This window comes from Haplochromis burtoni, unplaced genomic scaffold (assembly GCF_018398535.1).
Source record: "Haplochromis burtoni strain Fernald_Lab_line unplaced genomic scaffold, NCSU_Asbu1 Contig_109, whole genome shotgun sequence".
In the NCBI taxonomy this organism is placed as follows: Eukaryota; Metazoa; Chordata; class Actinopteri; order Cichliformes; family Cichlidae; genus Haplochromis; species Haplochromis burtoni.
In genome coordinates this window covers 1,095,673-1,205,971 of record NW_024582470.1, presented here as the reverse complement: position 1 = coordinate 1,205,971, position 110,299 = coordinate 1,095,673, and the positions used below count along the sequence as shown (strand labels likewise).

The 110,299-nt window shown below is 40.4% G+C and overlaps 9 protein-coding genes across 20 annotated transcripts; 5 read left to right on the top strand and 4 right to left on the bottom strand.

The window, feature by feature from the left end:
- Positions 1-6: 6 nt before the first annotated feature.
- Positions 7-11,617, bottom strand: scaf4a (SR-related CTD-associated factor 4a). The gene is made up of 19 exons (XM_005928040.3): positions 11,397-11,617; positions 9,858-9,941; positions 9,712-9,756; positions 9,457-9,618; positions 8,477-8,609; positions 8,244-8,380; positions 7,920-8,114; positions 7,662-7,747; positions 7,460-7,541; positions 7,051-7,227; positions 6,770-6,843; positions 6,417-6,607; positions 6,234-6,334; positions 5,760-5,873; positions 5,517-5,673; positions 5,061-5,185; positions 3,922-4,075; positions 2,891-3,046; positions 7-2,631 (listed from the first exon to the last, which is right to left on the bottom strand). Exons 1-19 carry the CDS (start codon positions 11,424-11,426, stop codon positions 1,400-1,402), a joined length of 3,435 nt encoding a protein of 1,144 aa, XP_005928102.1. The 5' UTR covers positions 11,427-11,617; the 3' UTR covers positions 7-1,399.
- Positions 11,618-14,505: 2,888 nt separating this feature from the next.
- On the top strand, positions 14,506-24,565 carry hunk (hormonally up-regulated Neu-associated kinase). Its single transcript, XM_005928044.3, has 9 exons — positions 14,506-15,311; positions 18,062-18,354; positions 18,971-19,026; positions 19,227-19,362; positions 19,457-19,584; positions 20,749-20,875; positions 20,990-21,158; positions 21,378-21,540; positions 22,223-24,565. The coding sequence occupies exons 1-9, from the start codon at positions 15,072-15,074 to the stop codon at positions 22,969-22,971; spliced, it is 2,061 nt and encodes a 686-aa protein (XP_005928106.1). The 5' UTR covers positions 14,506-15,071; the 3' UTR covers positions 22,972-24,565.
- A 3,439-nt stretch (positions 24,566-28,004) lies between these two features.
- mis18a (MIS18 kinetochore protein A) lies at positions 28,005-38,894 on the bottom strand. Of its 2 annotated transcripts, none has more exons than XM_014335406.2 (5): positions 38,551-38,894; positions 37,937-38,003; positions 36,249-36,371; positions 35,408-35,510; positions 28,005-29,571 (listed from the first exon to the last, which is right to left on the bottom strand). In XM_014335406.2, the coding sequence occupies exons 1-5, from the start codon at positions 38,789-38,791 to the stop codon at positions 29,545-29,547; spliced, it is 561 nt and encodes a 186-aa protein (XP_014190892.1). In that variant the 5' UTR covers positions 38,792-38,894; the 3' UTR covers positions 28,005-29,544. The 2 variants fall into 2 exon arrangements, with proteins under 2 accessions (XP_014190892.1, XP_005928105.1); XM_005928043.3 differs by lacking the exon at positions 28,005-29,571 and adding an exon at positions 31,873-32,564 and having other exon boundaries at positions 38,551-38,891.
- A 1,439-nt stretch (positions 38,895-40,333) lies between these two features.
- haus1 (HAUS augmin-like complex, subunit 1) lies at positions 40,334-44,690 on the top strand. The gene is made up of 9 exons (XM_005928042.3): positions 40,334-40,438; positions 40,524-40,698; positions 41,798-41,933; positions 42,025-42,159; positions 42,232-42,355; positions 43,526-43,591; positions 43,699-43,770; positions 43,978-44,025; positions 44,114-44,690. The coding sequence occupies exons 1-9, from the start codon at positions 40,418-40,420 to the stop codon at positions 44,156-44,158; spliced, it is 822 nt and encodes a 273-aa protein (XP_005928104.1). The 5' UTR covers positions 40,334-40,417; the 3' UTR covers positions 44,159-44,690.
- Positions 44,691-46,025: 1,335 nt separating this feature from the next.
- eva1c (eva-1 homolog C (C. elegans)) lies at positions 46,026-52,083 on the top strand. Of its 2 annotated transcripts, XM_042223358.1 has the most exons (10): positions 46,026-46,233; positions 46,370-46,659; positions 47,484-47,683; positions 47,887-48,010; positions 48,187-48,339; positions 49,020-49,163; positions 49,339-49,422; positions 49,753-49,830; positions 49,922-50,014; positions 50,093-52,083. In XM_042223358.1, exons 2-10 carry the CDS (start codon positions 46,557-46,559, stop codon positions 50,461-50,463), a joined length of 1,350 nt encoding a protein of 449 aa, XP_042079292.1. In that variant the 5' UTR covers positions 46,026-46,233; positions 46,370-46,556; the 3' UTR covers positions 50,464-52,083. The 2 variants fall into 2 exon arrangements, with proteins under 2 accessions (XP_042079292.1, XP_042079293.1); XM_042223359.1 differs by lacking the exon at positions 49,339-49,422 and having other exon boundaries at positions 46,047-46,659.
- A 104-nt stretch (positions 52,084-52,187) lies between these two features.
- Positions 52,188-54,704, bottom strand: cfap298 (cilia and flagella associated protein 298). Of its 3 annotated transcripts, XM_005928048.3 has the most exons (8): positions 54,556-54,704; positions 54,148-54,318; positions 53,796-53,963; positions 53,508-53,575; positions 53,257-53,415; positions 52,917-53,048; positions 52,726-52,821; positions 52,188-52,649 (listed from the first exon to the last, which is right to left on the bottom strand). In XM_005928048.3, the coding sequence occupies exons 2-8, from the start codon at positions 54,284-54,286 to the stop codon at positions 52,539-52,541; spliced, it is 873 nt and encodes a 290-aa protein (XP_005928110.1). In that variant the 5' UTR covers positions 54,287-54,318; positions 54,556-54,704; the 3' UTR covers positions 52,188-52,538. The 3 variants fall into 3 exon arrangements, with proteins under 3 accessions (XP_005928110.1, XP_014190893.1, XP_042079294.1); XM_014335407.2 differs by lacking the exon at positions 54,556-54,704 and having other exon boundaries at positions 54,148-54,529; XM_042223360.1 differs by lacking the exons at positions 53,508-53,575; positions 54,148-54,318; positions 54,556-54,704 and having other exon boundaries at positions 53,796-53,873.
- Positions 54,705-55,011: 307 nt separating this feature from the next.
- Positions 55,012-81,917, bottom strand: synj1 (synaptojanin 1). Of its 6 annotated transcripts, XM_042223353.1 has the most exons (34): positions 81,716-81,917; positions 80,610-80,770; positions 80,314-80,400; positions 79,339-79,606; positions 78,969-79,194; positions 78,558-78,641; positions 78,113-78,190; positions 75,806-75,867; positions 73,329-73,425; positions 72,157-72,332; positions 71,644-71,725; positions 71,409-71,561; positions 70,092-70,257; positions 69,744-69,767; positions 69,042-69,233; positions 68,287-68,371; positions 67,803-67,943; positions 67,524-67,716; positions 67,283-67,441; positions 66,753-66,909; positions 66,474-66,600; positions 66,094-66,306; positions 65,931-66,009; positions 65,600-65,765; positions 65,300-65,482; positions 64,712-64,840; positions 64,483-64,521; positions 64,226-64,264; positions 63,972-64,010; positions 61,514-61,552; positions 60,801-60,853; positions 60,506-60,695; positions 59,713-60,041; positions 55,012-58,697 (listed from the first exon to the last, which is right to left on the bottom strand). In XM_042223353.1, exons 2-34 carry the CDS (start codon positions 80,731-80,733, stop codon positions 57,699-57,701), a joined length of 5,178 nt encoding a protein of 1,725 aa, XP_042079287.1. In that variant the 5' UTR covers positions 80,734-80,770; positions 81,716-81,917; the 3' UTR covers positions 55,012-57,698. The 6 variants fall into 6 exon arrangements, with proteins under 6 accessions (XP_042079287.1, XP_042079288.1, XP_042079289.1 ...); XM_042223354.1 differs by lacking the exon at positions 78,113-78,190 and having other exon boundaries at positions 81,716-81,916; XM_042223355.1 differs by lacking the exon at positions 78,113-78,190 and having other exon boundaries at positions 70,092-70,248; positions 81,716-81,915.
- Positions 81,918-82,064: 147 nt separating this feature from the next.
- On the top strand, positions 82,065-90,135 carry slc46a3 (solute carrier family 46 member 3). Of its 2 annotated transcripts, none has more exons than XM_005928052.2 (6): positions 82,065-82,191; positions 82,761-82,964; positions 85,082-85,964; positions 86,824-86,907; positions 87,141-87,297; positions 89,176-90,135. In XM_005928052.2, exons 2-6 carry the CDS (start codon positions 82,770-82,772, stop codon positions 89,291-89,293), a joined length of 1,437 nt encoding a protein of 478 aa, XP_005928114.1. In that variant the 5' UTR covers positions 82,065-82,191; positions 82,761-82,769; the 3' UTR covers positions 89,294-90,135. The 2 variants fall into 2 exon arrangements, with proteins under 2 accessions (XP_005928114.1, XP_042079291.1); XM_042223357.1 differs by lacking the exon at positions 82,065-82,191 and adding an exon at positions 82,199-82,404.
- Positions 90,136-90,673: 538 nt separating this feature from the next.
- On the top strand, positions 90,674-98,813 carry LOC102305694 (solute carrier family 46 member 3). 2 transcript variants are annotated; one of them, XM_005928053.3, is made up of 6 exons: positions 90,674-91,088; positions 94,042-94,244; positions 95,295-96,174; positions 96,847-96,930; positions 97,167-97,323; positions 98,433-98,813. In XM_005928053.3, exons 2-6 carry the CDS (start codon positions 94,065-94,067, stop codon positions 98,539-98,541), a joined length of 1,410 nt encoding a protein of 469 aa, XP_005928115.1. In that variant the 5' UTR covers positions 90,674-91,088; positions 94,042-94,064; the 3' UTR covers positions 98,542-98,813. The 2 variants fall into 2 exon arrangements, with proteins under 2 accessions (XP_005928115.1, XP_005928116.1); XM_005928054.3 differs by lacking the exon at positions 90,674-91,088 and adding an exon at positions 91,114-91,245.
- Positions 98,814-110,299: the final 11,486 nt, after the last annotated feature.

Genomic DNA, 110,299 nt, shown 5'->3' with positions numbered 1-110,299 from the left:
GAGGGGGGGAGAGATAACGTTTTCAGTGGCATTTTACTTGCACAACTTTATGGTGCAAACATTGTTTTCAAAATTTGGCAGGCAGTATAATTCTTAACTTTACCAGTAGCGTCTTCTTTGTTTCTACTTTTGATGATCTGTTATTCAAGGTGACACGTTGATTTGCTCGCAAAGGACTTTTATTTAAGCAAGACAATTTCTGAATGTTCAGATCACTCTGACTACCAAAACAAAGCCAACCTCGGGCTTTTATTGACCTCATGTCAATATCAAGCTTAATCTACTTTACAGATTTTATTATAGATTTATACTGCCTCTGTTATAGTTTAGGTTCTTGGTTATGACCGGTTATACAGGTTTGTATCATATAATCAAATCCAAACACAATAAAAGATTTTGAGAGCTAACACACTGGGATCAGCGATGTTGTGACGATACAGTTCAACAAGTTTTATGTTTGTTTTTTTAAAGAGATCCTGTACTAGCATGTCTTTAAAAGTAATATAAAAAAACTGTTATGCTGTGACTTTTTAAGGATACGGTATATTTCACAAAATCATCAGTTATTGCACTAAAGCTCTGTTTTTATTCTTACTGATGTGATTCAACAGGCAGAAAGTGGGGACATAACTCAAAGAAGGGCTGTGTTATTATTCCAACGTCTAACTCAAAGTGTATATTACCCAAACATCAAGGAGTTTGTATTTTCCATTTGTCTTCTTTTTTTCCTTTTCCTTATTTTTAAATTGCAAGCCCTGCAAGTAACTGAATTTGATTTTAAGGCCACAACAACTCCTTTCAAACCTGTGCCTTCCTGGATGTGAAAATGCAATGAGAATTTAGAACACAAAAAAGCAACGAGATAATTAATAAAACAAACAAACAAAAAAGCCTAGGTATAATGGAGTTGCTTGAAAAAGTTATTCAGTGTTTGACATGATGACAATTTGGCAAATTTAAAAACAATCTAAAACAATACCATTTACATCTTTGAAAACATCCTTTTTTCCAGTAAATTAGGGGCGTGAAGTAAAAGAAATGTGTCATACAAATCAGTCGTTTTCTTCGTTGGCAAACCAACTACAGCAAAAACAAATAGAGCTACATGAGCATGCAAACACTGTCCGTTCTTATAACCTGCAGGAAAGAGAAAAACTACGGCCATTTATCCAAAGTGATTTTCACTTGTTTTGAAACACAGGCCTAATTTTGACACGTGAAGCCTAACGACATCAATTTTCATAAGCTTAACAACATTTGTGGGAGATCTTTTCGACTTACTGCCCAGAAACTGTCAGTCAGTGACGAACAAACTGTGATTAGTTTGAATCAGTCTGCCAAGAACAGACTGACTATCATGGCAGAGACACGTTCCTATCCATCAGTGGTTCACAGCAGTCTATGATGCAGCCTCCTCGTTTGCTTCTGTGGGTTCACTTTGAGCCGGCTCAGAGGGTGCCGCTTCTCCTGTAGAAGCAGTTCCCTCTGGAGGCGGAGCTATAAGTTCTGATTCTGGCTTCTTTTCAGAAGCTTCCACACCTGGCTCCTTACTGGTTTCCTTGGTAACCTCAGGGGTCACGCAAGGTTGCTCTGTACTGTTAGGGGTCCGAAATCTGTCCACGTTTTCCAGTTCGGCTAAACGGTCATCTTTGTCCCAGCGTGTGGCCCTCTCACGCCGTTCTGACCGCCTTGGCCTGTCTCCTTTTGCCTCGGCTCCTTTGCCTCTCTCACGACTTCCTCGTTCTGTTCCCTCCCCCCTCGCTCGCTCTCTATCTCCATCATCGCCCCTGGCACGTTCCCTGTCGCTATCGAGGCTGCTTCGCCTCTCCCTCCAGTCCCGCCTGTCTCTGTCCCGATCTCGTTCTCGATCCCGGTCGCGATCCCTGTCACGATCTCGGTCTCTGTCTCTCTCCCATCCTCCACCCCGGTGATCGCCTCCATCTTCCTGCCATCCTCCAAGCCTGTCCCTACCATCCATTTTATCACCACCTGCTCCTCTCCCTCCATCGCCAAATGGACGCCTGCCACCTCCAAAACCTCTTTCCCTGTCTCTTTCCCTATCTCGATCCCAGTCTCTGTCCCTCTCTAGCTCTCTGTCCCTGAAACCAGGCCTGTCTCCCCTGAATGGTCTGCTATCCATTTCTTCTGGCCCCTCTAGACTCCGAGGACCGCCTGGTCGGGTAAAAAGAGGTGGACCCTGAGGAGGGGGGCCATGCCCATGAGGGAAAGGAGCCCTTAAATTGTGTGGCAGGGGCATCCCAAAGGCTCCTTTAGGCGGAGGTGGTTCATGGTGCTGCATCATTTGAGGGTGTGGCCCCCTGGGCATCATCTGTGGAGGCATGGGGGGCATGCCGGGGTGAGGTGGCCTTGAGCCATGGGGTGGTGGGAAACGCTGCATGTGTGTTGGTGGGGGAACAGGAGGACGCTGGAGGGGAATCAAACCAGGCCGTGCCCCTAGAAGACCACCTGAGGGGGGTGGAATGCTGCCGGGATGGCCGCCTGGGGGCCCCACCAGAGGAGCACCTGGAGGTCCACCTGAAGGAGCACCTGGAGGTCCACCTGGAGGAACACCTAGATGTCCGCCTGGAGGAGCACCCAGAGGTCCACCTGGAGGCAAGCCTACCTGGTTAACTAAAGACGAAAACCAAAGTATAGCATTAATATAACTACAATGTACTTATGATTACAAATAAACAATATACTTAAACAAACACTAACTACAAAATCTTTGGTACTATATTGCAAAACAACTAAGTGACTTCTAGCACTTTTCTATGTTTATTTAGCAAGAAAATAACACTTTAATGGTCAAACATAAGTCTCTTTAGAATGGATAGAGGAGAAGGGAAACATCACTTTGATCTGTGATGGGTAAGAAAGGCAGACTGACCCATAGATCCCATCTGATTATTAAAGATGTTGGGAGCCTCGAGGGCCTCGTCATTTTTCCGGTTTCCCAGACCTGCTGGGTCTAGAGGGGGGTCCTCAACTCCAGTTTTAGAAGGAGGAGGGGGACCAAGAGGCATAGCACCAGGGAGAGGAAAACCTGAAGAAGAGTAATAAAAGGAGTTAGGGTCCTGTTTGAATCAATTAAAAATGACTCTGAGTAAGCTGGATGGGTAAACTCTGAAAAGGTGCACTTGTGCAGTTTGTTGAAGTAAAACAGCAAAATCAAACTGCCAAAATCTCATTCATAACATGCACGCAAGTTAGCAAATGAATAAATGTATTTCTGATAAACATAAATGTGAAAAGAGAGAAATAACACTAGTCAACATCCACTATCCCCCATAAATATTAAAATACAAGAAACATGGATTTTGTTCCGTTTTACCCTTTAAATCTTTATCATTACGAACTTTTTGATCTCCTTCTGACAACATGATGGGAACACAAAAAAAATGAAGTCCTGCATGATTTTCTTTCAGTCACAATTCACTCATGAAAGCAAAACGATTAAGAGCTTTTTAATGACTCAATAAATGGGTTAACTGTCATCATTACATACCTCAGTCCCCAGCTGCCATCATTATTAAATAAAATGAATCACAAGTATAAAACTGATTTTTTTTCCTTTTCTTATTTCTATTACTGGCAGCGTCCAGTGCTGCCCCTCAGCCTCCTAGTTGATGGTATCAATTTCAAACACTTATGTCGCTTTATTCTCAAGTTATCACATTCACAAGATTTTTGTCAAGGTCACTGAGATTCAAACTTGTCCCAGATTTTAAGTAGTAATTTGAAAATCGCCTTGTTTTCAGTTATCGCATTCACAAACTTGGGTGTCCAACAACAATACCCTATCAGCCTTTTACGGCTGAGGGGTATATAAAAGAAGAAAACAAAAACCCAAACCTGAGAGCAGACACTGTATAAAAAAGACCGCAAACAAAAGTATGATTAAATAATAGAAATTGTTACCTGGAGGCATTTGCATGGGGTTGAAGCCAGGCCTGATGAAAGGAGGCGGCGGGACACCCGGAGGGAAGGAAGGTGGAGGCATGCCTATAGGCCCAGGAAAGACAGGAGGTTGGAGAGAACCCACACCAACCATTGGCTGCTGCATTGGAGGGACCTGAGAACATTTAGAAGTTACAGTTGATTTTAAATGAGAGAAGTGTGAGACAGTGTTTCATGTTGTGTTTCTATCCAGGTATGCCTTTACTGCACTGACAGTGCATTTGGGATCATTGCAATCCTGAAAAATGGAACTGCTGCCAATCAGACACTTTCCAGATGGTGGACAAAAATCTGACAGTACTTTTGCATGTTGATAATTCAGTCCATTAGGACACGCTCTCTAACACCTCTGGCCAAAATGCAGCCCTGAATTATGGCAAAGCCTCTACGAGGTTTGACAGATGGCTGTGGACACACTGCTGGTACCCCTCTCCTGCCCTCCTCTGTACATACATGTTTGAAAATATTTTTTTCTTTTCATCAGTCCGTAAGACCTATTGCCATTCAGTCCCGTTCTTGTATAAAATTTGGCATTGGTCAAAAACAGTAGCAAAATTTGTTCCCCATTTCTTTAGGACTTGACTTTCTGTCAATCTCCAGGCCTGCCACTCCCTCTGTTCTCCACTTGTCTAATATCCTCAAATGTTTCATGGACACATCACAAAGCATGCAGCTAGCAGCTCTTTGGGAATCACCCATTTTGTACAAAAATACTATTTCATGTTTCTGCAACAGGCTGCTAGTAATAAAGTGTGTAAAGATACAACTTAATTAGCCATGTAGCACTTATTCATAGGTCAGTGCTAAGGGGCTTAACAAAAACGCATTTCTGGAAAAACATTATGGTACAAGGACCAGACTGAAATAAAACCACGTGTGTGTATACTGATTACCTTTTATGTTATTTTTCGAACACCAATTCTCCAATTTTCTCATCAACATAGTCCACTCAGCATTTACATACCCACAACAATAGCAGTCAAACACAGCTGACTCCATCAAGATTCAGAATCTGCTTCTTTTAAATTAGCAATAAGCAACACCTCTCAAAGTCTAGGATATGACGATACTGGTAACAGCTTATATGGCTTTTTTTTAACCTGTATAGGAGCACTTGGGGCGGGTACAGGTACAGCTTGTGTCTCCTCAGGCTGCTGTTGCTCTGAACGGCCGTTGTGAGTGAGTTCCTCTGGGTGGTCGAGAGCCTTCCTCGTGCCACTCCACTCTAGAAAAGACAGCATTTTTTTTTTTTTAATTAAAACAATATCTCTGAGGAACAGCATGATTCCTTAACCCCTACAAAATCGTACTGTATGTGTATAATAACTTTCATGGGGATTGGTTCAGCTTATAGTGCTTTACAGTTGACAAGCCAATAATAAGGCAGAGCAAATGTAATAAAACTGGTAAAAGCAACATGAGGTACACAGAAGACAGAATAAAACAAGAACACTAAAAGTAATTTGATCTTTTAATTAAATAACAAAAATGAATTAAACTAAATAATTCAAAATAAAGTCTCTTCATTTTTTTTTTTTCCCTTTTTGTTTTTTTACCTGGTGATAAAGTGTCCACATCGAGCATTCCTCCTTCTTTAAGCTCCTCTAACTGGTCCTCTCTGACTTTAGACCAAGGTATGTAGGTGACACCCAGCTCCACATCCCAGTACTGCTTATAGTCAGCCTTTATGCCCTTGTTCAAAGCCCAAGCGATCTGATAAGTAAAAGCAACTTATTAGTTTTGCCCTTTCCTAACAAAACTAATACATGACAAAGCAACAATCAGTGTTGCTCATTCACCTTAATGGCTTTCTGGTTAACTTTGAATGTTCCCCTGCTGAGCTTCTGTAGAGCCCTGAAGGCATCTTGCCTATGTATCATAACAATATAAGCACAGCCACGTGGAGGGATCATCTTAAAGAGAGAAGACAACAAAAAAACGAGTGTTTAAAAACAAAAACAAGTCATACTCATCCACTTTATTAAGCCTGTAATTAGTGGGTTTGTTTTTTTTAAACATGTAGAGCCTTTGGTGCAAATTTGATGTCAGCATTTACTCCATTTTCATCACACTTATTAACACAAACTGTATCAAATACAAATAACAAAGTTGAGGCTTTGAGCTGTCTGTGTAACAAGTTCTATAAAAATCAAGAAAGTATATAAAGTCAAATTTACTACAAGCTGACTGAAAGATTTAATCAACAAAGTGTCGGTTGCAGGATGACCTCACAGTTAGATAAACTGAAAGCTGATCTCTGTGAGAGAACTTACATTGATGGACTCTATCTGCCCAAACTCCTCGAGTAAACAGGCGACATCTTGCTGCTGTGTTCTCTTGTCCAGCTGGCCTACCCAGAGAGTAGTGCTGCAAACTAAACAGGAGAAGAGAGCAAAGAGTTAGGAACTAAAGAATGTAACTGAAAGTCTTACGATAATAAACAGATGATGACTTACTGCTGACTGTCTCGCTCTTAATTGGTGGAAGACCTTTCTGCCGTCTCTCTCTCTCCTTCTCTCTCTCTCTGCGCTCCTGCGAGCGTGAGCGAGGTGAGTGATGACGCCGATCCCTGGAGCGTGAGCGGGATCGCCTGTGCCTGGATCGACGTGTACGAGAATTGGACCGTGATCTCCTTCGCTTTGGAGATCTGGGGAGCGGGGGGAGAAGACATTTCAACTCAAAGCATTATATTTAAAAAGTGTATACTAAGAAGATTATCTACTTATGGCAAAATAAACAGGAAATAAGATGTAACAGTGTGAACAAGGAAACCTAGTTTGAAAAATTACATCCCGTTTTAGATGTTTACCTGGAGCCTGAGTGTGATCTTCGGCCATGTCTGCCATCTCTCATGGATGAATGGTCCACATCCATTGGCAAATCCTGACACAGTATAGAGAAGATACATTATGAGTAAAATCTGTTACAGCGACACAACTACATCTCTGTGCAAGTCAAAGTTACAGAAGACCAAAAAACAAAACAATTTCAAAACATCAGAATTAAATTTTCTGACATTTTTCTCAATTTGCTACAATTTTATGCCCAACTACAATTTATTGTGACATCTTTATGCTACTGTTTGCCTACCTGTTGTTGCTGGGCTGCATTCTGGTGATGGTAAACCCCAGGGAAGCCTGGAGGCCCAGAAGAACCAGAGAGGGACATCCCTGACAGCATGTGGCCCATAGGAGGCATCGCAGCAGGAAAGCTCTGTCCTGGTGGTAAACCGTGGACCTGGAGCTGCCCATTAGGAGGAAGAGGAACCTGAGGGGAAGAAAAACATATAACACGATCCCTCAAATCAGTTTCTCAGTAACAAACTCAGTTCTCCGTTTTATTTCAGATAGAGAGCATATACTGTAAACAGTTGTATCTGCATATATAATAAGCCGTAATATTATGTAATCCTATTGTTAAATGAAGCTACAAAATGAGATGTTAAGATTTGTCAATGAAGAAGAAGCTCTTTTTCATTTAAAAGTCTTGTTCTTTTTACCTGCTGTGAGATGTCCTGTGGTATATTAATCTGTGGTTTAAAGTGATCCATGTGCTGTGGAAAGGCTGGAGGCTGCTGCATACTGCGATGATAAAAAATACACTATCAGCTCCACAGCTTTTATTTTGTTAAAAAAATACATTTTCATCAAAGCTTTCTGGTATCACAGACTGCAGCATATAAAATAAATTAAGAAGCTTACAAGGGGGGCTGAGAGGAGATTTCATCCTTCTTTGTTTCTTCTCCAACTTCTGGTTCATCATCATAATCAAAACGGTCCAGCAATTTCTGCGAGAGAAACACAAAAATAACGATGTTTTCTTCATGTGGCAACGCTTCTTCAGCCTTAATTTTCCTTTACTGTGCTATGCCATGTGATACCCTTCAGCCTTCTAAAATAAAATAAAATAAAATAAAATAAAATAAAGAACATCATGCAAATACAAGAATGCATTGTCACCTTGTCAAAGGCCGTCTTCTGCTGGGCAGGCTGGGTTAGTTGGGCGGGCTGGGAGGGAAGGGGAGGTTGTGGCGTGACCATGCCCAGTCCAGCAGAAACATTTGGGGCCTGTGGTTGAATAATCTGCGGTGGAGGCTGGGTGTTGGTCTCTGGCTTCACTGGCTGCTGCTGAAAGTTCTGCAGCATCTGTTGGAGCTAGATGCCCAAAACAGAGTGAAAGAAGAGTCAGTAATAAAGATGTGAAAGATGCTTAAGAAGTAACAAAAATACAAGAAAGTGAATAAGGCAACAATCTAATGCCAGTCCGCATTAGTATGAACATACCTGCTGACCCTGTGAGGACTGGAAGAGCTGTGCCACGGCAGCAAAGGCATCAGAGTTGTGCAGCTGAGCAGCAGGTATCATGGTGGAGTTTGCCGTTACCACTGTAACTGGCTCTTTGGCTGGAGGTGGAGGAGAACCTGCCAGAAGAGAGAACGTTTGTTTTCAAATGCCAACATCATACATCAACATATTAATATTATATTAATAAAGCAATGCACAACCTCAAAAATTACCTGGCTCATCTGCGCCTGTGTTGGGTGCAGCACCACTGCCAGAGCCAGCTGCCATGTCCAAGAGGGGCTGAATAACTTCAATCTTGAACACCCCATTCTTCTGCCACAGGTTCAACACCCGCACAATTTTACTCTGTAAATGAAAATATTTAGCACAGGACATTTATCATTACAATGGAGCGCTACCTATGAACAGATTTAACTTGGGCAGGCAGGTAATCCAAATATACTAACAACCCCCCCCCCCCACACACACACCACCACCACACTATAACTGGCAACTCATTTTATTATTAACATCTTTAGTCTTTTATCCTGCCAAGAGAACAATCACATCTCAAGATCAGTTATAGATTGAAGAAAAGAAAAAAAAGGGCTTTCTAAGTCACAACTGTGGTAGTTCTAGTCATCATGGACAGGAAGTTATACAGCCCTTTTCCACTTTAAGTACTCAGAGTGGCTCTCGACTAGAAGCCACAATCATGCAATGCTTTAAATGCTTTCTATCTATCACACACAATCACAGTCTGATGGATATGTTACAGGCAATTTGGGGTTCGGTATCTTGCCCAAGGATGCTTCGACATATGAAGTGAAGGAGCTGTGGGTCAAACCATCAACCCTGGGATTGACGATAGACTCACACCATCATCATTCACTTGCCTCCTGGGCAAACTCCAGCTCTTATATCTCTAGCTGGGGACAGGAGTCCTTAAACCAGAACCTGCAGCAGGGGTAGAACTGGTTGATATGCTGCAATGCCAAGCTCACTGGGACTACTGCACAGGAGTAGTGTATACTGAATAATTTGTTTGGGAAAGTGTGCATATGCTACCAGTTTTTTTGCTCCTGCACACGCGCCCATATGCCTGCCCCACCCACCACAAGGAGAACGTAAATCTGTGGGAAACATTGAGATGCGGCAAATACTCGGGTTAATTTGCAGTGCAATTAAATTGTCACCAGGTCTCTTCTCTTACCCTGTCTTCCACGGGGCAAAGGCAGAGGTTCTCAAAAGTTCCTGTAATGTTTTTGGTGAACCTTGGTCCAAACACATCCTTGTCAGGTCCAAACTGGTGTCTGGACTGCCTAACAATGGAATCCACCACATATAAGCCTGCTACCTTATACTCAGGCTTACACTGGAGGGAAAAGAGAAAGAAAACAGCAGAGTTCATTGGTATTTAGTGAAGAGACACAATCTGCAAACTTTAATGAAAACAGACTCGGCTCACCTTTTTTATAAACTTTTCCACAATCTGGACCACATGTTTGTAAAGCTGAGGAAGAGAGGAGCAAATGAGCATGCCGTTATATTATAGACCCCAAACATAACAAATTAAATAAATATACAAGAATCATTCTAATGTCGTATTCTTACTTTCATTGCTTTGATGGCAGATTTGGTGATGGAGATCATCTTTGCCCGAGATATTGGGGGTTTGGAGTCCATCAATGAGAATAACTAGACAGAGAAGATAATCATTCTGTGAGATGGAGAGTCATGACGCTGGAGGAGTGTCCAGGGTGGTGCTGATCACTTCTATTTCATCACTACTCCTCATCCCATATCAAACAGCCACATTTGGGTCTTTACTGCATTCACGTTATAATTGCATTAAATGATAGATGCAGACCAGGTGGTATCCAAGCAATGAATATCCCAGTTTATACGGGCTCATAAAGATTAATGAGGATCTTTTTTAACCCATCTGCTGTAACTGTTGATCGATGCTACAGCATGGCTCAGGGTAACTTGAGTTTATTTAGTCATACTGAAAAAGGAAACCGCATAAATAAATGGGTACGGTGAATTCACAAAACACCAGGACCACTATGATGAAAATGAATGGGCAAAAATCAGGCATATTTCCATTTTGTTTTCATAAATAAAAACACTTCAAAGAATCATGCAGTATTGTATTTCCCACTATAATTCACATCAAAACAAAATTTCAGCTGTTCCTCAACTCTGCCAAGGTGCAGTTGGCCTTTTTGAATGGTTTGCAACATAACTCACATTAGCTACAACATACAGCTTTGTGACAGTGTGTGCTTTTTAGCATGCGAAATGTTTATTCAGAATAAAATAGACAAGATGGAGAGGATCTGGAGAAAATGTAATTTAGACATCTATACACCTTTGACAACAAGGTTAAGATTGTATTCGAATATGAGTCACACGTGTGTGCGTATCTATATGTATCAAATAGTGATGTGCATTCATTGTCAGCCACTACTTTCTCTGCTTGGGTGTGAGACAGAAACTGCAATTGAAACTGGACGATATCGCTCAAGAAGAACATGATCTGAACAAGCGTGTTAAGATGCGACAAGAAATGTCTTTCTGCCCCTCAGTCTCTGTGGTGAGTCAAATTCGCGGGTGCAGGCAGAAACACCAAAACATGGCTTGACTAGTGTTTTGACTGGACTCCTAACAGCATCAACCGCCTTTAGTCAGGCCTTGTAGTAACTTGGCCTAGCATCTTGTTACCGAGCACTGGTTTTAACATTAACGAGGCTGTAATGAACATTCAGTCTGTTTGTGTACAGTATGGTAACAAGCTATTGCTATACTGATCTTTCTACCTGTGGTTGCGCGTTCTCATTTGCATTGTGTTGGTAACCACAACTTACTCCCACAAGCTAGCAAAGCGGCAGTCACTGGAAACGCTACTGACTGGATATTACTGTGTAAGCTTAGTGGGTGGCCGAAAATCCAACTATTCCTTTCAGTGGCATTCGTTTACTTCAGGGGTGCCAAACAAGCGCAACACTTAAGCCGAATAAGATGTCCAGTTAACTCACCGAGCAGGCCCACTGCTTCGACCAGCTAGGCTAACTCCAGTGCAACAGCAGCAGCTCCATGATCAGCAGCACCACACTAGGGGAGTTCAGACACTCAGCGAAGGCCACTTACCTCGTGGTTAAAGGCGTTGACGGCATCCATGATTGCCAGACGCTCCGAGCCTTCCCTTAAATTCCCGGTTCCCCGCTTACAGCGATGTTTATTAAAGAAAGGGTCGGTACAACATGTCCGCTCCCGGTAGCTAACGCCTGTTAGCTTCGCATTGGAGGTGTTCGGGTCGGCGGGTACGGCAAAGCATGATGGGATTCAATGTTGTTCTTCTAAGTTTTGTCCACAAGGGGGCAGCATGTTGCGTGGACAGTGTACATAGTGCCCTTTGAAGGAGACAAGCTATCGACACAAACGTTTGTTTTGACTGGGTTGGGCAATGGATTTTCCCAAGTGGCCTTATGAGAAACTGGGATTGTTGTGGAGGGCCCAATCAATAAGCTGGACTTAGTTCTGGTCAACATTAGTTCTTTTTTAAAATCTGTTTATAACTACATTGGTGCTCTCGTGGCCCCTTGCGAAGGTTTGACCACTGTCATCTTTACTGCACTCCAAGCAGACTATAGAATCAAATCAAAAATGGCAGGTGTGCTTTGCTGTCATAATTTTGCAATAAAAGATTTTTTGCACTGATTACTCCTTAAATGTCTTATTCTACGATGATATACTAAAATTGTACTTCAATATATCTATATCTATATATCTATATCTATATATTTATCTATATTTGTGTCTTTTTTAAACACAGTCATTACTCACAGTGGAGGCTTGAAGAATGGGTTATATCTCCAAAATCTGTCCACTGATGATCCACTGATGATGTTCCATTTAATGAGATGTGCCTGAAAGTGTGGTTTTGTGGCGATGTCCTTCCCTGTGCATAAAAGCATTAACTACAAACTCCAGTTACTAAATAAAATGCCTTTTTCAAGAAAAACAGATTTGTTTGAACCATGTTTCAGTCAACATGACTGAAGAATAGAAGGAATGTGACAGAGATTCCGCAAAATGTTACATTTCTATGAAGTCCTTGTTCACAACATAATGTTTCAAGCCAAAAAAATCAAAACAAAAACACTTACACTTACAAAACTTTAGGCAAGCTTTGAGCAGAGTGGTGGTAGCACCATTGTTTGCTTAACTACCTAAGGACCTGGACACTCGGCAGTCACTGAAGAAACAACGCATCAGTCTGAAGTCAAAGTAAACTTTATTGTCATCACTAATGTAAACACAGTGTGCAGATATGAGACGACATGGCTTCAGCTACTGCAGCCATCCTGATGTTTAAAAGAGGCTAACGAATCAAGACAATGACCCCAAGTGCAAATCAACAACAGAATGGTTGAAAAAGAGGAAAAATTATGTTTCTAATGGCCAAGTCAGAGTGCTGAACTTCCACTCACCTAAAATGCTGTAGCTTGATGCATGTACAATCAAAACATTAAGGAAATTTAATAATCTGAAAGGCTTTGTGGGGAGGAACAGTCCAAATCCTCTCTACTGTTGTGGAAATCTTATAAGCAGCAAAAAGAAAAGTCAGATTGCTTACTGCTGTCAAAAAAATTCATTTACTTTTACCAGCCTGCTTTATGTGTGATTTTGTGTCATTAATCAGATAACATTTGTTTGTTTCAAATAACTCAGATCACTGTCTGATCACTGAGGGTTTGGATTCCATTAATGACAGACAGACTAGTAATGATCACACCACAAATCAGTAAATAAAATAGTTCCATGAAGCATCTGTGATATCATATCACTGAGAAAACACCAGAGGTGTTTCAGCAGAGAGCAATATCAACCCCCCACCCCCAGAGTCCAAACCACACTTATTTAACAAAATTAGCTGCAATGAATCATATTAAAATAATCAAACTATTAAATATTTTGTTAACTTTCATCTGTTCGCTTTGTGAAACATTCTAAAATAAAGCATGACATTTAAACAAGTAATGTAAGACATCAGACTTAAAATCTGACCACTGATGACCACCTTAACCCTAGAAGTACTTCCAAGTCTCAGTGTGTTATTTCAAAATAAATCTGTTTTGTGCAGAGTAACAAAAATTTAATACCTGTCACTACTTGTGCAGACAAAAAAACTGACCCGATGATCTCATTAAAATTCTGCGGTCTTATTACTTTTAATGTATAGGATGTAGTGCTTGAGCTTGTAGTATAGAAATCTTCCAATAGATGGTGCACTCGTGCTATCACTTCTTTGCCCCAATGTCTGGTTTAGTGTCTAGAAAGCATGGTCCAGTTGGCACTGTATATGCATATCTAGATATACTCCTCTCACTCCTTCTATGCGAGTGAAATGAGGAAAACAAAACACAGCAGAAACAGAGAAGTAACCCAAACTAAACCCGTATAAGAAGCTAAACTGACACCTTCTCACACAAACTCAAAACATATGCTTCATGCTGGCAGGATTTTTTTTAAATATAAACTGAAAGGGACTATTTAACAATTTTGATTAGATAAATTTCCTTGTCAGGTGTTTTAAATATATATATATATAAATTATTATTATTATTATTATTTTATTTTATTCAGGGCTTGCAAGTTTACCGAGTAGGAAAACATACACTAGGTCAGGCAAACCTGAGCCGAAGACAAACGGAGTAGGAAAATCTCGCCCCTCCCTGCAGGTGTCCTCCTTTGAGTGATGAACACCAGCGTTAATTAGGCCAGAGACTACACCTCAGCCACCGAGGAGGAAAATTGTTCTTTGTCTGACTCTGGTTTACTGGAGTACAACTTTCTATTTTTGGCAGAACTCCGGGTTCAACCACAAGAGAGGAGAGAGAAAAATCCTCGAATATATGCTAGCTGGTCAGAGACATTGTTTAAACTGGATGATTTATTGCCAGTGGCATATGTGTCATTGTATATGTGCCACTGCAGCTAACTAAAGCGAATCCTCTTGGCGCACAGGCATGGGTGTGTTGGTTTAGAAGGCTACTTTACGCACAATTGTGCCTAAATTAATCACTCAGAAATAAAAGAGGACTAAAAGAAATATATAAATATGTATAGTTATTCTGTTGCTGTCTCCCTCTCCTGACTACACGTGTATTCTTGTTCACACCTACAATCCGAGCGCACCACCAAGCGCATGCAGCAAAACGGCGAGGCGGTGGTACCGGGTGGAGCTGTACCCGTGCTCCGCCCACCTTCGCTGATTGGGTTGAAAATTACCCCGGCTACCAACAACATGTGCATTTTTTTCTTACCCTCTCGCACTAAGCAACGCCCACACGGAGGACCGGGAAAGTCGCTTCAAACTGCAAAACACGCTGCTTGTTCTCAGACTAATCAGGAGACGAACGTGTTTGGAGAAGAGAGGCAGAGCACACCTTCATTAGAGCCGATGCTTGTTGTTATGCTTTTTTTAAAAACCCACCTAGGTATTAAAATAGATCGTGGCAGTCAGGTTACTAACTTAAGTCACTGAGTCTGTTCCCCCCTTTTTTCTACCGTTTTTTTTTTTAATCTAAACTAATTCATTAACTTCACAGTGGTCTCGGAAACTGCTGAGTGAGCTCACTTGGTGCTTTGGGTGAACAGGTGGCGCAAGCTCCGGTACTCGTAATTTGTTATTACGCAGATAACGGAGTTAAGATACTTTACCGGACGTTAAGCATTTAATACCTGCATTGAAAGTGGGTGTAATTCGGACTGCGTATTATCCTCCCTTGTTAAAAGGGGACACTTGACAAGGGAGCTGTGATGCCTGTTGCAGACAGCGACATGGTAGTGGACAACGGGCACGGGTTATACGAGGGTAAAATTCCAAACAGTGCCGGGAATGAGAGTATCCTCCCGGCCTCCCTATGCAGTCCTGTAACGGACATCCTCAAGAACTTTTACCACACCAAACGGGTCGGGAACTACATGATCGGGAGGAAGCTGGGAGAAGGATCGTTCGCCAAAGTTAGAGAAGGTCTCCATGCGTTAACAGGAGAAAAGGTAAGCGGACCGCAACAGACTGTATATATACTGTACACACACACACATATATATATATATATATATATATATGTGTGTGTGTGTGTGTGTGTGTGTGTCATAGATGTCATATATTTTATTTTTTTAATCTATTTTGTGATGTCATGACATGTCATCTGGAATTAACAGTTAGCTTGACTCTTATAGTTCATTGCCTTTTTGTCATTTTAATGAATTTTCTTTTAAATTTTGACTGTGCCTCACCATTTATTGCGTCTGTAGTGGTTTTAAATTACATTTCAATGGACAGAATCAGATGCCATGCGTGCTTGGCAACGCATTCCTTTCGGCTGCATGTGAACAGTGGAAAAGTTGTTTATATTGCGATGCAATGCGCCAATCCAGGACTTCCTAATTAGTGGTTCTCTCCTCAGAGAAAGTGATCAGCTCTTCTGATTGCGCTGCGCCTTTGTTAATTAGCGCATGCGGCGTCCCACCAGCAGCTGCTGAATGCCGAGTATAGGTTGTGCACAGCAGGAGCTCCTCTAGTGACAATATTTGCTAATTGTGCGTGAGAGAGACACAGTTATCTATGGGTGTTTGTCTCTTCTCCAACCCTGCGGATAACGCGTCGATCGCCCTGCGTTTCTGAACCTATGCTTTGTTTGCTGCTGCTGGTGATCTCACCGTATCCCCGCGGTGGGCGCGCTAGAGTGTGACAGGACCAGAGAAGAAAACTGCCGGGCCTATAAGAGAGCAGAGCTGCTACTTGAATATGAAATCTTGTCGTTGATAAATGGGCTTCAACCTCATTATGATTCCGCCATCGCAGGGGGGGTTTGATACGGGCTACCATTGGCCACTGGTTGCCTTTGTCTCTTCAGGCTTTTTTGAGAAGGAGCCAAAAAATTTGCATATTAGAAAAACAAGTACGTCTCCTTTTTTTTCTTTCTTTCTTTTTTACTGTTCGCTCCTGCATTAAATGCATACCATTTCTATAGGTAATGCACAGGCTATAATTTGTCACTGAAAATTCCTAAATTTGCATATTAAAAATATTTCGGATCACACCCAGCTCCTCCCTTGCTGTAAAGCAAATGTTCCTCTCACCCACCCACTCACACTGTCTTTGTTGAGGATGATGCAAACGCTGGCAATCGCACATCCAAACACTCTCCCTCACTCATTTGAATGCAGGCGTCCAACAGGCGCTTGCGGGGTACAGGAGGGTAGTGAGTTTATTCAAGTACATGGGGGTGAAAAGGAAATGCATGAGGATTCCCAGATCCCCCCACCCCCACTTTTGTTTGTTTTACATTACTAGAAAGTCAAAGTAAATGCATGGAATTTAAAAAGCAGAAAAGGGGTATGGGGGTGAGAAGAGGCGAGAGATGGGGCTGTCATGGGCAGGCAGCTCAGGAGGTCATATGTGTGGGGTTCTTTTTAATGTCTGTAACCCATTTCCCCGCTCTACCCCCCCCCCCCTCCCCACACACACACACTACACACACACACACACACCACCCCCTTTCTGTCTGAGGGGCGCCTGATGATAAACAACCGAATCCCTCAAAACCCCCCAGGCAAGAGTCACACCCTCCCCCTCTATATCCCACCCCCTCCTCATATAGAGTAGCCAACTGTAAATACAGTGCCCACCCCACCCCATACATACCCTGCACTCCTTATTAGGAGTGTGTAAACACAGGCCATCTATTATCGTGACAGAACACTGCACACACACACATGCATGCACATACAGGCAGGTTTAATTAGCAGTTGTAAAAAGGTTTTCAGCACTGAATCAATTACCAGTCCTGAAAGGATGAAAGTAAAAATGAAAGACAAGCTGAAGGTCAGAAGAAAGAAAAAACACACACATATGAAAAGAAACAAACTAGCAATCAGACATTATCTCCACTTGTGGAACCACTCACCAACTTTCATGTGATACTGATAATGGTGGATATTAGAGTGCCTTACCTTGTGCTATAGCGCTTTCCATCGTCTGTGGGACTCGTCCCTTGCTGTGAGATGAGTTTGTTTTGTGCGTGGGTGAGCCATGCTCTTGAACTCTAGTCTGTAGTTACCGAGAACGAACTACAAGGGAAGACATGGATGATGAAAACGTAGCAGTCACGTGGGATAGGAAGATTGATAGTTTATTGAATGTAAATTATCAATAAAAGAATTCTTGACAAATGAGAGAGTCATTGGAAGTTAAAGGACATTGATCTGGCGCCTGGGATGCGTTCGTGATGGAGACTGGTCTCGTGCGGCTTTTCCATGTTCTGTAATACTCAGTGTCTCAGCTTCTTGTGTGTTTGGCTGCAACTAAACCTCGACAAATGAGGGAGAATGTTAACTGTCCATTTGGCCTTGGTGCCTTCTCAGCATATAGGGTAACATATCCCAGTTTATGATGGTTCATTAACCCCTCCATGTCCACACACAACACACAGCCACCAGCACACATCCCAATTTACCTACACACACACACACACTTCCCCCTCAGCTGCAGGGCCTTGTGGCTCCCCCACTAGTAACAGCTGTGAGGGAGAGGTCAGTTTTGAGTTACATACTCCGAGCAGCTCTTCACCTGTTACGCCTAGGCGCTCTGAAATCAGCACTGTGCTCCCTTCTCCATGGATATTATTCACAATATTGCATGCTGCACAGTTTACAAGGCCAACAATCGCTGTTAACTTAGTACTTTGTAAAATATAAATATAACCTCACCCTCCTCTCTCCTCCTGCATTTTCTTTTTCAGGTGGCGGTGAAGGTGATCGACAAGAGGAAGGCCAAGAAGGACTCATATGTTACCAAGAACCTTCGGAGAGAAGGTCACATCCAGCAGATGATCCGCCACCCCAACATCACTCAGCTGCTGGACATCTTGGAGACAGAGAACAGCTACTACCTGGTGATGGAGCTTTGTCCCGGTGGGAACCTCATGAACCACATCTACGACAAGAAACGCCTGGATGAGAGAGAGACGCAGAAGTACATCCGGCAGTTGGTGCTGGCTGTGGAGCACCTGCACAGGGCTGGTGTGGTTCACAGGTAACAAAACCAAAAACCCCAAAAACATTAGTATATAAGCATATAATTACTGTGCCATTCGATGTGGGTCAAAGTTAACTTTAAGACTTCTGGGTCAGACATGATCCTCTTTCCCAAAGTGTGGGTTAAGTCTTTCTTATGCACATGACTATTAATCCATGAAAGCAGATCTGTCTTCACAATAACTACATTGTAATAATTTAATGTTTTCCATTTAGGTGTGAAGAGCAAAAACATTACAGAAATGCAGTCACAGTATTGTTAATTCTAGGGTTTTGTCAAACATTTTATCAAAATCTATGTAAGATTTATGGAAAAAACATGCACTGTTTCTGCATATGTTTCCCAAGGCTCTTGTGAGGAATAGTTTTTGTTATTTAGAGCCTGGGAACTGAATTTCTATCACAGTGAGATGGCCTCTGTGGATAACAGGATTTCTGCTACTGAGGAGGGATCTGAAGATACACAATAGACTATGAAAATTAAGCAGCATGACTCAAATTAGGAGGGGTTATGTCACGGTTCAAGAAGCGGGGGGTAGATTGTGTGATACTAAAGGTTATCTAATCATCTAATATAAGGTTATCTAATATAAACATGGACCTTTGTTTTACAGGGACCTCAAAATAGAAAACCTCCTACTGGATGAGCAGGACAACATAAAGCTTATAGGTAAGCCCCGATGCTCTCAGTGTTTTTTATGTGCACAAAACATTATACAGAAATTCTGTACATGTTTTCAGACATAAAAGAATCCACATGGAAAAGAGTAATGTTCCCTAAGCTCTCACCTAAGTGCTAACACCCCTGTGTTTCTTTAATGGGCAAGTTAAAATAATAAACCCACTCTCCCCACCACTCCTTTCCCTCAGATTTTGGCCTAAGTAATTGTGCTGGCATCTTGGGATACTCTGATCCCTTCAGCACCCAGTGTGGAAGTCCAGCTTACGCCGCCCCTGAGCTACTCTCTAGGAAAAAGTATGGACCAAAAGTGGATGTCTGGTCCATGTGAGTTTAAAGTTGTTTTAAGACATTTGATAATAAACATCAGTTTTATTTAATGAGTGCACAGAGAGCTGAAGTGTGTATTTGGGTCTTCCAGTGGTGTTAACATGTACGCAATGTTGACTGGGACACTCCCGTTCACCGTGGAGCCGTTCAGTCTTCGGGCGCTGCACCAGAAGATGGTGGACAAGGAGATGAACCCGCTACCTCCCACGCTGTCAACAGGTAAGGAATGAAAACACGACGGCACAAACCTGCTGTGTGCAGATAAAACGTAAAAGTGGAGGGTGAAGGAAATCTGACTGGTTGGCCTTCAGAATTTCGAAAAATGATTTTAAAAGCTGCTTACTTAAAGCTAGAAGCAAAAGGATAAATAACTTGAGGCTTAGTGCCTTTGACATATTTAAGATTCTTTATGACATCTTATTTTAAACCCTTCAAAAAGAAGTTTTGTTTTCATATATTCTGCTTAAATGCAGTTAAAAATCGAAAAGCAAAAAAGCAGAAAAACAGGTGACGGGCGGAGGGATGTACATTCGTGCACATCATTGCACAAGACAGCAAGAAGTTCTCGGTGATTTCACTAGTAACCTTTCCATCAGAGGCGAAAACATGATAACCTTTTGTGCCTCTTTATCAGGGATTAGGTGGCTCTTCCAGTGAAGACCCTGGCACAGATTCAGATTTTTTCTACAGTTTTTTCTTTTTGTTTCTTAAAACAAATGATTCACTTCCTGAGAGGTTTGGTCAATGTTTTTGTAGACTTTAGGAAACTAAAATTGTTCATAGGCTTGACTTTGCCTTAGAGTCACTAAATATAGTGTAAATGTCCTACACATATATTTAGATATAATTACACAGATAAATTCAAAGGTAGTTCCTCAGAAGCTTGCGTGTGTTGTGGAAAGGGTGTGCATAGGTATGACGGTGTCAAATTCATTTCACAATCTCTGCACTCGTTCTGCAGTCACTCCTTCACGGCACGTCAGAACAGTCGTTTGCATTTCGCTTATATGCAAACTAAGGGGCGATACCATAACTCACTTTTATAAGCACCTATTATACTATAACGACATGCATCTGACTTCGCAACTGGGTTCGTTACGAAACAATTTACTTAATAATGATAACTTTATCAGTTTCATCTATTTTGTTGTTGCATAAGCAGTTTCACTTTGCAGCGTTGGTAATTCAAAAGAATCTTGAACCTTAAGGATGTGGAGGAAGAGAGCCAAGTTTGTGGCCTGGGAATAATCACAATGATAACACAACATGATTCTAAAACTTGTCGTAACATGTTTCAGCACCGAGAAAGCTGCTCCTGTTTTACGTGTTGATGAGCGTGCAGAAAGAATAACAATACAAATTTTGATTTTTCTCGTTTCTCAGCTGCCATCTGTCTTCTGAAGAAGCTACTTGAGCCAGACCCCAACAAGCGTCCCAATATCCACCAGGTGATGGCTGACTCCTGGCTTCAGCTGGCCAATAAGAACACAGGGGCACCATACCTCAACAGGTAGATGTACACAGATTTAAATTGCTCTGAGTTTGTGTTTGTTGTAGTTTGCATTTAAAAGCTTAATTTGTCAAGCATTGTTAAATATATATATATATATTTTTTTGCGTTAAGGATCCACATTGAAGAAATCAACCACACAGTGTTGCTGCATATGACGGAGAAGATGGGCTACAAGCACAGTGAAGTTCTGAGCGCCGTCCTCACCAATCGCGCCTGCCACACTTTGGCGGTCTACTTCCTCCTCAACAAGAAAATGAAGAGACTCTCCAAAGAATACAGGGTATGTATATTCATATACTTTCCGGTTTGACGTCAGTGAGTAAAGTGAGTTTAGTGAGAAAAAAATATTTTAGTCACTTGCACATCCTTTTCCCAAGGAGTTTGTCATAGTAATATTTCAAAAGGACCAGGAGTGTTTTTCACACCAATAAACTGTTGTGACGGGATGACGCAAAGCATTTAGTCATCAACAACAAATGTTGCTTGTGTGTGTGTTAAGGAGATGCAGTTCCAAGAGAAAAAGAGAGGCGAAAAGCAGAAAAACGAATACTTCCAGACCCAGTGGAGGAAGCACGTCGATAAGCTGACCATACCCCCGAAACAGACGCCCGTCTACCTGGCTGTCAGCAAGGGGCCCAGCAAGGAGAAGAAGCACAGAACAGGTGAGGATTTGCACAGTTGAGTGCAAAAATAATGAAAACAACAATTAGGAAGCAGTTGTTTTTTTTATGTTCACTTTATTTATTGTATCTATTTTATTTACTTTCATTCATACAGGGTAGGTTGACTGAGAATGCATGTTCTTGTACAGCGACCTGTTTCACACACACGTAGTTACCCAGTCATCCATCCATCCATCCCACCATCCATCCATCCACTGTTTGTCTGTTCGTCCATCCATCTAACCACCCACTCATCCATCTGAGAGGAAACATCCAGGACAACTTGCCAGTCACTCGTGGGGCAAACACAAACACTAAAATCCTAATCAAAAATTACTTAAGAGAGCATAGTGCAGAAGTAAGTTCATGATATAGAAATAACTGAACTGACTCAAGCTTGCAAGAGAGAGTTTAGCACACACCTAAACTCCCTTCTCACTTACCTTTAAGTGGTATTGAGAAATTACAAATTTGTCTTCTGTACCTTTGGCTTTACGTCTGCTGTCAGATCATTGTGTCTGTCAGGATCTTGTTAATGGCATACAGACAATGGCTACTCAGGCAGAGGTTTAAGAAAAGATGGGGTTCTCACTTTTTTAATGAATTTATTTTCATTTTCATTAAATATTACAGTAAAAACAATGTTTCACAAAAGCTAAAGTGTTTCTAATTTCATCCTCAGGTTTACTGCGTGCCATAACTGGTGGGCATCGTAATTCACCTCTGGCACCTCCGGGCACAGTTGCTTCTTCCTCCATGGAGTACCTAGAGATCCACCCTCTATTCCCCAACACGCCACAGCAACGGAGGCGCCTGGCCACCCTTCCGCAAGTCAACACGAGCCCAGAACACAACATTCCCGCTCCTCCCGCGCCGTCGCCAATTGGCATGCATTCCTTCGGCTCGCTCGCCAAAGCTGAACAAATCGAAGACACCCCATCTTCGCCCTGGTACAAGCTGACTAACGGGACCCTGTCCCCTCCCCGCCACGTCTCCGCCTTCCAGCCTGACTCCTCTTACTTGAAAAAAGCCACAATCCCCAGTCCGCCCGTCCTCATTGTCAATCCACAGCCCAAGAAGAGCACCTCGACAGATTGGTGTGGTTCTTCTGACACTAGTGGTAGCCCTCCCAGCACTATAGGAAGTCCCCCAGGGAGCTCAGCTTTTAGCCCTCCAAAGTCTGCTTTCAGTCCCCTCAATCCTACCTCAGCTTTTAGTCCTCCTTCCAGCAGCGGTAGCAGCGATCCCGAGAGCCCAACGCATCGCAGCAAATTCCCCTCAATGGGAATCGGACAGATCCTAAAGAAGAAGGTCCAGCTGCAGCCATTTACATTTCGTCCAGAACAAGTCATCGAGGAAGTCGTGTCCCCTCCTCCCTACCCCATGCAGACTCTCCTCTGTGCTTCAGGTGCACTAAAGACCCTCTGCTGAGTTATAAGATGATTTAAAAAAAAAAAAAAAAAAAGTTGGACTGAACTCGATGCCCCTTTCAACATTTTTATGTTGGGAGAGGTCTTCCAGAGCGGCCTTTTGAACTGTGAACTGTCCCTTTATTGCGACTGAGCCACTTTTCATGACAGACTTATTTAAAAAAAAAAGGTGGTGAGAATATAAAATGTATTACCTCTTGTTACCACACGTATTATGTAATGTGAGAAGTGACACTGAGGAGATAAGATCTGAACGGATCCATGAGCAATGACTAAATCTCTCTGTGTCCTAAATACGGAATGGACATGGGACATTGTGTAATATGAGCCTTGCCAATAACAATTGTACACAGACACAAGCACACACACACGAGTACACACTGAACGATGTATTATAGACCAACTTAGAGATACTCTCTTATGTAACATTGGTGTAACTGGTTACTAATTGAGCCGCAAACTGATTCACACCAGCTAACAGACCCCAACTTTTACCCTAACCCTGATTTTACATGTATAAATGTTTTGTCTCTGTGAAAACTCTGTATAATAGCCACTGACATCCAGTCAGCCGGCACTATGTCCTATGCTGACCGGATGAAGAAGCTCACTGCACTATTCTTGAAAACCAAAACGTATACTTAGAACGGTGTTTAACATCTTTTACCTCACTGCATTTATTCATGCATTAAATGTGGAACAGCAGTCGGCTGTGACATGCTTGTGTGGATCGTGTCACAGTGTAGCAGTGTGTAAGTGTTGCCATTAGAATCAACACACTAAAATAGCCGTAGGTTGCAAGAGCAGAAGCATATTCTCACTTTTATATAAACGTCCTCATAAACCTTCACTCAGCACTGAACTTTTTTATCCACAAGTGTTGCTTCACCTCTAAGACCCACAGGGAATCTGTAAAAGTCTTGACTTTCTCACAGCAGGATATGCCTGTTCCTAGTCAGTTTGTAATAAAAAAATAAATAAAAGAAAAAAGAATAGAGCATCAAAAGCCTTATGAAACAGATCAACCTCACCACAGGTTGAGTGTATGAAAGTGGAAAGAACTGCTACTAGGATCATCTGCGGAAATAATTCACTTCCTTTTGTCTTAACGCTGTAGTTTGTGCAATAGTCTTAAGTGTTAACTGCAATGATGAGTATTTGCCAAGAGCTCTGAGACATGTGAAAAATGTTCCTGTAAATAACAGTGCAGCTCCTGTGTTCCTGTTGCTTACTCCGTTCTGTATGAACAGAAGTTTAAGACGTTTATCTGAGCCGACACTGTCACAAATTAGTTGCCTGTACAAAACAAAGGGGGAAAAAACGAACAAAAAAAAAAAAGGCTTCCACGGGCACACGAGGCTTCTCACTGTTAAAATACTGTAGAATCTCTTCATGTCCAAATGAAAAGTTGCATGAGTCAAACTTGTGTTGTCAGCATTTGAAATTATGTCTTTGTACCTTTTTTCTGGTTGATACTGAGATTGATACGGACTTGGGTGGGGGGTGTCTTTTTTTAAGATTTTGTAAAGGATGGTTTTGTTTGAGTGTCAAGAGATTTCTATGCTGTATAAAGTATTTTAAATATTTATAAGGAATCCTTTATGTGTCTGTCTAGTTCTTTAAACGCACCTGCATGCTGTCTGGCTTCATTCTTGCACGTCACATGTTCACATGGCTCATCTGAGACTTATTGAAAATATGCAAACTTTTAATTATGATCATTAAGTAATAATATGGTACTCAACAGAATCCAATATTCTTGCTAATTTATGTACACTTTACCTAAAGTCTGACATCTATACTTCATCCTTAAAGCTCTCATCTCCTGGAGGACTTGATGACGATGTGTGAAAGGATTTATGTTACTGAATGTGCCACTTGTCTCACATACCATATGCATTTCCCATGAAACACCTATGAGAGGTTAAAAAAAAAGCATGACACTCCCATGCAACAGCTGAATGATCCTTGGTTTGGCTACATGCACACACACACACACACACACACACACACTCACACATACACTACAAGCCCTTCCTTCTCACGAACACATACGTTATAGACACTAATCTACTCAGCTGTGCCTCCCTAAACCTCTCTGGGTGACGCTGCCCTGTCGAGACACAGAAGGGGGATCACCAGAGCTTTGAGACAAACAAGCACATGCACAGGACACCACAAACAGGGCTGTCCGATTAAATCAGCGTGGCTAAGCTGATAAAAGCAGAGGGGCAAGAGGAGCCCTCAAATATGTTAAAGCCAGAGCCTTTTGTTTATCGACGACAGGCCAACGGTTACTCAAAATCCCTGGTTGATCTGGTGACATAAACAAGCTCTGACCAGGAATACTACGCATGAAGGATATTACTGCACACAGACAGATAATATCATGAAATATAGTTCAGTGTTGCTGCGGTAATTGTGTAATTTCCCATTAACTGATAAAGTCAAGGACCCAAAAAGGCTTTTGACTAAACACGTATTGTTTCCAGAAAGTGAGGTGAGAGATTGTGGTGGTGAAGGACATGTTGTAACAGTTTCTACCTCTTATTTCAGCAAAATCGATGAATCACGTTTACGGCAAAATAAACCGTGGCTGTAACCGAATGCACGAAAACCTTTGCCCATTTCCCGAACGCAAGCATTTGCTTTTTTCTGGTGTCAATATGAATCTCACACGTTGTTGGCTGAACAAAATACAGTCAAAACCATAAACATTTGAAGGGCAATGCAATTTGCTTCACTTCAAATCCACTTTAAAGGACTGAAACCAATTACCGGTAAGATATAACTGAAGTGTAGACCTGTAGCTTTAGTTCAAGGGGCTTAAATGATATTAACATTTAATATATTTATGAATTAGAGCAATTTTTCTTAACATAGTATCTGCATTTCCTGAGGCTCCAAAGTAATTGGACAAATGACTCAGCAGTGGTTTGGTGGCCAGGTGTGGCCTTGTTATTTCATTAAAAATTCTACAAAGTAAAAGCTCTGGAGGGCAATTTTGTTTCGTTAACTGTTCACAGGAATTTAGGAAGTAAAGGACGCTTTCAGTGGGATGAAGAAAAGAAAACACACCTAGGGCAATTTAACTACATTGTAACTACCTAGAATAGCATGGAATTATTGGCATAGATAAAACCTCGTCACAGCATGTAGCAGAGTGTAAAACACTGTCACAGAGGTACATGTAACCTGGTCGAAGTCTACGATCAAGTGATGCTTTAATAAATTTAGCATTACCATCGTTAACAGTAGAAAGATAAAATTAGTAGTCGATGGGAGACCTCTAAAAAGACACACAAACAGATGTTGTAACACTCATTATGGGGGATGTTATTATGTGACTTTTAATGATTTATTTAAAATAGTTTTTTTTTCAGGGTGGAATAATTCACACTCCAATCCACAAAGGGTCAAGTGTATAAAGGCTAAAATATATACATACTTTTACTTACATCTTTTAATATATAGAGCTGAATGCATTTTAATTTGACAATCATTCCACCCTGGAAAAAGAACTGTTCAAAACAAATCATGAAAAAAAGCTCAAATTTAGGAGTGACATTCATACCTGCGATTGAATATAAAGGTCTAACCACAACAATCCTTTTTGTTTAATATACAATATAATATGCACCAAGAAGCCCTAATAGCTGCTGTAAAAAAATAAGTGGAGTAGAAACAGTTAGTCAACATTAACTCATCCAGACCAGCTCATTTGCAGTTTTCTCATCTGTTTTTCTGCTTGGAGATCTTACATCTGTTGATTCAAGCTCTGAAAAGTGAGCAACTCACATTACACTACCAGCTCTAACAGTCGCTAAGAAAACAATCCTGCTGAACTGGAAAGATGGACAGAAACCTTTCAGTATTTCAACAGCACCACTCTGAATACATTTGCAAGACAAAAGGCATTAAAAACAAATAACATAGCTTCTCTCAAATAGATATTGGATACTGTTTATCAAAGTCATTTTTCTTGCCTGACTACTTCTGCCATTGCACCAGTGACATAAATACCACCATTTCCCACATCCCCAGTGCCTGGGTGCATGCACCACCTCATAGCCTGTCACCTACCACTTGTATCATAGTAATCTGAATTGTGACACCCATTTTAAATGGTAAACGGTAAACGGCCTGTATTTGTATAGCGCTTTACTTAGTCCCTAAGAACCCCAAAGCGCTTTACACTACATTCAGTCATTCACCCATTCACACACAGGTGTAGGCAAGCTACATTGTAGCCACAGCTGCCCTGGGGCGCACTGACATAACATACTGTGCAAACGTCTTTAGACAACACTTTCTTCTTTATATTTTGTAAGGAAAATAGGAAAAAGGAGCTGTGACTTATTGAAATGTGTGAACACACATGGAAATGCAGCATGTAAGGTGAAAACAGAGTTTGTAAAATTTTAACAAGCTTAAAATTCTAAATGACGATCTTTATTCTTCAACACTGAAATGCTGCCCCAAACCATGACAGAGCCTCCACACTGTTTCACAGGTAGCTGTAGACACTCACTGTTGTACCTCACTAGTGAACTACATGTTGATGAAAATTTAACCCTAAAATCTTACATTTGAATTCATCACTCCATAAGACCTTTTTGAAAGAATGCACACAGCTCAAATAAGTTATGAGAACATTTCAACCCCACATCTGATACCAATGAACGAAATATTGAACTTGCTACCTCTGATCTCTTCATCAAGATAAAACTAGACTCAAACTTTCATACAATGTCTTATCTTTAAAATTGAACTTAAAATTTCTACTGCCTTTATTTGTATTGGCAACTTTTATACTGGAATATGAAAATTCTAAATATCAAATATTTATAGTTTCCCTCCAAATATCATGTCACATTTGACCTCTGACCTCACTTTAACATTTCACATCTGCCTTTCTTTCAAGTTTACCTCAAAATCTTGTAAGAAAATCTTGTCAAGACAAAAAGAATTCTAGATAAATGAAAACCAATAAATAAATATGTTCAAAATTATTATTATAAGTATATTAAAATCAATTTTAAGAGGACAAATAACAAAATCTTGCACTTTCCACTTGTTTTTACTGCACTGCAAACTTAATGTTTAACAAGAAGGCAGAAAACAAAATAAATGTATTTAAACTACAATACTATTCCCTTAAAAGTAAACCCCGTCCTCTTAGAGTGCTTCTTGTTTTGGTTTTTTGTATTTTCCACACATTATCAACTGTTTCTAAGCTGACTGAGCTGAGCCAGTGATGTGACCCGATTAGACCTTTCTTTATCTACTGAAGACAAAACTCAGGGCAGGAAAACCCAAAACAAACAGCAACTGAAGATAATGCATGGCAAGAAACTCAGCATTTGGTGTCCATCATTTTCAGACTGACCAGAGTTGTTTCTCAAATTACTGTTCAGTCTGCGAAAATGGCTGTAATTCCTAAAGTGTTATTGCAACATGTCCATTATTGTGGTGAACAGAGGCAAAAAACCCAGTATCATCCAAATATTGGAGGACCAGACTGTGAGTCCCTATGTAACTTTGAGGAAAATGATGTTTAACCTCTCACATTTTCAAGGTTGAACAATTTATGCAAAGAATAGCAGAGTTTTAATAAAAGTATTTGGTGAGTTGAAGCTTCAGACTGCATTTTGTAAGAATCTGACTATAGAGCCATTAATCTATGTAGTCTCAGGAAGCATTATTGGAAAAACGGATTATTATTCAAATCAATCTGCGTATAAAAGGATCAAGTAGCAATAACAAGCTTGTGATAAACACCCCACCAACATATGAATGGAGCATAAGTGGATATTTTTATCACTTTAGAGGAATGCTAACATTGCAGCTTGTTACATATCATTACATTTATAAATATGAAGACATTGTAACACTTCTTCTTGTTGTCTGGTTACACAGCAGATACCGAAATTGAATTTAATAAAACCCTATCCTGCCAGATTTAGAACAGAAGTTGAACAATTATGACTTTGCTGTCAATATTCAAAATTGTGCATGATTAATAATTCTCTTTGGAAAAAAAAGAATTCTGATTAGTCAGATGGCTGGCATCCTTTTAATGTGTGGCCAAACTGACCACTTACTGTCCAGCAGGAATTTAGTTTTGTCAGTCTGTTGAGGCTTAGGTCCTGATGACACTAATCCCTTTTTCAGCCCCCTGCTCGTCACATATACAGATAGACACACGCACACACTCTCACCAGGGTGTCACTGGCAAAGGGACGAGGCTTTGTGTCTGAGAAAAACAGACGATTAACCTGCTACACACACCAGGGATGTTTGCACACAGACAACCTGAACATCCAGGTCCAGCCACACAGACCAGTACAGCCTCCCTCAGCAGCGCTCACACCAGCAGAGGAGGAGGAGGAGGAAGAGGAGGAGAGAGTGAGTGGCAGCCAGACTACCTGGCAGCCACGGTTGTACACAAAGACTTAGGGGGAAATAAACAAGCAGATGTTTCTAATGAAGTAGGAGGCTTTGTTTGAGCACTCAGAGGGGATTGGGGTTATTCCGTCAGACGAGTCACCGACTGGTCGGTTATATAGTTCCATCACAGACACAGAGGAAGGTCATCAACCTTGAGAGGGCAGAGACGTTTTATTAGTTAATCTGAACTGGGTGAAGTTGAACAAAGACCTAAGATCATCCTACATTTGGGAACCTCCCAGATGAAGACGTTTATTAACCGACCTTCCAACAAATCTGTGGGAAACAAAGACAAAGATGGCTCCAGACTGTCTCCATGACTTAAATGTAAAAAAAAAAAAAAAAAGATTCTGTTCAAGCATACTGTTGGTCAGTCCACCACGCTGGAAAAGTAGGGGCAATCAGCCACGGCAAAAGTCCAGTGGGATATTTAATTTATTTTTTAATAATTATCTGTTTATTACATCATCATTATTATTATTTATTAAACAATATTTTTAAAGCACTCAGTGTTAGGAGGCACAGTGAACATGCACAGTTTTGTGTAAAATGAAGGGTTAAACCAGGAAATGGTACAAAACCAGCTGTGAGCAACTGGTGGGGTGTGGTCCCTTTGTCGGAGGAAAACCAAATACCAGGATAGGAAAAGGCAGAAACGAGGATTAAATAAAGTCATCTATTGCGCAGGTTGAAAAAAATAGTACAGATATAATGTTTTCAATGTTTTCCTTAACAAAACATCTGACACACAACCATCTCATTACCACTCTCACCCTCATCCCTCAAGTATTATCAGAACCAAATTACAAGAAGCATCATTTAATGCTCTCAAAACCAATAAAACTGAAACATTTGCCTTCTCACAAGATAATCCTTTTCTATCCATCGAAAAAAAACCAAACATATTTTCAAAGTTGGCACAGGTGGCACTCCCTGAGATATTTTTTCCTCTCCAAAAACAAGATCAGAAATTCAATCAAAGAGCAGAGCACAGCCAATCAGCTCGCAGAGTCCGTGGCAATAACAGCATCAGTCTGAGCAGCCATTGGTCCTCTGTTTCACACAGAAAAGGCTTCAATTGGCTGCTGCCGTGCCGAGGCTTCATTGCCTCCATGGCAACATTGCTTCCTTATTGCTTAGGGAAGGTGAAAACAGGGGAGAGAGGGGAGGCGACTTTCACTCAGACGCTACCTCTGCATTATTCATCCTTTGTCCCCGAGTGCTTGTAGAATGAGAGGTACTGACAGACGTGTGTTTCTATGTTGGTCCTGGTTTGGGTGGTAACGATTGGTTCAGAAGTAAGAGGGGAACGGGGTGAAATCGGTGCAATAATTGCACTCAGTAGTGCAACACATCCACCAACACCAAGTCTATATATAAAAACGGCCAGATGAGTTCAGAGGCGATCCACTGAGCTGTTCCCTGAGATGCAGACTTTAAACAGAGGTAACAGCCTTTAAGCTTCATTTCATTCTATGGGGAAAAAACAAAGCAAACTGGGAAATGTATTCCAAAACGAGCCTGCTACCCACCCTGTGTAACAGGGTGCAACAGCGCACATCTGGACTGGTCGGCTGGCTTGCATCATCCATCCGCAGGATGCGAACAGGCAACTCATCCTTAAGCGAGAGCTGGATAAAGACAACACTTCTGCTGCGACCACCGCTACCAGAAACAACAAAAACCATGCGGTTTGTTTGTTGTTGTTTTGACTTCGCCCCCACTACCAACAACAACAGTAGAGGGTGGGGAGAATTAGAGGGAGGGGGAGGGAGAAAGAACCAAGGGTGGAGTTACGAGAGAGAGAGAGAGAAAAACATCACACAGAGATTAAGGTTGGGGGGCTGGAGGGGTGAGCTCATTCACGACTCTTCCCTTGTGTGTGGTGTGTGGTTGAACACGAGTTGGGGGGGGGGGAGCTAACGTCTGTTGACAGGCATGCTGGCCAGCGAGCTGGCTGGCTGTTCCTCTGGCGGTGAACACGATGACGAGATGGCAACAGGCAGTCAGCGTAGCACGTGCTCTCAGTTGCCATCGCAACCTGCCCTTGGATACAGCGTGCTGGTTGGCCGTTTCTCACTGTTGTTGTTGTGTGAGGCTGATGAAACCTCGTGGGTGAGGGAGGGCAAACGGTACGGCGTGGAGCTGCTTTTTGGTAGAAAGTGTTGCTAGGCACATTAGAGGTCAGCAACAAACAAACACTTTTTAATGCTCTAACATTTAATCAACCCACTGACCCCGACTTAAGCAACCTTCCCAGTTTTGAAGGTCTTAAACTGGTTGTTTAACTCTTAAATCCAAGAAATACGTCTAATTAAAGACAAAGCAGGATAAGCCACTGATCCCCAAACAATTTAAGTGCAAAAGAAACATTTAAAAAGATTATCCTGACAGTTTAAAGTTGTCTCGCTTGGTTTAAACTGCAATGTGAAACTGACAATGCCGGAACATGTTTGAAACTTCAATGCTTTTATTACGCAGATGAGAAAAACATGTAACTTTGAGAACAAAACGAACAATCCAACAATGAGTAAACGCACAGAGAAACAGATGGTAATTTCCACCCATTCTGGAAAATTCAGTCATCATTGGAACAGAATAATGCAAATACTCTTCAGTTCCTGCGACGACTGGACGATTAAAAGCATGTATCCGAGCCTGATTTCAAGGCTCCACACTTGAGGGAGAGAACAAAGAAAAAGTGTGTGTGGCCTTGAGTCGAGTGGCCAGATCAATACAGCATTGTGCTGAGCGAGCAGCCTGTTTGATGAGATCCCGAACAAATAAACATTCTGCTCGTAGCGCGCATTCATTCTGCACTACGACCTACAGGGAAGACGGTGCCATGAGCCGCGAGAGCTGGCAACGTGATTGATTACAAGTGCAGGGAGGCTTTGTTTCACCACTGGTAATCAGGACAAAGCAGAGTGGAAGCTTTGTGTGTGTGTGTGTGTGTTTTTAGGTGTTGCGATCAGGACGACTCATCTAACTCGAGGAATATGTCACAGATAAAAGCGTTAATGTAAAGGTACAGCTGAGGGGTGTGGATATTAAACATCGCTGTCAGGCGTCATCGCATCCCTCCTGAAGGCCAATCTCGATCTCCTCTAGCCTGTGTGCCATGGACATGACCAGCATTTTCATCTAGAAAAGATTTGGGGGGGGGGGGGGGTTCATGGGAAAGAGAGAAAAGGATGGTTTAGAAATTGTGTTGCGTTTTGGGCAGGTAGAGGATAGAGAGAGGAGGGAGGGATTCAGAGCGGGGAAGAAACAAAGGGGGAAACGGGACAGGTGGGAAATGAAGGGAGCAGCGGGAAGCAGCAGTGAGGAAGAAAGTGGGGAGGAGGAGTAAAGATAATTGGTACAGGAAGACAGTGAAGAAGAATGAGGTAACCCAGAGAGGAAGTGGTCAGGGGCAGACGGGTGCGAGGGGCAGTGAGAGAGTGGGAGGGGTGGGGGAGATAGGTCACTGAGGGTAGAAGATTAAAAACCCAAACAAGTGTCTGCAAGTCACAGACAGACAGACGGAGGGACAGGGAGGCAGACAGACAGAATACATTAAGCGTGGCATCAGGAGCCACGAGCATCATCAGATAGCTGAGAACAAAGACCAAGAGCAAAAGGGTTCGGAGAGAGAGCACGAATGCCACCTGTGTTTACCAAAACTGCTGCACGATTTTTGTTTGTCGTTTTACATTTTGCAAAGAGAATAAAAACTATCCTCCTATCACACCTTCCTTTCATTTAACAAAATGGGCGCACGCAACAATTTTTTGTTTTGTTTTTTTTAATCTCATAGTCAGTGTACGAGAACTGGTAAAACAGAAACAGACGCCAAATTATTCACTCCGTGCTGCAAACACAGGGACGTGTTTTTCTGTTTTTCTAACTGAGTGGAAGACAATGATGTCAAACTCGTTAAGCATGGAGCTTTTGCACACCTGAGTTCCCTGCCAGCCGTTTTTTCCTGCGCTTTCTGTTTCTTTGTCTGTTTGTGGTTTTTGTTTGTTGGAAAGCTATGGGATGCTTGACGCAGAAAACTATTTAGGACTCGATAAAGGCTAGGCTCTATGAGCAGAATCGATAACGGCACATGTATCTAGAAAATCTGAGTTACCGTTCTGTCATTTATTTCCCCAAATAATCAGGCAATCCTGATATAAAATGCCAGAAAACAGTAAAACTTGACCTGTACTTTAACTTGGTTAGCAATAAATGTCATAAACATAAACCAAAATTCAGTTAACAGACTAAAATGACACTTTTAAAACTCAAAAACATTAACAACTGATGAAAGTTCAGACCTGTTACTATCAAAACATTTTACTGAGCAATAAAACGTTTAACTTTATACCTACATGAGCCTTGGATTTAAAAAACACCCAGCTAGATCTCTTAAAAATTGAAGCCTTAAAGTTGAAACTGGGTTTTTGAAGTGTATCATCTTGATGTAGGGTTTTGTCTGCAAACAAGTAATAATAGAAAGCGGCGATGTTAATATCTGAGCTGATCAAAAAACCTTTATAATCTTGTTACAATGCACCAATAGCTAACAAGACAACCTGCCTATAACCAGAAATTAATACAACTGTTGTGTAGTTATAGTCTGATTAATCTGTAATCTATATAGACAAGCACTAAACACTCAAAGCAAGATGGATTTAAGAAGTAAATCCAACCCAAATATTAACCAAAGCCAGTATGAGGTAAATATCTTCACTTCATTATGCACTTTCCTGGGGTATCCCTTTGTCTGCGTCACACACAGTGTAGTAATATTCTCACAGCAGTGACACTGGTTTAATTTAATCGGATGAACTGGGGGGGTTTTCACGTATATCTTTTGGTGGATCACAAAAATGGAAAAGGAAGAGGGAAGGCAATTATACACAAATACTCAGGTCACGGGCAAAAAAATTTAACAAAGCATTTAACGAACTTTAGACACACCTACAAGTCTTTCTGGATATTTAAAAAGACATACGCTGCTTGTGCTTTGTTTTTCTTGTCCCATAATCAGCACAACCTGTTCCTAATATACTGCTGCACAGATAACATCTCAAAATGCAATGGTTCACATGGTCTGTGATGAAAACTCACAGGTTGGTGCAAAGTGAAAGCAGAGCACCGCGCACACACACCAAGCTACCGTGACAAAAACACTCCATGACCAAAACATGTTTTTCTCCAGCGAAGATTCCTCAGCATGGTCTGTATCACATCTATTGTCCCCGGTGCAAGAGAGTGTGGAAGGGCTGGCAGGCGCTCCTGCGCGCTATCGCCGCCTACTGGCCAATTAGTGGTTTTGTGGGATATTTTAAACAAAGGGTGATTTAGACTTCAACTTTGGGAGTCATTCCACGATTCCCGTGAAAAATCTGACTAGAATTCCTGAGCAGTGATAATGAGAATCATAAGATGACACTAAATTAGGGTAAGGAAATTAAAATTGAGATATTGGATAACTGCAAACAGGAGATTTGGATGTCAACACTGAACCCTAAACATATTAACATCACTGCTATTATTCCAGAGAAAATGGTATAGTGCTTGCAGAAGACGAGACGGATAGATGAGGTAATGTCTGATATTAGTGTCTGCCTGCCCGTTACAGCACAAAGGGTTTCCCAGAAGTAAGCTGATGTCACCGTTAGTACAACCTATGCATTGGGCATCAACGAAAGCGCTGCAGGTTGCTAATGAGAAAGTACTATGACAGAGACAGGTCAATAAAGAAAAACTATTTCTGCTAAAACCTTGCATAGAGTTTAGACCTGCTGACCAGATTTTGATTTTTTAACATTAATACTTTTTGCAAAGCAACAATACAATTTTAAGGACTAATGTCAACCTGCGTTTGGAGATATAATCAGTTTACAGTGAACTTTAGAGCAGAAAATCTGCTCATTACGTGAAACATTTTGTTTTTCCCAAAGCAAGACATCATCAGGGAAAGCAGACAAAGAGAAGCAGCAGTAGTAATTTACCTCTGTCAGCTGTTGTTCAACAATGCCTCTGTACTCCAGTGTTACTGGCTGCTCTTTGGGGCCCTCTGCTGCCAACATCTGGCCTCCAGAGCCGAGCACGTAGCTGAAAAAGATTTCCACTGTCAATAAAGTTGTAAAAGGAGGATTCACACCATGAACACGTTATAATTAATGGTATTAAATACAAAATCATGACCAGAGACAGTACAGCTTATTGCAAAATAACTAAAATATTAATAAAAATTTGTTCTAAAATAACAATATACAACATGTCTCATCTCTTCTGTTTGATATGTAAAATGTCAAAGCTTTGTGTCTCAGTTATTAATCTACTTTAACAAATCACCAAAATATTTTATTCTTTAAATCTTTGTGAAAAGTTGCACGGGAGATTTTACTTCTTCCTTTTCTATTTCATCGTGAGTATATACTAAAGATCCATGTTTTAAGTGGGGGTACACTGCTGGGTACACTGGGTTAGACGACCTTTTTGCCTTCAAGGTTCAAAAAGAGCCACAAGATTTGCTGTAGATTCAAAAAGGTGCTGAAAACACTCCTCAGAGATTTTGGTCCATATTTACATGATGGCATCACACAGTTGCTGCAGAATTGTTGGCACATCAATAATGTTAATTTTCCGTTCCTCCACATCCCAAATTTTCTCTGTTATAGCTTCTCTATAATGCACTGAGCTCATTGTCAGGTTCAACAAACCAACTTGATTGAGATGATTTGAGCTTTGCAATGTGATGCATTATCCGCATGGAGTCATCAGAAAAGTAGTAAATTCATGAACCATGTTTTGTTGTTGTTTAAACTAAAGTCTGTCCCAAAAACGCACCTGTCGATGTCAGCGACACTGAAACAGAAGGTAAACCTCTTGTGGTCCAGGTTCTTAGGGGTGGATGTGTACACCATGCCAAGCACAGAATGGCAACCCCGACAGATGAGATCCACAACCAAACTGTAGAGAAATTAAAGGAGGAAAAAACACAACATTCAAACAGAGAAACAGATTTACTCCAACAAGGACACACATGCATATATATAAAAAATGCCAAAAGAATGGCTTACCCTGCCCCTGCCCCGATGGACGTTGTGGAATCAGGCATGCACATGTGGTATTACTGCTCTACCTGTACTAAAACTGCAACGCTTCAGAGGTAGATCTATCTCAGAGTCCACTGCAGTTATCTGACAACTATCAACACTTTTCATAGCTGAAAAGGCTGTTCACAGAGTACTGAATATTAATGGAAAGTTTGCATGAAGAGGAAAAGTGTGGTAGGAAAAAGTGAACTAGCAGGAGGGATCATTGCAGACTTGATTGTCAAGAAAGGTTGATTCAAGAACTTGGGAGATCTTCACAGTGCTCTGAGGTTGCTGTCACCACACACAGACATCCTCGGCGAAGGACCGGCAACTGTTGTACTCCACATATCAAGCCTTTCCTTGGCTAGAGACAACTGAAGCATCTACAGCACATTCTTCCATCTGCTGATCACCTGATGTTATTGCTGTGCTCGATGGGTCAGCTAACTCCCCTGACTTGAATCAGAGAGAGAATCGGTGGGGATTTGTCAACAGGAAGATGACAAACACCCCATAACACAGACCAGCTGAAAGCCACCATCAAAGCAACCTTTGCTTCAAGAACACCTCAGCAGTGCAAGAAGATGATCACCTGCTACCTATGCATCAAGCTTTTCAAGGGCCACAGAACTGAGTGAGGAGTGTGAGAGGTCCACCCAGGTGATGTGACTGAAACAAAAACACTATCTGTTCAACCTGATTCCACAATCCTCTCAGGAAGTTTTTATGAGTAATTTCACACTTCTAAAGTCATCTCCCACATGGTTGGATGTGTAGAATTTGACACTAGCATCAATCAAAAAAGGGAAATCCAAGTCTTTACTGAAATTAGAGACCATCTTGAGTTTTCAAGGTTCAAGGTTCAAGGTTCTTTATTTGTCACATGTATAGTTATACAAGTATAACACACAGTGAAATGTAACCTGACACGCTCCTCGACATGTGCAAAAATTGGGGGGGGGGGTAGAGGAAGAACAATATATATATATATATATAGTATATACATTGGGTGAATGTGCAGTGGTAGCAGCAAGCAGGTGAATTCTGTACATTAATATGAATAGACATCTGACTATTTTACAGGATAGACAATATAAACATATTTAAAATTAAAGGAATTTGAAATGTACATTGTTCCTTGGTTAAGTGTCTGGAAGAGAGTCCTGTCTCAGTCAATTATAGATGATGTGAGAGGGCGGGTGTGTGTGTTTAGGGCACGGATGGCTTGGGGATAGAAGCTCCTCTTGAGTCTCTCTGTCCTTGCCCTAATGGATTTGATTAAATAAGAAATCATAAAAGACTCCTATGTGCAAGTTCTGGTGCTTTCATCCAGTTGTGAACATTGTAAATTTTGTGCTACACTAGTATTAACTAGTAGTAAAACTAGGTGGTAGTAAAGGACTGGAATACATATTTTACTGCTGGGCATCATCTTACCAGAGAGACTTTTTACTTGCTTCATACAGTCGGTTCTCCTTTCCAATCATGACATTGTCAGTGACCCCTAAGGATAAAAAATACGTCAGCTGAACGCAGCTCAAAAATCTGTAAATTCACATCCTGTAAATAAGCACACCAGGCCATCAGTCTTTTCATTCATTTTAACATGTATCTCCTTTTAAAGTAATAAATATGAAAGGTAAAATGCATGTCAGAAGGGCACTTTCATTAGCTGAGGCACAAAGTTACAGATATATTAACACCGACTTTAAGTAGAGGGTGTTTTTACTCAAATACTTATTTAATCTATTAACTTTTTCATTTTTTACATTTAAAGTTCACATAAGAAACTAATATTTACATTTCTGTTAAATTCTTTATGATTGTTTTGCCCTTTTGAAAATTTCAGAAGCAGTTTAAATAGTTAACTTTGTAAAATGGGTACAATGCACAAACAATCAAGCATTGATAACATATAGTTAATATTGCTGGTGCTGGGGTGGGTGGTAGGCGTTGAGCCTACAAGGGGGCCCCAAATCAAAATCTGGACCCATAACAACTTGGGCCGGCTCTGGGCTAAAAGGGCAAACAATCTCCCAAGCCAAACTTACGCTTCAGTCTGATTTGGTTTAGATCATCTTCACTTCCATCCCAGGACAATGAATCGCCGACAGGCAGCTTGCATTTCGCGCAGATGAAGACCACAGGTCCGTCATCGCCGTTGTCCTCCTCGTTCTCGGTGGGGCGGAAAAGCTTTTCCCCGACCGTGGTGGAGTCTATGCTGGACGCGTCAAACGTGGAGTTATTTACACTTTTACTATAAGATTTTTCCAACTGTTTCCTCGTCGCCATTTCTACTCGCTTTTTCAAACAAGCTATTTTGAACTTCGGCGGGTTGTTGACGGTGAAGTAACCATCCGAGAGGTATCCGACGATACGAAACGTTAACCTGCACGCACTTCCGCTTTCGTCCTTCCACTCGGATACATTTTTTTAAATAATAATTTTAAATATGAATATTTGTTAGCTTGTTGTTGTTTGTTGGCCGTTAACGTATTTATTTATTAGCTTGTGGCACTCAGCCCGGTGAGAACAAAGCGTATATCAGTGGCGATTCTGTTGGGTCTCTGGGCAAATAAATAAATGAAAAATAAAAACAAATCACAAGGGCCACCTCTAACCAACATTCATCATTCACTGTGTTATAATTAATCTGACACCAACAATAAAAACAGCAGGTCAGGTAAAACGTTACTAAAAGTAGTGAAACTCCAAAGAGTAATTAAATTCTGTTTTATTTATACAGCACCAAATCACAAAACCTGTTGTCTCAACGCACACAGAGATGAGTAGAGATGGTGAAGGTGAATGAGAATAAATACCTAGGATCAGTCATCCAAAGCAACAAACAATACACATGAGATGTGAAGAACACAGTGCAAGCATGGTGGATATGAATGTAAAGACAGAAGGATAGCAGCGAGCGTGAAAGAGAAGCTTTGGAAGATTCTAGTGAGATGTGCCATGATATTTGGTTTGGAGGCAGTGGCACTCCCAAAAAGACCAGAGGTGGCTAAACTGAAGATACTAAAGTCTTCATAGGAATAGTTCAGGTTGAACATTTTGGAGACAAAGTTAGAGAAGCACAGCTGAGATGATTTGGACATAGGAGGAATGGTGGACACAGTGGGGAAAGGATGATGAATATGAAACTACCAGGGAGAAGGGAAAGAGGAAGACCAAAGAGAATATTCAGCGATGTAGTGAAGGAAGACATGCAGAAGGTTGTTGTGACAGAAGAGGATGCTAGGGATAGGATGAGATGGAAGCATATGGTCTGTTGTAATGACCCCTAAAGTAAGGAGTTGAAAGAAGAAGAAAATGTCAGAGTGTGAGACTGAATCCAGACTGATTCAGAACAATAATACAACAAAAGAGCCAATATCACTTGTGAAAAATGTGACCAAATGACATTCCCTCCACATTTTTATTTAGGTAGGTTCATGTTGTTTTGTTAATTTGTTGAAATTGTAATTTTTAGTTTTATTTCAAGAGTTGTAGCTTTGAGTTTAGCTTTGGTTAGCTCTAACAATCCAAGTCTACAAGTCTCTTTAGTTCCGTCGAACTGAACGGAAATGGAGGCGATCTATTTTAAGTTTTTCTTCATCTTTGTTTGCCCACAGGAAACGTGAACCGGAAACAGTGTTTTGGAAAAAGTTTTTTTTTAATATATATTTTTATTTAACTTACCAACTGTGATTGATTACGCCTGTTTATCTTTTATTTGATTTTGTATTATGAAATATCTTAGAAAATATAGAAAAAACATATGTCTCTCGTTTGTTACTTGACGTGGTTTTGCCCTGTGTTCTCATTGGCCGGTAACCAGGAAGTTTTTGGGATGATTTCGGGGGCGCGAAAACATTTGCAGCTTTCGAGAAGACGTTTGTTTTGGTTTGTGACGACCTTTCAGTAGTCATGTGTGAGAAGATTAAGAAGGTATTTTTCTGTTTCGGGAGCATATCCCGCTGACTGCTTTTGCTGCCCCGCGTTTATATGTTCCTGCTTGTTGTGGCATCCTCAGGTGAACAGCTGGCTCGGCCCCGTGTTTGGTGAGCAGGTTGTGCCACAGTTTGAAGTCAACACACGGACAGTGGACATCCTGTACCAGCTCGCCCAGTCCAGCGAAGCCCGCTGTAGTGACACAGCCCTCCTTATAGAGGACCTCAAACAGAAAGCTGCAGAGTACCAGGCTGAGGGTGAGTAATTTACAGGCAGTTATACAAAGTTCATTTAATCTAGGGAGGGGGGGGGGGGATAAATATGCTGTGGGTTTAAGACCGCATCCAAGTGCACTTGCACTCATTTTAAAGGCATTTAGCAGGTCACAGTGTAATAGAAGGACAGTTAAAGTTCAGGGATATCAGTCTGTCAAAGCAGGAGGCAGAAACTGCTGATAGGGTAGATGCAGGTCATTCACAGGCAGCAGAGAGAGTGGGACTTCTCCAGGATGGTACATCACTACGGTTTGCTGTATCTTCCATCGTGGTCTCAAAACAGTGGTGACACAAGGAGAGCTGGACAGGGTTGAAGGGCATCGACCGAGCAGTGAGATCAGTATCGGCCCCTTTGTGTGAGGAGGGACAAAAGGAGTGCTGTCAGAGCCCTGCAAAATTACCTCCAGTGGGCTAATCATGTGCATGTTTTGTTACCAAACCTAAACACAGAAACTATGACGGTGGCATTAAGGTCCTTTAGTGGGACCTGTGTTCACAACCGAACACCATGCAGATTAACTGGCATTCGCCTGAGAACACCAGAACTGGCAGGTCCTCCCACCAGCGTCCCGTTTTCCTCACAGATGATGTTGCAGGCAATGAAACGTTCACCATGGTTACTCCAAACTCTTTCAGGACTGACTTTTGCACATGGCTATTATGTGATGGATGAGAAATTAAAAATTCAAAGTGCCTACAACCTTTACACTGTAACGTGTGGTGTATTATAAAGTGTGTTTACATTATACTTGGTATACAGAAACACATTTGTCTAGACTTAAACTAGTGAACAGATACTGATAGTGAAGTAAGAAACAGTATACAATGATTTCTACATTAAAACCATTTAACTGTTCATCTTAGTTTTCTCCTTGTATGTTTGCCTGATGCCTCATCTGTTTTACTTTTGCACTGTGGTACTCTTCCTCTGATGCATATCGGCCAAAAGTATATAAAAAAAAATCCAAGTTGTTACAAATAATATTAATAAGCCTTTATTTATAATGATTTACTTTTCTCTGTGCTGTTTATGTGAGACATTAACTTCCACCTTAAAGTTTTCAGTGTCTTCTCCACTCAGGTGCTCATCTCCAGGATGTTCTTCTACAAAGCGTTGGCCTGTCCTCTGCCAGTTTGTCAAAGCCAGTTGCTGAGTGCTTATCTGCTTTAGTAGACAATGCTATGGTGCTTGGAGTGAGAGACACTTCACTGGGCAGGTCTGTTTTGTTTTTTTTCTTCAATGAAGTTGGCCAGGTTAAAAAAACAGGGTGAGATAAACTGGCTCGTGTCTCGTCATTTTGTGTGCAGCTTTATGCCAGCCGTAAACAACCTCACTAGTGAACTTCTGGAAGCGGAGAAGTCAAATAGAAGACTTGAGAGAGAGCTCCGGGCCCTCAGAAAGAGACTCGGGTCAACTCTGGTGCTCCGGGGAAGTTTACAAGAGTAGGTAACTCACCTGTTCTTATATGGATGATATGTAGCATATTTTGTAATACTGGCAATCTTAATTTTCAGGGATATCAACAAAACTGTCAAAGCTCAGGCAGTGGAGAGCGCTAAAGCTGAGGAGAAGCTGCTCAAAATGGATTTTGTGACAGCAAAGGCGAACGAGCTCAGTAACAGACGGGAGCGGTGTGAGGTATGTTGTTTGTGTTTCATTAGGTATACCTTGTTAGTGCAGGGTTGGACCCCTTTTTTCTCATGAGACCAGGCTTTTTTTTTTCATATCATTTTTCATATCTTTTTTTTAGAAATCCAATTTTTTCTTAGCCCAGGCAAATTGTTGCCTCAGTTTCCTGATCTTAGCTGACAGGAGTGGCACCCAGTGTAGTCTTCTTCTGCTGTAGCTCATCTGCTGCAAGCTTAGTTGTATTATATTCAGAGAGGTTCTTCTGAATACCTTGGTTGTAATGGGTGGTTATTTGAGTTACTTCCTGTCAGCTCAATGCAGTCTGGTCCTTCCCGTCTGGCATCAATGAGGCGTTTTCAGCCAGAAGCTAGAATAATACAGTACTCCTGTCTGCACCTCCAACCATCAACCAGGTTCAAAGTCACTTTAATCCCATTTCTTGCTCATTCTGATGCTGTGTTTGAACTTCAACAGATGGTCTTGATGCTCTGAGTTGTGATTGGCTACTTGTACTTGCATTACCAGTACTCCAGTAGGCAGACTGAATAATGTGTATATTGCAGTGATATCTGAGGCAGTTTGAAAAAGAAAGAAGAGCTAATGATAATAATGCCTGTAACATTTTTGCAGAACTCATCAAGATATTTAAAAGTGTTCTGTGTTTCTTTGTGTTGACTCAATTAATTGGAGGTTTGCTTTGGATGAGAAACTATAACAAAATGTACAAATAAGATTTTGCCCTGCAGCTTTAGAGGTACAGTTACCCTCCAGTTACAGTAAAAATATCCATCATCAGAAGCCAAAAAGATCAATTTTATGTATATAAAACTCTAAGAATGGTCATAGTAAAGGAGAAAAGATGCAGAAGAAAAAGTATTTTTTAAAAACGTTTGGGATGGTATGAAGTGTTGACGACACTACCACAAAAAAGAGATAGTTTTCAAAAAATATAAGAAAAGGTGTAGAAAAATGCACTGTTTTCCTCATTGGGATGACCAGTTTTCCAGTTTTTTTTGTTATGCATCAGTGTTTGATCTCCCAGATATAATGTGTGCATCACGTTACAGTTTAGAGAACAGAGATGTTTCTGCAGAACAGGTCCAAGAGTTCCTGTTAATGTCAGGAGGGAGCAGATATTCTAAAGATCACTGATTTTATTCTGCTCTTTCTGTCCTGCAGGCCCAGCTTGTATCCAGGAACATGGACAAGTCTATCACCCACCAGGCTCTTGTGCAGCTGTCAGAGGTATTTCAGCTTTTCCACATGCGCCCCCATTCATTGCCATGGAAATGAAAATGTAATACCGTCTGCTTAGAGGGTCTGAAAGTGTCATCTTATTTTTCTCTCTACAGGAAGTCACCGAGCTGAAAAAAGAAATAATCCCCTTAAAGAAGAAACTGGAGCCCTACATGGACCTGAGCCCGGTATGTTTGTTTTCACTCTGTTACTGACTTTTAAATACTCCACGACCAAACCCCTTAATCTGTTTTTATCCTTTTGGATAATGTTTTTTGCACACAAATGACTTTATTAAAACCAACCTGAAGGAAAGGGTTGAACCGTGTTCAGACGTGTGGAAACAAACTTCCTGAATTTGGGTTTCTGAATTTTGTTTTTCCTCCTCTAAACAGAGCCCGTCTCTGGCTCAAGTGAAGATAGAAGAGGCAAAAAGAGAGCTGGTAAGCATCCTAAAAACTCGCTCAATAATGGATGAGATGTGATGGCTGATTTATTGAATTTGATCCTATTTCTTTTTTTTGTTTTCAGGCTGCACTTGATTCCCAGCTTGAGATGAATGTGGATTTTAAATGAAGATTTGTCTAATGTTACTGTATTATTTACTGTGTTTGTTAAATAATAAAAGTCACTTAAATTTCTTTGCTTTGACACCCACCTTCTGGCTTCTTTTTATGCAACCCAACAGATCTGTGCAGAGACAAAAGTCTCCTTGTGCTCTAAAAGTAAGCGCTGCTTAGAGGCACTTTTTTCAAAACTTCCAGCTTTAAAGTCTTGTCAATATTATTCTTTATATTTTTCTTTATTTCACAGTTACCTATTAGAGTATTTATTAGAGAACAAAAACATCTGGCTTCATCCGTTTTCTGTTCCTCCACCTCTTCCTGTTTGTTACAGACATCGTTAACACTAATCAAGAGCGTTGTCTTTATTTTCTGTTCACTGCAGTCTAATTGAGGGGTTGTTTCCCCTCCGAAGAAGTACTAACAACATGTCGTGAGAGTCTGATCTTTCTGCCCAAATACAGAGACAATAGATGGCATTAAATGAATAGTTTTGTTGTGATGGCAACATATTTAAAAAAAACAGGATTTGGTAACCACGTAAAAGATTTTTGTCTCCCAAACACTTATAGCAGGAATGTCAAACTCCTCTTGCATCATGGGCTACATACAGCCCACCTTGATCTTTAGTGGGCTGGACCAGAGAAGCTTCTCAAATCTGCCAACACAACTAAATTGTAAGAAGTAAATGTGTGAAAATAACAGGAAAGGTTGTGGTATTTCACTGCCCAAAAAAGTGAAACTTTACATTATTTCATTATTTTTCTATTGCTTATTTACTTTGGTGTAGTATAAATGGCCATGGTGGAGGTCTTTATCTGTAGAAGAAGCTGTAAAACTTGTAAATATACAGTTAAAAATCCAAAGATTTCCTTGAAATTTTCCAAAGCTGCCCAGTGGGGTCAGATTTGAGCTTTTTTTCAGCCGATTCTGGGCCCCAGGTCTATGTTTGACACCCCTGATTTATAGTCTGTGTTATTACTGATAGGTCTCCTGTGGTGAATGTTGACATAGTTGTCTTGAACAAAAGAAATTATAATAAAAAGCATTATTTCTATACTTTTAAAAAAGACTGCATCATCAACACATTTCAGAAGACTTTCCACTAACTCATTACATGAATTTCTTGTTTACCCATGTGCCACTGTTATTTTACTGACTGGCCTAGATGGCTATGTTACCTCTTAAAAACAAAGTGCAGGAAACCTTTTGTGATAGACAGCAGACTTCCACAGGCTTTGGAAGGATAACGGCACGTAAAAGTGGTTTTGGGGCCACTGCCTGAGCACCCGGAGCCAAAATACGGAGAATGCAACAAACTTGTCCAGTTTATATGCAAAATACCCCCCTTGTGATCCAAACCCACCCTTGCCTCTCTCCCACTTATGTGGAGCTGAGTGTGGAGACCCCAACTGTCTCTGTCAGTTTGACTGTTGTACGTCTGCTGTGCAGTCTGACACGGAGACTGACTGGTTACCATGGAGTGGGTCATGGATGTGGGCTGGGGAGCAGTTTACCCAGTAGGCCCCCAGCTTCACTGAAAGGCGCCATGGTTAGGGTGTCAGATTATGAAAAGAAACTGAATCAAAATGTCACTTAAAACCTCAAAATTTGGCACTTCTAATTCTAAGAGGTTTTCTACTGATTAAACCTTTGCACAATGTCCTATGAGAGTTGTTCTATTACTTTTGTGAAGATGTAAGATTAATATGCGAAGAAAGCCGAAATATTCCGCCAAATATAATACACTGGTCTAAAGCTATGATGTGGAAAAATAAAATAAAGCTTAGGAGTTGTAGAGAAAGGCGAAGGAAACGGGCAGAATAAAACAGCAAGTTCCAAAAAGTAAACATGTGCCTCGCGGAGGGGGAGGGAGCCAGTGCGTCATTACCAGCGAGCGTGTCGCCCCTCTTCCCTTTAAAATAGTTTTATGCGCCACGCCCACATTATGATTCCCGCTCAGCTGTTACTGTGGGTCGCCTTCAGTTTCCACATGGATCCATTCACGGATCTGCGGGCTTGAGCGTTTGGGAAGTCGCCGTGGGAGACTCGCCACTCCACGCGTCGCTCGGATCCGTCACCTCGTCTGTCAGTTTTGAACAACTTGTTGCGCAGCTGCTATTCCCAACCTCCTCTGTGGTCCATTGCTGCTGCTGCTGCACACAGCGGCTGATCTTACTCAACCCCAAACGGCCGCTGTTTTTCTCTCTCTCCTGTGCTGCAGGTGAAGACGGATGAAGAAGTGATTTGATCTCAGCTCAGGCGACACAGAGATGAAGCTCGGTATCGCGGCCTCTTTGAGCGCCTTCACCATCTGGCGTGGGTTCTTGTGAAGTCTGGGAAGTCCTACGGTGGGTTTTTTTTAAGCGTCCCAGCTTTTAATATGATCAGTGAGACGGGGGGTGCGAGTCATGAGCTGGACCCGTTGTCGCAGACTGGACTGGAGCCACAGCCTCCTCTGTCTGACTTTACTCCTGTGGACCAGAAGCATGAGTGGACTGGCTGACTTCTCAGGTAAGATGATGGTGATGTGGGTGGGTGGGGGATTACGGGGTGGTGGTGGTGGTCGTGCAGACAATGAGAACACGAAGTATTTCTGTTACAGCAGGTTGGGTATGAGCCCCACTGTTATATGGTGTGTAATAACAGCTGCCAGTAGGGTTGGGTGGCTGGGGTGTGTGTGGGGGGGGTGAACCTTCTGTTTGCCATTTTTATGTATGGTGTTATAGATAATGTGGCTGTACTCTTTCTCATTGCTAGTGTTCATGATACAGCAAGAAAGCCTGGATGGTATAATGTAACACATCTTAATTCTCTATTTTGTGTCTTCTTGCTGTATTGGTAAAGCTGACAAAATGACTGCGCAGCATTTCTTCTCATATTCTAGTGTTTTATCTGAACCATCTCCCCAGTGTTGGATTTATAAATGTATTTATCTTTGGATACACTGTGCACAGCTTCAGCTCAACACCTTGGAATCAGTAAGTAATGTAATGTATAACCGTACAGCACAGGGCGGTTATGTTTGTTGAATGCCGGTTCGCCGAATATGCCACTTTGAAAAAAAAAAAAAAGACAGTGAGTGAGGCAAGACCACAGTGATTTTTTTTTTAAAGCAACCTGAGACACCTGCAAGAGCGCCAAAGAGGCCACGCAACCTGCTCCGCAGCTACTGATGCAGTAGATCCAAGAAAAAAAGTGTTTTATTTATGTAGCTAATAAATTACTGCAGTTTCGTTTTTTTTTAATTCAGTACGATTAGGTGAAATTCTGAATGTAATGTGTAAAATTAGCAAAGTCTCCCTTCTGTGCATGCATACATGTCTTCTGTCTAACAGACTACCTGTCCAGGATCATTACCAGCCACTCTGCCCACGCGTGTGATGGGCAACCTCTGCGGCTCCACTGTCCACGCCACTCCACCATCTCCATCCAGTCTGCCTTCTACGGGAGCAGCGAGATGCAGCTTTGCGGAGTAGCTCCACACCCTCCACTCGGGGCACACAATCACAGCTGCTCAGCTTTCACAGCCCTACAGGTGCATTTTATATGTGGGGTAAAGAGCTGTTTTCACTCTCACTGGGTCAGCTGTTACTTAGTGGCTGCTCGTCACTTTCACGCAGTCTCAAAATCGTCATGTCAACCAGTCGGTGCATAAGCTTGGCTCTTTGCATCTGATTTGGTTGTCCTTCCTTCACTGTGGATGGTGTTTGCTGACTGTCGTCCATGTTTATTGTGCAGAAGCTTTTGTCGGAGTGTCAGAGCCACAGAGACTGCCAGATGCCTGTCAATCACCTGCTATTTGGGAAGGACCCCTGCCCCGGCACTACCAAATACCTCCATGTGGACTACAAGTGTAAACCTAGTGAGTTCATCGGGTCAAATTTTGTTTCAGCACAAGTTTCCTCACACATTCTTAAGCGAATAGCTACACAGCCACACATAAAAATCCTCCCCACACCCAATTCCAGCCGTCAGTTTCCTACCACCATCAGACCCTCCTCCAAGTCGTCTTTACTCCTTTTTTCCCCCCTCACTCAGCTGAACACAAAAGACATGTGGTGTGTGAAGGACAAACCATGGTCCTGCGCTGTAAGCCCCCCAGGGCGCTGAACATCTATGCAGCTGTCTACGGGCGAAGGCTGGGTCACACCGACACCTGCCCCTCACACCTGACAAGACCACCCCCGTTTGGTGAGTTTCTAGCAGACGATTCCAGGAATGAAAGGTCTCAAGATGCACGAATAAGTTAAAGAGGACACAGTTTGTTTTACATTTAGAGTACAGCACTGTGAAAGTTTAAAAAAGGGCGACATATTGCTTCTCAATAGAATTAAATAATTCATTGTATAATCTTGTGAAACTTCTGTGTGTGAGACCGTGATAAGGTGGCAGTTTGTGGAGGGATACTTATTTAATTGCTGCTGTTCCCAGACCTGGTTAAGCAGAAGAAAATGTTCTGATGTTATCATAAACAAATATCTGTTCACATTTGTCTTGACATGAATAATGGAATAATACATTTACTCATTGGAGTGTGTCCCAGCCATTGTTATCATTTCGTTCTGGGAACATTTCCTGGTGTGACATTCAAACTGTACGTGACTGATTTCACATTGTACAATGACAGGATACAGTTAGGTCTCTGGATGCTTTTGATTTTATTCAAATTTAACCACAACTATGTTAGTCCTGTGTCGTATTGGCGACCTGTCCAGGGTGCACCCCGCCTCTTGCCCTACAATAGCTGAGATAGGCTCAAGCCCCTCCCACGACCCTGATATGGATAAGCGGAAGCCAATGGATGGATTAACTACAGTTAATCAATGTTTCTTATTCAGTAACTCTTTTTGCAATTGACTCTTTCCCTGCAGAGTGTCTGAACCACGAGGCCGTACACTTGGTCTCCAAGTCCTGCTACAGCAAACAGAAGTGTGCTGTTCCCGTCAGCAACCAGACCTTTAGGGACCCATGCTTTCCAGGAACCAGGAATTACCTCAGTGTGATCTATTCTTGTGGTAGGACCCTCTCTGTTTCCTCATTCACCTTAATTGCAATCCCTGTGATGAATTGAACATAGCTGTTTTAAAGTAGGAGCACATACACAAAGGAAGGTTTTTGTTTTGGTCTCGTTCATTACGCGGTAGCTCCATCGGTGAACATTTCTAACTTCCTACTCTGGATTCTTATCAGCTGATCCCAGCCATCAGCTGTTCTTATCCCATCACACCCAAGAGCGCAATAGCAGGGGAAGATTGGACTGTGAGCAACTGATTTGTGAGTTGGAGTTGACATCCTGATAAACTTCCTGTGATTGGCACAAATGCCATCGAGGTCACATTCATGCATCGTAATTTGGAGCCTGGTGTTGAAAGAATTCTTCTGACTGGATGTGTTGGCTCCATATAGAGCAAAACAATGTGTGTTAGCCTTGAAGGGCGCTTATTATTAATACAATAGTAGGGAAAGTATTTTCGATCTGAATGTGTAACTCCATTGTTGGCTCAGTTTGGATGTGAGAAGTAGCTTGTTTAAAACGGTCTACTGAGCCACTGAGTCATTTTGTTCACAGCGATACAAAGACTTCTTCTGTCCTTTTCCCAATAGTACCGCAGAGTTTACTAAGGGTGGCAGACCCCAACATAGTAAGCCTCACCTCATCTCCTAGCGTGGGCACAGAAAAAGGTACAACAGCGTCATGCCGTCCACGCAGTTCCAAGATTTTATTGTGACTTCTTCACATCGTACTTGTAATCTTCACAATCTTCTCCTGCAGATCTGGAGGAGCCCTTTCCTAAAGGCTCAAGAAGGCCTGACAACTCAGGAGCGATGATGAGCAACTCTCTCCTGACATATGCTTACATCAAAGGTATTGACACACATGCGCTCATGAACTAACTCCCAATCCATGCTTTATCGCAACTCCCCCTCTTTGTTTCCTACACAGAGCATCCTGAAATGGCAGCTCTGCTGTTTACCTCCAGCGTGTGCGTTGGTCTCCTGCTCACCCTGCTGGCTGTATCTGTTCGAGTGACTTGCAGGGCACGCTGGGTCAGAGATCACAGACTTGCACCCAAGCCGGGAAGCCCTACTGTTAAATATCAGGAAGAGGATGAGGATGACACAGATGAAGAAGAAGATGACCACGAGGGAACGGGAAGATCTTTGCTCTCAGCCACGGAAAGGAAGGCGATATACGGTTGGGAGGAAGTGACTTATGTGAGCGAAGCGGCCGAGCGGGCGGAGAGAATTGAGCGCAGAGAGATGATCATGCAGGAGATCTGGATGAACGCCTATCTGAATGGCAGCTCGTGTTAAATAACTCATGACCTGTGGATGCTACTCAGCATCTGGTGTTTTTTCCCAGCAGGTATACTGATCACCACCGCAAGAAGCTCCTTTTTTAACATTGCAGTTTGTTGTGTTTTGCCATTTTTGCGAACAATATGCAAAGAAAAAGTTTTCAAAAGTTTCCATGATCAACAAAGTTTTATGTCTTTTGTATTTATACAGACTCACCACTAAATATAGCTTTAACATTTCAGGCTGAAACATTATTTATTGTAAAAAAAAAAAAAACCCAGCAAACAAACAAACAAAAAAGCATTCACCAACGACTTTATCAGGTTCACAGGCTAGTACCAGGTTGTTCCCTTTTTGCATTTAAAACGTCATTAATTCTTCAGCACAGATGCTGACATTTTGATCCATATTTGGTTCATATTGACATGATAGCATCACACAGTCACTACAGATTTGTCAGCTCCATATCCATGTGGAATCTTCGTTCCACGACATCTATTGGACTAATATCCCGTGACTAGGGAGGTCATTTGAGTGCTGTAAACTCACTGTCAAGTTCAAGATCCAGTGTGAGATGACTTGAGCTTTGTTGCACGGCTCGTCTGGCAGCCATGGGAAGATGGGTACACTGTGGTCATACAGGGACGGACATGGTCAGCTACAATATTTGCACCAGCCGTGCCAAGGAAATATTCCTCACATCATTACACCATCACTGTTAATACAATGCATGATGGATTTATACTTTAAAGATGTTTACACCAAATTCTCACCTTCAATCCAAACGTCACAGCTCACCGTGATTTTACAGTCTTTACAGCCCAATTTCGGTGACCCTGTGTGAATTGTAACCTCAGTTTCGTGCTCGTAGCTGACAGGAGCAGCAGTGTGGCCCTCTCCTTCAAAGATGCTTATTTGAGCTACTGTTTCCTATCAGCTGGAAGAAGTCTGGCTATTCATTACTTGCTGTCATGTGAGTGACTGATTAGATATTTGCATCTCTTGAACAGGTGTAGCTAATTAAGCGGCCAGAGGGTGTATTACTGCACTAATTCCTGATCAAGCAGTCTCATAGCGGCTGTGTTTGTGATATAAACCGAAGAACATGTCAGGGAACAGATCCTGTAATCTAAAGAGATCACTAAACTAAGAAATACAAATGCATGTAAAGACCATTTGATGTATTACAAAAACAAGAATCAGGAGGAGGGGGATAACATTCCAAGGAAAAATAACTAATGTTCAAGTCTAAGGTATTCTCTGAGACTAGTGATAACTTTATGACAGATATTTCCTTATCGCCTCCTATTAGATATTCTTTGATTGGATCATCCACTGCAGACTTAATACAAAGCAAGTGACAGCACCTTTGGGGATGAGGTTTATATAATCTTCTAGAGTAAAGCTTTGACCAATCAAAAAAGAAAAAACTTTAAGAGAATTTCAGACTTTTTGGAGGCATTTTGTGAAACTTGATAGAACTCTCTGGATAACTGCTTCGTCTCCGTCAAAAGTTCAAGGGGATGACAACTCAGTCTGAACTCTACACCTTTCTCAGTCCTGCTGGGATGACCTGAACTGTGTGGAAACTTCCTGACTGCGAGCAACTTTCACAGGCGTTTGTTTGTCTCATTACCGAGAAGACAAAGAGAGGAAAGGTGTAGCATCCTTGTCCCTGCACTCCCAGGGATGTAAAACTACTGATATTGATCAATTTTTGTGTTCACGTGATCAAAATATAAAACACGGAATAAACTTTATTTTTTTCATACAGACTCAATAAAAAACAACATGGTGAAACTGATAAAGGAACACTGGGAGCAAATTTATATTTAAATAAATCAAACACCAGCCTCAGTTTCACATTATGTCAGGATCTGAACTTCAGGACGGTTACAGAGTAGGAGAAACTCCAAGATATAAGAGCACACAGGCTGAATCATCAGTACTATCTGGATGATGTCACATGAGACCAAGAGGAAGCTCATTTTAAGATTTTGAAAAGGCAACTTGTCCAGCTGAATACAGAGCTGTTGAACTCCAGATGACAGAAGTGGCTCCGAGGTGGGTTTGTAGAGTGTTGCTGGTCTTCATCTCGGCCCCCATTTGATATTAGTGAGACCCTGAAACTGTCTTTTGAGGGCCTGCCTGTCTGACCACTCTGAGTCCAGGTAGCGATCATCGTCCGCCTCCTCCAGTTTCTAAAAATGTGACAAAGAAAAGATTAGAATGTTTGTTCAAAGCCAAATGTTTATAACATGTGACACATTTCCTCACCTTGAGCTCTTCCTGCCTTCTGTAATAGTGCATCATCATCTGTTTCTGCTGGTCATCGGTGATTACAGGTTCTCTCGCTGGCGCCCCCTGTCCTTTCTAAAGTGAATAGCAAAAGGGTTTAAAAAAACCCTCAAAAACATATGATGAAGGTCACGGGCCTCAAACATACTTTAGATTGAAATGGCTCTCACCTTTTGGATTTTAACCACTAGCTTTGTCTTTTCATTTCTGCCAATGTAGTCCTGCAGTTTTTTGCCCCTCTGCATCTCTTTGGCAGCCCACCACAGCTGGCATTCGTCCTCTGCGATCACCTGCAGAGACACCTGAGATGAAGAGAAAAGTAGCAGAAACAGTTGAGAGAGGGTGAAGGCAATTTCATGAGCTTCAAATTAATTTAAAAATAAGACACCTTTTTAAAATAACACCTCCAATGATCATACCATAAATGGAAGATAAAAATTCCTATAGCAGTTAAGTTAAATGCTTCTGCTAATTTTATGTGGCCATCAGCCTCCATTTCAGCTGTTTCACCTGTGTTCCTGAAAGGTCTTCCTTGTCCTCCAATTCCATCCTGATTGGGTCGTGAGGAGGCAGCCCCATGGGGTACACGATCATGACCGCCCCCCTTAGCTGATCCAGTGCTTCCTTTATCATTTCCACAGTGACACAAACATTGGCTTGAACTTGTTTCTGCATGATAAAGAGAATGATGTAATTTGTTTGTGACGCCCTTTTTGAACAAAGCAAAAAGTAACGATCAACCGTTAAAGCAAATAACTCACTTTGGAGATGAGCGCCGTTGCAGCCTCCACCGTTCTCATCAGCACCTCTTTCATTTTATCATTAGGCGCTAGTAGAAGGCAAAGGGATGGTTTAAACATGCATTCTTGCAAATAAAAAGGATTGCTTGCAAAATTGTCATCTTTATAAAGGAAATGTGAGTAGTATTATCTACAGCTGTTACGTGCTATCAGATATCATTTCATATAATTGCACAAAGTCAGGAAACCAGGCTTTAACTACAGAGCTATATTAAATCATGCAAACCCAAACGGATGTTACAGTCTCACCTTGTCCATTCCTCCTCCCAATGTCATCCTTTCTAAACACAGAGCCTCCACTGGGGATGCAATTTTCTCCCCATTCATCCCTCAGGTTTAGCTCCTCAATCTGCTCCTCTGTCAGCCCCTGCATGTTGGGTGGCAGTGAGATGCCATGGTCTGCAAGCTCGGGAATCTCTGAGGGCACACAGAGGAACAAGCAGATCTTTGTCAGAGGTCCACTTACAGGGTTGAATTATGCTATTTGGGGAACTCAGAGACACGAAACTGGTCAAAATAGAGTGCACCAGCACTGATGTTAAGTTTCAACAGTAGTGAGGTGCAGGTTTGAGTCGTGGCAGCACCGAGGGTGTGTTTTCACCTGAACATAGTCTCTTCACTTTGAGCCTTCCGTTGTAAATGGCAGTAATTTGCTGGATCAGAGTTTCCAGAGGGGTGTCCACGGTGGTGTTAAAAAGAAAAAGGCTTTCGTCTCCACGCTTCACGTGAAGTTGCACCATTTCGCTAAGCAACACCTGCTTACCCCACCTTCCTGAAAGATAGGTTTGAAAGAGAAGAAAGTTGGGGCCTGAATGAAACTTGAACACCACCAACCACTTTCCCTCAGTAGGACAACAGTGCGTAACCATAGCGACAGCCGTGCCTGTCGCGGATGCTTCCAGAACACACGTAGCTAATATTAGCTCTATGGAAGCTAACTGTTATGGCTGCTCACAGTGATACTGTCTGTTGTTATTTTCTCACAGTGACCTACAGCGGTGACACGTACCTATGCAGTAAAACGTGAAGCACTGTGTTCGGTCCCTCCAGTTTAACTTGCGCTCACACTAAACAGCTCACACTGTTTACAACCGGTGGCATTACTTCCCAATTACGATTGGTCAGCCCGGCTGCTTTCTTCGACTGTAATTTGGAGGACACTTCGTGCTATAAAAGCTGTGACACTGCCCCCTAATGGAGCACAGCGGCAACACTGTGCTCCATTTCCACTGTGCAAAGAGAAACCGGCTAGAAGCGCTCACCTTGTTTGCCATGCTCGTCACGTTAAAATCCTTTAATTTCCTCGTTACTCATGATGGCATCTTAAGGAAATAATTAGGATCTTTTAAAAGTCCTTAATTTAAAATAAATATTATGGCATAACAATGTACTGTATGTTTCTAAAATTTCAAAAGACTATCCAGGAATAAGGGGCATTTTTATGCAGTCAAAAACCAACAAGTACTCATGTCAACATACATTTATTTATTTTTTGCATACATACAACATAAACTGCTTCATACATAAATGTGCTGTCTGCTGTGCACATAAATTATGGAACATTGGATATTAATGTGAATTACAGCTCCAAGTTTTCACTTTAATACATACAGAATATGTTCCACAACACAGACTCTTAGTTACTATGGATTATAGCCATAAAAAGGGACACCAACCTCACAAAAGGAGCATTTTATTTCCTATAAAATGTCATCTCGAACTGTGACATGACACAAAGCGCTGGCTAGTCACCTACTGTTAATGCAGATACAGTATCTACTGCACACTTTGAATAACACAGATGCATTTTAGAGATGACACTTACATGTAAGCAGAGGCAGCCGATACACTTGCTTACATAGAGAGCTACTGCCTTCATTGCAGTGAATGAAGATTATCTTTGCGTATTTTACAAGTGTTTAAACAGAAAGCAGAAGCATTAGTTAGGTGGCGCGTTCTTAAATCTGATGTTCATCTTTCATGAACCACTGTAATGCTTTTCAAATAACATAATTCCTGAAGGCTGGGGGAAATGGCATGTGTCGAGGCATGGTACCTGTTGCTCATCCTTCTGCAAATCTATTGCTTATCATCACCGTCAACGTTAACGCTGACTAACAGCAGTGAAAAAGTGAAGTAGGTAGTACAGGACAAAATACTGACACATCACCTCTGACAACACACACATACACACACACACACACACACACACCTGAAGAATGGTTACGATATCAGTGAGGCTCAGTCATAAAACACCCTCAAACAACTAAGGGATAGATATCACATGTGGATCAGAAAAAGCTGAGATTTTGACACCCAACACTCAAATCAAACTTCTGTCTGGAATGTGGGCCACACTGGAAATGTGTTCTGCTGACGCATCTGGGTCTGAGCAGAGTGTGTAGTTCAGTCTAATGAAGTCAGTCAAGATGGTACTCAGAGTACTCAATTGTACAGAGGCATTCTTATTTAGATGGAGAGTGGCATGAGACCCCCCCACCCCACGAAACAGTCCTGTCTTGTATTGTCAACATTGCTGCGTAAAAGCCTGTGTGTAGCCTCTGGCAGGCTGAGGGAATACATACACAGCTGCAGCCAGGAAAAAGTGAATACAGTAGCTGTTAGTGCAGAGCCTGTAAGGAAATACACCGCTTATACTCAAAAGGGAAAAGCTCCGGTATTCCACTCTTAAGTCTGTACACGCACTCACATCCAAATACAAACACTGTCAAACACGATAAGAGACGATTATGCACTTCAAACACATCACTTCTCACCACAGTAACATTACGATTATTCAGAATAAGTTCTATTAGAAATAAGAAGCATTTTAAACAAAGACTAAAGTGGGAAAAAAAAGTGCCCTCTTGTTGATGCATGGCATGTGCTTGCTGCCATGAACACAGATCACATCATCTTTGTACTGTAACACACACACCACATTCTTTAATAGTTTAGTGTGATGCTTTGGATGAATCAAGAAGGATCAAAAAAAAAAAAAAAAAAAAAAAAAAAAAAAAAAAGCCCTCAAGCTCGTTTCAGGCTCAACAGCCAGGAGCGCACACGCAGTGCATTTCAGTTACTCTATGCAAACCACTGACACTGGCACACACACACACACACACACACACACACACACACACACACACACACACACACACACACACACACACACACACACACACACACACACACACACACACACACACACACCAACACCAACACCATTATTTTCCATACTGGAAACACACATTTACACATAACTTCTATGTATAGGTTTTGATAGAGGGCTACAGAATATGTTCAGCTAAGCGTAAGAAACCTGAATGAACAGAGAGAAAACAAAATGCATTTCTATCCGCTGGATGAGATGATATTAAAGAGCATGGCTCCCTGGGTGAGCAGTCACATTAACTGAGCTGTGCTGTCTTTTTCCACACTGTGGCTTTAGCAAGGAGGTGATGACAACCTCCAGTGCAAAATAAAGTACATTCATGATAAAAGCAAGCATACCATGTAATGCTATAATTTTTTATCTCACATACAAAAGAACAGAAATAAAACTTACAATTAACGATATTTGCAAATCAAAGAAAACTGCTGCGGACAGCAGCAAACATCGGGGCAAATGTAAACCTGCAGTGCATAACCTTCTGTGACGATACTGTGAAAAGTAGATTAGCATCAACTCCGGCGAGGAGCTCATTCAAAATGAAGGATATGAACCGTGGTGTGCAATTTTAAAAGTTACACAGATTTAGGTAAAACTTTGCAGGCAAGTGCAGCGTGGTGCACGGCCAAGGAATATTTTGATATTGCACAAGTGAATACACAAATGATTTGTGCGTATAGATATACTTTGATTAACATACTGTAGACACAGGCACATGTTTGCTGCCATGAATAAAAAATAATGATCAGAATGATTCTTAGTAAAATAAGTGTTAATATCCGGGAACGTAAAGTCAACAACACACTTTTGGGCTCATACTCTTCTCATCGTACTGCTCGAGATACAAAGCCTTTCCTGTAATTCAGAAGGGAATTGGTCTATACTTCTTAAATACTGTCTCTTTTGTACATACACACATATACACATTTATCATAGATCTATACATATCTGGATATGCCCTTTACATATGAACTGTGATTCTATCTTTCCATTGAATCCCTGGGGAATAAGCCGTTGTCAGTGGGTCCCTCTGGGAGCTTTGGGTTACTGGTTGCAGTTCTATTTGGGATGGGAGGAGAGAGGGTCGGGATTGCTGCAGGCATGGAAGATAACCACTCTGGTTCTAAATTAAACACAGAGCTGGAAGGCTGCATCTGAGTTTGGGGCACGAGGGAACTGGAAGGAAAGACTGGGTTTTGTGAAGTTTTGCTTGGAGGTTGAAAATCATCATCGAAAGTGACCCATTGCTTAGCTTGCTTTGCTACTGGGCCAGGTGGCTGGTGTCGAGGCGCAACGGCAGGTGGAAGAGATGAGGGTGCCACCATGGGTAAAGTGGGAGGAGGAGATGGGTTAAGGGCAAGAGAGAGTAAAGAAGCAGGAGCAGGATTAAGACTGGATGATGGTCCAAACAGAGACATGGTCTTTTGGAGTTGGGTGGTGGGTACAGCTGCAGGAGCTCCTGTTTGAGCTGGGGTGGGTATCAGTGGTGGAGTAAGAGACACAGTTCTCTGAAGGTTTGCTGTTGGAGGCGAAAGCTGAAAAGTGAAGTCAGGTGTGAGCGGGCGCCGTTGCTGCTGCTGCACCAGTGGGCCAGTGAAGGGGTTGGTGCTGCTGGGTCGGGCAGGAAGTGGGTCAGCTGAGAAAGGGTTGGGGGAGGCGCGTAGCGTCTCCTGAGAGCGACTGCGAGACGGGACCGGAGGAGGAGGGAGCAGCGTCGAGGCAAATGGTGACGGGGTGGAGAGTGAAGAAGAGGAGGATGAATCAAAGGCTTGCAAATCTGCTAGAGTGGAGGACTGGTGGGAGAAGGATGATGGGAGAGTGGTGGAGGAAAAGACAGTTGGCGTACGCCGGGAGGATCCTCTGGTCAGTGACTGGGTGGTGTGCCAAGAGGATGAGGAGGGCAAGAAATCAGATGTAAGTGTGTCAAAGGGGTCGGGCTTCCATTGTGCTTCTCCTTGAATCCCATTCAGTCCGTTTGTCTAAGAAAGGACAAAACAAAGAAAATGCTTCAACAACAAATACACTGTGAAGATATGAACCACGCACTAATATGACTGGAGTACTTAACTATCAAATGAACCATATATTTTGAAACAAATGTTGAAGGGACCCCTTGGTTATTCCTTGTAAACAAACTTGACTTGAATGACATTCATAACACAACATTGCCAAAGCTTTTTTCCCCCCTCCAACTTGTTTCCCCACCCATAAATGGTGTGACGCGCACGCACACACCACTACAAAAAATGGTTAAAATAAAACAAATCAAAGGAAATGTCAAAATAAATTCTGATGTCATTGGATATGAGCTCACTCAACATCTGCAGCACAGTGAACCCATATGAAAGGACAAGTGACAGGAAATGGATAACAGCAAGCATCACATTTACATCTGTTTTTCTTATTTTCCCATCCTTCTCAAATCTTTTATGGTTTGATATGTTGACGGACAAAAGAAGTAAAAACAAATGACGCTCCGCTTTATGAGCCTAACACACAAACACAAAAAATATGCAAGGCCTTATAGGAGAGCAAAACATTCAGGTTTGGCATTAAAGATAAAATCGATTACAAAATAAGAAAAAGGGAAGTTACTGGGTTTAATGTATGAAAGGTTTTAACATCAGGACTGTGCTATGGAGGATGAGACAAAAAGGTGGTTTAATATCAAGTACCTTTCACCCTGAGGGCTTCTCCAGCTTGTGAAAAAGAGACAAATGTATCAGAAAGAGTAAAGCAGAAAGAAAGACAAAGAACACTCAGCTCATCTGACAGAAAGGAAGCAGAAAAAGATCTTTTTCTATTTTTGTAGTCTTTAACCCACAGCAGTTTCATAAGTAGGTGTACAACATCTTATTTAATTAACCGGAGTTCAAAATCTGTCAAACCCAAACAGCAATCTGGAAAAAATAATCTCACTGTACTAATTAAATAAGTGTGTAAGTGTGTGTTCACTACTTCCAATAATTAAATGAAAAGAAAGTTGGCAACTACCTGTGCAGCTGGGGCAGTCTCAGACTTGGCAGCGTCAGGCGGCAGAGCATGAGAGGAGCGGGAACGTGGTGGGGGTTTAGGAGAGGCTAAACTCGGCTGAGGCCCGGCGGGGGCGGCAGCAGCAGGTGCAGCAGATGGATCTGCTGCTTTAGGGGCTGGCGCTGGCTGTGGCTGGAGAGGAGCTGGAAGTGTGGGCTGCATTGGAGGTGGAAGCTGAGACTGAGCTGGAGGGGCAGCTGGCTGAGGCTGCATGGGAGGCTGCATGGGTGATGAAACCTGGGGCTTCACTGCAGGTGGAGCTGCAGGAGGTGCTCCTGAGGGTTGAGGACCTGAAGAAGTGAGGCAAGAGTGAGGAAACAGAAAACAGTTAAGGGTTAAAGTTGCTGTGTGACAACAAAAGACTTATTAATCAAATTTCCAGGTTTATTTTTTTCTGTGTATAATTAAATTAACTGGCCATTTGAACACCTCTAAATGTAGCCTCTGTCTGAGATGGGCTGTTTTAGCTCCCGTCTCTTTTAGCTGTCCTTCCTTTGAGCCTAACATGTCCTGACTGGCTCGCAAAAGGAACCTGCCCCTCTAAGACTTTTGATCCTTACAGAAACAAACAGTGGTAGCTGGATTTCACCAATTCATCTTGATCTTTAATCAAAATGGCAATTTATTAAACACACCAGAAGCTGTTTTAGTTTGAAGAACGATTTTGGCGACAGTTTTCACATTGGAATATCTCAGCAATGCCCCACTATCGATAATACAATTCATTAACCTCTATGAAAACGTATTTCTTTACCCAGAGGCAGGTCAGCTGGTTTGGTCTGGGCACTGGGCACAGGTCGTGGGGCTCCAGGGTGGGTATCTGAAATAGGGCGAGGGGCCCCGGGATGCACCTCTGGAATGGGCCTTGGTGCTCCAGGGTGAGATGGAGGTGGTGGGCGAGACTGAGGTGTCACACTGATTACCCCAGCTCGAGGAGGGATATTCTGGAGGGTGAAGAAAGAAAAGTGAATAGAAATTAGGAGGTGGGCAAAATTTAAAAAAGAAGAAAAAAAGAAAGAATGATGATAAATCTTAAGTATTAAACTCACTGGTCTGGAAGCACCTCCTGGTCCAGGTGCTCCTGCTGCTGTCTGCCCTCGACCTGAGAGACAAACAAAGTGTAAGATAATTTGTTCCAAACAATACTGACCATGCAGGGTGTGCCCTGTAGGTTGAGATTCACAGAACAGGGACTTTTAAGATTAATAAGTTCAAGTTAGAGAAAATTTTAAAGCGGCACTAAATATCATTCGAACAGACTGCAAACTGACCTAAACCTATGACAGACCAAATTCCCTGTGGCTGACTTCATAATTAATGATGACTCAGTCATTCCTGAGCTGCAGGAGGTCTGGGAGAGAGGCAGGCCTTGTTCTGTGAGCCAACTGCTTACCACAGAGAAAGCATACTCCTCATCTTTCACTATTCTCTTCTTGAGCTCCTCTCAGAGCCTGCAAACATTTTCTCACGCCACTTGGATGTCCGTCTCTGTCTAACTAACTCCGTTAACTATACAGTCACCCCTGCCAACCACACGCACCCTTAATGTAACAGAGAGATTTAGCTAACCAGAGTCACCATACAAATGAGTCAGGTCACCAATAGGCTATTAATCCAAACCCTATCCTCCAGCCCAGGACAGGCGTATTTTGTATCAGGGTATTAACACATACCCAAGTAAAACACAACACAAAGATAAGCTCCCTTGTCTTTAATAGTATATGGATGCTCAGTGAAGCGTTGCATGCTATCAGGCACTCACCTGCAGCATCTGGCCGAGGAAGAGCAGGGCTTTTTTGTCCTTTGCAGCACAAAGGAAACCAAACCACATTTTGTTATACACAAACTGGAATAGTACTGATGGGATATACGTGCCCCCAAGGATAGTACGGTATAAAAAGCAGTAGCAAAAGCATATGCTGGCAACAATACAGCAGTGCAGTGAAGCATGTGATGCTGTGAACACCCACCTGCCACCTCCAACTAATCAAAAGGGATTAGCCAAACTGAATTAAAGACCACCTCAAAGACCAAGAGATTTCCCTTCAACTCACATCATCTCCCCAGGTTTGACGACAACAATCAGACAACTACTCGTTTAGTCCGTAATGACAAAAGACACACTTGTCAGGTATCCTTTTCATCAGTATGTGCAAATGGTTTTTAACAAAGTATGGAACTCATGACCCCTGATTTATTTTCATTGTCCAACTTTTTATACAGTTGTAAAATATATTTCTAGAACCCAATGACCTCTGGTGGATGCCGTGTACTGCCAGTGAATATTAAATGGGAAGGAAGAAATATAACCTAACCTGCAACACATCTCTCTTTCTCAAACACGCACACACAAGATTAAAAAGAAGACTCAGAGTAAAACATCTGTAAATCATCAATGTCATATAAAAGTCTAATTCACATTGATGACCGGGCGCAAAAATACAGGGATCTAAAAACAACTCCTCTCTGGTTACCTTGACTGGCCCTCCTACCAAGCCGTGGTTTGGGAAACTGGACACAGTCTTAAAGTCAAAGAGGGAAAACGATGTTTTGAAAATAAAGCACAGAAGGACACATGATAACCAATTTATTAAAACCAAAATTACTAAGTTTTGGTGTTGTTGAAACATATGTACTCGAATGTCTACTATATAAATATATATATATATATATATACATATATATATATATATATAGGTATATATATATATATACGTATATAATAGGGCGTACAGTATATATTGAATATATTTAGGGATACAATATGAGATAGAATAGGTCTAATATATCGTCACATTACTAATTATAACTATTACAGGCTCATATATATATATCATACTACTCAGAAATCGAATAAATACAAGAAAGAGTAACCAATGTCTAAAACACTAAGAATACTGCAGAACTCACAGAGGGAGTACAGAGGGGGAGACACTAATGACTATATAAGAATTTATATCAGGGGTATCAAACATAAGGTCTTGGGGCCATAACTGGCCTGCCAAGACTCTAACCTGTGAAGGACGTCATACATTTTTATCTTTTAACCGCGTTTTAAAAAGTTTCACTGCTTTTCTTGCTGATGAAGACCTCCACCATGGCCATTCACAACACATCAACATAATAAATTATAATTAGTAATGTTACACATTTACTTTTTAGAATTTAAGCCCAAAGATTCATACGGACAGATTTCTTTCACTTACCACACCAGCATTTCATTATAACGTAGCAAAACTGAGACAAAATGTTGAAAATAAAACTTCTTTATGCTGACATAAATCACTGGTTTCACCGGTCTGACCCATATCGGATCTAAACATCCCTGATTTGTATCAACTACAAAGAACAACACACAACAAACACAAACAGACAACACAGACAGACACACACACACAGACATACACACAGACACACAGACACTGACACAGACACACTCACACAGACACACACACACACACACACACACACACACACACACACACACACACACACACACACACACACACTATGGAGAGTACTGGGAGGATGCACATTTAAACTTGACCTAAGTGGTCTTCAGCACATTTCAACTGACAAACTTCATAAACACAGTTAATTTTGTAGCTGCTCCCTGTAAACCAAACAGATCCAAATATCTCATTTCAAGTTTTCATGACACCCCAGCTGAAAAGCTCCAGCTAAATCCACAGTCCATCCAGATGTGTGTGCATTCATTAAGGTTCAGGTATATGTTGCATTAGTGTTTCAGCAAAAAAACCCATACATTTGGGAGAAAAATATTGTGTGTAAATTAAACTTAACTATAAGCCAATTTAAAAAAAATGCATTTAAGCCTGAGCAGCTCTCAGTTAGCAAAATTAAAAAAAAAAAAAAAAATCAGTATATAATGTTAAGTTATATATCTGGTGTTATTTGCTCAAGAGCATCTCTATGACAGCTGAGCATGTATGGCCAGTAATTATTAATAAGCTTTTTGTAATATGTTATTCCTACAAAGCTTGTTTGTAATTAAACTCTAGAAGCAAAATGATGACAATATTCAATATTTACATTAATCTGAAATCTCACAGCATATTCTTGTTTTACAGCACACACACAGACTAAATGTTCCCAAATCAGCACCGATTCATTGCTCCCGTCTGTGTGCAATTCAAATGAAAAACAGCATCTGCTACATCCAGTGCTTACACACATCAACTGCACAGCAATCACTTTACCTCCAGAGTGCCTTCTAATTGGCTCAGGGCTCACGCCTCCTTTAGAAATAAGGCAAAGCATGCGGGAAAGTGAAAATGTTAGCATCTGCCTACATGCCATACAATACCGGGGAAAAATATTAAACTACAAATCCAAATTCAAATTAAAGATTTATTTAACAAATTTTCTCTGAATAGCTCTAATGGAAAACAGCACTTGCTAAAAGCAAACGCTTACGTAATGTAAGCATTTAACTACATAGCAATCACTTTACCTCCAGAGCTCCTTCTATCTGGCAGAGGGCTCATGCCTCCTTCAGATATCAGGTAAAGCATGGAAAAAAGGTGAAAATGTTATTATCTGCCTATATGTCACAAAACCAGGCAGAATAATTAAAAAAAAATATATCCAAACTTCTAATTAATGTTAATTTTTAGCTGCTTATCGATGTGTAGCTGGCATATAAAACAGTGCCTACTGCATGGAATGCTTAAGCAACCTAAGCATTTAACTGCACAGCAATCACTTTACCTCCAGAGTGCCTTCTAACTGGCAGAGGGCTCATGCCTCCTTCAGAAATAAGGCAAAGCGTGGGAGAAAGTGAAAATGTTAAACTCCACAATGCAATACCAGCCAGAAAAATCAAATCTACAAACTTCCACTTAAAAGTGACATCTATTTTCTCTAAGGTTGCCTGCTTATTTGTTCTTAAAAATCAGGCTTCAATGAAATGTATGCATGACTCCAGAATTTACTCTACCTGAAGGTGGTGGTGGGCGTTGTGGAGGTGCTGGTCTGGCAGGGGGGGCGTTGGGGCGAGGAGGAGGTGGACGTTTGGGCTCCAGGCCTTGAGCTGTGGGGGCACCAGGCTGGAAGTCAACAGGAGGCCCTGTGAGGAAAAGATATATATGTAAGAGGTAAATTTATTTATTTAAAAAAAGTAAGTAGATTAAGTGACATTTTCCCCCCATTTCCAAATGGGTCGAGAAAATGTATTCCTGCCCAATTTAGAGACATTGTGAAAACATGCACATTTTCCCCAACGGTTTTTATACAATTTCTTGATCTAACAAAGCATCTGTTTAGTTTGGACTTAAGAAAATATTATGTTAAAAATGTCACTTAAACATCTCTCAAAAAGAAAACAAGTAGTTTACTGTAATATACACATCATCTGCCAACACTAAACATAAATTACATCATCACGTATAACATTCCCTGATATTCCTTCCTCAGTTACAATGGACTTCAATCTACTCCCACACATTACAAACAACAAAATTACAGTTTACATTCCAGCAGACACAGACCGCCATGAAAGCACTTCTTTACTAAGTGCCGTATTTACCTTGCGATGGTCGGGAGGGCTGTGCTCCACGGCTAGGTCTGCTGGGTGCAGCAGGTTCTCCATGGGTGGGGGAGGGACAGGGGCTACTTCTGGGAGAAGGGAGAGGGGAAGATCCAGGGCCAGTCCCTGCTCCAGGCTGCAGGTGCTGAGGAAGGATCTCCTCAACCTCCTCGTCCACATCACCTGGTACGGGACACAGGAGGGCATGAATTAATAACTGGAAACAGTGCCCTACAGCCATCATTTATAGTGCACATTTTTCAGGATAAGGACTGGGGTTGCTTGGCAGCCATTCTTCACCTTCCATGTCGTAATCATCATCACCCACGTCTGTATCTTCAGCAAGCAGGGTGGAGCTGGCAGATGTGGGAATGCTTCCACAGATCCTCTCCACACTCATCTCTTCCTCCAGACTCTTGATCCAGCCTGGACTCTTCAGACGGATATCGATCACCTTGCCAAGGACCTTAAATGTAAACCAGGTGATACAGGCAAGGCAGAATAAAGAGAGTAGTTACCACATACACCACCGACAAAAAAGGGTTGATAGACATTTATATGAGAGTTTAATAGTGATTTTAAATGTTTTGTCTTTTAGCTTTGGAATAATTTTATACTCGTGAAGACTTACAGTGGAAGCACTGAGAGACAGAGCAGCTAGAGCAGAGTACCCTTCCAAGAAAGTCACCCACATCTTCTCCTCAACGAACCTGCCCAAACAAGGCCACTGTCAATACACACTAACCATCTGAAGGTGATATGCCTGCCTCTTTGTATTAAGATATCAGGCTCACCTAATGAGGATAACTTCTCCAAAATTAGCAAACTTTTCCAGCAGCTCGTCTATGAGTGCATCATCAAAGTAGTCGTCAGGCCCGGAGGAGCAGAGTGACACCAGAATGGTGCCATCTGGAGGCCCCTGCCGGGCAATGACATCCTTGTAGACCTGATGCCGAGCCTCTGGGTCCACTTCTAGGATGTCCACATCTATCACTGCCACCACAGGCCTACAGATAGATACAAGGGAACGCAGGTCACTCCAATGATAGCGGCACTTGATTTACAAAAAAATGCCACATTTTAACCACCTCTGTTTCTAATCTATGTGATGAGATAGTTTAACTTTACAAAGTTTAATCTAAACCTTCACACTTCTATGCATGCTGTGAGTTACCTGTGGTCTGAGGTCTTCAGCTCAGCCCTTCCGTAGTACTTTAAAGTGCCAGGGCTCCAGGTTTGTTCTACATCATCATCACTATCTCTAGATGAAGAAGCTGCTGCTACTATATTCATCTCCTGGGCTGTAAAAAATACACAAACACAAATATATATCAATGCAAGCATATCCTCTGAGCTCCTATTTCTATTTTTCCTGTGTTGCTTTAGAGATCTGTAATAAAAGGGAAAAATAATTTGGTTTAGATGGGTTATACACACTGACTTTGCATCTAACCTGTTTTGTCAAAGTTCCACTTTCTCCTCTTCCAAAGTATACGGTCAGTCCAGGCGGGCGTGCGGCACTTCTCACTGGTGTCATAGTCTTCTGAGAAGAGGTCATACTTATAGGTGGGGGCAAAATCTAATTTTCCCTCAATAAAACCTCGAAAGACCTGTGGAAGACATTTTTAGATTAATATCTTCATCACAGGATCTTTTTTGTAATCCAAAGTACATTTACATGAAGTAAGAGACCATACTATACAGTCATTTTATATAATTAACATTACAACACAGAACACTCAATTTTTTATTATTTTTTTTTTACAAACCAAAAGTTTGATATCTTAAAAATCACAACATAAATTATTTATGTAAATCTGACATATTGCAATATATATTGAAACGGTGAAAAATACTGCTCTGCTGGTATCATCACATTGTTAGCAGATGTCCAGGCTCAGTCCCACAAATTAGCAGACACTCAAACATGGATGCGTAAAGTATAACATCTGCATAATTATGCATGTGTGCTGTAGGCTTTACCAAACCGGCATTCTTCTGGTCCAACAACTGGTCCCCTGCTGTCAAGGCATCCCAGTTCTGCTGCTTGATGAGATCTTTTACTTCCTCATTAGGCAGACTTATACGATAGTTAAAGTCTCCACACCAGAACACATAATCATGTGAATACAGCAGACGGCCCTGGTGGGTAAGATTTATGTTATTAAGCATTTAACTTAGACAACAGGGTGTTTTCTTGACTTAATAATGTTATGGTTATTACCATGGGGAAGCTGAGTCTGCGTGTGATCTCATTGTAGTCGTCATTCCTCTCTTTGACCTGTGATTGGCCGGCAGCAAAGTGGGAGCAGACGAAGCAGATGCTGGTGGTATGGAACAACAGGCGGATTGCCACACCTCCTTTATTACCTGTGGCGCCACCCATTCCAGTTTTTACAGTATCAACAGCTACATCCCTGAAACACAACGAATATCAGATTACATCTACTACCATACACCCCTAATTATATAACTACTAATGTGGTTTCTGTGCAGCTTATACCTGATAAATGGTGCATGCTGTGGGCGGATGAAAACAAAAAGACACACTCCCACCAGCTGCTCTGAGGCAAGCAGCACATACTTGTGGTCCCGTGAGATATTTTTTTGGAGCTCAGCAGCCCACAGCTTCTGGTTGGTAGTACTGAGACAGGAACAAAATGAGGCATTACAGTACAGATGATAAAGTTAACCAAATTATCATGTTAACTGTCTAACTGTTAGAAAACCCTCAAAGCAGTTCATGTCATAGTTCTGGCATTGTCTAATGACCTGAGCAAGTTTTAGCAAAATCAAAACTGTAAATCCGCAGCCATTGCTGGAAACAACTTTTTTTTCTACTTTCTACTTTCACTTTTAAAGCAATCAGTGTATCGTTGAAGCTTATATTTCTTCAGTTTTTTAAAGGAAAAAAAAAAGCTCTAGTGTTGTTGTAATAACTATGAGACAAAGTTCTTTAATCTTAGATCACGATCTTGCACACATACCTGGCACTGACAATGTTTCCCGCATTCAGTTCAACCATTTCCTCGAAACCGATGGCAAAGATATCTATGGGGTTTGTTCTGCTGTCTGTAAAAAGGACAAAAATCTAATTAATGATCCATACATGTAAACATTCTAATACCTTGATATATTCCATCATAAGAATATGGAGGTAGTTTCTAGATTTCAATAAATGTCTTTTAACTACACGTGCATTATTTCAATTTTAACTAATAAAAAGTATGTTGGCATAGTATTGCATAATTACTGTAGGAACAGCAAAAGTGATTAACTATACTGTACCTACAGGGTTCTGATAAAGGACAGCAAGCAAGTATATAACTGTACAAGTTAGTCAGAAAATATCAGCATCTTAACATTTATACCATTAAGCATTAAGTACCAGAAAAAGAGCATGAAAATGTATTCATAACAATCCACCTTTTCTAGAAGCATTAATTACAATTTATTGTACTTTCTAAACATTAAATGATCAGATTTAGATGTGACATCAAACTTATTTTGCCATTCCAATTGGTATCTCAGTTTCGTGAACTTATATAAGCAGTAACTTTTCATATTTAGTATAGACATGAGAATTCTTCCCATCTAAGGGAAAAAATGTGCAAACTGTCAGAAAACAAACAAACAAACAAAAAAAACCCCACCCAAATATTTCTCTTACCCAATAAATCTAAAGATATATAAATATATATCTGTAGATTATATATACAAAAAGTCCAAAACACTGACATACCCTGGAACTCAGGATGTCCTGCATTCTTTGGAGCATCCAGCAGCCAGTCGTTGAGTGTCTGGTTGCGGAAAGCAATGCTTCGAAACTGTTTACCCCCATTGACATTCCAGGTACCGATGCAAACACGAATCTGCTTGGGCCTTGTGTATTTATGGTAGTTCTGACACATTCCCAACAATACTCTTGGAGATGCTGCAGAAGGGAAAGGATTTGAATTAAAATGTAATTCTACAGTTAGTTTAGTAAGTTTATGTATATATGGACGGCTGCACTCAGGGTAACAAAACTAGAATGGGAAACGCTAACCAAAAGCAACAAAACCAATGGAAAGGTGGTATTCATATACTATGAATGAAGACCACAACAATGTCATAAAACATGGGGCATGGGAGAAAAGGATGCAAATCAGAGCTTGTGCTAAAATACAACAAAAGGTTCACATAATCAACCTTGGTAATGGTTCACTGCTGTCTGTAAAATTCCACTTAAAGGCGTGTTACATTTCAATGCAAAATTAAAAACATCTTTTTTAAAAATTACAGTTTAAGAAGCCTGATGATATGCAACAGATAGTCAATTAAACCACTACCAACACTGGTTTTCAAACAAATGAAAAATAAAAAGTAAAACAAATTATAGGACGAGGTTATGACAGGGTAGAAAAAGATCCATCCACTGGTAGCAGTCTGCCAGTTACTATACCTGATTGTAAGACAGGTTCAGTGACTACAATTGTGTGCGAAAGCAGAGAGGGAGAGAAGGGAAAGAAGTGTGGGTTAACCAGCGCTGTAACAGTTAATACCGGCAAAGCAGTCAGTCAGGCCGGAAGAACGTTAATATTAAGCTTCCCACTTTAGTGACACAGTAGCTTTTGGCTAACAGGGCTATAACATACAGGAGCATACAGAAAACATATCTAAGCAAATAATTTTCTCTTGATGGCAGAGAAATAAAATTATATTATGAACATTAAAATGTAACTATTCACCCCAAATTTTAGGCAAGATACATCCACTAATCCAATGAACACCCCCCCCCCCAAGCATTTACCATAAAGACTGGAAGTGGTGAGCAAAGCCCGAGCTTTGTCTGCCAAATCACTGTTGAGTGTGGAGCCTAGCCTCAGGATGTCTATAGCCTCCTGCTTTGAACTGTCAAAGAAGTTGTTCTGGATGGTCCGAGTCACAGAACGAGCTCCATCTTTCAGCTTCCCCGCCTACAATAACGACAGGTATTCACACACAGTGCAAAAAACAATTACATAAAGCCACCTTAATTTTTAACAATGCTCTCATTTGGTGTGAAGAGCCTGTACTTTCCGTTCCAGCAACGGAGAGAACAAAAGAGGACCACTTCAGAGAGATCAAATGAATACAGATTGTGACAGAAGAACTTTAAAATGTCACTGACTGATGAGCAAGACCGTTTGATCTACAGACACTGATAATCTAGACTGATTCCTTCAGTTTCCAAGAAGATATCAGACAGTGCCCGATGATCATTCATTTTTTTCTTTTCATATTTATGTAAATCAGTGATGAGATCTCCATGGAGTGTCCACAGCAGGTTTTTCTAGGACAGGGAACCCTCAATGGCAATACGACAAAGAAATAAACAGAGGTCTGAACTAACCCTCAATCATCATCACCATCCTCATTTGACCCAGACATGGAAATCAATAATTCACCACGACGGCTCAAAAGAAAACATCAACTATCTTGTTAACTTACCACACAGGTAGAGAGGTCCAGAGGACAGCCGAAAGAGACAGCACACAAGAGTTAAGAAACAGAAGCACACAGTTCTACACACAGAAGATCAGCTGTCCATGCAGAACTGTCACTGCAGGTACTACATGCCCATTATTTATATTACATACTAAGTCCATACTTGTATTATAAACTATAATTTATGCTTTAATATCCAAGTTAAAACTAACATTTTAAAATTGGATCGTTTCTATTTTTAATTACAGCTTTTTATGCTTCCCCCTCTGTTTATATACTAGAATAAACCCATCTTTGGTTCGGTGCATTTCTATCCAGTAACATGACTGCAGTTCAGACATATCAAATGTAGATTTTTAATATTTAAAAGGTCACACGCTTTAAATATTAAAAGTTGTGACCTATGTAGTAGTAGTAGTAATAAAAATAATAATAATCATCATCATCATCATCATCATCATCATCATCATCATATATCCAGAAGCAACAATTAAAGATTGCTGGAATATGCTGTGCTTTATCAGGTAGGCCATAATCTGGCTGCTGGCAGGGAAATTGAAAAATTATTTGAAGTGCTTCAATTGTGAATTACTGCTAACCTGCGTATCGTGTGCATTTTTACTGCAGTAAAAGTCTGTACCTTGGCCTTGCCATCCAGGGCCCCGGTGCCTGCATAGATCTTACTGACGGAGTCACCATTAGCGGACCACATGGTCCTAAAAACCTCTTGAAACCTGGCCACCAGCTGTGGTTTCTCTGTCAAACCCATTTGTTCCAACTGCTTAGGCAGCATCTGAGGAAAGGAGGGTGACAGGGGTCAAACTAAAATCCTCTTTAAAGACTACAGGAGCAGACAAGCTCAGCAGTACTCTTACCTCGAGAGCAAAAAAAGCTTGGACACTGTTGGTTCTATCCAAACAATCCAGGCAGTTGGTCCTCATAGTCCCTCCCTGAGTCCTAAAACCACACAATAAAGAGTTATTGCAGCTTTTTTTCCCTCCCATCATGTACACTTAAAACTTTCACTGGTGCCAATGGCATAATAAAACACCTGTGTACACAGGGTATCATTAAAGGCATTTAACTTATTAGTTTACATAGTGCTAAAATTGCTGCATGACTTGTGAACATATCATGAACAGAAGCTTCAACTCAAATAATAATCAGATGCAACTAAAAAAAACAAAAAAAATTAAAAAGGTACAAGGGAATGTTTTGGGTTTGATTTTTTGCATAAATAAAAGTGATTCTGTGTTTTAACAGTAACAAGAAATATTTAAAAAAAAAAAATCCATCCTCTTCCACTTATCCACTTCAATGTTATAGATTACAGATCGCTCATGGGGTAAGAGGTCGGGTACGCAGGCATGCAAGCACCAATTTCTCACCTTAATATCCCAGTTTCTCCAGAATAGTAGAAGAAACCACACTCTTCTATGAATTTGTTGAGCTGGGGCTTGAGGACACTGTGAAGTTTGTCTGCCTTTCCACCTTTCACATTCTGATGGTAGTCAAAGTTCACCATTTTCACTGCTGAAGCATGTTCTGATGCTTTCAGGTGACTCTAAAATGGTGAGACAGGTAGACTTCCTCAAAATCAAATCTATTGCAAAACTATTTTGCATGTAAGGTGTGTTGCCTTAACTGAAGGGAAAATTAATTTGCATTGCAAATCATTGACCTGAATTCTTGAAGCATGTCATAGTAATGTGTGAACATCCCGGTCGCATAGTCAGAAACCATTTTATATATTTTAAACACAAACTCAGCTCACTGATGACATCAACAGCATTTATGGCAACCCTAACATATGACACCTTAAGTCCCAACATTTCTAGCTGCTGCAAAACATGTAACATCTTTTGCATTTGCAGCTATATGTAAAATAGTCAGATGTCTATTCATATTAATGTACAGAATTCACCTGCTTGCTGCTACTACTGCACATTCACCCAGTGTGTGTGTGTGTGTGTGTGTGTGTGTGTGTACACACACACACACACACACACACACACACATATATACTATATATATATATATAATGTTTTTCCTCTACACCCCCCCCCCAATTTTTTTGCACATGTCGAGGAGCGTGTCAGGCTACATTTCACTGTGTGTTATACTTGTATAACTATGCAAGTGACAAATAAAGAACCTTGAACCTATATGGGGTTTTATACTTCATTATGTAAACTTCCTGTGTGGTTTGAGGGCAACTACAAGACCACAGAAAAAGACAGGGTTCGAGATCTTATGATAAAGGGTAAAAATAGAGGATGCTATGGTGTGCAAATATGTAAAATAGAAACAAATGAATAATGCTCTTTACTGACTCATTCACCAGAAAATACAGTAAGAAACTGAGGTAGTCTTTCTTGAGCAGCAGTACCCACCCACTTGAAATATTTTTCCCTGCCTTTATGGCGTGGGCTTACGTGGACACAACAGAGAGAATCTGTTTGAACATACATAGCTTACTGCTAGTGTATTTTGGAATGTCATCCTCAGATAAATATCTTACAGCACGTCACTGTTAACAGACAATGTATTGACCTCTCACCTGAAACGCTTTGCTGAGCATGTGTTCCCCTTCTTTACTTCCAAGCAGGTTGATTATCACCTGCTTACCATACAATCGCCTCAGTGCAGTAAAGTGTCTGCAAAACACACAATCTGATATAGTAAGCACTTTATAAAAATGACATTAAGCAGATTTATCTTATCCTTTACAAATTTCGCTTAAAATAAAATAAAAAATTCATACTTTGTAACAATAATTAGGACAGACAAATACAAATGACTTATCTATGATTAAACACCAACAGCCTAGTTTGCATCAAAAGTCCTGTCACTGTAGCAACCTTAACACACAACTCTGTGGCATACTGTTGTGTTAAACGATGCAAACGCGAGCGCTTCACCCACATTTGCAACTTAAATGGGACCTGTAATAAAAACTTATTTAGAAGCAGCGTATGAATAAATAGTCTGACAACATTAAACTCATGCAGCCCTCAGTTCTTAACAACAACACTGACAACACAACAGCAGCAGCAATGATGAGCCTCTTTGCACACTGTGAAGTGCAAAGTGGCAGACTCGTTACTGAGATTGTGAAAGAAAACGTGTTCCTAGTGTCCAAAACAGCAGCACTGTTCCTGTAAACACTATAAAAGCCTTTATTGAGAAAAAGCTCGTGGTAGTCCTTCATCAAAGCACCTGATCAACAAACTAACGTGAAGAAAAGCAAACTTTTTAGCTGCTCAATCCACCACAATCTGTTTTACACAGCGAAAAATTGAGGCTGTGACTGAAAACTGATGTGAGTAACTTGTTATAGCTTTGCAGATCTGTCAAGATCTGCAATCCTACTGAACACCTATAGGAGACAAAGACAGTGCTCTTTATCACCACTAAACACCAAAAGAGGGATTATTTTATAAGAATGGTGTTCAATCCCTCCAGTGATATTTGAGAGTTATGGAGAACTGCTGAGGTGCTGTTCTGGCAGCATCTGGTGGCCTAATACTTTCTAAGACACTTAATATTGTCTGTAGGCCTCTTATCTTAATGTTCCTCACAGCTTAAGATTTATATATCCACATGTGGCTCAAATGTTCTCAAGCTGTTCAAGCAAATGTTCAAAGCTGTTCTGAGCTGCACTCTCTTGTTCCATTGTCACTTGTAAGGCCTGTTCCTACCTTTTAATCTACCTTGCCCCTCTTATGAGATTTCCTCTACAAATGAATGCGGGTAGAATCCAGAAAAAGGACATTTCTATCCATGTCAACCAAAAGCCTGCACAGGACCTTAAAGCCTGCCTGGAATTCTCTTCTGGTTATTTCTTACAAGGGGGTTATAATCTTACTATAGCCTGTCTGTTAACACCACTGTTAAGATATGTGCTGAATTAAAAGTGATATGTAAAAGCTTTGACTGCAGTCATATTAATGGAAAAGAATACATGTGTAATGACATTCTTGGCTGCAAAACAAAAACTAACCAGATATCACAAAGGATGACTCATCATCCCTTAGCTGAATAGATATTAGAAAGATTAGTAGCCCTGACAACTACTTAGAGGGAAAAAACAAATAATGTGTTAAACAGTACTAATGATTTAAAGTCTAATATACATTCATATTCATAACTCAATTAAAATGCTCCACAAAAAATGAGTAGAATCCAAAAGATCTGGAAATCAAAGAAGTGCTGACAGAACTCTGTAAGACATATCTGCTGGAATGCACAGTGAATGACATGGCTACTTTGAGACTGGTTGGGTAGCTGCTGTGGGCTGATAAGAATGGAGTTCATACTATCAAGGTGTAACCCACAGATTCGGGTCATCATTTTTGTTCTTGATGACCTGAGTGTATGCTTCAGCAACAATGCATTGAGCTTAAAGCAAAGGAACTTGCAGCTCAGTTCTGTTGTTAACCCTACAGCTGTAACAAGCCAGTTCACAGTGAAATTCTAGAAAAAAGAAAAAAAAGTTTCATTTTATAAAGACTAAAGTCAAATTGTTCTTACTGGGAAAAATCTTAACTTATTTAATGATTATTAAAACATTTGCGTATGTAAAGAAACATTTATTTTTAGCAGACGGACATTAAGACATTGAGAGAAGTTTAATTTTTCACTTTTTTGATATTTAAATTTAACCAAAAAATGTTTGTATTTAATGAGGCACAAATAAAGATAGCTGTCAAGAACAGGCACACACACACTCATTAATTGAAATAATGACTTCCAATTTGAATGAACTACCTGTGATTAATGTAAACCACAGGTTATCAAGGCTGATGGCTAAATAAGGGCTACTAATAAACCAACCTCTGAGGACACACTGCAATTAATGTCTTCTTCACAGACCTTAATAGTTTTTCCTCTACTGTGACGAGTACATGAGATATACAGGAATAATATAGCATTTCCTCTGTGGTTCAGAGGAGTGGCTATCTGTGGTAGGCCAGATAAAGCTGCAGGAAACTGCTACACACAAAAAGAGCTGTGCACACAAAACAATTTAATTACCTTTCAAATGCCGGCGCATTTGCCTCAAATCCCCTTGAGAGTTTGACACGATGAGAACCAACCTGGAGAGACACAAGTCACAGTGTCCTTCTTTGGTGAAAGATACCAAAAAAGCCTGTTTTCTAAACACATACACATTGCAGATGACCAGAAAACCCTATGATGACAAATGGATTTCGGAAAGAAAGTGTAGACATCTGAAATGAGGAAACGAGTTCTTAATAGGGCCCAAAAAGAGAATTGCTTAGGAAAAGAGCAACATAGGTGCAAAACGGGGAGATTTGTTCCAACAAAGACACTGAGCAGCAGACAAATGATACATTGTAATTGATCAGCATTTTCCCACATTTAGCCTCTTTTTCTCATATTAATTCTCATTTTGAAAGTATGCTGACACTGAGCAAATCATCAGTCTCATAGGCAAGCATGACCACACGAGTAGACCTGGATAGGCTTTGCAAGACATTGGCATTGTGACTGTACTACGCAAGTCTCTTGACTCTGCAGAGCATGTCTCTACTTGTTCCTTTGTTATCCCTACCAATTTCTGCCTCACTCTGAGTTTACATCTTCTCTTCTCATTTGTGCATGGTGGCTCAGTGGTTAGCATAGCAAGTAGTCCTGGGTTTAAACCCAGGAAGGGCCCTTGCTGTGTTGAGTTAACATGTTTTCTCTGCTTATGTTGGTTTTCTGTGGTTTCTCCCACCATCAAATAACATGGCATCTTAAGGCTGGCTATCTGGGCCCAGGACACTCTTGCAAAAGAGACTCTTAGTCAGCAGAGTTTTACTTCCTGTATAAACAAAAGTTGATTCTCTCTGTGTTCAAATATTTCTCTTACTGTCTGTGACAGCTTGTTAAAACAAGAAAAAATATAGCAACACTCCCTCATATTTCAGCTAGTGACTCAGGATGCTTTCTGTGTCTAAAAAAACTGTAGTTTCTCTGGAGATAGTACTCGGTAATAGACCTCAGTATTGACTTTCATTGTGTTGTGGAAGGTTTTTACTTCCCTAAGAATCTTATATTTCCCTTTATTCTGCAGTGTGTGTTGAGCTTAGAATTAATCTGCTTTGTTTGCTTCTATGCGCCAATGTGGCCGAGCCTGGGCATGTGTGGAAGGGCTAACATTTTTGCTCCATGCTGTTGTCATTTGTCACTCCTCTCTTTCTCTACTGTTGAGCAGGTCTATGCTTTGCATATTTTATAACTTCCTGAGATGGCATCTGAAACTATTCAGGTTACAGCTGTACAACTCAGACCTGCAGAATAACTGCAGTCAAATCAGTTTTCTTACTTGCTCTGAATTCAAAAGCATCAACTGTTCTATGCAACGTTAACTAAATAAGCTTTGTCACCAACTACAGGAAGAGTTTTTTCACATTTCGTCTACTAATCTATAAAGCAGTAACTTATTAAATAAACATTTTCAAAATTATTTAGAATTAACTAAGAGGGATCAACCAATCATTTTAATGATTTACAGCCTTAATACTACACTACAAATATGATTTGTAGACTAATTAATATCTATGTCTAATGTGCACTAACTGAGAAAAAAAAATTAATCAGTAAATTTTACCATTGATAAACCAAATGTACAAAACCTGCTCAGGAGATATTAGAGAGTATGAGGAGGAGAGCTTAAAAGCCACAACTGGTGGGGATGAAGATCTAAGGCAGTGCTTTAAAGCAGGAGGACTACAGTTTTGTCTGAAAACAACCCCAAGCCCAATACCCAGTGTTTTGACCAAACCAATGACTTTGTGGACTGAATAGGTGATTAATTTGGTCTTAGCTTTTTTTAAGAGCTCCTGCAAAATTGAAAAGCTCTGTCCATATTATCAAATTAAATACTCATCCAGTTGCCTGGTGAATATCAGCGGACACAATGAAGGGAAGTGCTTCGGGAATGTTTTCAGATCAGGTTCTCTCACCTGACCAAAGATGTCTGGGAGCTGAGGAAAACAGAAGAATGCCCTTTACCAAACACTATCACTGTCATTAACCTCCCCCACATCTGATCTAATATTCCAGACTGTGCAATGTCAGGATAAAGGGAAGAAAATCCCACTTGTGTTCTTTGTGATGCAAATTAAATATGTGATTCCACTTCCTGATCAAAATATCAAAAATATTTTTACTCTGTACAGATACTGAGTATAGGAAGAAAATTCCATCAGGGGATTCCCTGATTTTCACAGATATCCTTTGTCATTGCACAGGGGAACACCTATCTGCAGTCTGAAAGCACCAGCACCAGCAAAGCAAAAAAAAAAAAACACAACACAAACAAAAAAGTTATACCAGGTGGAGGTTCTCAGCCAGTCTATTAGGGTGCCGATTCTCATTCAGTTGCAACAAAACACCCTTAATGGACTTTTTCTGAACACAGCAACAAAATGTGTTAAAAAGTGTGTGATAAATATATGCACTCCATTCCCTTCACACTGTCTTAGACAGACACATCTGCCATTTTTAAACAGTAAAACCTTTTTTGGCTTGTTCTGCAAATGACCAGTGCCAGTTTCATCAGTTCTTTAATTCACGCACACTGTTCCAGCAAGCCAAACTGAGCCTCATCTATAACTACAGCATCAATGATAATAATGACCAGCTTTTTAAAAAACAAACAAACAAAACAACACCCCACCCAAAGATCAGGCCTACTTTCATTTTTTTTTTAACTGTGTGGCTTAATATAGGAAAACCACAATCAACAGTTGTATGGGATACATTTAGCTTTCATTACCTGGATTCCCGGCTGTTCCCAGAAAAGAGAAATGGACCCACGGATCTGTATGAAGGATGAGACTTTGTCATCCAGGAAAATAACCTGTTCAAAACAAGATTACAAATTTGGTTTAGTGTATAATGTAACATTTTATGAAAAGAAATTAAATCCTAAAATAAGTAAGATGGGAAAAAAACTAAACAAAAAATACACATTGTATAAAACATCCATCTGCATAGGTGTATACTCGCGTGTGGTTTGTAGCTGAATTTTCAGAAAGCAAACGTAATGTAAAGCAGAAATCATAAAACAGACTACGTGTCGTTATAGGGCATGAGCACAACCTGTCAACACATGCTTGATCCTCAGCTTTTTACGGTGTCATTTTTATGGCAAGTATAAGGTTCCAAAAACTTTAACAAATTTCACCTGCTCAGTTTCCACAAAGTTGGCCACTTGTCCATCATCATTTGTTCCTCGGACATTGAATCGCGTGCCAGCACGCTCTGAGCTTAAGCGTGAGAAGATGCATGCCTTGGCTTGTTTGTGCCCTGCATAGATGGTCCTGATCTCCACACCCCCACACATCAGCCTCAGCAGCCAGTCGTCACAGTTTACACCGTAATGTTTTAGGTGCAGATGCAGAGATTGATTCCTAGTGATTCACAAAGTCAGATGTAACCGTAAACACAGAGAGCAGTTTTGCAAATCACAAAAGTTCCCCATATCACAAAATGAGAAAAACCATAAATTATAGCATATCTATAATGTTGGAACAGTAATGCTTTTAAGTTCCTACCAAAAGAAGCGGTTGTCTGTAGTGTCTTCTATGATTCTGCGATGTGCATTAAGACTCAAGTCCATGCTGACTCCAGTGGAAGACCAGGCAAAGTAGAAATGTCCTGAGTTTAGGACCTTTCGCACCTCAGCAATTCGTTCCTCATCTCCTGGATCATTCTTCAGTGATATAAAGTCTGTCTGCGTGACCCTGAAAACTTCTGAATCCTGCACCTTGCCCACGGAGCTACAGCCTGTCACAACTACAAGACTGTGGAGCATGGAGTCACCTGTGAAAAAAAATGTGAATATGAAAAAAAAATTACCATATTTAGTGCACACCCTTCTCTTATTTCCAGTTTTCATATTGTTTTTTTTTTAAATTCTTTGACACTACTAAGATATCTTTCCAAGTTCAAAATAATTCTTTATCTTATACTGGGTATGGGTGAAGCTCCTCAGTTCATTCACTATCTGAAGCAAGCCATTTCAGCTACTCTCCTTTAAAAGGACAAATTCCCTTTAAGCCAACTATCATTTGATGGGCTAGCAAACAAACAGACTGAACAGCAGGTGGGTGGGGCTGCTATGCTCACAGCCAGAGTTGTGTGCCTGATATCACAATATGAAGGATATTCTCTCTTTCTGACATCATGAAGATGCAAGAGTAGAAAAAAAATTCCTGGATATCAAATGTTTAGAACTTGATAATCTGACCTCACTGTTTAAAACACAATTTTAATATTAGCATCCACAACTGTAACATTATATTCTGGACAAAAAATGGTTAAAATCGCAAGCCACTCAAATCACAGCTTTAATCGCTTACAGTGCTTTTTTATTGTTGTGATAACAAGAGCCTTGAAGGGCACATGGAGGACATGAGAAAGCAGCTTAGAAGAAAGCAGCAATGGTGAAAATAATCAGAGCAAGTTCACAGTCAATCAGGAATGGACCCATCTAGGAGCAACAAGCAAAACACATTCTCACGTCTTACCAAGGTTTAGGCGAAGAACACCCAGAATTCCATAGGCATCTACTATCTTGGTATATGTGTTTTTAATAGCATCCTTCTCTGCTGCCGCTAGAAGACAAACAATGGCAACAAAATTTAAGGAAAATATTGCACCACCTTCCTTTGAAAATCATAGCAATATATCACATCCACCACTACACAATAAGGGATACCCATCTTTTAGTTGCATTGCCTTTACAGCTTCCTTATTTGGTGCAATGGCTTAAAAAGAATGTAAATCATATCTTATTATAGTATAATCAAACAAGATGCCTTACACAGAACAGCAACAGCTGCTGATTCAAACATGAGGCATTCCTCCCTGGCCCTAGTTTCCACTATGACACTGTAAGGTGGTGGGTCCAGCTTGTGGTAAATACGATATCCCTTGCTGAAGGCCATAATTGATCCAAGCTGGAAAAAAACCCTATGTTATTACCTGGAAAACAAGAGAAATTAAAAAAAGAATGACAATAGATCAGAAAAGAAATATTCTCACATAAAACACCTGCAATTTAATGACGATGAAAGCATCAGAAAGGTGATCTCAAATCTGCTCACTTTTTTTTTAAAAGATGTCTAGCTCAATATCAAAGTTATTACAGTTTGTATAGCTAACAGACTAAACCAAAGGCAAAGACATAAACGTTTCCATAATTTTGCAACACTCTTATTGTGAATTTAACGATTTCGGGGTTTCTTTTATTTATTTTTTTCAAATTTCTATTTAAACTCATAATTAGGCAATAATTAAATTCCTAATCCGGAAAGGGGGTAAACTTGCATTGCGAAATCCGAAGCTTAACGTGAGATCAAGTGCAGATGCAGCTCAGGCCCACGCCTATAATTAACTAATATAAAAAATTAGTACTGCAGGTAACTCAAGATTGCGAGTATCAGGAGCACTGCGACTGATAACGGTACTTGACAGTTAGGCCGGGGGGGGCTTAAATACCATCCATTGGACAGTCACGACTCCGTAATGCAACGGCAGAACAAACGCTAACGTTCACCAGCGAGGTAGCTCAAATGCTAGGTTTTGTGCAATCCTAGACCGACAAGTAAAACGACAGATGACAGTATAAAACGAAAGTAGCAGTAGTAGTAGTAGTAGCTGCCTTTAACCTCTGCAAAGCTACATGGTAACGCTAGCCAAGTTAGCTGGATGAATCACAGGGATAGCTATGATTCGCTAGCCTACAATATTTTGATGGTGGCACTTATCTGCATGTCCGGGGTGACAAACTGTTACTATTATATACATTTAACAAAGTCGGCCATGTAAAACATTTACACGCAAACATAATTTACATTTCTGCAATTCTTACTATCGACCGGTTTTTAAAGAAATTATGTAGAAGTAACACAATTTATCTAGTCTTACCGTCTCCCCCGCCGGGTTGTAACTCCGCTGTCACAACATAATCCTTCCCGGTGTGTTGGCAAAATGGTACATTCCGACGCAAACGTCCGCCTACCTCACGTTACCGTAATAGCCAAGGAAACGTAAAGCGCATGCCTTAGTACAAGAAAGGCATTGGAGTATGTAAATTAAACGTTTTGCAAGCGTGCAATATTTTAAATTCGTGCTAATATGCAGTTATGAACTACCCGACTTAAAAAAAAAAACACCATGAAATGTTTTGAGCAATTCCACCTATGATTGACAGCTGCTTTAATCCAATGAGTCCAACAGAGAACACTGCCGTCCAATCGTGTGTGCCTAGAGGTGGGACGTCGGCATTTCATAACCTCTGACATTTCTGTATAAAACAAGCGCTCCGACCTTCCTCATATAAACAACATTAGCCGGGGCATAAGTAATTGTGATGTATGTGACCCTGACGATTTTTTAAACAGGTAGGCGTCAAACAGAGGTAGCACTGTCTTGTTTTTCACAACATGCTAGAGAAGGTTAATGCTCATCTGCTATCTTCCGGTGGGATCTCCTCCAGCTTGTCAAGCAGGAACGTCGTTAGATTGTCTACTATTCTATGTAATGTTTCAGCCTGTCAGGAGATGTTGTTTATCGACGTTGTAGTTCAATGTCTCTAAAACAACCAAACAAATAAAGTATGTTTGCTTCCATGCAGATCCTTTCTTATTATTTAAATCGACTCTCTGTTACCAGACTCTGTTTTGTTTGTTTGTCTGTTTGTTTTTTTGTTTGGTTGTTTTTTGGAGGTGCCTGTTTACTTGTTTTCACGACTGTTAAAGATCCAAAAGTTTCAGCAAAATAAAATGTGCTTAGAAGTTTGGGTTTGATATTCTCATTTGAATTTTTACCACAACAATAGCTGTGTATTATGCTGTATTTGATTGTTTTAAATATCTGACAGTGCAGTGTATTGTTAATTTTTGTGACCTGTGTTCAGGCTTAAATCTAACTATCAACTGTCTTTCATATCTTCTCACGAGATACTTTTTAGCCCTTAAACATGAAGAGGCTTTTCCTCGTGGAGCCGGTGGTGGCCCTGTATGCTTTTGCCACTTTCCTCTACTATCCGCTTGTGCAACAGTATGCATACAGGAGAATCTGGCTGCAGGTGACAAACACCACTTACCTGAGCTCTGACAACACTTCCAGATGTGTGGCAAACAGCAACAGCAGCAACCAGTCTCACTATAATGAGGTTAGTCTTTAATCACTAAAGGCGTGTTATCCATTCCTGAAATTTGGAGTATCTTATTTTCTTTCTTTTTTCCCACCACACTGAAAACTAAAAACATTTTGAATATAGCAAGGATTGTTTAAGAATGAATGCCATGAAAAAAATCAATATTTGGTGCAAACATTTACCTTTAAACCAAGACACAGATTCTTTTAGGTCAACAGCTTTTCATGGTATTGGGTGGCACGTTGTTTCAATCATCTAAAAAAAAAAACGGTCTGGAGCTTCTATGTGAGTTTCTTACATATTAATTCCAGACTGACATGTTATGGCTATGACTCTGGATTATTTGCATGTTTTTATCGGTAGTTCCTAATGACTCCGTATGTTTATGTTAATTTGCATGACTTGTACACTAATCAGATGCCTCCGATGGTCTTGTGTGAGACATTTTAACTGCTTAAAACTTTCGCACAGTACTCTAGTAATAATAACTAGTACATTTACGTAGGGCTGTGCGATATGACCAAAATCTCATATCCCGATATTAAGACATCTATCATCTGATAACGATATAAATCACAAAAAATGTAACATTTTGTGTAAATTCTATGAATCTCGGGCAGCTCGACTTGCGTGAAGTGTTTCCAGCTGGACGTCGCCTACCGGGAGTCGAGTGTTTTAACTGATGCATGAAACGATACATTTTTAGACATAAGTTGTAACTGGCGCTGTTTTCTTTGTGAGTATTTATTACACAGCGTGCTGCGGGGAAAAGCCTGTTCTAACTTTGAGTCTAAGGTTTATTTTTTAGCACCTGACGGCTCTTTTTTGCTTCTTACCCGTAAACACTCGGCATCTTTCACGTAATTCAGTTTATTTTGAAAAATCTCAACAGGATCTTGAGCTTTATTGTAAAAGGTTTATGTGGAACAAGCGGACACGCGGTGGTTTTACCTTCGTTGTTGCTAAGGACAAGGCAAAAAAAAACCCCCACAAAGGCTTGTCTGTCTGTAGTGTGATTATATTAAATGTAAGAGAAAGAGAACTTTAAGAAATTAATATAGCCACTACAGTGACCATCAAAATAATGAAAAAATATTGCCATAAACAGTTTATTACACCACGAAACAAACAATAGCGTAAAATGAAACATAGAAATTTTTATATCGCCATCCGATATATATCTTATATCGAACAGCCCTACATGTACGGTATAACAAGTTGCCTACTTAGAACTTGTAATAGCATTACTAGTTCCATGTCTACTTTCAACGTTTTTATTCATACATTTTTCCCATAAACTTTTAACTTCCTCTCTTTCACAGTTTGGGTTACAAAGATTTCTTTAGCTTCTTTAGCGCAATAAGGTGACGTGCAAAGAATTTCTTATGACTACAGGTCTGTGCTCATGCAGATACCCACATACTGTATAGCTACACTATAGCTAAAAAGTGATAATCTTACAGAATACAGATATGATGGTACAATCTTTTTATTTGTAGGATGTTTGCAATAAACAAACAATTTTGTAACAAGGATGTAAAAGAGTATTGTTCTATGAGCCCCAAAAGGTTGATTTTGTTCATCTGGACATAGTCCTTTCAGTGGGAGGATGATTAAGCATGCATCAAGACATTGTTCTATGAGGAACAATGTCATTTTACTTTAACATGCATGTATAGAATGAGAATTACACATAAAAGAGAAGTGAAAACCACAACAGGACAAAACTTGTTTTATCTGTAAATGGCCACAACAGCACCTGTTGTGTTATAAAAAGCTTTTTTTTCCCCACCTCCCCTTTTAGTCCTGAACATTAAAAGTTCTTATGAAATGTCTAAAAATAATTAGTTTTTATATATATATATATATATTTTTTAAATTCTTCCACTGTTTAAGGTATGATCAAGATATTTTGATCTGGCTCCAAAAAAAAAAACTTCTCCTTCAACATCCTCTATTTGTGCACCCCTGCAGTGCTTCCAGGACTCCTGTTAACATTAAATTTAGGTTCAAGAGTTGCTGTTGAGGAGAGCTGAGGACATCTAGCGTTCCTCATAAATGGAAGCTGACAGAATTTAAAGGGCTTTACAATTAACCACATTTTTTCTCTCTCTCTTTTTTTGCTTTTGCAGGAGGTACAGAGGCAGACATCTCTCTTCTCCGTTTACACAAACATCCTATCCACAGTCCCATCTTTGGTGGTCACTCTCATACTGGTGACCTACAGCGATCAAGGAGGACGCAAGATAGCCATCATCATGCCTATGATTGGCACATTGATCTACACATTGTCTTTGCTGACTGTGTCCTACTTTGAACTCAGCATTTACTTGCTCTTTGGCTCCTCAATTCTTAGTGCTCTGTGTGGTGGTATGGGCACATTTCTGGGTGGCTGTTTTGCCTACATAGCAGACTTGTGCGAGGATGATCGTCAGAAGACATATCGCATGGCTGGATTGGAAATGATGATTGGCCTGTTGTCTGGACTGGCTGCATTATCGTCAGGCTACTTTCTGAGAACTGTGGGATTCAACTGGCCTTTCCTAACCTCTTCATTGATGCTCGTTTTGATCCTGCTCTATGCCATCTTTGTCCTTGAGGAGACTGTGAAGAAGGCTCCAACTAGTGCCGTTACTTTAGATGGATCTCCTTGGTATTTAGGCATGAAACAGATGCTCCGTGGGGTCTGCCAGATGCTTGCAGGGGCCAGCTGCAGGTGGAAAACTGTTCTGGCCCTTCTCATTATTATCTTCACTTGCGTTTCCTTTGCATATGTAGGAGGGATGTCCGTGATAACACTGTACGAGCTCAGTGAGCCGCTGTGCTGGACTGAGATTTTGATTGGCTACGGCTCAGCACTCACCACCACTGTGTTCCTGACCAGCTTTGCAGGAGTGTCCCTGTTTACATACTGTGGTGTGCCCCAGCTGCTCATTGTCCTGTTGGGGATCCTGTCTGTTGTATCAGCCATGCTCACTGCGGCATTTGCTAAAACAACCTTGTTGATGTTTATAGGTGAGGAGGAAAATGCAACTATTGGAATGTACAGTAGTTTTGACTCGTACATAAAATGAAGAGATAATACTTTTTAACCCATGTTTGTTTAAATAAAAAAAATAATTATATAATTATTTTTATTTATTTATTTTTTAACAAGGTGTGCCATGAACTAAGTCCATAGTTTAGTTGTATCTGTTTTTAACACCGTGAATTAGGAAATTGCTTATATATAGTTTCTGACACAAATTTAGTCTTTAGTGTTTTTGCATTGATCTATTGTAGAATTTGTCTTAATATGCGGTATGAAAAGAGGAAAAATGCATCAACCAAAGCCCGTTTCAGTGTTCATTGTGGGCACGATATTAAATGGTCGGGTGTAAAAACACAGAATGTGTCATATTAAAAAGAATAAGGACAATTTTAGCTGCAGGAAGTAGAAATGCCTTATGTTTTTTTTTTTTTTTTTTTTTTGCAGAAAAAGCACATAAGGCATTATAAACAGAGAAATGGCACCCCCAAAATACATCGCATGCTAGTGACTTGGATTACTAATTGACAGAATAGGACTTTTTATGGTGGCTTTATAAGGTGCACAACTGCTACTAGAGACTCCTAATTTTTTTAGTGCATTGTAAACTTATAAACAGTGTAATTATGTTATCGCTCATTTGCTTACTTTAATTATCTTATTGCAACATTCTACGTAATTGAAAACACACATCTGTTACATTTATAGATGCAACATACTTTTTTCATAAGTAACTAAACAATTTTGCAAATATTAATTTCCTCATGTATAGTTTTATGCAGTTACATTAAAACTACAGTGTGATGCATTATATAATGCTGATCTTCTGTTTGTCATTTGCCACAGTGAGGATACCAATGCTACTGTCTATCATGCCTTTCCCTGTACTGCGATCCATGATGTCAAAGATTGTCCCAAAGTCTGAGCAGGGTGAGTGACTTTTCAGAGCTTTACATGAACCACAGAACCATGTCTGAGTGTGTTTGTAGAGCCAGAGTCCATTGAAGGATTACCTGTTCCAGCAGCTTTGGCTCTCCAAGTTTCTGTTGAATTTAGCAGAGGGTTATCTTAAAACTATACACCAGAAGTTCTTAGTAACCCTATGACCTGCAGATTTTTTTTTTTTTTCTGTTTTTCTGATTTTTTTTTTTTCTCTATTGCAGGAGCCCTGTTTGCCTGTCTTTCCTTTATGGAAAGTTTGTCCAATAATGTATCGTCCATAGTGTTCTACAGTATTTATGCTGCTACGGTAGCGTGGTGCCCAGCCTTCGTCTTTCTGTTATCTGCAGGACTCTGTGTGATTCCTTTGACTGCCTTGGGGTAAGTCAATAAGTAGGCCAATGGATTTCCCACAACTTTAAAATAGCCAGGCCAGCATTTTTGCATCTTTTACTGCAAATTGCAATCTTACTAATAATTTGGGAAAACTGTCCTACTTTTCAGCCAGTTAGCCTTACTCAAGCCCATTCATCTGATCCACTTCAAACTGTAGTTATAGATAGATAGATAGATAGATAAAACTTTATTAATCGCTCGGGTGGGTTCCTCCAGGAAATTCGGTTTCTAATAGCGCAGCACTGACAGAAGTTATAGAATGTGAGCAGAAATATACCATATATACACAGATAGAATTACAGAGACATATATAAATACAGAGTATACAAAGGGATAAATAAGAATACAAGGGAATTGCACATTGTGCCGATGGTGAAGAAAATTAGTGCAATGTCCAATTTGAGACATTGCAGATAAGCAGTTGTCATTTTAGTTCAAAGTTGTTCAGTCACCAGTGTTTAACCTAGAGGAGAAGGGCTGCACACACAGGCATGTTGTTTGGGCTTTGTGATGACAATCATTGACAGAACAACACGCCTCAGACTCCTAAGTTTATCCATTGCAACTAAAATTACCCAACTGTAATTTTAGTCGGGAGGGAATAAAGGTCTCCAGCTATAAAGGTATAACCTTAGTCATTGTGCCTTTCATAACCGTTTTCTTTTTGAAACAGAAACTCACTTAATGGCTGTGATGCAATTAGCTGTAGAATTGTAGCTATAAAAGTAACCAGGGTTACGCTCTCTGAGCGGGCACTGCACTGGTAGTTATAATTGATGTGTAGAGTAATACATTTCCAAACTAATTTCCTGCTGTACCTCCCAGACATTATTAGTTTCCATTCATTTTACTATGTCATAAATATCAGTCACATGACATAGTTTAAGGTTACTCACCTCAGGTCTTGCTACTTTTGTTCATGTTACCGTGTATTTTTAATGCATTGCTCACAGAAGCCATTATCTGCCACCAAAACTCACTGTCCTGTATGTTGTTTGTCCTGGATTATGTTAATGTTCAGTTTGACTGAAGGCATGTGAGGGTTTTTTTTTGGTGATCTGTGATCAGATTTCTAGTGAGATCAGACTTCACAACTCTGCACTGTGTGGATGGAGTTGCAAGTTACAAGCTGCCAAGTCACTGTTTATCAGTTATTTAGAAAAGGGAAGTGGTTCTGCTTAAGCAGGAAGAATTAGTTCCTCATTCGTTATCCAAGTCCTTTTACAAAAGAAGTCCTCCCGTATAACTCATGACATGCATAGTATCCCTTCGATTTGATTTTTGGGCTGTTACAGCCTTGGCTTTGCTTTTAATTCAACTGAAGTTTAGTTGAATTTTTTTCCTGTTGAACTTTATTGCACTGGGGTGTAGTGAAAAACTCCTTTAGTGAGTAAAGCTGTTGTCACATTTCCTTCCTATTACTTAGCGGCTATTCATAGAATAACAAAAGCACTGGTTTAGCAATTTTGTCTAACAACAGAACAACTAATTGAATTCAACAAGAGACTATATTTTTCCTTTTGAGTGCATAGAGTGGTAGCATTTTCAAGCCACGTCAGCACTCAAATGAAACTGATGTGGTTTGGTTGTTGTTGTGCTTATTTGCTAAAAAGAAGCCGATGAGTCTTGTATGTAGCAGATGGTACAAAATGGGATTTTTTTTCCCCTCCTTAAATATACATATCCACCACGTTGGTAGTTGTAGAAAGTGTATGGATGTAATCTTAAGAAGGGCTACTAGAGATGTAATGGAAGAAACGGACACAGAAACAGTTGGCCAGTTTATGTTGAGCTTTAGCAGACATGTATCTCCCTTTTCTATTTTGCTCTTATATTATCCCCCTTTTCTCCGCCTCATTTCAGCATGGTGAGCGTAATAGGAGTGGATGTTGCCACAGAGGTCCAAAGGCCAAAGCGTTTCAATTCAGAGGAGGAGAATCCTGTCCAAGATCAGAGTGACCACAGCCCTCTTCTTACCTGAGACGCCAGGACTACCAAACACTAACAGCACCTTGCTTGTTAAGATTTGTTTTGGTTTTTTTGTTTTTGTGTGTGTGTGTGTGTGATTTATTTTATGTGGTGTTTAATATAGGTTACATTTTCTTCCTTTGTTGCTGTGCTTATTGGAGTTATGGGTAAACAGATTTCTCTACCTCTCAGGTTTAACAACTCCAGTTAAAATTGATAGAAATCTCGAAGGTCTGAAGGTAGAAGTCTGACCATGACAATGACATTTTCAAAAACATTTTGAATGGATACATTTTAAATGTATATTATTTCTTTTTTTTTTTTTTATGTAGCAAATAAAATTTGACCTTGACATCACATTTTTGCTCAGGGAAAAGGTAAAAGACCAAGCCACAAATGGTAAAGGGGACTAAGAGTTATGGTAATCATTTCAAAGTATGAGGACTAAAGTTCTTTCTGGAAACAACCCACCACTCTGTATTATGACCAAACCGAAGACCTTGTGGACTGAATTGGTCACTTATTAGGTCTCTGCTTGCCTCGGGGTACGACCAGGTTGAAAAGCTCAGTTTTCCATACTATCAATTAAAACCTTTCCAATTATCTGGAGAATAGCAACAAACTAAATAAAGGAAAGTGTTGTGGGATTTTCTTTCACACTTTGGTTTTTGAGAAAAACAGAAGAAGAAAGCACCAGCACAATTATGCCACTACATACCTGAAGTTTGTAAGATTCAACCTCTGTTCAGGTTTTGTTGTAGCTAAGTTACTACATTTTGGGTGTAATAGTCTTAATTATTGTGTCAACACAATATTCGCAACAGTCTAATAAAAAAAAAAATGTTTACCACTGTGGGCCAAGCTTCTGTATTTTAATACAGACCGAAAATTCACAACTAAATATCAGCACGACATCATTTATCTTCTTAAAACTGTATCAAACAAGGTGATGTTTAATAAATATGTAGGATTTTTTTTCTGATGGAGATGAAATGCTAAGAACATTTTTAAATGCAATACTGTTTTCTATACCCAGTGACCTTCATAACAAACATAAAAAATTGTTTCTAATTTTCTAGCTAAATCCCAGCACAATGTGATTCTGCAGAAAAAAAAAGTCATTTCATTCATTCAACATTCCTGTCACTTTTTTTTTCGGGGGGAAGGTTACTTTTACACATCCTTTATTTATCCAGGTAAAAAGTGTCATTGACATTAAAAATGTCTTTTTCAAGAGAGATCTGTAATATATAACATCACAGTTTTAAAAATATATTGTATATATTGGCGAAAAAGGACCGGACTAATTATAATGTAGGTAAAATAACACACTACTTGTAACAGTACTTGTACAGTACTTGTAAAACAGGCCATTTCTGTATTTTATAGCTCCTCCATAATTCGTATTGACTACAGTCTATTTACCAATCTAAATCAAGATATTAGACACTTAAAAACCATAGAAGCATTACTAATTGCTTTGGCAGTCCATCACTTTTTCCTGCTTACTGAATGTCTGTAAATTATATGATAGCCAATATGTACACCACTATTGCAAGTGTACTGTTTTCTAACATAGTCCCATTTAGGTCACCTGATGTTAGGTTTTTTCTATATGAAATTAGTACATGGAAAAAAAAAACTCGTCAGAGAGCTTCAGACAGCCAGCCGGCCTCACAGGTGAACTGAATTGGGACTTTAATTTCCAGAAACTCTGGCTGGCCAATCAACCTGCCTGGTTCACTTTTACTTTTACTGTCAGGCAGGAGGCCCACTGGCAGTGTCCATTTTCCAACGTCCTAAAAAAGGTAAGGCCGCACTTGGTAAAATTCTGGTCGTGTTTTATTCAATCGGTGTGGTACTTTACCATAGATTTAGCACATATTAAACCTCATGATACCTAACGCCACGGATTTACCACCATTCTCTGTGCTTCGGTGCCATATTTACTAGAAATTAGACAAGGTGAGTTTCCGCGTGCTTTAGTTACTCCATGTTTAATTCATATCGTTGACCTCAGGGTAAGGTCAAAAGCTCTAATTCAAAAGCAGAATCTATCAAGTATACCAAAAGTAACCTGAATTTTGCAGCACTTGGCTTGACGGTCTTTAGATAAAGTAAGCCAGACAAATCACTCCGCTCACAGCTAAATATCTGCAAGAACACTGACGTCAGCTGCTATGATGTCCCCGTGACAACAGCCCCGTGACAATAGCGTGTGAATGAGTGTTTAAGCTTTTTAGTCATATTGGAAAATCTATCCAAGGCTAGAACGCCCGACCTTTTGATGGTGTTAACAATATTAGTTTGACCTTTATTCTCTTCTTCAGTCCGAGCAAACGGAACAACTTCTATTGACTTTATTGATCGTTGACTTCGTCCAAAAAGCCTGTTTAACGTACAAGTCTGAGTATGTTCATACTGAGATGAGGGGAAATGAGCGTTGTACTCCAGAGAGGGGCCATCTTAAACTGAGTCACTTATCGGGGCAGCAGACTATGCACCCAATGCGCTCCCAGGCTGGTGCCTACCTGCTCACTATTGCCACTCCTGAGAGTTCTCTCAGTTCATGAAATTTAGTCAATGTGTCGCATACTTGACGAACTGATATGAAGCAGCTGCCTCAAATGCTGTTTCATTTCCTCATTCATGCGTTTTCTTTCAAAGTGCCCTCTGTATGTCCTCCTTCACAACCTCTATTGTTTTCATATTTACTGTTAAACTGGTCTCCTTCTCATTCGTTCACGCACATTCTGACTTGGTTTGAGAGACATTGATTCCTCTTCTCTCCAGAGCATAGTTCCACCTCTGCAGGCTCTCATCTAGCTGCTCCCCCACTCTCACTATAAATGTCCAAACATGTGAAGACTGAACCTCAACTGCAAAGCACCCGAAGCAAATTTATGTCCATAATTAAACTGCCTCATCTGCACTTACTGTGTGAGTTTTATCCCTTCAGGTTATAGTGGAATGATTAGATTTAAAAATCAAGTGGATCTCACTAATTAAAATCACTCTCTCCTCCCATCCTGGTCTTTTTGAGATAAATGTCATGATCCACTGGTATGTATTATTATTTCTCTGTAGACTGGATTGCAGTAGAAGCTCTGCCCTTTATTTTCTTGTTGCCATGGTGAATCCTCGTATTGGAGCTCCACTGATGACTACTTTGTTTCATTACTCATGCACACTCTGAGCACAAACTAAACATACTCGGGGCAGACTGAAGAAACTCAGATTTTCTGGAAAATGAGTTTCTCATGTTGGATTGAAGTTTGACTCAGGTTCTTAAACCTGCGTTCTGGATCTACTTTATTTACTTATTTTGTGCTTCCCTCTGTCTGATTGAACACCTGTGAAATCAACGAATGAAGCGATTTAGAGCTTTCTTCCTCTTTCACAAACTATTAGTGTCATTTTTGGGATGATCACTAGCCCAAATGTCATGTTGGAAAACTGGCTTTCTTTGTGTAAATGCAAACTCCTACTGGGAGGAAAAAAAAAAACTTGTATAAATCTGTCTTGTTTTACAGAAGGAAAAAATAGTTGTCTGTCTTTTCCTCAGTAATATCTTTCATTGCTTTTAATATTGCAGATAATACATAGTAAAAATTGTTAATGTTTGCCCTTGTTTAGTTTTATATCCCGCTTGTATTTCATGAAGGACTAGTTTGAGGTTGTGTTATACATACGATTGAATTTTTGCACATTCCAGTCCTTAGTCTCTAAAGTCTGGTTGTTTAACATCAAACCAGTCAGTTCTGGGGATTAGCTGGTGGCAACTGCACACTGGGGTACTCCAAGAACACAATGTTAAGGCTGCTTTGTTTGCATTCACGCTGCTTATAGGAAGCCAGCATTAGGTAAGTTCACAACCTTTTGTTGTGAACTTTTACTTTCTTGTGGTGCTGTTTCAGCTTCTTCAGTTTCCCTGATATGGCACTGGTGCATGGTGTGTGTGTGGTGTATGCCTTGTCACAAGTTGAGGGGAAAGCTGAGTCAAAACGGCATTCTATGATTAGGGGAAAAATGTATTTAACTGTTTTAGTTCTGTTTTGTACTGAAAAAAAGTCAAGAACTGTTTTTACACTCTGTGTGTGTGTGTGTGTGTGTGTGTGTGGGGCAAGATAAGCAGTCATATGTTGTGCTTATCTTGCTAAGTACCTTTTTTTTAAAAAATTTTTTTAACAGAGCAATAATTTAAAGATTTCTATATTTAATCAGTATTTTTCTACCATGTTGGTATATTACTCCAGGCTCTCTGGTTAGATATTATACCAGTGAGTCTGTGACACAGTCTTTTTGATATAATCTCCAAATATCGTACAAACCTGAATGCTGGCTATATACACTAAAGTAGCACAGTTGGAGTAGAATACCACAGAATGTTTGATACAGTATACAATTGATCCGTAATGTAATGCAGTTTTCTTGAATAAATAAAATACAAACTCAATCAAACAAATATTGCCCATGCAGACAGTTTCTTATACATTGAATCAGAACTGTAGTTTTTAGTGGAGTAGAGTAACTGTTGTGGGGTTTGTTTTCTTTTTTGTTTTGTTTGTTTTTTAAATCCTATGTCTTGTACAGTTGCAACACTATAAAATCACTGACTAACTGGTTTCACCTGTTTTAGATTGCTTTCTTTTCTTAAACTATAGTACAAGAATGGCCATGCCTTCTTCAGGCATGTGGAGTGATCAAGTTTTAGTTGTCACTTGAGTTCAAATCTAATCATTGTCCTTGTTTCTTGTTCAGGACATTTTCCAGCCCTCCTCAGAATGAAGCGTCTCTTGCTTCTGGAGCCTGTGATGGCCCTGTGCACTTTTTCCTATTTTCTCAATGCTCCACTTATGCAGCAGTATGTTTACCGGAGACTCTGGGCGCAGATGACAAACACCACCTATCCCATCTCTGACACATCCAGATGTACAACAAGCAACAGCTCAAGCAGTTATGAGGTTTGTCATTAATCTCTGGCTCCAAGGTAGGATTCATAAGTACCAAAAATGGAAGGACCTACTATAAAAATAAGGGCATGCACAGTTGCAGCCATCAGTTAAGTGGCGTAAAACACAAATCAGCATTAGCTGCATTTGCATTATACTTAAAACTGTTGCACTGAATACTATCATTGATACTGTAGCAGGAAAATTAATATTTAATGCTCATTTCAGATAAGATCTAGCATTACTTAGAAATTTACAAGTGCATGTGAAAGTTTCTTCAACTGAATTTGCTTTTGGCTTTAATGTTGTTGTTGTTGTGTGTTTTTTTTTTGTGTTTTTTTTTTTGTTTTTTTTTTGCATGAACGATTTAGGAATTACAACCATTTCTATACAGAGTCCTCCATTTCAGAGACTTTGAAATAATTGAACAATAACAATTTTAAATAAGGATTATTCCTAATACTTCACTGAGAATAATATGATGAATGACAACTGTAGAGCACAGAGCGCCAAATACAGTTTCTTCTCACTTTGGGATGCTCTTCTAGCCCCTTACTGCAGCCACCTTCAATTGTTGCTTGTTTTTGGGTCTCTGACCTCAGGGATCAGGTGACTGAAGAATATCTCAAGAACGTATTTCTTGGTATTAAGAATCTCTTGGGTTGCTTTTGCAATATGCTTTATCCATATGGATGGCTTTGAAACACTTGGAATCAACTGCAGGGAGCATCCCTTCGAATACTGGCTGTGAAGCTGCTTTTCAGTTGTGTTATTACTTTTGACCCTTTGTTAATGGGGCAATATATAAAAATGGCTGTAATTTCAAAACAGTTAAATTTTGTATTGTTATTAAATTGATTAAGTTCTAAGATGATTTGAATCTTAAAAGTTGGACTTTACTTGCCAATCTTTGTGTTTTATTTTTAAAATCCACTCTGGGGTTATACAGAGGAAAAACTTGAAAAATGTCTGTGTCCAAAAACACAGTTACCAAGCTGTATTTTGGTGAGTTTGCTTTTGCAGTTAAAATTAAGTCTGTTTTGTGTCTCTCTGCATTTCTAGGGCGTACAGAAGCAGGCATCTCTCTTCTCCCTTTACACAGATGTCCTCTGCACAATCCCATCTTTGTTGGTCATTCTCTTGCTGGTGACCTACAGCGACAGAGCAGGGCGCAAAATCACAATCATCATACCTGTGATTGGCATGTTGATCAATACCTTGGCCTACCTGACTGTATCCTATTTTGAGCTCAACATTTACCTTCTCATTGGCTCCTCAATCCTCAGCGCTTTGTGTGGCGGCTTGGGCACATTTCTGGGTGGCTGTTTTGCCTACATAGCAGACCTGTGTGACACCCGTTGCAAGAAGACTCTGCGCATGGCTGGAGTAGACATGATGATTGGCGTGTTGGCTGGCGGGGCTTCAATATCAACAGGCTACTTCCTGAAAACTGCAGGATTTAACTGGCCTTTCCTAACATCTACGTTGATGCTGTGTTTGAGCCTAATCTATGCAGTCTTTGTCCTTGAGGAGACAATAAAGCCTCCATCAGATGTCGTTATTATGGATTTGGCACCTCGGCGCTCAGCCATAAAACAGATGGTCTGTGGGGTCTACCAGATGCTTGCAGGGGCTAGTCGTAGTTGTAAAATTGCTTTGGCCCTCCTCATTGTCATCTTTATCAGCTTTTCCTTTGCATATATTGGTGGGGTCTCTATGATAACGCTGTATGAGCTCAATAAGCCCCTGTGCTGGACTGAGATTTTGATTGGCTACGGCTCAGCACTGACCACCACTGTGTTCCTGACTAGCTTCGTGGGAGTGTCCTTATTTACATGCTGTGGTGTGCCCCAGCTGTTCATTGTCCTGTTTGGGATCCTGTCTCTGGTGATGAGCATGGTGATGACAGCGTTTGCTGAGACCACCTTATTTATGTTTGTAGGTGAGGGGGAGCGGCTTTACATTTTAGCACTCTTAACTAGGCAATCAGAATACTGGAACTCTGCAAATTGCTTAAGTAATTTATATCCATAAAACCCTGCCATATTGAGCAAGATGTGTTTGTGCTGCTCTGCCATGATGAGTAAAAGTAAGCTGATCATGCTAGACTCGCAGGCTGGTTTGAAGACTCTGCCATCTTGGGTTTTTAGTAAAACTGTTCAAAATCTATTAGCTCTCAAGTCGACACATTTTGTCAGAGCTACAAAAAGAGGAAAACTGCATTAATGTCAACACCAGTAGAATATTGTTCTATTTGCACAATCAGTGAGGTAGATGCGATTACAACTGCAGACGCATCATAGCTGCAAAGTTCTGAATTGTCTTTGCCTACAGTATAGATTTAAAGACTCAATCAAACACTATAAATCTGCATTACTAACTGGAAGTAACCAATGGGTTTTTGTCCAATTTAATCCTCAGTTACCACTGTTTTGCATAATCCTCTTGTATCTAATGCTGTCTAAGATATGTGCATCTTTATCAATGAACAGGAAATTAACATTAAACAAATCTAAAATGTTCATTGGCCCAGATTTCAATGTGATTATATTATAATGCTGAAGTATTTTGCATAATAAAAAAGTAATTGTCTGTTATGCATTTTCCCCTCCAGCAATTGGATCAATGATTCTGTCTAAAATGCCTTTCCCCGTTCTGCGCGCCATGATGTCAGAGATCATCTCAAAGTCTGAGCAGGGTGAGTGAGTTTAGTGCTTTACAAGAACCACAAAACCATGTCTGAGAGTGTTTGTGGAGTCAGTCCATTGAAGGATGGCACATTCCAGAAGCTTGTGGGTGCACTTAAAAACGAAGCACTTTAAGTTTCTGTTGGATTTGACAGAATTAAACTCTTAATCTTTAGGGTTTGTGTAACCCTTTCACCTTCTGAGCATGGTGGTGTTGTTACTGTTATGATTGTTATTTATTTTACAGGAGCCCTGTTTGCCTTCATGTACTTTCTGGAGATAATAAGCAACAAGGTATCGACTGGAGTCTTTAACAGTATTTATGCTGCTACGGTGTCATGGTGCCCTGGCTTTGTGTTCCTGTTGTCTGCAGGACTCTGTGGGATCCCTTTGTCTGTTATTGGGTAAGCTAATAATTATGCCTTAAGTGTAACAAAGTTTCAAAGGATCATACCACTGCCTTTGCAAGTTTGACTAAAAACCAGAGATGATGTACATGAGTTGTGACAAAATGATTTATTATTATAAGAGAATAACAGTAACTGAGTGAACTAATTAAATAATACAATATATTTCAAAGTTCAAAATATAAGAAATAGCTCAATTTTAAATATCAAGAATATTAGAGGTGAAATGTATATGATTGACATCTAAAAACAGGCTGTAATCACCGTGAACTTTAAACGGTATGTCTGTGTCACTGTATGTTTTAGCATTTTACATACATGTAGCATCCTCAAAACTCGGTGGTACATTCAAGGCTGCTTTCATGTGACATTATTATTTGTCAATAGAAGTATGTCATTGAGGTAAAGTACCTGAAGGTGTTTGCTGAATTTTAACCACGGTGTATTTATTCAGTAAACCAAAAAAGGGGCAGTTTCCTTGTTAAGCTTGTTCCTTTTAAGCTTTCTAACTTTACTAGAAAAGCATTTCTGCTTGACTGGGCACTTGGAAATTGGAGGACTCAGTTCCTCTTACTAATCCAACTTTTTCTCACCGGTCAAGTTCCTCTTTTGCATGTTAATATACATCTCTAGTATCCTCATAATGTCTATTTTATTTAACAAAAGTTTTGAGCTTTGTTGAGCCAATTGCTTTATTTAATATAACTTAAAAAAAATCAAATGAAAAACACACGCTTTTATTGCGTCTTTTAAGAAAAAGACAAACTGCTTTATATAAAAGGCATCAACCAGAGCAAGTGCCACAAAAAAAATTCTGCCAAATCAAACTTGTGGAACTGTCTGCTGTAGTTCCCTGTGAACTGTGTACAGCACTGTGTATATACCAGATGTTCTTTTTCGTATGTATGTCTTACTGTAACATTGGAAAAATGGCCATACTTTGGTAGTTTCTTGGAGCTATGTTGGGCATGTGCCTGTCAGAAGGGTAATGAACATATGTATTAAGAAAGCATGATGATATGGAAAAATGGACGCACAGTTGGATGGAACTGCTAATATAGTACCATATCCTTTTTCTGCTTAACACCTGTTTGTTCTCATTTCAGGGCGGTGGTTCTGATGAAAGTAGATGTTACCCAAGAAGCCCAAATGACAAATCCTTTGATCTTAGAGGAGGAGAACCCTCTTGAAGGTCCTAGTCAGAGTCCTCCTTAACTGAGACTCTTGGTCTAAGATTTTTCTTGGATTAGTCTTTGTTGTTTTCTGGCTTCATGTGTTGCTAATGTAGATTGCCGTTGAGTTAACTTAAGTTACAATGAACTTGTGTTAATATTTAATATTAATGTGCACCATAAAATATATTTGAACTAGGTGAAGACCGAGACAAACTCACAAAAATGCATAAAATTCATCAGATTTAATGTTAATACTGTTTTGATACATGTTAAATAAAAAAATATTGACTCTCAAGTTTGTGTTTATCTAGAACTCAATCATTTATGTAATCCACCAGATGTGCATTGTTGATGTTTTATGTTTATCAAAGCTGTCAGCAGAATTTACAGTATACATGAAAACGCCTGGAAACAAGTGGAGTAAGTTCAGCTCATAAGCCAGAAGGGATTTTTGAGGAAATCCTAATTTTCTCTTATATAAAATATTTTTAAAAAGTTCATGGTTCTTTAGTGTTAATATTCTAAGGAATAACTATAAGGAAGGAAAGCCCTTAATAGCATTTTAACAGACTTGAATAAAAGAGTAACATGTTCTTGGCCTTCCTAAAATCTCTAGTATATTCAACAGCCTCCCATTGAAACTAATCTGATCTAATTTACCTGCATGTGCAATTTTTGGACAAAAGCTGAATAATCTTTGCTAATGATTTTGGGTGTGCATTTAAAGTGCAATCCTTGCTCTTGTCAGGGGTATCCAGGGCCCAGAAAGTAGCAGAAGTTCAGTAAACGTCACTGTCAAATCAGCCCCTTCTCATCACAGAAGTTACTGCAACACCTCACTCATTTGGAAAAATATTCTGGGCCACAACAGAAGAATGAAGTGGTGTCATGTCTTTTGTATATCGACCACTAGATGCCACTCTTGGTCCAGGCTTAAAACTTGTAGTATTAATCTCAGTACTACCTGTGTGGTTCCTTTGTTTTCTGTTTCCTTTTTCCATGCATTGTCTTCAAAAATGAAGAAACTCTTTTTGAACTTCTCATACGTTTAAACTTTTCATTTACGGTATATATGCTGAATGTATTACTATGGACTTCATTACCTTGTTAGTCCAGCCAAGGTTTAACTGAATGATCTGATAACCTGTTAAGAGCCACATCATGTCTTGGGATACATTTAATGCAATCAATGCTCCCAAAGTGATGTGGAGAATATTCTAATAAGTGTGATGATAATAACAAACATTACGCAGTATTTCCATCCCTCTTTGTCTTCTGTACAGAAAGAACGTTACTCAGTGGACATGTATATGAAACAGTTTGTCTTACACTTGAATCTCAATTCAATTATCAGAGTTTTTCATGTAAATCTAATTAACCTACACATGATGCTTCACATACATAGTTTAGGTAAAGTTTAAACTGGACCTTTGTGCTGTTGGGGTGTTTTGATTGCAGCTGTGTTGAGAGATGGGACTTACACATGAGAGCAGGAAATGTTACAACCGAGGTTCATGTTCAGTGTGGTGACCAGGCTATTTCTGCCTTTAATATAGAGGACCACCTTGCACTTAAGAGAAACACAATCTTGTTGCTTTTTAAAATTGCAGACGTAAAACATGACAGTTAAAGTGCGCTCAATATACTTTTCCCTTCTTTTTTTCCAATATCTTCACTATTGGTCTACAGGGCACGTTGGTTTAAATTGGCTTGATTCGTGGAAACCCAAATGACGTCTGACCTTAATGCGCAGTTATTTGATTTCCATCCTCAAGACTTGAGGTCCGTGACTGCAGCTTGATTGTACGGTAATGTTGACACTGCGTATGAATTAGGTCTGTGCCGGAGGTTACAAAGGGAATCTTCTGAGGCAGGGCTTTCTTGGCACCAAACATGAGGTTTCTGGTTAAATTAGAGACGGAGGTGTGGTGAGGAGTAACACTGGTTTGCGCAGAATTCCCAGGGGTAAGCGGCTCAAGGGGAGACAGTCGTGGTAGTGGCTCGAGCCTGTCTGGCATGCATGGGGTCGCTGACGATTAAAGGGAAGTTTGACAGAGTCTGGTTGAGATTGGAGGCAGGGAATCGGGGTCTTTGGTTTCTGGTTTCTAAAGTAGCTTAGTCAGCAGTTACGCTCATGTGCAGCGCACCACATCACATCAGATCAAGAGCCTAATCTCAGATGTTGATCCAGAAAGTTGCAAGCAGACCTCTCTTTATCTCAACCTTCTGTCCCCCAGAGGAGATAATTGACAATAATATGAAAACCCATTTGAGGTGGTTTGCGTGATTTAAACGAAGAGGTGGCGGGACAGCCTGGCTTCTCAGTCGAGATCAATTTGATGATCTGAGAATGATTTGTTCACACCATGATCCACTGCATATGCTCAGTATAGCACTGGAAAGTCAGTGTAAAGAAGAATAACTACACATTGAATCCCTGAGATATCCTAAAATAAGAAAAGTACAATTTCTATAATGAGAGAAGACTATCAGGACAACTTTTTAGACTTAAATTGTAAGAAATAAATGTGTAAAATTAATTATTAACTTCTGTAATAGACAAAAACAGAAATTTTCTTGTATGTTGGTTAAACACTTTGATGTTGTATAAATGGACACAGTGGAGATCTTTATCATTAGGAAAAGCTATAAAACTTATGAAGACAATTCATTTTTTCCAAAGCTGTCCAGTGGGATAGATTGGTGTCTTTGCCAGGCCGATTCTGGAACCTGGGGCCTTATGTTAGACACCCCTGCCCAATGAGCAAGCACTTGGCGACAGTGGGATGGAAAAACTCCCTTCTAACAGAAAGAAACTCCTGGCAGTACTGGGCTCAGGGAGGGGCAGACATCTGCTCGGACCGCCTGGGGGTGAGGGGAGGGAGACAAAGCATGTTGATAGCTCAATATTTGCAGTCTCTGTTTATTCCTTTGATGAAGGTGACAGCAGAAGTTATACCAGCACATCTTTTTCACTATTGTTATCCAAACCCTCAGCTGGTATGACGTTTATCTTTTGTTTTCTTCCAACCCCTTTTCTCTCTACAAAGGTCACTCAGCTGTGTTGGTTTCCTCCTGCCACGAGCTGTGGATGATGTGTGGTGGTGATTTTTTTTTTTCCCCCCTCATTGCTGCGGCCATTCAATGCTCAACACATGTTATCTGTGTGTGTGTTTAGATGGATGTTTGTTTGAGTTCTGTGCCTCTGCAGTAATTACTCCTTTTTCTGTGAGGCTTCTAGTCCCTTGAAGGTAAACCGATATCCACATCAAGTTCTGGATTTTTGGCTCCCCCAATTTTTAGTATTGCATTGTTGTTTGTTCTCTGATTCATCTCGTATTGCTGAGATAATCACATTTGCCCACCTTTTTCTGTCACATCTGGATCCCACGGCTTCATGTGGTTGCCACTGCTTCCACAGATGTCTTCTGTCTTAGCTGCCAATAATGACTATTTCCTGTATTCCCCTCCCTCCCTTCTCATCAATCTTATTTGCTCTACACTACTTCACATAAGAGAATTAAGTTGTTGTTGTTTTTTTAAAGAGGTTTCAAAAATAGATCTTTAACCACTATTACTGACACATGCTTTAACCACAGACCCCTCATCTCCCCTTTGCCTTTCCTAGCTTCTATCTTTGACTCTAAACTTGTTTAAGGTCCAATTTACAGTGGATATCTTGTATGTCTGTTTCATATCCCTTTCACACAAAATTCAAATGCAAGCTACTTGTTTCGTATTAAGGTGCTATGATATAAAAAATAGGCTCAATGATCAAATAGGGTCATATTTAATCGTTGAAGATAATGATTAGCATAAATATTTCTGTAAATGTTCATTCTTATGTGTCCTTTTCAAAGTATCACTTTAAAAACCTGCAGTTTAGGGGTTTCCCGTCAGGTTTTAATATTTATTGCTGGAGTAAGATTAGAAAAACAAAATTAAGTTGATGGATATAAAATGTCAGACGAAGAAAATTCCAATTTTCACAATTATCCCAATAAACTTATTGCAGCCACACTGTTAAAGCTCCAGTTGAGGCCCTGTGCAGGAGGACCAGACTGAAGACCGTTGATTGGCTGTGTCATCCTGCTGAGAGCACAGTGATTACCATCCAGTGTCTTCGAAGCCATGAATGTCATTTGTGCAGAGCAAGGTTCCTGTCTTTAGCCATGTAGTCTTAGAGAATGCAACCCCCCACATCTCTAGAAGAGTGGCAAAAGAAAGGTCACTGTGACAATCAATACTCTGCCCGGTTCTGCTTCAGTGCATCAGACTAATCAGCCTGCTACCCAAGGTGGGGGAGATCTCAGGACCTGATAAATGGAAAGATGGAGGAAGAAGAAGAAAGCTACCAGTGATAGACTGGGCACACACTTAATATATTGTGAAGGGATTACCATCAGCATTGCAGACCCTCCTGAAATTCCCATAAATTCTTATAATTATCCTAGCCATGAGAAGAAAAAAAAAATCACATTTAGTGAATCCAGACCTTTGTCTGGTCTCAGTTTTCCTTGTGAAGATTTTATTATCTCTTTGGGTTTATTAATGTGCACATGGGTCTTAAGTGTGCTCACATTCACTGCAGTTGGTTAGACTGTGCTCTTAAAGACACAAAGACATTAGCACACAAACTGAGAGGTATCTCTGGTCAAAACAGAAGCTCTTCAGTTTCACTCTAACATTACAGAAACCACAGCCTGTAAACCCTCTGTTTAGCTGTATATACAGTCTCTGGTTTAGCCACACGGGCAAAACAGTTAACCGGCATGCTATGTGTGGAGTGATGTGAGAGCACACAGTCACATCTGTATTTATCAGATTTTCTCTCAGCCAGCCTCTGCTCCTGTTCTTTGCAGCAGATTCATTTTTACAGCCTCCATTTGGCCTCATTGGCTTTTTGCTGGTCTATTAACAGAGTGTTTCTCATTTTAACTTTGCATTACAGTTTCCACAGGACTATCAGTGTTATGGCCTCAGTGTGGAAAGTTCAGAATCAGTTGATACATAATGCTACTTTGTTCTGTCTTTGCAGTATTTTAGTTGGCCTTTGCGTTTGGTCTCAGAACAGAAACGAATAAAACCAAATGTACAAGTCATAGTTTTCTATAACTGACCAATTTCATTCAAAATACCAAAACCAGTTATTGAGGCTAAATACTTTTTAAAAATCTAAATGCTTTTTAAAAACTAACTGTATTCAAAATAAACATGCTTGAAAAAACTGAAGAGCTAAGGGCTATAAATACCTTGGAGTACACAGACAATAAAGTACTATCCTTATGCTGGGGCATGCTGGGGCAGCAGGTCGAGGGTTGCTGATGCCAACAGACTTAATGAACTGATCCAAGGCCAGTAATTTTGTGGGTATGGAGCTGGACTCTCCTAAGGTGGTGTCGGAGAGGCGAATGTTGTCCAAGATAAAGACAATGTTGGATAATACCTCCCACCCACTCCATGACATACTGGCTAGCCACAGGAGCACGTTCAGTGAGAGACTGAGATTACCAAAAAGCACCACTGAATGACACAGGAAATCATTCCTGCCTGTGGCCATCTCCCTGTACTACAACTCCATCTAATACATCGTAAAGACTGCAATAGTTACATCCTTTTTGCACACACTCTTTTCTTACTCGGTAATGGTGCTGGCAATTTTCTTGATATTTATTTATAATTACATCTATCAATCTTGTACATGTTTATTATTTGGTGATTTGTATATATTGTGCTATTCCTTATATCTTAACATATTGTATTGTTAAATAGTCTGTTTTTGTTAATGTTACTGTACTGGAGCAAGTGTAAGCCACATAATTTCCCTAAGGATTAATAAAGTATACTGATTCTGAAAGTTTATTAATCTTATATTTTGACTAAAAATCTAGTCAGCTATCTTCATGCTGGATTGCCCGACAGCTAGTTTAGGTTTAGGCTTAGGCAGCCAACCCGACCACCTTGTGTACCAAACAAAAGGTGGTATTTCAGCCAACATATTTCCCACTGCTTTCCTACATGAGCAGAGCAGTGGTAGCTTATGCCCCAATCACACTAGAGTAAAAATAAATGGGTAAATGTCGATATATTTTCATTGATAGAGAACTTGTTGACTGCTCATTTCTTTTGTTTTAAATTTCAGGTGACTGTGGTTTAGAAAAATTAGATAAAAAGCAAAAAATTGCTTTAAATCAAATCTAATCCATACAATGAGCAGAGCAGTGGTAGCTTATGCCCCAATCACACTAGAGTAAAAATAGGCTGGCACCTCCATGCAACCAGGAGAAACCAATGGTTGGCAATTGACCGCACTGATTATTAAATCAGATTCGATTAAGGAAATAATTTATTTTTGGCTTGCTGGCGTCCATTGCAAGACAACTGTTCAGGTCACCTGGTCTGACTCGGACAGGCCGCAATCACTCTCAAACAGAATGGTTGAGGTTTGCAATTAATCACAATCTCATTTGTAATTGCAGACAAATTGCCAACATGTTGTAATCAGTCGGAGTCTGTCTGCACCGATGAGCGCCTGCTCTTAAAATAATGAAAATCACAAACCCAATTTACAGAGGTTTGTGGCAGGCGGTTTCCTATAAATTGCACTAAACTCCCACTGAAAAGCATGACTCGTTTTGCACCAAATATGTGTGTGAAAGTTGCCACTAGAAGTGTTCGTGTAATTGGAACGAGAGAGGGAGATGTGATCAGAACGTACAATTGGCACGGCTCGATGGCTCAAAGCTGTGAGTGCAGTGCCAGAACTTTGGCTCTATCCTGTAACTCTTTAAAAAACACAGAGTGAGCACTGAGCAGAGCTGAGCCCCACATATTCCTGCTCCACAATAATACTGGTATTTTACTGAAAGAGACCAGAACTGAACTGAACTTAATGGAGCGTTGGAGGGAGGGAGTCCGCCCCTGGCTCCAGGACAGCACTTCAGGTCTGAGGTAGACGGTAGTAGATTTGAGATTTACCACAGTTGTGATCGCAAACAGATTTCAGGTCATTTCCAAATGGACTCTGTCCAATAGAAAACTGATTGCACACCGACTATGATTGCTATTTTACCGCTGTCTTAGCCCACTAAAGTTGTAGCAAGATGGCAGTTGGCTGCAACCGGACTCGGACTTGGTCCACGTCTGAAGCGACCATTTCAAAGGCAAGAGATCACATTTTGATTGCTCAGTGTCGCAATTTCACTGGAGCAGCGCCTCCAGCCACTGTTTTCCCCAGTGTGACTGTAACCTCAGGTGGTTGGCAGTCAATCAATTGCTGGGTTGCTGCTTTCATCCCCATCTGAGGCTTCAGTGCTCCACTATGCTCAGTGTTCACTGAGCAATAACAAACATTGTAAAGAACTTTGCTGTGCTCCTGCAAAAATGGATCTCAGTAGCTCCTCTTTATATAGTCTTTTTAGTCGAGAGAAAAACGTAAACAAAGAAGTGACAAAGTACTTTTGAGTTTATTTGACTTAATACAATGTCTTTATTACTATTTATAGAACTATCTGCGTGAACGATCATTATGGGTAGAGTAAAGCACATGCTCTAGTGGGGTTTTTTCAAATGTGGGATTGTGTTTGAGGGGGTTAGACACAATAAACTAAAATGGCTGTGTTAATGGTAATGAGAAAACATGCCACTCTGTGGAACTTGTGGCTTATTTTAATGGCATTTAGACAGCGACTGAGCTTTATGGCACTGAAGAACAAATAATATAAAATTTTGGCTAAGCAGACAAATAAATTCACTGTTGACAGTGTCCTTTTATACATGGAAATCCAATTCATAAAAAGCATGCTAAGAGAGTTTCTGTAAGTGGTGTATTCACCATAAAACCAACATTGTTGGATCAACCTTGTCACTGACCCTTAAAATATTACTGTTTTGTTTTCATCTGTTTGACTTAGCAAATCCCTCGATGTTTAACAGCGGAGTCAAATGATCCATCTGGACAGTTTTAATGAAGGCAGTTATTTGAGATGGCTTTTATTTTGTCTATTAGGCCTCTGTTGTGAACCCAAACATAAGTGAGAGGAAGTCTCAGTCACCTTCGGTTCAGTGGTAGATGACAGTGTCTGTTGGAGTTTAGATGAAGGGAAAAGCAGGATATAATTACAAATTTATTGTCCATGCAACCCCGATGGTGTCCTCCCTTTGTCCTCTCTTCCTCTCCAACAATGAGAGATTTCTCACAGCCGGAGTGAAACCTCTGAGATGTCCTTGAGGCTTTCTTTGTTCTGAGTGTCATCACCAGTAGAGAATGACTGTGACATAAACCTCCTGGAGTGTGTGTGTGAGGCCATGTAGCTGAAGTATTTGCAGATGCAGATACTCTTCCAACTAGCATGGAAAGTCTCAGGACACAGATAATGCCCCAGAGGCCGTTTTGCCTTTATCTTGGTTTCAGAGGTTTCTTCTGCCAGCTGTTATTCCAGAATTATTTGAGTCTACTGGAACACTGCTAACATCTGTGCTCACATGTCAGCCATGTGACTGATGTCAGCATCTCACACACACACAAACACATATGAACATGAACATATGCATTTACAGTACAGAAAACACATCCGCCTATGCACACGCAGACAACCAAACATGTGTGCATGATAACTTTATTGGCTGCAGCCATTTAAGTCATCTTGCACATCTGTATTTGTACATCATTAGTAGGACTAAAATGACAAGACAAAGGATTTTGTCCGATGCTGTGTAGACCACAGGTCAAATATAAGACTGCAGCTGGTAAACTGAGAATGAATTATACGATACTGTATATATTTTTCTAATATTTTTTCACTTTACTCAAAATCGAAAGCCAAGACTCTCAAATTTCAAATTATTTCAAATTATTTTTATTGTTTTACTTGCCCAAACAAGGGAGTGACCTCACCCCTAACCTTAAATAAAGCTCTTCAAGTTGTCTAATCAAAATTTGCCTCAAAGTTATTTTGCTTGCTGAAATGTAATCATAAGCTAGCCTTACACCACCCTTTACACTATCACCACTGTGGCTGTTCGTAGTCTAATGAGATGGGCTTGTTTCAGTAATGTCAAAAGATCATGCGAGAAATTTAGAGTTGATAAACTGATATTTACATTTTCATGTGAAACGTGCATTTAAATGCAGGATGACCTAGGGGATCATTGTTCTAATCATTTGAGTGCATTAAACATTTTTCTTTGGCAACAGTAAAACTGTAAAAATCGAAGTAAATATTCAGTTCCCCTTCCTCAACAGTTCTTATGGAGATTATGAGAATTTTGATTTATTACTGTTTAAAAAAATAAACCAAAAAAACATATGAAAATGGATCTTTTTAGGCTTCTTACATTCTGATTAACCATATTTGTAAGACTTGCTGCTTGCCCTGCCCAAATCTTATTTTTCATAGTCAAAGCTAAAATAACTTGTAAAAATGATTCTGAGTGTGCAACCTTAAAGCAGATGGGCTACAGCAGCAGAAGAACCACGCTGGGTCAGCTAAGAGCAGGAAACTGAGGCTATCATTTACCCACCAAAATTGGACCAGACTTTTCCCAAAGATTGAGAAAAGGTTTGATTTTCCTATGAGTCTGAACATCTGCTGTGACAAACGTGGATCCATTCGACTCTGTATCAGTGATTCAGGCTGCTGTAATGGTGTAGAGGATATACTATTGGCAAACTTCGAGGCCCTCGGTACCAGTTGAGGATCATTTATACACCACAGCCAAGATGCGTATAGTTGCCGACCATGTCCATCCTTTTTGGATCATCGTGTCTTCTGATGACTGTTTTCAGCAGGATAACAAGCCATCTGCATCATGGATGTGCAGCTGACAAATCTGCAACAGCTGTGTGATGCTATCATGTAAATATGGACCAGAATCTCTGAGAAATGTTTCCAGCACCTTGTTAAATCTATGCCATGAAGAAGTAAAGACGAGGGGATTCAACCTGGTGCTCGAAAGGTGTACCTAATGAAGTGGCCAATAAGTGCATGTATTCATGCGGTTGCCGCTTAATGCTAGCTGTTCTAGTGCTTCAGCTTCATGTATAAATAGCATTAAGTTTGCCTTGTGCCAAGCTAAACAGATGCAGCCGACATTTCACTAAGAGGAAAGCGCCGGTTAAATACCAATTTGTGTCAGTCTTCAAGCATGGCCAGACAAAAGTTCCAAGTATACTCACAGACCATAAACACACACACAGCCTCACGCACAAGAGAACCAAGATGGATATATAAAAGCTTGCATGCAAACACATTTACACTCCATCGTTTTCACAGTCTGCCTCACTTACTCTTGTAACCTTTAATGTTGCATTTGAAGACGGTGTGTTTCTTTCCCTGCAAGACTTTGTCTTACCACTTCCACGCCACTGGAAATGTGCAGCCTCTGCCAAGTTGCGGTTTTATGGTAACTGCCATGCTAGCGAGCATAAGCAAAGACAATTTGATAATTTTCTTTTTAACCAATCTTGCTGATAAAGTCGAAACTACGACACTGGATTAAGTTAAGAGACACGAATCAAAAACTATACCTAAGAAGTCCTAAAACAATACATTACATGCATAAGAAATGTCCAGTAGTAGCATATGTATTTGTTAATTTTAAAAAAAAGGGAAAAAGAAGAAACAACTGTTTTTTTTCCTCCATTCGCCATGAAATATTTTGCTTGACAAAAAGCTGGCGGCTTGTCAGCTTTAGACTTTACACGTGGTGCCATTTTGAAATGTGAACTTGTGTGACCCATATTATCTGGCTGTGGGCTCAATCATCTTACCAGTACCAGATGCAGTATTTGTGATACAGCTTGCGTGGTGCTGACTGTGATGTTTAGTAAATGAGGCAGAGAGGGATGGTTAACCATCATTTGACCTTATTGATTATCTCTTTACAAGACTGGCTTCCTCATGTCTATTGTTTAGTTTTAGTTTGCAGTGGAGAATTGCAGTAAAATGAATGCTGACATTTCAGCAAAGCGTAAATTTAAGAGAGGAGGAATTTCTGAAGGGAGAAAAAAATGCTATTAAATGCCATGTGAAACACACTGACCAGCCCGTTTTAATCACTTGATCTCTTTGTCGTGCCAAAACCTTTATAAGGGAAGGGAAGTTCAGTTTTGCAATAGAAAAGAAAAGTGTTTTATGCTACTGGTTTTTCCATTCCCTCTTCTCCACAATGGTTACAGTTTCCTAAAATCAGCACTCCTAATCTTTGCAAAGAAAAACCCATGAAATATTTGGAGCCAAGTACCTTCTGGTCTCCAATCCAGATCTACCAAGGGTCCTCTATGCTATTGTTCTGTCTGATTTATGGACAAAATGTCAACAGAAATATTTCCTTCCACTTAGTGACCGGGCTCGAGTGACCTCTCTCACTGGGGCTGAACTTTTATTAATCGGCGTTAGACATCTTTAGCATAACTGAGCTAAAGATGTCTTTCTTAACATGTTGAAAATCTGTTTATTTGCCTAAAGTTAAATGGGAAGATCCATACTGTTAAATTTGTGCTTTAACCAAAATTGTATGTGACCTTTGAAATACTTTAGCAGGCAGCAAGAGTTTTAAACAGTAGACCAGCTTTGATGAGGTCTGCTACGGCCCTCTGTATTTTAGGAGGGGGGAAAAAAACCCAGTGTGCCAAACAGTCTACCAGCACATGCACAGAGCCAGCTTCAAGCACACATCCTAAACACAGATTATGCAAATTACAGCCTGTGCTTAGAGCGCTTTAAAAAGCTAACACTTTCTCTGATGCAGTGTAATGGATAGCAGGCGCACACAGCTCTGTCCACTGCCACACACAC

Coding starts and splice junctions, on each gene's coding strand:
- synj1 (XM_042223353.1), bottom strand. CDS start 80,733: ATGGCCTTCAGCAAGGGATATCGTATTTACCACAAGCTGGACCCACCA. Junction 71,562..71,643: donor AAGCTTTTTTTGCTCTCGAG/GTAAGAGTACTG, acceptor TCCTTTCCTCAG/ATGCTGCCTAAGCAGTTGGA. Junction 64,265..64,482: donor AGTTAGAAGGCACTCTGGAG/GTAAAGTGATTG, acceptor TGATATCTGAAG/GAGGCATGAGCCCTCTGCCA.
- slc46a3 (XM_005928052.2), top strand. CDS start 82,770: ATGAAGAGGCTTTTCCTCGTGGAGCCGGTGGTGGCCCTGTATGCTTTT. Junction 86,908..87,140: donor TGTCCCAAAGTCTGAGCAGG/GTGAGTGACTTT, acceptor TCTCTATTGCAG/GAGCCCTGTTTGCCTGTCTT. Junction 87,298..89,175: donor ATTCCTTTGACTGCCTTGGG/GTAAGTCAATAA, acceptor GCCTCATTTCAG/CATGGTGAGCGTAATAGGAG.
- cfap298 (XM_014335407.2), bottom strand. CDS start 54,415: ATGGTTACGCACTGTTGTCCTACTGAGGGAAAGTGGTTGGTGGTGTTC. Junction 52,822..52,916: donor TAGTGGTTAAAATCCAAAAG/GTGAGAGCCATT, acceptor TATTCACTTTAG/AAAGGACAGGGGGCGCCAGC. Junction 52,650..52,725: donor GAAGGCAGGAAGAGCTCAAG/GTGAGGAAATGT, acceptor TCACATTTTTAG/AAACTGGAGGAGGCGGACGA.
- scaf4a (XM_005928040.3), bottom strand. CDS start 11,426: ATGGATGCCGTCAACGCCTTTAACCACGAG. Junction 6,844..7,050: donor ATGCAGCCCAGCAACAACAG/GTAGGCAAACAG, acceptor ATACTGTGTCAG/GATTTGCCAATGGATGTGGA. Junction 2,632..2,890: donor TAATCAGATGGGATCTATGG/GTCAGTCTGCCT, acceptor TTTCGTCTTTAG/TTAACCAGGTAGGCTTGCCT.
- LOC102305694 (XM_005928053.3), top strand. CDS start 94,065: ATGAAGCGTCTCTTGCTTCTGGAGCCTGTGATGGCCCTGTGCACTTTT. Junction 94,245..95,294: donor ACAGCTCAAGCAGTTATGAG/GTTTGTCATTAA, acceptor CTGCATTTCTAG/GGCGTACAGAAGCAGGCATC. Junction 97,324..98,432: donor ATCCCTTTGTCTGTTATTGG/GTAAGCTAATAA, acceptor TTCTCATTTCAG/GGCGGTGGTTCTGATGAAAG.
- mis18a (XM_005928043.3), bottom strand. CDS start 38,791: ATGGCGACGAGGAAACAGTTGGAAAAATCTTATAGTAAAAGTGTAAAT. Junction 36,372..37,936: donor GCAAGTAAAAAGTCTCTCTG/GTAAGATGATGC, acceptor ATTTCTCTACAG/TTTGGTTGTGGATCTCATCT. Junction 35,511..36,248: donor AGTGTCGCTGACATCGACAG/GTGCGTTTTTGG, acceptor AATCTTTTTCAG/CTACGTGCTCGGCTCTGGAG.
- haus1 (XM_005928042.3), top strand. CDS start 40,418: ATGTGTGAGAAGATTAAGAAG. Junction 43,592..43,698: donor CTCTTGTGCAGCTGTCAGAG/GTATTTCAGCTT, acceptor TTCTCTCTACAG/GAAGTCACCGAGCTGAAAAA. Junction 44,026..44,113: donor AAGAGGCAAAAAGAGAGCTG/GTAAGCATCCTA, acceptor TTTTGTTTTCAG/GCTGCACTTGATTCCCAGCT.
- eva1c (XM_042223358.1), top strand. CDS start 46,557: ATGAGCTGGACCCGTTGTCGCAGACTGGACTGGAGCCACAGCCTCCTC. Junction 48,340..49,019: donor GACAAGACCACCCCCGTTTG/GTGAGTTTCTAG, acceptor CTTTCCCTGCAG/AGTGTCTGAACCACGAGGCC. Junction 49,831..49,921: donor TAGCGTGGGCACAGAAAAAG/GTACAACAGCGT, acceptor CTTCTCCTGCAG/ATCTGGAGGAGCCCTTTCCT.
- hunk (XM_005928044.3), top strand. CDS start 15,072: ATGCCTGTTGCAGACAGCGACATGGTAGTGGACAACGGGCACGGGTTA. Junction 15,312..18,061: donor ATGCGTTAACAGGAGAAAAG/GTAAGCGGACCG, acceptor TTTCTTTTTCAG/GTGGCGGTGAAGGTGATCGA. Junction 19,363..19,456: donor AAAGTGGATGTCTGGTCCAT/GTGAGTTTAAAG, acceptor TGGGTCTTCCAG/TGGTGTTAACATGTACGCAA.